The sequence below is a fragment of the Ranitomeya imitator genome, chromosome 2 (assembly GCF_032444005.1).
Source record: "Ranitomeya imitator isolate aRanImi1 chromosome 2, aRanImi1.pri, whole genome shotgun sequence".
Lineage (NCBI taxonomy): Eukaryota > Metazoa > Chordata > Amphibia > Anura > Dendrobatidae > Ranitomeya > Ranitomeya imitator.
In genome coordinates, this window is record NC_091283.1 from 43,449,856 (window position 1) to 43,572,317 (window position 122,462).

Genomic DNA, 122,462 nt, shown 5'->3' on the forward strand with positions numbered 1-122,462 from the left:
TCTCTTCATGGTGTCTTCAGATCCTCTGTACGTACACCTCGGTACAGAAGGCATGTTGTAATGACCTCGGATGCAGAGGGGTAATAATGGGAGAGGGAGCTGATGGTCCTCCATCATTGCTTTCAACTGTGATGAGTGAGCGTGCTTGGATATCGTGTTATTCGAGCATGCTCGAGTGTTATCCGAGAAATATGCTTGAGTCCCCGCGGCTACATGTCTCGCGGCTGTGAGACAGCCGCAACACATGTGAGGAATGCCTAACAGACAAGCAATCCCTGCATGTGTTGCGAGACATGCAGCCTTGGGGACTCGAACATATTACTCGAGCACGCCCAAGATACTCGGATAACACGAGCATGCTCGGGTAACATAATATCGCTAATAATCACTAATGCCGATACAGTTGAAAGTGCGATGCCGGGCGTGGGGTCGGCCACTTATACTTAGGAGATGTTCCCGGCGTTGTGGGCCAAATATATTCATTCTGCGGGCCAGAGTTTGACATATGTGCTCTAACAGAAGAGTTAGATGGCTGTGTAACTCGGACGTGGATCGCAATGCAATGCTCAGACTGGCCGGCGTCTCTCCTGACCCGAGCATGACAGCTTCATGCATTTCTTTGTAGCTGTCACGCTCGGGTCAGGAGAGCTTCCGGCCAGTCCAAGGATTGCGTTGTGATCCTCATCCGAGTTATATTGATTAAAATCCTACTTTTCAAAGGGTAGACATGTTACAGATTTCCTAATGATGAGAATATGGAAACAAATTGGTAGCACATCAAGGCCACACAGGCTGCTCACAGTAGCAGGAGTAACACGTGGCCTGGTGTTGTGTTGAGTAAGGCTAGGTTCCCATTGCGTTAATGGGACCGCGCTAACGGACAGCGTTGCACGGCGAAATTAACGCCGTGCAACGCATCCGTTAGCGCGCCCATTAACAGCAATGGGGACGCGCATCACTAGCGCGTGCTATTTTCGGCACGCGCGAGCGATGTGCCGGTGTTTTGTGGCGCGCCGCGGACGCTGCTTGCAGCGTCCGAGGCGCGCCCGCGGTCCGTTCCCCGCTCTCTCAGATCAGAGATCTGCGAGAGCGGGGACGTTTAACGCGACCCCTCCCTTTATATCACATTGCGTTAGCGCAATCCGCTAGCGCTAGGCGCTAAACGGATTGCACTAACGCAATCTGAACCTAGCCTAAACCTCTCCTGAGACACTTTCATGTTCCTCCATGAAGGGCATTTCATGGGGTTGCCCACATGGTCTCCAGACCAATCTACGACAATCATCATTGCAAGCAAGACAAAAGCAGGACTCATCACTGAAGAGGATAGACCTCCATTCCAGCATCCATTGCCACCTTGCTCTGCACCATGATAGCCTTTGAGATTGGTGGCGTAAGGTCAATGAAGATGTCACACCGGTCCTACTCCTGGGAGTATGGTGGCATAATGTCCCCTCTCTAGTCTCCATTCCAGCTCGGCGTTACATTGATTTGGTCTTGGAGCCAGTGGTGCCACCATTTCTTCATAGTGCCCCAGGAGCCATTTTCCAACATGACATCAGGCCGCATGTTTCTCGTACTACTATGAGCAGCCTACTTGGCCTTAATGGGAACCTGTCACCTGAATTTGGCGGGACCGGTTTTCGGTCATATGGGTGGGGTTTTCGGGTGTTTGATTCACCCTTTCATTACCCGCTGGATGCATGCTGGCCGCAATATTGGATTGAAGTTAATTCTCTGTCCTCCGTAGTACACGCCTGTGCAAGGCAATCTTGCCTTGGGCACGCGCAGTATGCTTTGCCCAACTGTGGGCAAAGCTGAAAAGCATTAGTGCGCATGCGACAGCGCACTATGTCCCGGAACACAGCAAAATACTTCCGGGACATAGTGTGCTGGCGCATGCGCACTAATGCTTTTCGGCTTTGCCCGCAGTTGGGCAAAGCATACTGCACTTGCGCAAGGCAAGATTGCCTTGCGCAGGCGTTTACTACGGAGGACAGAGAATGAACTTCAATCCAATATTGCGGCCAGCATGCAGCCAGCGGATAACGAAAGGGTGAATCAAACACCCGAAAACCCCACCCATATGACCGAAAACCGGTCCCGCCAAATTCAGGTGACAGGTTCCCTTTAACATTCAACCAAAGCTGCATGTTCCCCGGTCTTGTCTCCTATCGAGTACATCTGGGACGTCATTAGTCAGTAATTACAGGGAGCTGCCAGCAGCGGATCTTGATGATTTGGTGTTCAAAACTAAGGCCACATTCACATAGTATTTAGTGAGTTTTTTTCCCCAGTGTTTGTAAGCCAAAACCAGGAGTGGGTGAAAAATATAGAAAATACTGAGGTAAAATACTGATCAAATACTGGATGTGTGAATGTGGCCTAATGCATTTTTAAAGCAGGAGTCGGGAATGCTAATTTGGGAGGATTATTTATTTTCCTTAAGTGTTTTTGAAGACATTTTGCTCTTTTCTTTACTACCCTTATTCAAAACCTCCTCAGAAATAAATGAAAAACCCTGAAAAATTCCTCAGCAAAGTGAATTTTCCACAGAGCAAGAATTTTCTTGGTTTTTGAGGAAAATTTTGAAGTAGACCCGTTCCCCAAAAATTCTGCGCGAACATAAGCCTTTGAATACTCTTTGATGCAGATTTATTTTCAAAATCCACATCAAACATAACTTTCACACGTTATCATTATAGGACATGTGGAGAGCTTTTACTTTATTAGAGATTTTTTTTTTTCAGTCACAAACATGGTCACTGCGCTATTACACCAAATTCAGCGCCTTTCTAATGAATGAGACGCCATTACACAGTAAAATGAGGACGCACAAGATGGCGGCTCATCTCCTCAAACAACTCTTCTCGCCTCACTGACAACAGCCAATAAGAACGCTGAAAAAACCGGGACAAAAGATTTGATTGACAAGTTTTATGACCAATAAAGGAAGGAGATGTTAAATTCCCGCCTTTCTCCTTGTAGCCAATAAGCCGCTATTTTCCTTGATTGGCGTCTACTTTCAACCAATGAATGGACTCGATGAAAGATTGGCGTTACGTTTGACCAACCGCGTTTCAGTAAGTAGGCGGGGCGGTTGCGGTTTAGCCCCGGCGCCATGTTACGGAGCTCTCAGTCCCGGCGGATCTCTGAAGATGGCGGCAACTGCAGCGGTGGGAGGAAGGCCAGCTTATTACGGCAACGAGGGTGGTCGTGCCACTAAGAGGATGAAGACGGACGGAACAGACGACAACGTGGCGGCCACGGCGGTAAGAATGAGGCATTTCCGTCATATTTCATTGTGTCGCCTTTTTTTACGGTGCGGGCGGCCGGGCGCTGTCGGCATCCCTCTGTTGTGCGGCCTCCGCCATCATTTAAAGGGGAAGCTCATTTTTAGTACCTTTTTTTGTCATTGATTAATATAACGGATGCGTCTGCCCTCAGCCCGGGGGAGGGGTGACCGGAGGGTCCTGCACGGGGACCCCGGAGCTGGCTACCTATGCTGCCTGCTGACCTTCCCGGTCTATAGCCGTGTACAGTGGCTGCTTCTTAAAGGCAATGAGCCGCATCCGGGCCCCATTAAAACCTCTAAGTCATGTTAAATATGGTGCCTTAAAGGGGTAGTCCTATGTTGTAAAGTGATGACCTGGTCCTGCTACGGGGGTCGGGGCCTGATTTCTGGGCCGACCACCACAGCTGACAATGGTAAAGCCTGGAGGCACAGGCCTTAGCTTGTTGGATGGGTTGCTGGGTGGTTTAGTCCACCCCGGGAATGGCTGTGTGGCACCTGCCTGCAGATCTCCAGTTGTGGGGCATGCTGGTAGTTGTAGTCCTAGAACAGTAGATCCGACTCCTGCTATAGCCTTGGATAGACTAGTAGTCCTGTAAGGTGGGCTAGCCGAGCAGGTCACCTTCCCAGATGGGTTGTGATGATACTGGGGGACCACCAGTGTTAACTGCAGGAGGTGGCACAGGCCTCTCCCAAGACCCCAGGCCCAAATCTTTGTTGGTGTTGTTTTTTGGTTTGTGTTTTTTTTGTTTTTGTTTTTTTTTTTCAAAAATTTACAAAATGGCGCAGCAGGTTCATGAATTTTATGTGGAATCAATTGCTTTATCTTGTCTTAAGGCTGTGTGCACACGTTGTGGATTTTTCGCTATAAAAAAAAAACGCATGCATATGCATCCCATCATTTAGAATGCATTCTGCAATTTTTGTGCACATGATGCGGTTTTTTTTTGGTTTTTTTTTTTCATGAAAAAAACGCATCGCGGTAAAAAAAACGCAGCATGTTCATTAATTTTGCGGATTTCCCACTATATCATTACATTGGGAAATGTCCGTGGGTAGAGAAAAAAAAAAACGCATGCGGATTTCTTGCAGAAAATGTCCGGTTTTGCTCAGGAAATTAATGCAAGAAATCCTGAACGTGTGCACATTAACCTTTCCTTTGTGCCTTTTTATAGCCAAAAGTCCTTTATTCCTCTAAAATATTGAAAAACGCCAGACCTTTATATAATAATAATAATAATAATAATAATTTTTATTTATATAGCGCCAACATATTCCGCAGCGCTTTACAAATTATAGAGGGGACTTGTACAGACAATAGACATTACAGCATAACAGAAATACAGTTCAAAACAGATACCAGGAGGAATGAGGGCCCTGCTCGCAAGCTTACAAACTATGAGGAAAAGGGGAGACACGAGAGGTGGATGGTAACAAATGCTATAGTTATTCGGACCAGCCATAGTGTAAGGCTCAGGTGTTCATGTAAAGCTGCATGAACCAGTTACCTGCCTAAGTATGTAGCAGTACAGACACAGAGGGCTATTAACTGCATAAAGTGAATGAGAACATGATGCGAGGAACCTGTTTTTTTTTTTTTATATATATATATATATATATATATATATATATGCCACACAGGGATAGTTAGGTTAATGCATTGAGGCGGTAGGCCAGTCTGAACAAATGAGTTTTTATGGCACACTTACAACTGTGGGGATTGGGGATTAATCGTATTAACCTAGGTAGTGCATTCCAAAGAATTGGCGCAGCACGTGTAAAGTCTTGGAGACGGGAGTGGGAGGTTCTGATTATTGAGGATGCTAACCTGAGGTCATTAGCGGAGCGGAGGGCACGGGTAGGGTGGTAGACTGAGACCAGAGAGGATATGTAGGGTGGTGCTGAGCCATGGAGTGCTTTGTGGATGAGGGTAGTAGTTTTTTGTTTTTGGATTCTGGAGTGGATGGGTAGCCAGTGTAATGACTGGCACAAGGTAGAGGCATCGGTGTAACGGTTGGTGAGGAATATGATCCTGACAGCAGCATTCAGGACAGATTGGAGCGGGGAGAGTTTGGTAAGAGGGAGGCCGATTAGTAGAGAGTTACAATAGTCCAGACGAGAATGAATAAGAGAAACAGTAAGAGTTTTTGCAGAGTCGAAAGTAAGAAAAGGGCGAATTCTAGAAATGTTTTTGAGGTGCAGATAAGAAGAGCGAGCCAGTGATCGGATGTGGGGGGTGAATGAAAGCTCGTAATCAAGGATGACCCCAAGGCAGCGGGCATGTTGCTTTGGAGTAATGGTGGAACCGCACATGGAGATGGCAATGTCAGGCAAAGGTAGGTTAGTAGAGGGAGAGAACACAGAGGAGTTCAGTTTTTGACAGGTTCAGTTTCAGATAGAGGGAGAACATGATGTTAGAGACAGCGGTAAGACAATCACTGGTGTTTTCTAAAAAGGTCGGCGTGACAACAGGAGAAGAGGTGTATAATTGGGTGTCGTCAGCATAGAGATGGTACTGGAAACCAAATCTACTGATTGTTTGTCCAATAAGGGCAGTATTAAAGTATAAAAAATCACTCCTGGGATACATTGGTGTAAAATGTTTGCAGATGATGACCTCTAGAAAACAAAACTCAGCAACTGTGACCAAAAAGAGAGAACAAGGGCAAATATTGGAACCACGGCAGCCGCCGATCCTGACCGTTTTTTAATCCTGCCCAACTATTGAAGTTTGTTTGGTTTTTTTGGTGTTTCCACTACATGTGATTCGGTGTTTATATTCTTAAAAACTTAGTACTACCTAATATATGGAAAAAAGTGATCTAAAATTTCCTAAGGACCCATTCTGTACCTATGTGTTCAAGATCAGGTCTCAACACCCCAAAATGTGTCTGCAAATTGAGGTTTGCTTTGGCTTTTATCCTAAGTTATGTCACAAGGGGTGATGTTGTTAGGCTACTTTCACACTTCCGTATTTTTTTGTTTTTTTTTAATCCGTCACAATGCGTCGGCGTGATGTATCGCTGGATGCAATGCATCCAGTATTTTGATGGATCTGCTAGATGGTTCTGTCGAAAAACTGGATTCGTTGCATCCGTTTTTACCATCCGTTTCATCCATGTTTTTGATGGATCCGTTTTCCATGCCTAAAAATGGGAGTCTCCCAAATGTGACTGGCTACTGAAAAATAAGGAAACCAATATATTGACTGGCTGGCTGTCTTCAGGCTGGCAGGAGTCTTGCTGGTACATTTGGGGCTGACGCCCCAGGCCAGGTTTATATAGATTTGGGCCCTATCTGGCCAATTGGCTACGAATTCCTGCTTCTGAGCATGCTCGGTGTGAAAAAAAAAAACGGCATTCCAGTGCTGGATTCCATCATACGACGTGTCACGACGGATCTTGCGTCCATAGGCTTCCATTCTAGTCAACGACGTATGCCGCAGGATCCATCACGACACGTTTTCCTGACGCAGACAAAAAACGTTACATTGAACGTTTTTTCCAGACAACGGTCCACCAAAACACGACGGATCCGTCGCTAATACAAGTCAATGGGAAAAAAACGGATCTTGCGGGCACATTTGCAGGATCCGTTTTTTTCCCAGACAACGACGCATTGCGACGGATTTGAAAAGACGGAAGTGTGAAAGAGGCCTTAAAATTTCTACTTCCAATAGGCGGTGGTAGATTCGTGATCTGTGTATGTGACAGTAGTAAATCAAATCTTCCTCCTCTGTCGGGGGTCTGCTTGTCTGATAGCCACCGCCTGCCCCCACAGCTGTGGTCTCTTGCTTTCACTGCATTTCAGTGCAGAGTAAACTCTGGACCAAAAAAAGGCATCAAATCTGACAATTGCATGTATTTATTTTTTTTGGCCAATGGAAGTTCCTGGTGGTCCTGTAGTAGAATTAATTCCTGTTCACCTTGTGTTCTGTGAAGTTCTGAATCTTCTCTATAGAGCTGCTGCTAGCTGTGCAGGATACATAATGGTTTGGTTTATCAAAATTACATATACATATTTTATTTATTTTTTTTAGGAGGGATATGATGACCCACACAAGACGCCCGCTTCTCCGGTGGTCCACGTGAGGGGGTTAATTGACGGTGTGGTGGAGGCTGATCTTGCAGAGGCCCTGCAGGAGTTTGGTACTATCAGGTAAGACTAGAAGTAACACAAATGATTTTTTTTTTTGTGAACTTGAGTCTTAAGGTATGTGCACACGTTGCAGACTTCTGTGTGGGATTTTCCGCTGAGTTTTTGAAAAATCTGCAGGTACCACTCACTGCGGAATTACCGTGAATTTCCAGTGTTTTTTTGTGCGAATTTCACCTGCGTTTTACCACCTGCAGATTCCTATAAAGGAACAGGTGTAGAACGCTGCGGAATCGGCTCAAAGAATATACATGCTGCAGAAAATACAACGCAGTATTTTCTGCAGCATGTGCACTGAGGATTTTGTTTTCCATAGGTTTACATGGTACTGTACACCGCATGGGAAACTGCAGCGTCTAATCCGCAACGTGTGCACATAGCCTTACTGTTGAACCACAAGTAGAGTAACTGAGTCCAGCTCTGTCCTTAGCCAGGTTTGTTGTTGCTTTGAGACGAAACATGCATATTAAAGCCACATTGTGCAAGAGGCCAGTCAGTGACTGCTTGATTCTGTGCCCTGCTCCTTCCTGGCAGACAGACAAGTTGCAGATAAGCAGCCTCTAGTCACCCGAGTGGCATGGTTCCCGGTTGGCTTGTTAAATCTAGTGTTCTTTCAGCATATCTGAGTAAGGCTAGGTTCCCATTGCGTTAATGGGAACGCGCTAACGGACAGCATTGCACGGCGAAATTAACGCCGTGCAATGCGTCCGTTAGCGCGCCCATTCACGGCAATGGGAACGCGCAGCACTAGCGTGTGCCATGTTCGGCACGTGCTAGCGACGCGCCGGTGTTTTGTGGCGCGCCGCAAACGCTGCTTGCAGTGTCCGAGGCGCGCCCGCGGTCTGTTCCCCGCTCTCGCAGATCGGGGGTCTGCGAGTGCGGGGACGTCACCGCGACACCGGAACGCGGCCCCGGTAAAAACATTGCGTTAGCGCAATCTGCTAGCGCTAAACGGATTGCACTAACGCAATGTGACCCTAGCCTAAATGATGCCTGGCTGGGATGGCAGACCTGGTGGGCAGCCTATATCAGCTGCGCCTCTGAGGACTGAGCTGCATCCAGACATGTCTTCAGCTTGTTAGAGGCAGTGCATTCCCTCTCCCCTGTGTGACTTGTACACATTGTCAATCTATATTCATATGCTAACCCTTTGTAGTCTGGTTACACTGACTTGTTGGGTCCCTTCTCTCTCCAGTTATGTAGTTGTAATGCCCAAGAAGCGACAAGCCCTGGTGGAGTTTGAGGACGTTCTGGGAGCTTGTAATGCTGTTAACTATGCTGCCGACAACCAGATATACGTTGCCGGTCACCCAGCTTTTGTCAACTACTCCACTAGTCAGAAGATCTCCCGCCCTGTTGACACTGGAGATGACTCGAGGGGCGTCAACAATGTGTTACTCTTCACCATCCTCAACCCCATTTATTCAATCACTACGGTAAGCTGTAGTGCCAAAAGCTTTTACTGGAAGTCTTATTTTGGTCATCTGTACTTCCCGGACACAATATGAAGGGCCTGAACCACCAATCACTGCGGACTTGGCAATCACAATGTGCCTGTCTATATCTGATTGGACTTGTTACTTGTCATTCACTGGATCTGAATGCAGTCGGTGGGAGCTGATCTATTCGGACAAGGATGTGAATTTTTTTTTTTTATACCATTCTTTGGGGGGGATGGTATGGCTCGTACAAATTGCATGGTAACTGATGCTAGCAGTGGTCTCGGGGTGTAATTCATTACATGCGCCTCACTGTTCATTACTGAACACTGCGTGCCCATGCCAACCGAGCAAGAAGAAATCAATGAGCCGGTCAGCTGTCAAACTACAGCTGCTGGGCCAAGCACCCCAGAAATCTGCTGGGGGGCCAAATAAAAGGTTGAGGGCTGTAAATGCCCTGCAGGCCTGAGGTTCCCACCCCTGTAATAGGGGTTTACAGCACAAACTCCACCCCTATATTTTACTCTCTAGCTGAAGGGGTCAGTTTGCAAGTACTTGTTACCGCTGATGTGACTTTTCTATGTTACTTGAAATATACACTAAAGCTTTAAATGTAGAAATGCATGCACTGTTAGAGCTCATTGTTGTTGTTAATATTATTTAGGATGTTTTGTACACCATCTGTAATCCATGTGGGCCTGTCCAGCGGATTGTCATCTTCAGGAAGAATGGTGTCCAGGCCATGGTTGAATATCCTTTTAAGAAATGAAATGTTTCTAATTGATTTAACTCTCTGAAGAGCTATTCCAGCCTTACACTGTTGTGCATTTCTAAAAATATACCACCACTCTGTGATCATCTGATGGGTGGTGGAGCAGTGGCCCGCTGTCACTACGGCTGCTGTGCAGGGAAGTAACAGGAGGGGTGGCAGCAGAGCCTTATCAGGATCTGACACTATCTCCCAAATCACAGTGTGATGACATAAGTATGAGAATCTACAGTAAAAAAGCACATGGAAACCAAAAATGTATCTGGTAGTAATCCTTTCTTGAAATAAACACTTTAAAAAGAGGGATTTAAAATAAGTGGGTAACCAAAAGTGGCACCATAGCACTAGTGTATAGCAGAAGATCAGTACAAACTACACGTAAAAAATTAAGACTCCTAGGTGAAAGTATATGCCGATAAAGATGTGTAAAGACAGCCTAGTGGTTTACACTACATATAAAACTTGTTTTATATATCAGCTTATATTGTAGCCAATAGATATAGTCAAAAATAATATATAAAAGACTTAGAACAGATCTAAAACCTGTATAGAGCAGACATTACCACCTGCTGATGCAGTTGCACACCCCGATGCGTGTTTTGGTGAAATGCCTTAATCTGGCGTTCTTTTGGGTTAAATATATCTTATAGTGCCTGTATTGATTTGCACATATTTTAAAGCCCAGTAGTCTGTAATTTTCTACTTCTAGCAGGAGGTAAATGCAAAAATACTTGCTGTGGTGCCACATTTGGTTAAACCCTAATCTGCCTCTGCACTTAGGCCAGCAGTGTTCATTGCTAAATACAAAGTACTGCCATCCCAAGGAATCTGGCTGGATAAAAGGTAATTGAGGGCCATAAATAGTTCAGCACCCCTTCTGTGAGAGTAATCTCCAGTGCAGGGGGCAGTGAGAAGCCACCAGGCACCTGCCTCTTACTAGTCTACAGCACATACTTGGGTTGTGTGAGCTTTGCTTAATTACCGTGGCTTGTAGAAGAAAGTTTTCTGAAAGTAGGTAATGTCCCAATATACACAGGAATGTACAGTGTAAATTAGATTATCAAATCCACCGTATGCTTAATTAGTTGGATGTGCAAAATGTCTTTTATATACATTTTTCCTTAACCTTTTGTACATTTGACTCTGTACAAAGCGCTCAACGTGCCAAGGCGTCTCTGAATGGAGCAGACATATACTCAGGATGTTGCACTCTAAAGATTGAATACGCTAAGGTAAATCTGAGGTGGTGAATGGGTATTGTGGGTAGAGCAGGACTAGGCATTAAAGAGCAGGGGCTAGGAGTCTTTTGGGATTTTTTTTTTTCCCTTCTGCCTATGGCTATTTGGATATTTATACCATCCTTCGGTGGCTGTACCATTCCGCCCACAATGTATGTCCTGATGCTTGCACTGATGTCAGGATGTAATCTTTCATTGCATGAGCCTCAGCGTTCAGTGGTGAACATAGTGTGCACATGCTCACAGAGCAAGAAGAAATTTAAAGGGAACCTGTCACCCTGAAAATCGCGGTTGAGATAAGCCCCCGATGTTACCTGAAAGAGGAGAAAAAGAGGTTATATTATACTCACCCAGGGGCGGTCCCGCTGCTGGTCCGGTCGGATGGGCGTCTCTGGTCCACTACGGCGCCTCCCATCTTCATTCCAAGACGTCCTCTTCTGATCTTCAGCCACGGTTCCGGCGCAGGCGTACTTTGTCTGCCCTGTTGAGGGCAGAGCGAAGTACTGCAGTGCGCAGGCGCCGGGCCTCTCTGACCTTTCCGGCCCCTGCGCACTGCAGTACTTTGTTCTGCCCGCAACAGGGCAGACAAAGTACGCCTGCGCCGGAACCGTGGCTGAAGATCAGAAGAGGACGTCTTGGAATGAAGATGGGAGGCGCCGTAGCGGACCAGAGACGCCCATCCGACCGGACCAGCAGCGGGACCGCCCCTGGGTGAGTATAATCTAACGACTTTTTCTCCTCTTTCAGGTAACATCGGGGGCTTATCTACAGCATTACAGAATGCTGTAGATAAGCCCCTGATGCCGGTGGGCTTACCTTGCCTCACCCGCGATTTTCGGGGTGACAGGTTCCTTTTAAGAGTCGCTGACTGTCAAATTACAGCTATCGACCCTAGCACTGCAGTCCCTAGGAATCTACCCGGGGGCCGGATAAAGTGTCATTGAGGAGCCTGCAGTTCCCCACCCATGCATTACTGGGGAACAATTTGAAAAAAAATTTCTGTTGAGTTAGGTTTTTGAGCTGATTTATACTAAAATTGGCATGCTGATTCCAAAAATGTAGTCAGTTTTTTTTTTTCTAGCACGTCAAGTTTTTTCCTCCACAACTTACCTGCCAGAGAAGCACAATTGCACTGATATCTGTAATAAGACTTGTTATCTGATTACAATTCGACTCATATAGAGCTACGTGGCAACTTGTAAGAGTAGTCACAACTGAGACAGTGTGGTGAGAGGTGTGTGCAGCTCCCAATACGTCATAATTATCAATATCTTTACACAAAAAATTTATCATAGTAGGAATAAATAGGATTTGTGATAGCTTTTCTCTTTACATTGGGCGCTTAGTTGTAATGTATATATCTTTTATGATTTTTTTTTCTTTGTTAGTTTACAAACTTTCCATCTGTTTTGTTTACATATGTACATATTTCCTTTGTTTCAGATCATGTCTGCTTCTTATATATTTCATTTTTTGTTCATATTTGTACTATTTAAAAAAACAACACTTTTTAGGTAGAGTAGTTTACATATTTTTGAGAAGACAAGAATCCTATAGTTCAAAAACTTGATGTGATAGAGAAAAACTGAGATCATTTCTGGCTTCAGCATCCAAAAATTAGTTAAGAACAGTTGTCTGACCTAACTCCTAAAAAAAATTGTGTTCCCCAGTGTTATTAAAGCTTTCTTTCTCTGGGGTCCACATTATGATTCTTGTTTTCATCTTTCCAAAGCCCACAAGACTGAATGTCTTCAGAAACGACCAGGACACTTGGGACTATACCAACCCGACTCTGAGCGGACAAGGTAAAAATTTCCCTTTGTGTGTTTTAAGTATACATTCTCTATTCATTAGTTTGATCAAATGCACCAGACTGGCACGTCACACTACAATGCCATTGCTTTAGCTCTTGGCTACCAAGAAACATGGTCCAGTTTATTTATTTTATTTTATTTCCCCTACACCTAACCCTATTTCCACAGTGTAAGATCTGAATAGAAATGTAAGTTAAAGTTTCTCAAACTTGTTTCACTTTGCAAATTTTACATGTACCTAATCCCCTAAACTATTTTCTGAGCCGTTTGGCTCCTGACCGTTTCTCCCTAGAGCAAGCAATGGCATTACATGTCCAAACCTAACACATTTCTTTTCCAAGGTACATAACTAGAATCCATGTGCAGGGGCCAGCTCAGTGCTGCCTGAGATGAAGGCGTTGACCCATGAGGCGACAGTATTTGGTTTTCAGGGGTGTCCCACTAATGGGAAGTTTCCCGGCTCCCTCTTGCGGTCCAGGACTGACAGGCCCTCGTCTGCACATTGTCTGTTATTTAAAAAAACACACAGTGTAGTGAGAAAGCATGGAGACACGCATCGCAGAGACCAGGCCCTTCTACACACGGAGAACATCACACGGTGAACCAAGAGAAAGACGCTGAATCGGGGGCTCCGACAGGCATGTAACAAGTGCTTCCAGTACAGAGACCGGGCTCCACACTACAGCAGACACGTTACAAGTACAGTGAAACTGACGGACACATGCCATAGCAGAGCATTCACAATGGGCACGGAAGTGGGTCGGCACATGCCACGGCAGGCCAGAGACGGGACATGCTACAACACTAGCTCCAATGCGAACCTCCATTTCTCACAGACAAGTCCAGAAGAGCCCGAAACACAACCTTGTTTTTCTAAACACCTCTTCAAGATACAGGACGTGCGCCCAGACACCCGCTAGCAGCATCACAAGTGAAACATGCACATTGGAGCACACAGAAACACGGAGAAACAAATTTTTATTTTTTGTTTCTTTTAGCAACTTTTTACAGAATTTGTTGAGTTGTGTTTTGACCTTCGTTTGTAACTCATGACTGAAACCATGTGATGCAGGGTCGCAACGTGTGTATGGCGGGGCGGCACCTTTCAGAGCTCTGCTTACGCACACATGAGGTATCCAATGGTAAGAGAAATGCAGATAAGTTGTTGTCACTGGGACACGGCTGTAAGTAAGTCTTTTCTCAATCTTCCCCAAATGAAATGTCTTGTGCTCAGTCAGAAATATAATTTTTATATATATTTTTTTTTTTTGCTATAAGGGCTGGTGGCTGATGGGGAGGAGCGAGGGTGGATCTGTGTATCAAGGTCACTGTTACCCAGCAGTCCTTGGTTTGGGTTTGGGAGGTGATAAGGGATGTTGGACTTCTTCAATGCCATTTTTATAGAGGGTGCTTCATAGTAATTGTATGTTTTATTTGCTTCAGAGCCTTGATACACAGCTCTTTTTAAATTGGGTGCAGGCAGCAAGGGCGTGGACCCCAATTTTTGATTAAATGGTGGGGGTTTACGATGGCGGGGTGACAAAAAATGCTGACTGATCTCTATGCTTAAATTCTAGGTGATGCCGCAGCAACTCCTAACAAACGGCAGCGAAATCCACCCTTACTGGGAGACCACCCCGCAGAGTATGGTAAGATGCCGCATCACGTTACAGACAGCCCAAAGGATGCACCAAATTCAGTAAAATGTTGCTCCGATACCATAGTCTGATCAGGAGGTGATGTCCTGATGGGCACCTGTCCACAGGACGTCATCTGCAGCAGTTGCCTTTATATTAATAAATAGAACAACCAATAATTGCTGTGCGACCTATAAAGACTGATATAACTATATAGTGGAAACATGACTAGTAAATTTTGAATTTTTAGATGTTAACATAGTCTAAATAACAAAACCTATCTCTCAACAGATAAAAATTGTAGGGCGATAGATGGAATATAATAAAGTGCTTCAGTAATACATACCAGAAGCAGCGCAAGCTTCCCCCCCCCAAGTGGTCAAAAAATGCATTTCAAAATAGGGGTCACATAACATATACATGGTTTTATCGTGTGGGCAGGTGTCTAGTTAGTACTATTATTATTTATTGTTATAGCGCCGTTTATTCCATGACGCTTTACATGTAAGGAGGGGTATACATAATAAAAACAGGTACAGTAATCTTAAACAATACAAGTCCTAACTGGTTAAGGAGGAGAGTTAGTACTGAACTGCCCTACACTTTGTGAATGGTACAATGACAAGCACCTACTACTCGAATTCAATCATTAATCCAGTCATTGTGCCTCTGCACAAAACACAGGCCTAATTTCATCTTCATGGATGACGATGCTCCAGCTCATTGAAGTCACATCATTAGGGAATGGCCTGCACTTTCTCCAGACCAGAATCCCACAGAAAACCTATGGGATCAGCTGAGTCTCCATTTAGAGGCTCTAACTCTGTACACCAGAACCTCCAATGACCTGAGGACTGCCCTTCAGTAAGACTGGGATGCAATGCCTCCGCAGGCAATAACGCTCCTTGTGAGACATCATTGTCAAGCTGTAATTGATGCTCAAGGACACAAGACATTGACATTTATAGGGGCTTATACGCACAACTGTTGATGGCTTCAGTTTTAATAAATGGTTTGTGATGATCTCGATTGCTGCTTATGTGCCCTAATTTCATGATCCAACATTACTGTAGCATGAATGAGTGTATTTTAGGAGTCTGAGTCGGTCCATTTTATAAAACTCCACAGCACTGCCTGTAGTGGTAATCTCCTGTTAATAAAACACTGATTTTTTGTTATTGAACCACAAAACTCAGTCTGGTAAATGACACATTGCTGGAAGCTGGGTTTCTGCCCCTACTTACTGCTCTTCAATTAACTGCTGACAAATTACCTTTTAATGCGAACCTGTCAGCAGGATTTTGCTTAGTAAACTACAGGCATTGTCAGGTTGGCAATGTTAAACTGATTAAAATGAAACCTGGTGTTAAGTAACCAATGTTAATGTTTTCAGTTAGGCTGGTGTCACACTTGCATGTGCAATGTGAGACTTGTGCAAGTCTCATGCATCAGTGCCAGTCACTGCTGCCGGCATTCGGGATCCTGGATGTATGTCTATGCAGCTGAACGCTCCGGTCCAAATCTCCAGCCGCAGTGACGGATATTGATGTGAGAGACTTGAAGTGTGACACCGGCCTTAATGATATGCCCATGTTTCGGGGTGGCACTGTAGGCAGTCTTATCTTATCTTCCTTATCTTAGCCAGAGAAACCAAGTAAAGACCTGGCCAAAGCACTCTGATAAGGAATGTTTGTGCTTCAGGGTTGCCTGTGGACAGCTCTTTCCACAAAATGGCTTTCTTCACCCCAGGTATCATTTTAATCTGTGTGACAATGCCTGTAGTTTACTGGGCATAATCCTGCTAACAGGTTCCCTGTAATTCACTTAGCTTTTGAGTGATTGATGGAGGGGTGTGGGTCTAGAAATCCATGCTCCCACTGAAATTAAATTAATAAAAATAGCATAAAAAATTTAGGATTTCGTACAGAAGTGTAGTTGCCTTCTATGTACCGGTGTTTGTGAATCCTCCCCGACTTTTTTTTTTTTTTTTTTCTTCGACAGGTGGAGGCCCGCATGGTGGATACCATGGTCCCTATCACGACGAGGGTTACGGCCCCCCACCCCCACACTATGAAAGCCGTAGATTGGGACCTCCTCCCGCTGGAGCCCCACGCAGGGGACCAAATCGTTATGGTCCTCAGTATGGTCACCCACCACCCCCGCCCCCTGAATACGGCCCCCATGCTGACAGCCCGGTGCTCATGGTGTACGGACTTGATCCAAACAAGATGAATTGCGATCGGGTGTTCAATATCTTCTGTCTGTATGGCAATGTGGAGAAGGTAAAATGACCTGAACTCGTGGCGTCTCATGATTATATTGGACTGCGCTGATCTCCAACTTTGACTATTAGGTGAAATTTATGAAGAGCAAGCCTGGGGCTGCCATGGTGGAGATGGCTGATGGGTACGCTGTGGACCGAGCCCTGACCCATCTGAACAATAACTTCATGTTTGGGCAGAAGCTCAGCGTTTGGTGAGTTCACTTGTCAATATGGGGTAGAGTTGCCAAACTTTATTTTTTTTCTTTGGTAGTTCTCTAACTACATGTTTACATTTCCAGTGTATCTAAGCAGCAGTCAATTGTGCCCGGTCAGTCGTATGGCCTGGAGGATGGTTCATGCAGCTTCAAGGTGTTCAGCGGCTCCAGAAACAATCGCTTCACGTCCGCCGAGCAGGCGGCAAAGAACCGGATCCAGCAGCCAAGCAACGTGCTACATTTCTTCAATGCCCCACCAGAAGTAACTGAGCAAAACTTCTATGAGATCAATGAGGAGCTGGGTGTGAAGAAACCAGCATCTGTCAAAGTGTTTGCTGGAAAAAGTAAAAGTATGGACCTTTGGCTGTTTTAACCAGAACTTTAGAAGTGGGTAAGTGGGGTTCATCTCCCAAGGTCCCTGGTTAAATTTTTTTTTTTTCTTTTTTTTTTTTTTTTCTTCTCTCTAGGTGAGCGGAGCTCTTCCGGGCTGTTGGAGTGGGAGTCTAAGAGTGATGCCCTGGAAACACTTGGTCTTCTGAATCATTACCAGATGAAGAATCCCAGTGAGTTCTCATATATGGGAATGTTTACATATAAACTAAATTGTGAAAACGTGCAGAATTTAGATGTGATTCGGTCGCTGCACATTTGACTGAAACTTGCAGCATTTCTGAAACCAAGCATTTCTGTGGTAGCCTGCAGCGTGTCTACAATCCGTAGTGGACATTGTTTGATGCAAGTGACTGGGGATTACTTGGGCGTCATTCACTAGCATCGTCCTCTACCTCAAACTGTGTTTCACAATGTGTTAAAGGGAATCTGTCACCTTGTTTGCCACTTAATATAAGTTCCGTATAATGTGGAGACAGTCCTGGATTTCCGTGAAGTCAGTGCTGATGGCTGTAGCTTTTGATCCACTGAAGTGGTCTGCAGCGGCATCTTGAACAGTGGGGTTTGGACATGTCCGTAGTAGGCAAGAAATCCCCCTCATTCCATTCTACAGACAGTGTTTTTTCTTTTCTTCGACATTAAAATCAATGCAGACAACCCCCTTTATTAATAAATATAGAAATGCTGTCTACAGACCAAGATTATGAATTAGCAACTTATCCTGTAGTTAATCCTTAGGGGTCCGGTGTCTGGGAGCCACTACAATTGGCGGACCAAGCAATTTATATCACCTTTACAGAATGGAGCTGCAGATCAGATGCAGACTACTGCTCTATCGCCTCTCATTGGGGGACACAGGAACCATAGGGCGTATGCTGCTGCCACTATGCACAAAAAAGTTAGCTCCTCTGCAGTGTACACGCCACCGACTGGCATTATGCAGTTTAGCTTAGTGTCAGTAGGAGGTGGACACTGGTCTTTCATTAGACCCTTATCTACCTCAATGTGCGTCGTTTTTCTTTCATGTTTTCCGGAGGGATACAGGGTGAACAGTCACACCTGTACTCCCACAATACGGACTGAGTACGGCGTGTACTGCCACCCCGTATCCTCATAGATCACTCAGCAGGACCATGATCCTAGCTCACAAGCGTGCTCAGAAGTCCGGTCCTAGCTCCGCCTCCACCCACTCACCTACCAGAGCCTGTCGGTTGCGGGGACGAGGACATCCATCACCAGCTCCCTGGATGTCCAATACCTTCCCCATAAGGCTTGAGGTTAGTAACAGACGACGTGGGATGTTTAGGTGAGTATTCCTAGAATCCCTCCTCAAATCTGGGGTAGTCATGGGGGGGGGGGATTTCCTTTTTGTTTGGCGTTTTCCCTCACTTCTTACGCCGTGGCACTCTCCGGCGGTTGCCATCAGGCTGGGCAACTCCTCAGCATGGTGGACTCGGGAGAAGGGCAGGGGTCTTCGCCTGCGACTGCGCTCTTTCCTCCCTGCACTGTGGCATTATGGCAGCCGCGCTGTGCTTTTGCGGCCACATCTCTCGCCCTCCGCGGTGGGTTTACAGGCAGCCGCGCTGCCTTCCCTGCGGCTGCACTCTTTCCTGTCTGGTCCGGGGCCTACTTCCGGTGACGCGTCTCCTCAGGCGGGCTTTTCTCCTGCCCGACCAGTATCCCTTGGCGTGCTCCACCCATCGGCGCCATCTTGGTGCTCCCGACCTACACGGCCCACGCACGTCCCTTGGCTCCCTCTCTGTGCGATGCAGAGTTATATTTCAGCCTGGCGTCTGCATTCCCAGATGACTACGTGCCCTTGGTCCCCTTGACCGGATTTCTGCAGGAGTCGCATCTCCTGATCTGAAAGGCCATCTTCCCTGGGGGACTATCTACAAGCTGGGCAGCTTCTTCCGTCTGGAACCGCTTCGTCTGCCGGGAGTAGCTCTGCACTGCAGACTGACGCTCCCCTAACCCTCTGGCATTTTTCTTCAGGGACCCTTCAAAATGTCTACCTCTAAAGGAGGCCGCTCTCGTCCTCCTACTTCCTCTAATTCTTCTACCTTAGTCAAATACTTTGCATGCTCGTCTTGTAACTGCAACCTTCCCTCAGGTTAGTACTCTCCTCTTTCAGGCCTGCAACAACCCAATTGTTCCCACCGCCCAGGATCCCCCCCCGGCCGCTCCGCTTGAGTGATACCCCACCCCAGGCTGGGTTTCCTCTGTCACAATCTGTGGCGGATCTAACACGGGTGTCTCAAACTCTGGTGTCCATGCTGGACTGATTACCCCTGCAGTAGCCAGCGGGTCTCAGGAACCTCTGTCCGAGCCCTCCATTATAAGCCGCAAAAGGTCCAGACAGGAACGCCGGTCTGAGTCCTCTTCTCGCTCCATCTTGCCACACGGTCCTTCTATGTGGTCAACATCCCCCCGGTCCTCCTCCCCTGAGTCAGGCGAGGTGTCCTCTGATGCGCCTTCGGAGGATGTTTCGGAGCTGGATTCTAACCAAATCGCTAGCATGAGGGATATGGTTCAGATTCTCATTGGGGCGATAAATCAAACCTGTGGCATTAAGGAGTCCTCTACGGAACCCGCAGATCAGGCGGTTTTGTTAGACGGGCTAAACCACCTTCCAAGTTTTTCGCTCCTCACCCCGAATTCGAGGAGATCATGACCAGAGAAAGAGAACCCGACCAGACACTTTCAGAGAGGAAAGCGACTTGGCGTTTTATATCCCTTTTCTCCGGAGCTCACCACTAATTGGACGGCTTCTTCTTCAGTGGATCCTCCAGTTTCCAGGCTGTCCACTAACACGGTCCTTCCACTGTCCGACAGAGCGTCTCTGAAGGATTCTTAACAATAGTCATAATCTTTCGCGAAGTCAACCTTTGAAGTGGCTGCAGCTAGTCTTTGCCCGGCATTTGCTTCCATTTGGGCTTCAAAATCCATATCCAAATGGGCCAAACAACTCCATCGGGGCATCCTGGATGAGGCTCCACCCGGACAGCTGGCAGAGCTTGCCAACCAGGTTTCTCATGTGGGTGAATATCTGGTCTCCGCCTCCCGGGATGCCGCGTCTTGTGCGGCCCAGGCATCCAACAATGCTGTTGCCATCCGCCGGACCAATTGGCTCAAGGCCTGGCAGGCGGATTTGTCTTCTAAAAAGTCCCTTACCAGCCTTCCTTTTCAAAGTTCACGTCTCTTTGGTTCTAAGCTGGACCAAATCATTAAGGACGCCACCAGGGGCACAAGCTCTCTTCTTCCCCAGGCCAAAACTCGTCGCCCTCCTCCTAGACAGCAATTTTGGTCTTTTTGTCGCTTCGCGGCATCAAACTTTTCCCGGCAACAACAGAGGCCACAGGCACGTCAAGAGAAGACTGTATCCTTTAGACCTACTCCTTCCCGGTGTCCTTGCTACTCCCAGGGTAGATCCTCCAGGTCCAGGACTGATGGATCCACCTCAGCATGACTCAGCAAAACCCCAGTCCACTTCCCAGGCTGGGCGCCCGTCTCCTCTTCAGGGTCATCTGGATCTCCTCAGTAGAGGACGCATGGGTCAGGGAAGTTGTAGCCTATGGTTACAAAATAGTTTGTTTCACGACCCCAGGATCATTTCTTCGAATCCCGACCTCCAAGAGATCCCGCTCTAGTTCCGGGCTTCTTCGCAGCCATCGCTTCTCTCCTCAAAGCCGGGGTAATCGTTCCCGTCCCAGAAAAAGAACGGTTCACAGGTTTCTATTCAAATCTTTTTGTGGTACCGAAGAAAGATGGCAAGGTTCGTCCCATCCTGGATCTCAAATTACTGAACAGGAGAGTTCGTCTGAGTCACTTCAAGATGGAATTCCTTCGTTCAGTAATAGCTTCCATGGAGGCTCAGGAATTTCTGTGCTCCTTACATATTCAGGACTCCTACCTACATGTCCCGATATTCCCGGGACATCACGGATTCCTGCGCTTTGCGGTGCTCCAGGACCATTTTCAGTTCGTCGCCCTGCCATTCAGTCTCGCAACCGCTCCCAGGGTTTGGGTTTTCACGAAGATCATGGCGGCACTGATCGCCATCTTGGGTCAGAGGCCTGGTCCTGTTTCCGTACCTCGACGACATCCTCATCAAGGCTCCGTCCTTTTCTCAGGCACACGAAAGTCTATCGTCCTCGACACCCTAGCCCGTTTCGGGTGGCTGGTCAACCGGAAGAAGTCCTGCCTTATTCCTTCCCAGCGCCTAGTTTTCTGGGCATGCTCTTCGACACTCATCAGACCAAAGTCTTCCTTCCCGAAGACAAGAGATCCATCCTTCGTCGGGATGTAGGCTTGCTCCAAGGTCCTCGGCTTCCCTCCTTCCGATCGGCCATGAAGGTTCTGGGGAGGATTGTAGCAACATTGGAAGTGATTCCCTTCGCCCAATTTCACTCTCGACCTCTTCAGCAGGCCATTCTGTCACAGTGGGACAGGTCTATCTTCTCTCTGGATCGTCTGATCCGACTCTCTTCCCAGGTCAAGCGGTCCCTCAATTGGTGGCTGACGTCACCTCTCATCTCCCAGGGCAGGTCCTTCCTTCCAGCTCACTGGCAGGTGGCGACGACAGACGCCAGCCTGCTCGGCTGGGGTGCGGTGTTTCGCCACCTGACTGTTCAGGGTCATTGGTCGGCGCAGGAGTCTTCTCTGCCGATCAACGTCCTCGAGACCCGGGCCATCTTTCTCTCCCTTCATCACTGGGAAAGGATTCTCGGGGGTCTACCGATCCGAATCCAGACGGACAATGCCACGGCGATGGCATATGTCAACCATCAGGGGGGGGACTCGGAGCTCCTTGGCCGAGGTATCCAAGATCCTCCTCTGGGCAGAGGCAACGGTTCCGGTAATATCCGCCATGCATATCCCCGGCACGGACAATTGGGCCGCTGACTTCCTCAGCCGCGAGGGTCTCACGGCAGGGGAATGGTCCTTGCATCCGGAGATCTTCCATCAGATTTGTCTTCGATGGGGGACTCCGGACATGGACCTCACAGCGTCCCGAATGAACAGGAAGGTTCCTCGGTTCATCTCCAGGTCCCGCGACCCTCTTGCAGTGGGCGTCGACGCTCTGGCCATTCCTTGGTTGCAGTTCGTGCTGCCCTATCTGTTCCCACCCCTTCCCTTGCTTCCCAAGCTGTTGAAAAAGATCAAAGCAGAAGGGGTGCCGGTCATTCTGATCGCCCAGGAGAGCATGGTTTGCGGAGATGGTCAATCTTCTCGCGGACGCCCCCTGGCGCCTTCCAGACAGGCCTGCTCTTCTGTCTCTCATGGTCCTATCTGCTACCTGAATTCTCGGTCGCTCAGTTTAACGGTGTGGCTGAGACCGCAGTTCTAAGAGCGTCTGGCCTTTTGGACTGGGTGATTCACACCATGGTCCTGGCTAGGAAGCCCTCGTCTTCCAGGATCTACTATCGTACCTGGAAGGCTTACTTCCGTTGGTGCGAGTCCAACCGCGTTTCGCCTATGTCATTTTCCCTGCCTTCCTTCAGGCAGGACTGGATTCGGGCCTTGCTCTTTGTTCCCTGAAGGGCCAGGTTTCTGCGCTCTCTATCCTTTCAGAAGACTCTCTTCTCGGCCACAGGTTAAGACCTTCCTTCAAGGAGTGGCCCATGCTGTTCCTCCGTAAAGGGCCCCTGTGGACTCTTGGGATTTAAATCTGGTGCTGGACGTTCTGAGGGTTTCCCCCTTTTGAGCCTCTCAGGCAGGTTCCCCTGTCAGTTCTATCTTGAAAGGTGACCTTTCTTGTGTCCATCACTTCTATCTGCCACGTTTGAGTTGGCCGCCTTCTTGCTGACCTCCTATCTTGGTCATCCACCAGGACAAGGTGGTCCTCATGCCTCCGCCTTCCTTCCTTCGGTGGTTTCCACCTCAACGAGGACATCGTTCTACCTTCCTTTTGTCCAGCTCCGACTCATCCTTTGGAGCCATCGTTGAACAAGCTGGACCTTGTCAGGGCGGAGAGGATCTACCTGGATAGAACGTCCTTTTTCCGGAAGACTGATTTTCTTTTTGTCATTCCTGATGGCACGCGCAGAGGCCTGCCGGCTTCCAAGGCGACTATTGCTCGCTGGATCAGAACTGCCATTCTGGAGGCTTATCCGGTCAAGAACAGAGTGCCCCCTCCTGCGATAAAGGCTCACTCTACCTGGTCAGTCGGCGCCGCCTTGGCAGTGCACCATAGGGCTTCTGCCCTACAGCTTTGCAAGGCGGCAACCTGGTTTTCGATCCACACGTTCGCCAAATTTTACAAGGTCCTTACCTACGTTTCAGCGGACGCCAGCGTAGGCAGAAGGATCTTGCAGGCAGCAGTGTTGAGTCCTCTGACCTGATGGAAGTCTGTTTTCCCACCCCAGGGAATGCTTTTGTACGTCCCATGGTTCCTGTGTCCCCCAATGAGAGGCGATGGAGAAAACAGGATTTTTGGTTGCTTACCGTAAAATCTGTTTCTCGGAGCCTCCATGTTGTTCAGTTTCTGTTCTATGTTCTGACTGTGCTCACGTTTACAGTTCTCATGTTTGTGGTTGTTTTTCAACCTTATTATTTTTCTCCTCCTGCTTTCTCACTGAGGTTCATAATGCCAGTCGGTTGGGTGTACACTGCAGAGGAGCTAACTTTTTTGTGCATAGTGTCAGCTTCCTTGTGGCAGCAGCATACACCCTATGGTTCCTGTCCCCCCCCCCAATGGAGGCAACCAAAAATCTGGTTAGTCATTCTCTATGGGGCTGATTGTGTACATATGTGTACTGCAGCTTTTTTCAGTGGTGATTAAAGTGCCTCATTAAACAGATTTGCTGCAAATCTAACTGTTGTGTTCCCTCCCCTACCTACTGATCATGTTACCTCTTTTTGGATAGTGTTTTTTTTTTTTTTTTTTTTTTTTTTTAATTCTGGACCACCCTATTAAAGGCTTATCACTTTCAGGAAAGTAAACCACAATATATAAAATACCTAAAAACAGGCACTGTCCCTCAGTATACTAGCTCAATTTGGGCCTGAAATACAGAATTGGGCTGCCGTCACACTAGCAGTATTTGGTCAGTATTTTACATCGGTATTTGTAAGCCAAAACCAGGAGTGGAACAATTAGAGGAAAAGTATAATGGAAACATGCACGACTTCTGCATTTATTACCCACTCATGGTTTTGGCTTACAAATACTGATGTAAAATACTGACCAAATACTGCTAGTGTGACGGCAGCCTTATAGTAAGGTTAATTCCTCTTTAACACAGGTTGTTTTTGGCTGTGCCAGGTTTTACTGTGTAATCTGACTATTCATTGCTCTCCCCTTCTTGCAGATGGCCCATACCCATACACCTTGAAGCTGTGTTTCTCAACCGCCCAGCATGCATCATAACCTCCCGGATGCAACCCCCATCGCCACTTCCTTCCCCGCCGCTGATGTTTAGTACCAGTTGGCTCCTTGAGCCAGTTTTTATTTCCGGTTTATTTTATAATTTTTCATTTTATTTTTTGTATGGTTGTGCCAGTGTTTAGCACATGTTAATAAACTGTTTGGGGGACACTTGTGTTGCGTCTGTGAATGAGCGTTTGCTAGTCTTTCCCAAGTTTAATAAAGCCTGAAACTTTCATTGGTAACTGCTCGTGTCTGACTACTTCAGTATTTAGGAGATCTGAACGCTTAGATTTTACTAAAAGCATGTTTCTCAGTCGCCCATGACAGCACTACCAGAGAGAGAGAGAGGGGATCTGCCCTTCAGGGACAGGAAACCTACAGGATAAAAGGGCAGTACCTCTCTCCTGTGTCAGTTTGGTTTCCTGTCCCTGACAGGGGACCCTCTAGGATCGGTACCTGAAGATCCGGAGCCGGCCAGTCGAGCTATGACGGCGGGGAGGCCCCTGTCACGGCTGGTGCGGTGTCTGACGCCGCCACTTCTGGGTCCGAAGGGGCTGCAGAGTGCGCGGAGGGAAGCGCAGCTGCCTCCCTGGATTGGGGTACGGGCTTCAGGGACCCAGTGTGCCTCAGCACCATGCGGAGGCACTTCCTGATTCGGAGCGGCGGCATGGTGTTTGAGGTGCACCAAGATGGCCGCCGCACTGGATCTAGATGCGACTACTTCCAGGTCCCGGGCAGAGCGCGCATGTGCAATGGAACAAGGGGATCAGCGCTTCCCTAGAACGCAGGCCTGGAGGAGGGGGTGGATCGGCGCCAAATACTATTTAAAGACCGCTGTGGAGTCGCTCTTTGCTGCATGCCGTCCCAATAATGGAAGACAGCGATCAGCAGCTCCAGCCGGCGCAGCCCTCACAGCCGCAGCAGCGTCACCACCAGCGCAAGCCAGATGCGCAAAAGAAAAGGTCCTCTGCAGGCACCCGCAGTATCCGCTCCAGCAGCCATTCCACGCCGCAGAGTAAAGCCTCCAATATGGCTAACCAGCCGACACCATCGACTTCGGATCTCATACAGGATCCTATACCTCCTCCAGAACCGGTACCCGTGGCTGCGCAAGATGGGTGAGTGATCTTCGTGAAAGTTCACCAAATAATTGGGGTCCCCTTTTCCGTTTATTTTTAGGCAAGAAAAAGAACGGAGAAAACTAAGCATAGATCCTGCCCCTTATGCAGAAAACCCTTGTTGCAAAACTGGGATAATTGTGCGGTTCCTGTATAGGACAAGTCCTTTGTGAAGAAACCCCTAGTTTCGCCTCTGAATTACGATCCGTAATAAGATCCGAGGTAGAAAAAGCATTTAAATCCCTTAAAGAGGAAGGGGCTAAGGAGAAAACACCTGTGCCCTACTCACTCCGATTCTTCTAGTTCTAAGGAGGGTGCTTCAGACAGGTGGGGTTCCTCCTCCTGATTCTGAGTGTAGGCCGCCACTACTTCCCCTTAGACGAAATAGATGCCCTTGTGAAGGCTGTAAGATCGACCATGGGGGTCCTAGATCCACGTCCTGACAACAGTACAGGACATTGTTTGGAGGCCTAGGCCAGAAAAGGCAGAGTCTTTCCACTTAACGAAAATATTCAGGCCTTAATTCAAAAGGAGTGGGAGAAACCAGAAAGGAAAAATTCATCTGTGCCCTCCCTTAAAAGGTAATATCCCTTCGAGGAAGAGGCTTCTACGTCATGGGATAAGGCCCCTAAACTTGACATAGCAGTAGCCAAAGCGTCAAATTTGCGTTGCCCTTTGAGGACATGGGAACTCTGAAGGATCCCCTCGATAAAAGAGCCGATACCTTCTTAACCTTCGCCGGCTGACTAGGTACAATTGTAACTATTCCTTTTTTTTAAAAATTGCAATAACTTATTTCGAAAAGCCGTAGAGGGCTGAAATTTCGTGACATCTCTGCAGTTTTGGTCCAGAATATATTGGCCAAATATCACAGTGGAGGTATATATGAAGGTACAATTGTACCTCTGCAGCCTGTTAACGTAAAATTATGCAGCCTGACGAAGGTTAAAGGGGCCTGGGAATCGGCAGGGGGATGTTTAAGGCCTGCGATAGCAGCCGCATGTACTTACAGATCTTTAATGATTTGGATAGACAACTTGGAGAAACTAAGAGATGGGGTATCTAGGCATAAAATGATTGAATCAATTCCCATGATTAGAGGGGCGGCAGCCTTTTTGCAGACTCGTCAGCTGATTCAATCAAACTCTCTTCAAAATCGTCAGCCTTATCTAATGCAGCTCGTAGGATGCTATGGCTAAAAAGTTGGCCAGCCGACCTACAGACTAAACAAACTCTGTTCAATCCCATGTGAGGGGAAATTTTTGTTTGGGGAAACCCTAGATGACATTTTACAAAAAGCCAGGGATAAGAAGGGGTTCCCTAACCTGGCAACCCCATTTGTTAAGCGGCCCTTTCGGAGTAGGAAGTTTTTCCGGAGACGTCCTCCCAGGGGAACAGAACAGATGGGATGATGGGAAAAGGAGTGATAGGGGGTTCCTCTCTGGTAATTCCCCAAGAGATAAAAAGACCTTTAAGTGACACCTCCCCCAGGGTGGCAGGGAGATTATCTCAATACCTTCCGGCCTGGGAAAAAATCTCAACCAGTACTTGGATTTTAAACTTTATAAAGATGGGACTTCGAATAAACTTTACCTCCCTTCCTCCCCAAAACTCTGGTCACCCCACTAAAACCCTCACCTCAGCAACAACAGGCCTTGGAACAAGAAATCTCAAAGCTCATAAGCAAAGACGTCATCCAAGAAGTTCCCCTACTGGAAAGAGGGAAAGGGTTTTTTCCCCACTATTTCTGGTTCCAAAACCAGATGGTTCCTTCCGCACAATAATAAATTTACGGAAACTAAACAGTTATGTAAAGAATCGAACCTTCAAAATGGAATCAATAAAATCGGCAATCAAAAACCTGTTTCCGAATTGCTTCATGATAGTACGCATCGCTGAGATCCAACACTATCACGTCCCCATCCACAAAAACTCCCGGAAATACCTCAGACTAGCAGTGGTCATGGGAGGGGAAGTAAGGGAATGCCAGTACAAAGCCCTTCCCTTTGGCATTTCAGTAGCATCCCGTATATTTACCAAATTGGTCGCGGAAATGATGGCCCTTATAAGAGAAAAAGACATTCTAATACCATATCTGGACGACTTTCTGATTGTCAGCAACTCAGCCCAACACAGTCGCCAACAATGCCACAGAGTAATAAAAACTGTTAGGCTGGCTCCTAAATCTCCAAAAGTCAAAACTGGAACCGACCAGGGTTCATGAGTTTCTGGGCCTAACTTTGAACTCTATAACACAGGAATGTCGTCTTCCAGACCACAAAAAATATCAAATCTTGTGTCAAGAGCTCGCTTAAACCCTCATATGACCCTGAGAAGGGCGATGTCACTGCTGGGGTCCCTTTCTGCTTGTCTCCCAGCAATACAGTGGGCACAAATTCACACGAGGGACTTCCAGTGGGATATTCTGAGGAATCAGGTTACACTGGGGAAACAACTAGAAGGACACATGACTAAGTTCAAACACTATTCGTTCCCTAGCCTGGTGGTTAGATTCCAACAACCTATCAAAAGGGGGTTCCGTGGGTAATAGACATATCTCGGATAGTTACCATGGATGCCAGTCCCACGGGGTGGGGAGCTCACCTGGACAACAGTATCACTCAGGGAGTCTGGACAGATTGAGAATACGGGGTATCCTCAAATCAAAAAGAACTTTGGGCAGTGAGCCACGCTCTCATTTTTTTTCTTCCCAGTCTGCAGGGGCATCATGTCCGGGGTTTTTCAGACAATCAGGTAGTGGTAGCCTACCTGAACCATCAAGGGGGGACCAGATCCCAAGCCCTAATGAAGGCCACTTCCCAAATCTTCACCTTAGCAGAAGACAACTTCCTATCCCTCTCTGCGCTACATATAAAGGGGGTAGAGAACCAAAAAGCAGACTTCTTAAGCCGTACCCGGTTAAAACAGGGGGAATGGGCACTGAACCAAAGCGTCTTCGATCACCAGAATCTGGGCGGGTCCCTGTATTGGACCTTTTCGCCAGTACAGAAAACAGAAAAATAAAGGAATTTTGTTCTCTGAACCCCTGAGGGGGGCCCTCAGGCACTGGATGCATTCACGATTCCCTGGACTCAGGGTCTCGCATACACCTTTCCCCCTCATATACTTATCCCGGCAGTTCTGCGGAAAATCAGACAGGACAGGGCGAGAATCATCCTAATAGCCCCCTTCTGGCCCAAAAGGGCCTGGTTTTCCTGGCTGAGAATCCTATCGGTCACCGATCCCTGGGTTCTCCCGGATCTTCCGGACCTCTTATCACATGGACCGGTGTTCCACCCTCAGTCAGCGAACCTCCACTTGACAGCGTGGAACTTGAGAGGTCACTGCTAAGGGCAAGAGGCTTTTCAGATAAATTAGTGTCTACGCTATTAAAGTAGGAAAACGGTAACAACTAAAATCTACGGTAACCTGGAAAGTTTGTCCACCTCTGGGGTAAAACTACAAGATGGGGTCCCAGTGGTCAAAATATTAGAACTTCTACAGAAAGGTTTGGATATGGGCCTCTCGGTGAGCACCTTTAAAAGTGCAAATAGCGGCTTTAGGGGCATTATACAGTGAGAATATTGCCACTAACCCATGGGTAACAAGGTTTATTAAAGCTGCGGTACAGTCTAAACCCATAAAAATCAAGTCTTCCAACCTGGGACTTAAATTTGGTCTTATCAGCTCTGACAGAACCTCTGTTCGAGCCCATAGATTCGATACCACTTAAAATCTTATCTCTAAAAACGGCCCTTCTCATAGCTTTGACATCTGCCCGTAGAATAAATGATCTCCAGGCTCTATCTGTGAATCCTCCCTTCACGCAAATCATGGATGATAGGGTAATACTAAGAACAGACCCCGCTTATCTACCAAAGGTTGCTTCCAATTTCCACAGGTCCCAGGAAATAATCCTTCCTTCTGCCCAAACCCTAAAAATAAGAAAGAGGAAAGATTCCACACATTAGATGTGAGAAGGTGTTTAATACATTACTTAGAATCCTCCCGACAGTATAGGAAGGAAGGGTCTCTCCATCTGTTTTCAGGGACCTAGGAAAGGACTCAAAGCCTCCAAAAGCACTATAGCTCGCTGGGTAACTGATGCGATAGCCTTGGCGTACTCATCCACCGGAAACGCAGTTCCTGAGGGGCTCAAAGCGCACTCTACAAGAGCTATGGCGACCTCCTGGGCCGAAAGGTCGGAGGTACCAATAGACAAAATCTGTAAGGCTGGGTTCCCATTGCGTTATGGGATCGCGTTTAACGGACAGCGTTGCACGGCGAAATTAACGCCGTGCAACGCGTCCGTTAGCGCGCCCATTCAAGGCAATGGGAACGCGCAGCACTAGCGCGTGCCGAACATGTTTCCTGGCGCGCCGCAGACGCTTCTCGCAGCGTCCGAGGCGCGCCCGCGGTCCGTTCCCCGCTTCTCGCAGATCGGGGATCTGCGAGAGCGGGGACGTTACCGCGACCCCAGGACGCGGCCACATAAAAACATTGTGTTAGCGCAACCCGCTAGCGCTAAACGGGTTGCACTAACGCAATGTGAACCTAGCCTAAGGCGGCCACCTGGTCATCACCTTCAACCTTTTTTAGGCACTACCGCTTAGACCTGGTCTCTTCGTCTGACTTAACCTTCGGAAGAAGGGTCTTGCAGGCTGTGGTCCCTCCCTAAAGCAATAATCTCTGTAATTCTCTCTGGTAGTGCTGTCATGGGCGACTGAGAATAAGTTACTTACCGATAACGGTATTTCTCAGAGCCCATGACAGCACCTGCTTATTCCCCCCCTTTTGTCACGTGTGCGGTGAGCACCTTATTATACAAAATGTGTGTTTTTTGTTAAGACACGGTGTAAACTTGTTAAGCATTTTGTTAAAATTGTATATTTTTCTGTTGTCACTAACCTGGAGGACCTCTGATGCTCTGTAAACCAAACTGACGCAGGAGAGAGGTACCGCCCATTTATCCTATAGGTTTCCTGTCCCTGAAGGGCAGATTCCCTCTCTCTCTGGTAGTGCGGTCTGGTAGTGCTGTCATGGGCTCTGAGAAATACCGTTATCGGTAAGTAACTGTTATTCTCTAATCTGTAATCTATTTACAGGGTATGTCAAATGAATGGAGACTCTACTGCATGAAAAGCAGCAGCTCGAAGTTCAATGTTTGTGACCACTGCTCCGTTGCTTGTTTTGGCTGACAGATCAGCTTTTTTTTTTTTCTGCCCCCCATGACGGCACCATGGAGAAAGGGGATCCCCCCCCCCCTCCTCCCCATCAAGGGCAGGAAACCTACAGATAAAAAGGCGGTACCTCTCTACTGTATCAGTTGGTTTCCTGTCCCTGATGGGAACCTACAGTTTCATCTGGACATACCTGTGAACGTCTCGTGGGATGCCAGGCCAGTCCGATCCATGCAGCTCTGTGTGTGTGTGTGTGTGTGTGTGTGTGTGTGTGTGTGGAGGTTGGGTTTGTTCCTCGGCTGGTGCGGTAGCCTGAGGTGCCACTGCTGGGGTCAGTGGACCCTTCAGGGTGTGGGGGAGAGGCAGCAGGGAAGATTCCTACAGCCTGCCTCTTCTGGACTGTGCCACGCTGGGACTCCGGGGGTTTCGGATACCAGCCTGTATGTGCGGATAAGCACGGCCTATAACGAGGAGGCTGCCGTGATGAATTACTGGGTAGCTAGTAAGGGCGCATGCATGGGGGGATGCGAACGTGCAATGCATTACTGGGGAACCTGATTGAACAGGTGCCTGAAAGTGCAATCATTCAAGATGGAAACAATAAAGACATCAGTGAAAATGCTGTTTCATGACCGTTCTGGATTTAAGGGACACATACTATCACATCACCAAACACAAAGACTATCAAAGGTTCCTCGGTAGCGGTCCAAATACAAGAAATAGTAAGACACTATCAGTTCTACCCCTTGGACTAGCCATAGCACAATGGGTATTTACCAAGGTAATGGCACACCTGAGGGAACAGGACATTCTAATCGTTCCTGGACGACTTCCTGATAATTGGCACCAGTTAGAGAGGGTTATGAGTTCCTTAACCAAGTTAGGCTGGCTTTCGAATCTAGGGAAGTCCAGATTAGTGATGAGCCAGGTACAGGAGTACCTGGATGTTATTCTAGATTCGAGCATTCAGGAGTTAGAGCAAGTCTGGAAGATGGTGGAGTTGGGAGCTCAAACAAAAGATCTCCCCTCCATAGCTTTGGGGAAAGCAATGTCCCTCTCAGGCTGCTTTCACACATCAGTTTTTTGCCATCAGTCACAATCCATTGAATTTTGAAAAAAACGAATTCGGCAAAAGTTGCTGCCGGATCGTGTTTTTTTTTTTTCTCATAGACTTGTATTAGCGACGGATGACCTCACATTTCATCTGTTTTTTTGCTGAATCCGAATTCGCCTTCAGTCGCACCATGTCAGGGTGTTCTCGGACAACCGAGTGTTAGTAGCGTATTTGAATCGCCAAGGGGGAACCCGTTCCCTGCCGCTCATGGAAGTAACGCATTCCATTTTTCAGTTGGCAGAGGACAACCTGGGGTCTTTGACGGCACTCCTTATAAAAAGGGGTAGAGAATCGCAGGGCAGATTTCCTGAGTCAGACCTGGCTAAGACAGGGCGAGTGGGAATTAAATTGGGGTGTTTAATCAGATTGCAGAAAGGTGGGGTCTCCTGACCATAGATCTATGCGCCAACAATCAGGTAGACTCCTTCTGCTCAATAGCCCCAATAGAGAACCCTATTGTGTTGGGCTTCTTTATGACTCCTTGGAACTACCAGCTGGCATATGCCTTTCCTCCGATTGCCCTGATTCCGGCAGTTTTGAGGAAAATACGAGAAGATAAAGCTTGTGATCTTAAAGGGACTCTGTCACCTGAATTTGGCGGGACTGGTTTTCGGTCATATGGGCGGAGTTTTCGGGTGTTTGATTCACCCTTTCCTTACCCGCTGGCTGCATGCTGGCTGCAATATTGGATTGAAGTTCATTCTCTGTCCTCCATAGTACACGCCTGCGCAAAGCAATCTTGCCTTGTGCAGGCGTGTACTATAGAGGACAGAGAATGAACTTCAATCCAATATTGCAGCCAGCGGGTAAGGAAAGGGTGAATCAAACACCCGAAAACTCCGCCCATATGACCCAAAACCAGTCCCGCCAAATTCAGGTGACAGGTTCCCTTTAATAGCCCCCTTCTGGGTAAGGAGGACATTGTTTTCCTGGCTGAGGAGGATGTCTGTCCCTGACCCTTGGGTTCTGCCGGAGCTTCTAGACCTGCTCTCCCAGGGGCCGGTTGTGCACCTGCAGTCTGGAACTTGAAAGGGCTCTGCTAAGTAATAGGTGGTTTTCTCCAAATTTAGTTACCACCTTAGTTAACCCTTTCAGATGGATTTACAGCGTGGGACGAGACTGATCATCGGAAGGTATGGAATATGGTTTTGTTTTTGTTTTTTTACATTTGTTCCAGGTGACAAGTGTCTTCAGGTGGATTACCAGTATAATAAAATATTACAAAAACCTGTGTGTTTATTTCATTAAAATACTTTGTAATAATGTGTTTTTTAACCATTTCATACTATTGGATTAATAATGGATAGGTGTCATAATTGATGCTTCTCCATTATTAACCAGGCTTAATGTCACCTTACAATAGCAAGGTGACATTAACCCTTCACTACCCCATATCCCACCACTACAGGGGAGTGGGAAGAGAGTGGCCAAGTGCCAGAATAGGTGCATCTTCCAGATGTGCCTTTTCTGGGGTGGCTGGGGCAGATGTTTTTAGCCAGGTGGGGGCCAATAACCATGGACCCTCTCCAGGCTATTAATATCTGCCCTCAGTCACTGGCTTTACCATTCTGGCGGAGAAAATTGTGCAGGAGCCCTGGCCAATTTTTTCCGCGATTTAACCCTTTAATAGAGCGCCCAAATTTTGCACATTAACATTAGTAGTGTGGAATATGCAAAAAAAGGGATATGAGATGGTTTACTGTATGTAAACCATGCCTCATATCATGTCGGGTTTGAGAAGGAGATAGGAAAAGCCGGCAATTGAATTACCGGCTTTTAAGCTATCTAGCGCTGTATGAGATATATATATATATATATATAATATAGTGACTGTGGTGAGCATAGACGAAGTGCCAGAGGAAGTTAGTCAGGATCTGAATGACCCGTTCTATCAGGCCATTGGACTGAGGATGGTAGGCCACTGAAAAATCCAAAGTGACAAATTCAGAAGTTTACAAGTAGCTCTACAGAAGTGAGAAGTAAATTCGATGCCTCTATCCGAGACAATATGGAGCGGTAGACCACGGAGGCGGAAAATATGTTTAAGAACCCACAGAAGCAGACGGAAATCCATGCAACATGCTGCCTGGGAGCAGATGGTATAGGCAAAGGAAGTAAGCGACCAGTCGTAAGCTGTTTTGTTCTGGGCACACGAGACACAGGCAGACACTAGATCCGCAATATCCTAGAGCAAGAACGGCCACCAATAGTGCCAGAAGAGCCGTTTTCGGTCCGGCATGACCAGCCAATTTAGATGAGTAAACTCAGAGAAGGACCTGCTTCCTATCATGTTCAGTAACATAAGTCTTTCCGGAGGGGAGACCAGATAAATCCAACGAAGTGACTGTAAACATTTTTGGAGGGCTCAATGATGTGTTGGGGCTCCTCCTCCTGGTCGGAACACTGGAAGGATCTATAGAGCGCATCCTCCTTGACGTTCTTATCTGCCGGCCGAAAATGTATGAAGTTGAAACAGGTTAAGAATAGACTACGTGGCTTGTTGTGGGATAAGTCGCTGTGTGCATTGCAACTATGCTACATTCTTGTGATCTGTGTATATAACTAACGGATGCTTATCTCCTAGCAAGAAGTGCCTCTCCTTCAATTGGTAACAGTTCTCTATCGCCTATAGAATAATTGTGTTCTGGGGCAGTGAAGATCTTGGAAAAGAAGCTGCAAGTCACCATGCAACTCTAAAAAGACTTCTGATTAAGAATGGCTAAGCATCCATTTCCAGAAACAACTGCTTGCTGTTATCCAGATGCAGCCCAGGAGCTGACGAGAAGGCCTCTTTTAAAGACGCAAAGGTGTTCTCTGCTTCTGGAGTCCATATCTGAGGATTGTCCCTCTAGTGGGCCAGGGCAGAAATACAGGCAGTCTGAGAGGAGAAATGTGGAATAAACTGGTGGAAAAAGTTCGCTCGAATGCTGTCACAAGACATGGACAGTGACAAAGTCAACGATGGAGTGGTGTGATTTTTGCCTAGGGTGACCTCTCCAACAAACCATAGGTTCAGACGTTCCCCAGTCCCAGGTTACATGCTCAGGACTGCCACAATAGAAGCACCTGCCCTTGGACCAGCGGACCTCCTGATAATGCTTTGTCATTTTCACCTGGTCTACCTGCATGGACACAGGAGAGGGTGCCTAAGCTGAGGTTTGCTGCATGACCAGTCTTTGAAAGGTAGGATCCAGGCATACAGATCTCTCGCGGTTCACCTCCTTGGAAAGCTTCTGAAAGCTGATGTTTATCCATGTTGCTAGAGATACCAAGTCATTCAGTTAGGTGGGTATCTCATGACTGGCCAGCTTGTCCTTGATTCACCCAGACAGGCCTTCCCAAAAGGTGGCTACCAGAGTCTTATTCCAGGCAAGTTGAGGTGACAGGGTGCGGAAACATAAAGCATACTGGGACACTGTGAGGTTTCCCTAGCGTGGTTGGAGGAGAGAAATGCTGCTGAGGACGCTCGTCTGGGTTCATCAAAGACCTTGTGGAAGGCCTCTAGAAAGGACTAAAGGTTTGACACTAGAGGTTCCCTTCTTTCTCATAGGGGGTTAAGCCTCGCCGGCGAGGTGGGACATAATGAAGGCAACCTTGGCCTAATCTGAGACGAACTGATGAGCCAAGAGTTCAAAGAGCAGCGTCAAATGGATTAATGAACTCCTGACGTACAGCAGGGTCCCCTCCATAGCACAGGAACAAGTCACAGATGGAGGAAGCCTGAGAGCCAGTGGATTCCATAGCTTGTGCAAACTGTAACGGACTGGGTGGTGAAAATATATGTTTCTCACATATATATATATATATATATATATATATATATATATATACACACACACACACTATATATTTTTACAATTTTTTGAGCACATGGATTCATTGTATGTCGGTTTTGCAAGCCTGCGAGAAAATCTCGCCGTACAAATGCCATACGCAAAATACGCTGACACACCCTGCCTACGGAGTACTTACGGATCACCATTTTTTGAATTTTGTGGCGTATTACAGCCGTAAAATACGGACCGTATTTTTATACGCTGAGTGTGAGGCCGGCCTAAGACTGACCCAGCCTACCTCCTGAAGGATGTGTAGGGGTCGGGGGCCAGGGAGGCAGACATGGCAGATAGCAATCCCTTTATCACTTTCTGGCCTTCCCCCTCCATACAAACGTGTACCTCTCTGAATACCTCAGTGCTGTTCCTCTGAGCCATCAGGGTCTTCCTGGCACGGGACAGTTATCTCTGCAGACGATTCCAAGAATAAAAAGTCACAGTCCGGTTTTGCTTCAACTTCAATATGTTTACTCAGCAACTTGTCATCCAGGGCACACACTGTTGCAGCATCAGGCACTGATATCTCTGACCCTATCTGTCGCTAAGCCTGCATTCGGGACAGTCCGTACTATCCGGTCCCACGGTGTCCTCAATGTCCAGTATTTCTGCCTTTCTTGGGGGCATTTCCTGCCATTTTCGCCCGGTCCTGAGAATAGCGGCCCACGCAAAAACCTGCCATATGTTGGTGCACTGCTCAGCCTTCTCTCCAGCAGCTGTAGTCCCACTGTTACTACACTGCTGTTCCTGTAGTTGCTGCACTCTGTTCTTAATTCTGGCCCCCTGGATACTACTGCTGGACCCACTCTTCCTAGAAGAACGTTACAGGGCACGATGTGCCCTGGGCTAGCCAGCCCTGTGAGCTACACGGGCACCCAGGGCCCATCTCAACTAAAGCAGGAAGCTCTTACTTACCCCTCCTATTCTAACTTTGCTATAATGCCCCTATCTAGTGGCCAACTATTGATACTACTCACCTAACACTAACCTGGCCCGGGGCACTTACTTTCCCTAACAACAGTATATGTGCAAACATGTACTAGCATGACAACCTATTATACATTTAGACTCTTTATGGTAATATACCTAGGGTATAGCAATACCTGTACGCAACTATGGTAATACACTTTAAATGTGTAGCAGTACCATACATAAATAACAGTGATAATACATTGAATAATGTAGCAGTATCACATGACATTTGAACAGTGGGTTAAGGGAGAGGGGAACAAGGCATCAAACCGTCACATCCCCTACAGTTGCATCTCAGTTTCACAGATCTCAAGAGATCTCCCTTTTGTCCCAATACAAAAAACAGGGAAGAGAGAGTCTTGCACACACTAGATGTCAGAAGATGCCTGATCCAGTATTTAGAGGCCACACGGGAGTGTAGAAAGGATAGGTCTCTCTTTGAGTGTTTTCAGGGTTCTCGAAAGGGACAAAAAGCTTCCAAAGGCACACTGGCAAGATGGATAAAGGGACGCCATCACCCTGTCATATACCCCGCTGGGGGCGGCCACCCCAGAGAAAAGCTCATTCAATGAAAACAGTTGCAGCCTCCTGGGCAGAAAGCCGGTGCCTCGATAGAGCAGATATGTAGAGCTGCTACTTGGTCTTCCTCCTCTACATTCTTTAAGCACTCGGCTAGACCTGGCCTCTTCCACAGACCTTACCTTCAGGAAAAGGGTTCTAGAAGATGTAGTTCCCCCCCCCCCCCCCCCCCAATGTACAATCTCTGCAATCTCTCCGTGGTGCTGTCATGGGGGACAAAAAAATATAGTTACCAATAATGGTTTTTCACCGCCGGAATCAGGGCAATCGGAGGAAAGGCATATGCCAGCTGGTAGTTCCAAGGAGTCATAAAGAAGCCCAACACAATAGGGTTCTCTATTGGGGCTATTGAGCAGAAGGAGTCTACCTGATTGTTGGCGCACAGATCTATGGTCAGGAGACCCCACCTTTCTGCAATCTGATTGAACACCCCAATTTAATTCCCACTCGCCCTGTCTTTGCCAGGTCTGACTCAGGAAATCTGCCCTGCGATTCTCTACCCCTTTTTTATGGTGAAACCACTGTGCCGTGGTCCGAGGAGGGGTGTGACTAAGTGGCTCACCAAGTCTGATCTCGTGTGCACGGCGGCTGACAATACAGGAGGCAGGAACAGTAGACTTGGCAAGTACTGACTGGTATAGTGACTGGCACAAAAAACGCACAGGCAGGTACCGGCGGGCAAGACTAGTATCTTGGCAAAGTAAAGTTGGGCACGGCTTGTAGTTCAGATGCACCGCTGACAGGTTGTGCTGACTGCGGAGCCATATAAGCAGCAAAATACTCCATCCTGGACCGTCCCGCAGCAGTCTATGAAGCTCCCTGTATCTGCAGTCACTTAGCACAGCCCCTGTGTCCCTCCTCCCATCAGCTCCATGCAAAAGAGGGGAGGGGGAAACTGTTGAGCTCAATATGGCGGAGCCCACAGTCTGACCTAGTCGTGTGTATTGTACAAGAAGACAGTGACTTCTGATGGCTGCGATCAGAGGACTCCTGAGGAGAGGTGAGCGCTCTCACAGAGTCACCATCCTGCCTTAGTCATTCTAGTCACTAAGCCAAAACCAGGAGTGGAACAATTAGAGGAAAAGTATAACAGAAACATATGCACCACTACTGCATTTATCACCCACTCTTGGTTTTGGCTTACAAATACTGATGTAAAATACTGACCAAATACTGCTGGTGTGACGGCAGCCTTAAAGGGAGAGAGTTGTGTCTGCAGCTGTGCGAGACGTATTATTGACGTTATTGATTTAATGATATCCTAATCAATGCAAAGATAACCTTGTGTGATCACATACATATCCACGCCCGACTTTGGAGCAGACTTGTAGATTTGCAGACTTTGTTTCTACCTCCTCCCCTGCTGCACTGAACTTTACTCCAGATACTTTGTTACTCTGACTCTTGATCCAGAGGCGTCTGCCCAGGTAAATGCATTGTCTGTATATGACTCCATTATTTCGTTGGGATTGCAAGTTAAAGAATTGTTGGGTGGTCTCCTATCTGTGCCTTTGCAAGGTACGACTGGGGCTGCACAGCAACTTTGGCTACAAAACCAATCATGCTGCCAAAAATCGCTCTGCTGCTTCTACATCTCTGATGCAAAAAGTAAGAACCAGTTGGACTTTTTCCAGCTTGCCTTTTTGTGGGTGCAATGCATCCCTATTTCCCTGCATTACGCTACAATGTAGAAAGGGCATAGATCGCTTCTTGGCTGCGTTACTCGTGTTGTGGCCAAAATCGGTGCTTTGCACCGTCAGGGTTGTAAAGCAGTTATCACTGAGATGGATTACGGCGTGGGACAGCATGTCAGACAGGTGAGGGAGATGGTTTCTTATTTTTCTTTTTTACAGGAGACAAGAGCTTCAATTAAATCGGCGTAAGGTGAGTATAACTGTTGTTTTTTTTAAATAATGCAAAACACACTATTTAACAGTTATTTCAAATAAAATACTTTATTCTGGCTGTGGTTTTTATTTACAATATACAGTGCCTTGCGAAAGTATTCGGCCCCCTGGAACTTTTCAACCTTTTCCCACATACCATGCTTCAAACATAAAGATACCAAATATAAATTTTTGGTGAAGAATCAACAACAAGTGGAACACAATTGTGAAGTTGAACGAAATTTATTGGTTATTTTAAATTTTTGTGGAAATTCAAAAACTGAAAAGTGGGGCGTGGAATATTATTCGGCCCCTTTACTTTCAGAGCAGCAAACTCACTCCATAAGTTCATTGTGGATCTCTGAATGATCCAATGTTGTCCCAAATGCCTAATGATGATAAATAGAACCTATCTGTGTAATCAAGTCTCCGTATAAATGCACCTGCTCTGTGATAGTCTCAGGGTTCTGTTTGAAGCACAGAGAGCATCATGAAGACCAAGGAACACAACAGGCAGGTCCGTGGTACTGTTGTGGAGAAGTTTAAAGCCGGATTTGGATACAAAATGATTTTCAAAACTTTTAACATTCCAAGGAGCACTGTGCAAGCGATCATATTGAAATGGAAGGAGTATCATACCACTGCAAATCTACCAAGACCCGGCCGTCCCTCTAAACTTTCATCTCAAACAAGGAGAAGACTGATCAGAGATGCAGCCAAGAGGCCCATGATCACTCTGGATGAACTGCAGAGATCTACAGCTGAGGTGGGGCAGTCTGTCCATAGGACAACAATTAGTCGTACACTGCACAAATCTGGCCTTTATGGAAGAGTGGCAAGAAGAAAGCCATTTCTCAATGATATCCATAAAAAGTGTTGTTTACAGTTTGCAGCAAGCCACCTGGGAGACACAACAAACATGTGGAAGAAGATGCTCTGGTCAGATGAAACCAAAATCGAACTTTTTGGCCACAATGCCAAACGATATGTTTGGCGTAAAGGCAACACAGCTCATCACCCTGAACACACCATCCCCACTGTCAAACATGGTTGTGGCAGCATCATGGTTTGGGCCTGCTTTTCTTCAGCAGGGACAGGGAAGATGGTTAAAATTGATGGGAAGATGGATGGTGCCAAATACAGGACCATTCTTGAAGAAAACCTGTTGGAGTCTGCAAAAGACCTAAGACTGGGACGGAGATTTGTCTTCCAACAAGACAATGATCCCAAACATAAAGCAAAATCTACAATAGAATGGTTCACAAATAAACGTATCCAGGTGTTAAAATGGCCAAGTCAAAGTCCAGACCTCAATCCAATCGAGAATCTGTGGAAAGAGCTGAAAACTGCTGTTCACAAACGATCTCCAGCAAACCTCACTGAGCTCGAGCTGTTTGCCAAGGAAGAACGGGCAAGAATTTCAGCCCCACTTTTCAGTTTTTGAATTTCTACAAAAATTTAAAATAACTAATAAATTTCGTTCAACTTCACAATTATGTTCCACTTGTTGATTCTTCACCAATAATTTACATTTGGTATCTTTATGTTTGAAGCATGATATGTGGGAAAAGGTTGAAAAGTTCCAGGGAGCCGAATACTTTCGCAAGGCACTGTATATTGCTCCATACAGTATAATGAAATCCATATATTGCTCCTTACTGAATAATGAGCCCGATATATTGCTCCTTACAGAATAATGAACCCCATATATTGCTCCAAACAGAATACTGAGCCCGATATATTGCTCCTTACAGAATAATGAGCCCCATATATTGCTCCATACAGAATAATGAACCCTATATATTGCTCCATACAGAATAATGAGACCCATATATTGCTCCATATAGAATAATGAGCCCCATATACAGGTCCTTCTCAAAAAATTAGCATATAGTGTTAAATTTCATTATTTACCATAATGTAATGATTACAATTAAACTTTCATATATTATAGATTCATTATCCACCAACTGAAATTTGTCAGGTCTTTTATTGTTTAAATACTGATGATTTTGGCATACAACTCCTGATAACCCAAAAAACCTGTCTCAATAAATTAGCATATCAAGAAAAGGTTCTCTAAACGACCTATTACCCTAATCTTCTGAATCAACTAATTAACTCTAAACACATGCAAAAGATACCTGAGGCTTTTATAAACTCCCTGCCTGGTTCATTACTCAAAACCCCCATCATGGGTAAGACTAGCGACCTGACAGATGTCAAGAAGGCCATCATTGACACCCTCAAGCAAGAGGGTAAGACCCAGAAAGAAATTTCTCAACAAATAGGCTGTTCCCAGAGTGCTGTATCAAGGCACCTCAATGGTAAGTCTGTTGGAAGGAAACAATGTGGCAGAAAACGCTGTACAACGAGAAGAGGAGACCGGACCCTGAGGAAGATTGTGGAGAAGGACCGATTCCAGACCTTGGGGAACCTGAGGAAGCAGTGGACTGAGTCTGGTGTGGAAACATCCAGAGCCACCGTGCACAGGCGTGTGCAGGAAATGGGCTACAGGTGCCGCATTCCCCAGGTAAAGCCACTTTTGAACCATAAACAGCGGCAGAGGCGCCTGACCTGGGCTACAGAGAAGCAGCACTGGACTGTTGCTAAGTGGTCCCAAGTACATTTTTCTGATGAAAGCAAATTTTGCATGTCATTCGGAAATCAAGGTGCCAGAGTCTGGAGGAAGACTGGGGAGAAGGAAATGCCAAAATGCCTGAAGTCCAGTGTCAAGTACCCACAGTCAGTGATGGTGTGGGGTGCCATGTCAGCTGCTGGTGTTGGTCCACTGTGTTTCATCAAGGGCAGGGTCAATGCAGCTAGCTATCAGGAGATTTTGGAGCACTTCATGCTTCCATCGGCTGAAATGCTTTATGGAGATGAAGATTTCATTTTTCAGCACGACCTGGCACCTGCTCACAGTGCCAAAACCACTGGTAAATGGTTTACTGACCATGGTATTACTGTGCTCAATTGGCCTGCCAACTCTCCTGACCTGAACCCCATAGAGAATCTGTGGGATATTGTGAAGAGAAAGTTGAGAGACGCAAGACCCAACACTCTGGATGAGCTTAAGGCCGCTATTGAAGCATCCTGGGCCTCCATAACATCTCAGCAGTGTCACAGGCTGATTGCCTCCATGCCACGCCGCATTGAAGCAGTCATTTCTGCCAAAGGATTCCCGACCAAGTATTGAGTGCATAACTGAACATTATTATTTGTTGTTTTTTTGTTTGTTATTAAAAAACACTTTTATTTGATTGGATGGGTGAAATATGCTAATTTATTGAGACAGGTTTTTTGGGTTATCAGGAGTTGTATGCCAAAATCATCAGTATTAAAACAATAAAAGACCTGACAAATTTCAGTTGGTGGATAATAAATCTATAATATATGAAAGTTTAATTGTAATCATTACATTATGGTAAATAATGAAATTTAACACTATATGCTAATTTTTTTAGAAGGACCTGTATTGCTTCATACAGAATAACAGACCCCATATATTGCTCCATAGAGAATAATGAGCCCCATTTATTGCTCATACAGTATAATGGAATCCATATATTGCTCCTTACTGAATAGTGAACCCCCATATATTGCTCCATACAGAATACTGAGCCCCATATATTGCTCCATACAGAATAATGAGCCCCATATATTGCTCCATACAGAATACTGAGCCCCATATATTGCTCCATACAGAATAATGAGCCCCATATATTGCTCCATATAGAATAATGAGCCCAATATATTGCTTCACACAGAATAATGGACCCCATATATTGCTCCATACAGAATAACGAGCCCCATTTATTGCTCCATACTGTATAATGAGCCTCATATATTTCTCCATACAGTATAATGGAATCCATATATTGCTCCTTACTGAATAATGAACCCCCATATATTGCTACATACAAAATAATGAGCCCCATATATTGCTCCATACAGAATAATGAGCCCCATACATTGCTCCATACAGAATAAAGAGCCCCATACCTTGCTACATATAGAATAATGAGCTCCATATATTGCTCCATACAGAATAATGAACCCCCTTTTATTGCTTCATACAGAATAACGGACCCCATATATTGCTCCATGCAGAATAACGAGCCCCATTTATTGCTCCATACTGTATTATGAGCCTCATATATTGCTCCATACAGTATAATGGGCCCCATATAATGCTCCATACAGTATATGATGGGCCCCATGTAATACTCTATACATAATGGGACCCATATAATGCTCGAGTATATGATGGGCCTCATGCATTGCTCTATATATAATGGGCTACATATAATGCTCCATACAGTATATGATGGGCCCCATGAAATGCTCTATACATAATGGGCCCCATATATTGCTCCAAACATTAAAAAAATAAAATACTGGCCTCTCTTCACTGGCTGCTGCTCTGCTTCGGAGTCCTCAGCGTCGCCATGTTCCGGCTCTCTGCACTGTGATTGTTCAGAGAAGTGTGCGCACAGTAGTGACGTCATCACACCCTTTGACCTGAAACATCACAGAGTTGGAAGACGTAGCAACTGAGGTGGAACGGGTAGAGTTAAGTATTGCAAGTACTGGGGCCCTGAGCAACCGGGAGGGGCAGACTCACAGGCATTGGCACTGGGCCCCCATAGCGCAGCGCTGTCCCCGATGGCGAGTAGGCCCCCTTGCCTGCACAGGGCCCCGGCATTTGCCCGGGTGCTGATGCCTGCCCTGCGGGCTAGTACTGGTTCTATGTGTGATGAAGGGAGGATGACACTAAAATGATGTATGTTTAATAACTTTCAGACATTTACAAGGCGATCCTACTTCTCTCAAATATGTCGTCTGACGCGACGATATCCTCCTACAGCTATGAGACCCTGAAAGTCACCACTCCGGCCGATCACATCTACCATGTAGAGATAAACCGCCCCGAGAAGAGGAATGCAATGAACAAGGCTTTCTGGAGGTGCAAAGGTCTAATATCATTATTATATTGTAGACACTAGATATCACATCTTCCCCCATTAACACAATAGACATCTATGGCATAAGTGCAGGATTTGTCCGGATGCTGCCTCCAGGTGGGCACCGGTGTGCGGCCACTTCTACCCTCCCAGTCCCGCCACCTATCGAGGTACAGTCAGATTTGGAGGACCCTTCTCTTTTCTGGAGTTGTAATAAATGTCTATGATATCGCTTTGTGTGGTGTCCAGACCCATTTTGGTTCCTCTTATCTTGGGGTAGTTAAAGGAACAAGCAGGTAACAATCCAGTCTGTTAGGTCCTTGTTTCCCCTGATGGTAGATGTTGGAAAAAATCTCCCCGACGTCACAGATATGGGACTGTATATTCTGTACTTCCCTCCACAGGGAGATGGTCCTTTGCTTTCAGGCTCTCGGAGAAGATTCTAATTGCCGGGCAGTCATCATTTCTGGCTCGGGAAAAATGTTCACATCAGGTCAGTGCGTCATTATACTCAATATAGGGTGAGCCTTAAGTCCTACAATATATAACTTCTTGATCGATGGCTTTCTGACCATAATTTTGTGCCTTCTATCTTGTGCCATCACATTCACTTGCGCAGTTCATGGCTGCCTGCCATACTGGGACTGATGGAGATAGCCGAGCCGCTATCACTGCCAAAAAACTGAATGGATCGGTGGTCGCGCATGCGCACTAACGTTTCATTCACACAGGGGACTTTGACACTCTTATTCTCACGATTGGTGGGATCTACCAGTGATCTCGGATATTTTATGTGTCTGACATCAGAGGACTGACAGTATCAGATGTCAGGAGTAACAAGCATCCAACACGTAGGAGATCACTGGGGGTCCGACCAATCAAAAGAATGAGAGTGTCAAAGTCTCCTGTGTGAACTAAATATTTGTGCGCATGCGTGACCATTGCTCCATTCACTTTTCCGGGATTGATGGCTTGGCTGTGTTCGTCAGTCCCAGCATGGTCGCCCGTCAGGGGTTTTCTGGCAAAATTAATACGATTTGCTGACAGCAATGGGTAGAAACAATGCCACAGTGTTTGTGGTTTTGCAGCTCAGATTGCAAAGTTTTGGCGTTTTTGTAATCTTTGTGGGAGCTTATAAAAATAATTGTGCTCATTTACAAGATCCATTAATTTGAAAGGGCTTTATTTTTGCTAAAATTGGTTTTTTTTCTTAATGGATCCATTACAGACTGATGTCATATGGACATGTGAACGCAACGTAATGTAGTTTTTCGGTCACTTATTTTATTAGAAAATGTGATAAGACAAACCAAGTCGCCCCCTTTTTTTATCCAAGGACCCCCAGTTTGCTTCTGTGGTATGTATCCCCTATGTCGTTCTCTCTTCTACAGGTATCGATCTCATGGACCTGATGAGTGACTTCACACAGTTGCAGGGAGAAGACGCTGCCAGAATTGCCTGGGGCGTTCGTAAGAAGATTACTGAATATCAGAAATCTTTTTCTGCCATCGAGAAGGTTTGTGTTTACATCTGGACAGTAGATGTCTAGGATATGGGATACTGTCTCTATGGGGTGGACCCTTGAGAGCGATTTTTTTTTTCTTTTTGCAGGCTAGCCCTCGATGAATAGATAAGTTTTCATCAGGTTAGCATGCTCCTATTTGGGCACTGTAAGGTGAGAGCTGGACAGGTCGTGGAAGGGAGGTATGTGTCCCTGAGGTTCCAAGCCTCTGTGATGTAAGACCCGGAGAAGCAGGCTCCAGCCTACATAGTGCTGAGAGGTTTTAATGGGCCCGGATTATGGGTCCTTGTTTTATGAGCAGCTGAAAGAGCTGGGTAGTATCAGCTGCTTACTTACCCCCAGGACATGAAATGTCTGATTTAAGACAGCTGGTGCTATCTCACTATGTGCAAGGTGAGGAGGCCTTGTACGTTCTGCTCAGACCCTGCTGGAGTCTGAGACTAAAGGATGGACATTGAAACGAGTGAGCCTGTGTGTTATATAGACTGGTTATTTATCCATTTTTGTTCTGTTACACCTTTTATGTACCCGGAAGAAGCTGTTTTATTTTGTCAAATCAGATGGTTTATGAACTTTTAATAAACCGCCCGTTTGTTTTGAATCGACAAGCTGAATTCTTGTGTGTCAACCAGCGTCCACCAATCCCTCACAATTGGTGCTGCGAATGTGGGCAGAAATCCCAGAGGACAGGTGATTGCTGTCTGAAAACCCTGTGTCCTGAATCAAGACAGCTGTAGCAGTGCAAGCACAACCTGCAACCATGGAGGAACTGATCAAACAGCTGGTAAAGGCGAATCTACAGCAGCAGCAAGCCCAGTAGGAGATGAGTAAAGTGTTGATGCAACAGTTTCAGCTACAGCAGCAGTTAACACTTCAGCAGCAGGAACAGATGACGCTCCTGGTAGAGGACGTCCGTGTCAGTGAAGCTGCACCTCCTTCAAGCCGAAACGACGAGACCCAGGTGAGGAAAACCATGAGAGGGGCATTGCAAAAGATGTCTCTGGGGGATGATTTTGAGGCGTTCCTAGCTATGTTTGAGAAAGTGGAGGACCTTAGAGACTGCCGCCGGATCAGTGGGCGGAGGTTCTAGCGCCATATCTGACCGAAAGGCGTACTTTGATCAGGCACTGCAAGACACGAAAGAGCATGACAAACATAAGGATGAGATCTTGGATCAGCTGGACCTAACCCTGGCAGTCAGGGCACAATGGTTTCACCTCTGGGACTTTCGAAGGTACAAACCTCCTCAGTCACAAATGTTTAACCTTCTCCACCTGGTACAGAAGTGACTGCAGCCAGAGACTTCTTCCCCACCCCAGATGGTTGAGAGAGTGGTCATGGATGGGTTTATCCACCCTCTGCTGAAGCCAATTCAGTCCTAGTCTGCCCAGGGATATCTCCAAAATGCAGACGGTGGGTCTAGTGGAGAGGTATTGGACGGTCAAGGGTTTCCAGGGTGGTTGAGCAGGGGTAAGCTCACCTTTCTTGGATTCCCAAAGTGGGGATGGCTTCCAAAAGAAGGGAACTAAATCCACACTGTGGGGGGCGTCTAAAGTCCCTGGAGGTACCTGATTCACAGTAATCAGTTCCATGACTTTGTCTATTGTCTATTAAAGGTGTCATGCCCTTGGCCAAATAGCCACCCGATATCCCATGATCTTGGAGCCAATGGACTGCAGCATACCCCGATGTTGCTCCTATTTTGCCTAACTTCCCCGATGCGCAGTTTTTCAGCCTGGCGAGGGCCCTCAGGCATACTCAGTGTCTGTAAACTGAGTGCAAGTGACTGGACTGGTGGACTCAAGAAGTTTGGTGAACCTGATAAGGGCCACACTTCCTCATCCGCTGGTCCCTGGAAAGGTGATGGTCGTCTGGTGTATCCATGGGGTTGCTAAGATCTGTCTGTCTCAGGAAATTAGGGTCGTCAAGGACTTGTTGCACCCTATAATCATCGGACAGGACTTTGCATTGTTCTGGGACTTATGAATGGAAAGCAGGGATGCCTGGTTGCTCGCACAACAGCCACATCACCCCTAAGAGGCCAACATCCCTGAACTGGAGGTGTCCGAGGGAAACTTTGGAACTGCTAAACTTAGGAACTTAACTCTTAACGTGGTATTTGAACACGTGACAGTGTTAAATGGGGTGCCTCAGGAGCTGACAGATGGTTCCCTCATTTTGCCATGAATGGGGATCTGCTATATAAAGCCAAGGAGTTAGGTGATAGAGCAGTTACAGGTGCCAGGGCCCAATAGTTGCAGGATGTTAGACATGGCTCATTCAAATGTACTGGCCTGGGTGCTATAGAAAAATTATGAACTATTATTGTTCCTGCTCCACATGCCAGCTACCCTCCCGGGTGGTCCCCTTCCGCAGTCCCCTAATACCGTTTCCCATCATTGAGATTCCATTTGAACGCATAGCGATGGATTTGTTGGGGCCCCTGTTGAACTCTGCAAGAGGAGATCAATATAGATTTGTGGTCCTGGATTATGCTACACAGTACCCAGAGGCGGTACCCTTAAGAAATTCCTCTGCAAAGTGTACCTCTCAGGAGCTACTCTATATATTCTCTTGAACAGGTCTGCCGAAGGAGATACTAAATGGATCAAGGGACCACCTTAATGTCAAAAGTTATGAGGGATTTGTGCAAAACACTGCAGATTTCACAACTCAAAGCCTCAATGTACCATCCCCCAGACGGACGGACTGGTGGAGAGGTTTAACAAAACCTTGACGGCTATGTTGAAGAAAGCAGTGGAGAAGAATCTCCGACACTTTGACTGTCTCCTTCACTATCTGTCATTCTCCTTCAGGGAAGTTCCCTAAGCTTCCACAGGCTTCTCCCCATTTGATCTACTCTATGACCGACACCATCGAGGACTCCTGGATGTGTCAAAAGAGTCCTTGGAAGCTGAGACCACACCCTATAGAAGCGTGGTAGAGCATATCACCTAGATGCAAGAGAGGATTGCCAGCTTGATGCCCAATGTGGAGGAGCACCTCCTCATGGCACAGAAAGCACAGTCCAGGGTGTATAGTAGGTAATGCAGGGTTAGACAGTTCAACCCAAGGGATCGAGTACTTGTTCTGGTGCCCACGGTGGAAAGTTCCTGGCCAAGTGGCAGGGCTCCTATGAGATGGTACAGAAAATTGATGAAGTTAACTATAAAGTCCACCAACAAGGGAAGAGGAAGCCCTACCAGGTTTACCATGTCAACCTGATTAAACCATGGCAGGACAGTGAACCCATGGGAGCTCCTTATCTGGTGGCCAAGTCAGAAATTAGCTTGGAAGATGTTAAGAGAGAAGACACCTTGTACTGTTCACAAAAACAGCAATGTTGGGATCGGTTGGAGCGGAATAAAAACCTGTTTTCTGAGCTGCCAGGTCTCACTCATGTCATAGAGCATGAGGTACTCACAGAGCCTGAAATCGTATTGGATCCAGAGGCATGCCGAGAGGTGATCTCGAAAGAGCTGAAGCAGATGCTGAATCTAAGAGTCATTGAAGAGTCCAAAAATGGCTGGTCCAGTCCCATAGTGTTGGTGCCAAAGCCAGATGCGGAATGATGGTTCTGTAATTACTGGAAAAAGTTCAATGAGGTCTCAAAGTTTGATACCTATCCAATGCCCAGGGGAGATGAACTGATTGAAAGGTTAGGGCCGGCGATGTACATCTCAAGTCCCAAGATACCAAGGAGAAAACTGCCTTCTCAACACCAGATGGTTGTTTCCAGTACACAAAGATGCCGTTTGGGTTGCAATAGGAGCTCTGGCTACATTCCAGAGACCCACGGATCGAAAACTAACTCTTCCGAAGAAGTACGTTGCAGCCTACCTGGGTGACACCATGATCTATGGAAAGTATTTTGGTAGCTATCTGAACAAAGTCCAGGCGATACTAAATGCTCTACTGAAGGCAGGGTTTTCCATAAACCCAAAGAAATGTGCTATGGGCATGGAGGAAGTGAAATACTTGGGCTATGTCGTAGGCAGAGGTGAAATAAAGCCCCAAATGAATAACGTTGACGCAATAGAGAGTTGTCCGCAACCTCTCTTAAAGAAGCAGGTAAGAGCGTTCCTGGGCATCATGGGCTACTACGGCCGGTTTATGCCTAACTTCACCATGCTAGCTGTCCTTCTGACGAACCTCTTTAAAGAGACAAAGTTGGCTATGGCTAAGTGGTCTCCAGAAGCTGAGACAGCCTTCTAGGAACTGAAGCTAGCCTTATGTAAACAGCCAGTGCTGGTGGCACCATATTTCTCTAAGGAGTTTGTAGTCCAGACAGATGCGTCAGATGTCGGACTGAGCACTCTCTTATCACAAAAATGTGAACGATGAAGAGCACCCCATAATGTATCTAAGTTGGAAGCTGTCATCCTGCGAGAAGAATTACTCCATAGTGGAGAAGAAATGTTTGGCCATCAAGTGGGCGTTGGACACTCTAAGGTACGACCTCTTAGGCAGGAAATTCAGGCTAGTGTCAGACCATGCCCCGCTGAGGTGGATGAGGGAAGAGAAGGAGAAGAATGCCAGGTGGTCACTACCACTTCAGGACGTTAGCTTCCATGTAGAAGCTGGTCATATGAATTACGTTTCTTCAACCTCCCCAGACTTCTCAATAATGTCTTGATAATTTGTATGATTGTCTCCATCCTCCTTGGTTATCCTCATCTAGTTTCATCTTCATCTCTACCCAGCACATTCATTCTCCCTCCTCCCATAAGTTTGTGGTTCCCATAATGTCCAAAATGATATTAAGTGTTGGAGATCATTTTTCCTTCAAAGTGAAAATGACGTCTGATTAGTAAAGGACACTTTTAATGGGTTTCTTCACCACCCATGGTCTTCTCAAGTATCTTCACCAACAGATTGAAGATATCAGTACATATCTCATGCTGCTTCTTTATGTACTATGGAGTGGAAAGTTATCATTTTTGTTTTTATATAGACATTATGTATCATGATGAAGGGTAGATGGATGTGAGGGATTGAAGATGGATGTGAGGGACTGAGGATGGATGTGAGGAACTGAGGATGGATGTGAGGGACTGAGGTTGGATGAGGATGGAGGATAGATAAGGGGAATGGAGGACTGATTTGGATGACAATGGATTTGGATATGTGGTTGGAGGATGGATATGAAAGATAAATATGGATGGATATAGTTCAATATATGTCAGATGGATGGTGATTGATATGGATGATGAATATGGAGGATGATGTATGAATGAGGGGGAAAGAGGATGGATGTGGATGGATATGGTTGATGGATATGAAAGATAAATTTGGATGAATGTGAATGGAGGATGGGGATGGATATGGATGAGGATAAATATGGAGGATGCATGAAGGAGATGGATATGGATTGGATAGAGATGGGGAATTGGTATGGATGAGGATGGAGGATAGCTATGGATGGAGTACGGATATGCAGGAAGAATATGGATGTGGAGGATGGATATGGATTGGGATGGGGGAAGGGTATGAGAGATGGATATGGATAGATGAGGGTGATGGAAATGGATATAGAGGATAAATATGGATATGGATGGGGATGATATGGAGGGTAAATATGGATGGAGTATGGATTTAGCTATGGGTATGGAGATGGGTTGTGATGGATATGGATGGAGATTGAGGAAGGATGAGGGGGAAAGATATGTATGAAAATGGCGTATGAATATAGGTAAAACCGATGGGGATGGAGGATGGATATACAGTAAATATTGATGGAGAATAATGAAGATGGATATGAATGGGGATGGATATTAAATGAGCAATGATGATGATGAATATACTCATCCTGTGGATAGTCATGATATGGGTTTGGCCTCTTTGCTGACATTGTATTCCTACCCTCAGTGCACGAAGCCTGTGATTGCAGCAGTCCACAATGGTTGTCTTGGAGTAGGTGAGAGAACTCCCGGATAATATTGTCTATTTATTCTCAGTGGGTAGTTATACATTCCTGTAATGCTGTGTGTCCCATCAGGTGTGGATCTCATCACTGCCTGTGACATTCGCTACTGTTCCCAAGACGCCTATTTTCAAGTTAAGGTGAGACGTCCGTAGAGCGGTCGCGATTCTGGTGGTCCCTTGTTCTCTATAACGTAAGCGGCTTATTAGGGTCTCTTGCTCTGGCCATGTTTGGGCACCAATGTGTAACTGGGCCCCTTCTTTCTAGTACTGATGTCTTAAGCCCCCTCAGTCTCTGCGCCGCGGGGTCACTGCTCCCCTTTTCTCTACTGCTGGCATTTTCTCCAAGTCTCTTTAGAAATAAATGGAGCCCCTCCAGCTCCCTCCTTCTATATAACCGTCTCTTCTTGCAGGAGGTGGATATGGGTGTGGCAACGGACGTGGGAACCCTCCAGCGCCTGCCGAATATCATTGGGAGCAGAAGGTAGGTAACACTCGTTATCGCCCAATACAGCAGGACATGATCATATTTCCTCTGTATGTCTATTATATGTGGATTATTGATGTAAGTATACGTCCATACTGAACACAGAACATGCCTGTGCTTTCCACTAGGGGGCGCTGCAGAGCTATCTGCAGAAGACATGACTGTGTATTACAGAAGGGACAATTGCCCGTTTGGTTTCCCTAGTGGGACTAATAAAAGTTAAAAAAAAAAATCTGAATAATAAAAAAAACACTAGATAAAAAGAGTGCAGATGATTGGTATCATTTTTATCAGGGATGATCCGAATTATAAAACGTATAACATTATTTATTCTATGCAGTTAAAATCTTATATAAAATTAAAATCATTGCCAGAATTACTGTTTTGCTTATTTAGTTCCCCTCCAAAAATTAAAACAAAAAGTGATCGTAGAGACACATCTACCCCAAAATGGTCCCTTAGAAATCAAGTACTCATAAAGCTAAATAAAAATACATATTATAAGATGGCTGCCGGACAGGTCCTTGAGGGGAGATATGTATCATCGAGGTTGGTAGATTCGGTGATGTGAGCCCGCGAAAGCAAGCTTCAGCATTTATAGCGCTGAGAGAATTAATGGGGCTTATCAGGGCCGAGTTTTACAAGCAGTCAAAGAGATGGGTGGGAGTGGCTGCACACATATCCCCACCCCAGGGGTGTAGTTTGGCAGATAAAATGAAGAACACGTGTCTCATTCAGTGTCTGGGTCTGGATATGTGTGGATCTCCTGTGTGTTTGTCTGTGCTAAGGTTTTAAGAACTGGACACTATCCTGAGCGGGCGAACCCTCAATCCTGTAAGGACTATTTACGTTTTGTTTTCACTTTGTGCCAGAAAAGGTTGTTTTTTTATTTGGTTTCCTAAACGTTTATGCAGTCTTAGTAAACCAGCTTGGATATTTTAATGAAACCATTTTCCTGAGGTCAAGGTGGCAGAGTCGCTGTCACGTGCCCAAAACCAACAGTGCTTCTTTGGAACAGAGACCTATTCTCAGAACTACTGGGTTGTATTTAGATTTTAGAGCATGAGATTCTTATGGAGCCTCATGTCTGGGTAAACTTGAAACCGTATCTGATTCTCGAAGCTCGCCGAAAGGTGATCTCAAAAAAGATGAAGCGGGTGCTGAGCCTGGGAGTCATTGAAGAGTCCAAGAATGGCTGGTCCAGTCCCATAGTCTTAGTGCCAAAACCAGATGGAGAATGGCAGTCATTATAGGAAGTTGACTGAGGTCTCTAAGTTTGATATATATCCAACGCATCGTGTCGATGTATTGATTGAGAGGCCAGGGCCAGCCCGGTACATTACCACCCTTAACCTCACAAAATGGTATTGGCAAATTCCCGTGACCCAAGACGTCGAAGAGAAGACTGTCTTCTCAACGCCAGATGAATGCTTCAAGTACACAATGATGCTGTTTGGAATACAAGGAGCGCCAGGAACCTTTCAGAGAGCCATGGATCGAATCTTAACTCCCCACTAGAGTTGCACAGCGGCCTACCTGGATGACATTGTGATCTTCACCGAGCATTAGGGAAGACATCTGAGCAAAGTCCAGGCGACACTTGATGCTCTACGGAAGGCATGGTTTTCTATAAACCAGAAGAAATGTTCTATGGGAATGGAGGAAGCTAAATATTTGGGCTATGTCGTAGGCAGAGGTGAAATCAAACCCCCCAAAAAATAAAGTTGATACTATCCACAGTTGGCCACTCTCAAAGAAGCAGGTCAGAGAGCTCCTAGGCATCGTGGGCTATTATCGCCAGTTTATTCCCTAACTCCAGACCTCTGAAAGACCTCCTTAAAGGGACTAAGTCAGCTATGGCTAAGTGATCACCAGAAGCTGATACGGCGTTCCAGGAATTGAAGCTAGCCCTGTGCAAACAGCCAGTGTTGGTGGCACCGGATTTCTCTAAGGAGTTTGTGATCCAGACAGATGCTTCAGATGTAGGAAGTTATCATCCTGCGAGAACAATTACTCCATAGTGGAGAAGGAATGTTTGGCTATCAGGTGGGCATTGGACACTCTAAAGTACTATGTCTTAGGCAAGAAATTCAGGCTAGTTTCAGACCATGCCCCGCTCAGGTGGACGATAGGGAAGAAGGGGAACAATTCCCGAGTGACCAGGTGGTCTCAATTCAGGACATTAGCTTCCATGTAGAGCATAGGCATGGGAAACCTCATGGCAATGCTGAAGCTTTGTCGAGAGTCCACTGTTAGATGATGGAGAAGGTGCCAAGCCCCACCCAGCTTTGGGCAGGGGGGGTATGTAATATGGCTGCCGGACAGGTCCTTGAGGGGAGATATATATCATTGAGGTTGTAAACTTTGGTAACGTAAACCTTGGAAAGCATTCTCCAGCACTTACAGTGCGAAAGAGTTAATAGGGAGTACCAGGGCTAAGTTTCATGAGCAGTCAAAGAGATGGGTGGGAGTGGCTTATCACATATCCCCACCCAATGGGCGTGGTTTGGCAGATAAAATGGAGACCAAGTGTCTCATTTAGTGTCTAGGTCCGGAGATGTGTGGATCTCTTGTGCGATGGTCTGTGCTAAGGCCTTAAGAACCGGACATTAACCTGAGCGGGCGAACGCGCAATATTGTCTGGACTTTTTACTTTGTGTTTTCACTATGTGCCGGATTAGGCTGTTTTGTTGTTTGGTCTCCTGAGCGGTTTATGCAGTCTTAATAAACAAGCCTGGATATTTGCTGTCAAACAGCCACAAGACATGCAGCCGCAGGGATTCAAACACATTATTCAAGCACGTTCGCTAATCACTAATTGGGATCGAAAGTGGGCTAGTCATTAGGAAGATAAACTCAACAATGTATACAATTAAATGGAGCTAGCGGCGCATGCTGCCTATTCTCCATGTGTAGGACCACAAGGCAGGAATCACATCAGTCAGTTTAGATGGAAATAACCTTTTTTTTTTTTTTTTTTTTTTTTTAATCAGATACATTTTTATTTAACCAAATTCAAGGTACAAAGCAATAAAACAAAAATCGCAATGAGAACAACATTAACAATGGTCATTATTTTCAGAAATTTCCTCCCTCCCTTCCCCTCCCCCCATTACATACAAGAGCAGCAAATGATGCATAATATAACCTACGTTCAGGTCATCTTCTCTCCACCCAAGGTGTCCATAGTGTCTCAAATATTCTTATGCCTTTAAATGGAGATAGCGGCGCATGCTGCCTATTCTCCATGTGTAGGACCACAAGGCAGGAATCACATCAGTCAGTTTAGATGGAAATAACTTTTTTTTTTTTTTTTTTAAATCAGATACATTTTTATTTAACCAAATTCAAGGTACAAAGCAATAAAATGATGCATGGCATAACCTACGTTCAGGTCATCTTCTCTCCACCCAAGGTGTCCATAGTGTCTCAAATATTCTTATGCCTTTTCTCTTAACATAAATGTTTTTTTCCATATTCACAATAGAGTCAGACTGTCTAAAAAATTTCCTCAACGTCGGCGGATCTTAATTTATCCAGTATCTGGCGATTAGTTTCCATGCAATATATAATAATCTAGCTATTGCCACCTTATATTTATGTACCTGGACTTTCTCCACATATCCCAGAATATACACCACAGGATCCCTCTCAGTCCTACAACCATGTGCTCCTCCTATGGCATTAAAGGGAACCTGTCACCCCGTTTTTTGAGATTGAGCTATAAATACTGTTAAATAGGGCCTGCGCTGTGTGTTCCTATAGTGTATGTAGTGTACCCCGATTTCCCATGTATGCTGAGAAATAACTTACCAAAGTCGCCGTTTTCGCCTGTCAATCAGGCTGGTCAGGTCGGGAGGGCGTGGTGACATCGCTGGTTCTTCCTCAGCTTTACGTTGGTGGCGTAGTGGCGTAGTGGTGAAGACACAGCGCGCGATCTGCGCTGTCATCCCTTTCGTCGGTGGGGGCGGCCATCTTCCTGGGGCCGCGCGTGCGCAGATCGAGTGCTCTGCTGCACGGGGCTTCAGGAAAATGGCCGCGGGATGCCGCGCGTGCGCATTAGAGATCGCGGCGGCCATTTTCCCAAAGCCGAGTTTGCATCCAACCTCTTGTGCGGCACGGTATCAAACGCTTTGGAAAAATCGAGATATACCACGTCCAATGACTCACCGTGGTCCAGCCTATAGCTTACCTCTTCATAAAAACTGATTAGATTGGTTTGACAGGAGCGATTTCTCATAAACCCATGCTGATATGGAGTTAAACAGTTATTCTCATTGAGATATTCCAGAATAACATCCCTCAGAAAGCCTTCAAATATTTTACCAACAATAGAGGTTAGACTTACTGGCCTATAATTTCCAGGTTCACTTTTAGAGCCCTTTTTGAATATTGGCACCACATTTGCTATGCGCCAATCCTGCGGAACAGACCCTGTCGCTATAGAGTCCCTAAAAATAAGAAATAATGGTTTATCTATTACATTACTTAGTTCTCTTAGTACTCGTGGGTGTATGCCATCCGGACCCGGAGATTTATCTATTTTAATCTTATTTAGCCGGTTTCGCACCTCTTCTTGGGTTAGATTGGTGACCCTTAATATAGGGTTTTCATTGTTTCTTGGGATTTCACCTAGCATTTCATTTTCCACCGTGAATACCGTGGAGAAGAAGGTGTTTAATATGTTAGCTTTTTCCTCGTCATCTACAACCATTCTTTCCTCACTATTTTTTAAGGGGCCTACATTTTCAGTTTTTATTCTTTTACTATTGATATAGTTGAAGAACAGTTTGGGATTAGTTTTACTCTCCTTAGCAATGTGCTTCTCTGTTTCCTTTTTGGCAGCTTTAATTAGTTTTTTAGATAAAGTATTTTTCTCCCTATAGTTTATTAGAGCTTCAATGGTGCCATCCTGCTTTAGTAGTGCAAATGCTTTCTTTTTACTGTTAATTGCCTGTCTTACTTCTTTGTTTAGCCACATTGGGTTTTTCCTATTTCTAGTCCTTTTATTCCCACAAGGTATAAACCGCTTACACTGCCTATTTAGGATGTTCTTAAACATTTCCCATTTATTATCTGTATTATTAGTTCTGAGGATATTGTCCCAGTCTACCATCGTCTTGCTCTGCGTAACATAAGCATGCCGAAACTGCCCATATTGAAATCTGCAGACCTCCGGTAGCCCATAATCCTCCTGCAACTTTCCAAAGGGCACCAGTCCCTTCGTGTCCTGCACCTGAACCATATACTGTATTCCCAGTCTCATCCAATTTTTAAATTCTCCCATTTTAACAAATTCCGGTAGAGTCTCGTTTTGCCATATCTGGGAAAAATTTGTCAAGTGCTCCAAGCCCCTCATCTTTTTAATTGCCTCCCAGACTTTATGTATCAGCGCTAAAGTAGGATACACCAAACCCATCTTCCTGAAACTTCCTGCCTCCAAGCCCTGAACCAAGGGATTCCTCCCCATCACCTGGACCAAGACCCTTTGTATTGAACCTGCCCCAGACACTTCCCTCCACCCCCTCATCTGTTGGCCCTAAGCAGCTAAGTAATAAATCCAAGGATTCGGAAGTGCCAGTCCCCCGCCATCCTTGGGCCTCTGCAATATCTCAAGTCTGATCCTCAGCTGCTCTTTTCCCCAGACAAAATCCCTAAATATAGAGTCAATAGTACTAACCCACCGCCTAGGGAACCATATAGGGGCATTGTGCGAGACGTACAGCAGTTGGGGCATCAAAATCATCTTAATCAAATTAATTCTTCCCACTACTGAAAGATACAGTTTACACCACGCCCCTACTTTACTCCTAAACTTACTCAGCAGTAGAATCAGATTCAAATCTGCATAGCTCGAAATCGGGAGTGACACCTGAATGCCCAGGTATTTAAACTGTCGCACCACTGCCAACCTACTACCCTACCCCAACATTGGCAAATCAACAACACAATCATCTACAGCCATGACAGTGGATTTTTCCCAGTTAATTTTTAATCCCGATATAGACCCAAATGTTTTAATAATATCCATTGCTCTCAATAACGACTCTCCGGAATTCCCCCAAAAAAGCAACACATCATCTGCATCCAGGGATAATTTTCTTCTACCACGCCATATCTGAACCCTTTATCCGAAGCCACACTCCTAATTGTCTATGCCAAAGGCTCCACTGCCAAAGCAAAAAGCAGCGGTGACAGTGGATACCCCTGCCTAGTCCCCCTATGAAGTGCAAATCTCCCAGACATTTGCCCGTTAACTCTGACTCTAGCGGTTGGTGAAGTATATAGCAACCATATCCATAAAAAAAAGGTCGGCCCAAAACCAAATTGTTCCAACACCCTCCAAAGATACTGCCACTCAACACTATCAAACGCTTTATGCGCGTCCAATGATACCACAGCCCTACTGCCCCTGTTGTCCGATGGCAGCTGCAAATTCAGAAAGAGTCTACGAAAATTAATTGCCGTAGACTTATTTGACATAAATCCAGATTGGTGAGGATGAACAAGATCCTGAACCACACTCGCCAAACGGCTAGCCAAAATTTTAGCCAAAATCTTTACATCTACCGTCAGCAACGAGATGGGCCTATAAGATTCCGCCAACCCCGGATCTTTCCCCCTCTTTCCCCTGCCAACCCCCTCTTTCGGAATGACCACCACCACCGCCTCCCTCATGGACGCCGGTAATTCCCCCTCCCTAAGAACCTCTTCAAAAACCTTTTACAATCTGGGTGTTACCATCTCAATTAATTGTTTGTAAATTTCACTCGGGATACCATCTGCCCCCGGGGCCCTATTATTATCCATAGATCTAATTGCCACTTCAATCTCTTCTTTTGTTATGGGCACCTCGAGTCTCCCCCTATCACTGTCTTTAATACTCAGGAGCCCTGCTTCCTGAAGACAACCCTCTATGTCTCCCAAAGAGTCCCCCGATCCCGAAGAATATAACTGATTATAGAACCGTCTAAATTCCCTCAAAATACTCTGTGTCTCCCACCTCCCTTCCCTCATCAGTCTTCAATTTATATACATAAGGCTACTTTCACACTTCCGTCCGTACGGGGCCATCGCAAACTGTCGGCCCTACGTACCGACGGACGCTGTGCAAAATAGTGCACAACGTGGGCAGCGGATGCAGTTTTCAGACGCATCTGCTGCCCATTATGAGTTCTGGGGAGGAGGGGGCAGATCTTCGGCCGCGCATGCGCTGTTGAAAATGGTGGACGCGTCGCACAAAAAAACGTTACATTGAACACCAATTACCGACGGATCCAGTGCACGACGTATGGAACGTGTCCATACGTTGCTATGCGTCGGTAATACAAGTCTATGTGTAAAAAACGCATCTTGCGGGCAACTTTGCAGGATGCATTTTTTGCACAGAATGACGCATTGCACCGTCTTTATAAAGACGGAAGTGTGAAAGTAGCCTAACACGATTCCCTCTGCGCCTCCACCACCACTGACAACAGATGCCCCACTTTTTCACCTTCATCATAAAATTGCGTTATCTGAAAGGCCCTCCTCTCCGCTTTCCTCAAATACACCTTATTACCTCTTCCTGTGCACCCCTTAACCTACTCTGATTTTCTGCTGACGGGTCTAATGCCATATCACTCTCCACCCTCTCCAAGGTTTCTATTATTTCTCCATCTTCTGGCTTAGGTTTCGACCTACACCTGGAAATCTCTCGAAACAAGAGACCGCTTAGGACAGCTTTCATAGCGTCCCACACCACCCGACTATCAGTACTCCCTTCATTAATCTGCCAATACTCCTCCAATTCTTCCTTTATTGTATTCATACTGATATATTCCAGCCATACCGGGTTCAACTTCCACCCAACTCCCTTCCCAATATTCCCCCCTATCTGTCTAATAGACAATTCTATGGGGCTTATGATCCGAAATCACCCTTGGGAGGTATTCCACTCCACAGACCAGTTGTGTCATTAGCTCATTTCCCAGTGCCATATCTATTCGTGAGAGAGACCCATGCGTCGCAGAATAAGAAGAGTAGAACACCGCATTCTCATTTCTCACTCTCCACAGGTCCTTCATTCCAATCTCTTTAATATAATTCCCTAATGCCGTCAATTTCCTAGTACTTTTACCTGCTCTCTGTTTATGTCTATCCCACCCCTCATCTACAACATTATTGAAATCACCGATGATCAGTAATGGTAATCCCGTACCTCGCTTAAATAATTCCATAACCTCACATAACTTTTTCCCCCTGTATGGCGGTGGTATGTACATAGCTACTATACATAATGATTGCCCATAAATTTTACAAATAACAAAAATATACTGTCCTTCACTATCAACATGGCTTTCAATTTGTTCAAATGGCGTAGACGCTCCTATTAATAAAGAGACCCCTCAGCATATGAAAAATACGTGGAATGATATGCTCTCCCAATCCACTTCCTCTTCAACACTTCCACCTTACCCCATAGTAAATGAGTCTCCTGGAGGCATAGAACATCCGGCCTCCTCTTCCTAGCATATTCCATGATCGTCGTTCTTCGTGTTCCCTTCGACAGTCCTCTTACATTCCAACTAAGGATTTTAATTCTATCACCCATCATACAATTCCATACATGCAGGTTCCCGGAAATACCCCTTTAATACCACTTTTGGTGCACATACCAGTATGCTCTGTCCTGTCCAGGAACTGTCCTGAATCTCTGAAGGCTCTGTAACTTGCAATCCATTCATTATTATTGGACAGCTTTTATTCATTAATATTCTGCCAGCACTATAGGAACTGGAACTTCCTCCCCCATTGACATTTCCTGTAGAGAGACAAAGACCACACTTTCCACTACCTATTTCTGTATGCCTACCTTTCTGGAGGAGTATCTGAGCAGTGTCTTTTATATGTGTGTGGGATGCTGATATTAATCTACAATATTTGGGGAGCGGAATGATTACCAGATGCTTTTCTTCTTATACAGCCTGGTGAATGAGCTGGCCTTTACCGCTAGGAAGATGATGTCCGATGAAGCCTTGAGCAGTGGACTAGTCAGGTATTTTTCTCTCATAGTTGTCCTCCGTTTCCTCTTCTGCTCGTTTCCTCTTCCATCTTCCTCTTCTTTCTTCCTGTAGAAGGACATAGGTACGCCCTTTCTTCCTGTAGAGGGACATAGACCAGCCCCCAATTCGCTGAGAAGGACAGAGACCAAAGAAACCATGTTTTTCCAATCCCATAAGACCTTCTTTTTTCCTCTTTTCCAGCCGGGTGTTTCCCGATAAGGCCTCCCTCCTTAGTGCTGCCTTTGATCTGGCCACTGATATTGCCAGCAAAAGCCCTGTTGCCGTCCAAGGAACGAAAGTGAACTTACTGTACGCTCGAGATCACTCGGTGGAGGAGAGTCTGAATTACATGGTGAGCAGTGGTCTTGTTCTGCCGTTCCTTGGTAATCGCAGTCAGCTAATCATGTTGTGTCTGTGTCTCAGGCCACCTGGAACATGAGCATGCTGCAGACAGAGGACATCATGACATCTGCTCAGGCCGCCCTGCAGAAGAAGACCCCAAAAGATGTCACCTTCTCTAAGTTGTAGGACTCGTCTATATCTTATCAGCTGATTTGGATTCCCAAATACTTCAGGGAACGTGATGACCAGTGAAATATAAACAAATTTTATAGAGGAAACTACCTTTGATGAGAGATTAATATTCAAAGCCTCAAATTTAGATAAATTAATTTTAAAGTTAGATAAGGATGCGTATCTTTTAAATTCCAACATTAAATTGGAGAGGGAGACCAATCGGATTAGTGATGAAAAATAAGAGGTCATCTGCAAAGGTTGCAATCTTATAAGAAATGTTATGAATCTTGGTGCCTGCAACACCTTGATTGGATCTGACACACCGAAGGAATGGCTCAAGGGAAAGAATAAATACAAAGGTTAAATTGTTTGAAAAGTAAGAGGTGATGTTTATATACTTTTGATCGCTTAACTCAATAAAAATCTCAAAAAAATACCGTCACTTTTTCTCGCACCATACTTTGACCTCTTTGCGTGACCTTTGGTGGATGATTTTTGAGGGTCCGGATATTCGCAAACTCACGAAGGACAGCATGTTCTAAACAAAAATGAAAGCTGTTGAGAAAATAAATGGGATTATTTTAAAGAAATTGTGAAATAATTTCTAGGTAACAACAAAGATCCAAAATTTAAGTCCATCGTGGAGAACATGTTGAAACGTTTCAAAGTTGTGGTTTGTCTGATGAATTTGAAGTTACATTTTTTACATTTCCATTTGGACGACTTTGCTGAAAACTTTGGTGCTGTTGGTGAAGAGCAAGAAGAAAGATTTCATCAGGATATCAAGGTGATGAAACGACGATCCCAAGGTAGATGGAATGTGAACATTATGGGGGACTACTGCTGGACGCACTGAAGATCTGTAGGCTATAAGACAAAAGGTATCAAAAGAAACCTTGAAGAGAAAAGGAAAAGGCGCAAGATTTAGTATCCAATAAAGTTGCAGAATTCTTGTGCAATCATTTTTTATATATAAAATTGTGTACATTTTTGGCTACGATAAAGAATTTTCTTGTTCATATCGCTTGCACGTAACTTCACATGCAAAATCCGTATGTGATAGTCAAAAATAAGTGTGTCACGGTTCCACCCCTGAGAGTGTCTGGGATGCAGTTACTGACAGCTCAGCTGTCCAATCTGGTACAGGGGTGTGCTGAAGCTGTCAGTACTTTCATTGACAGCTCAGTCGTCCAGTCTGGTTCAGGGGCATGCTGAGCTGTCAGTGTGCTCACTGACAGCTAGGCCGTCCAACCTGAGACTGAGAGGCACTGGCTGTCTACAGGTGTTTATTTTGCCAGGTGTTTGCCAGGCTACTTAAGTTGGCTGTTACTCCCAGACCTCTGCCAGATGTACATACAGCTACTGTGTGGTTCCTCTCTGTGCCTTGAATTATATTTGTTGATCTTGCGTTACCTGACCTTGGACCTCATTCTGACCATCTGTCTGTTTAACCCCTTCTGCTCTGATCCTCTATCTCCTGGTATTCTGACCTCAGAACGTTACCTGACTACGCCTTTATCTCTTCCATCTGTTTATGACGTACCCTCCTGGCTTTTGACCTCAGTGGTACATTAAGTCTGGCCAATTTCCTTTTTTGTCAGTATGGAGCATGTTCACATGCTCTGTGACCAAGTGGTGAATTTGACGCAGATGACTCAGGATCTGGCTAGGGAATGCCAGAGTCTGGAGTCATCAAAATGTCAGTTGCAGGGTCAGATAATTATTTTGATGAATCCCTCCAAAATTCCTCCGCTGCCGGCAGTGGCTGTGACGTCAGTACCCTCTGATGTACAGATGATATGTTCCGAACCTGTAATGGCCCTCCCTGATAAATTTTTGGGAGGGAAAGGCCAATTTAGGGTATTTAGGGAGAGCTGTACGTTATTTTTTACCCTGCGCCCCCGGTCATCAGGGGATGAGTTCGAGTGGGTGGGAATAAGTATATCCCTACTGCAAGGGTATCCTCAGACCTGGGCATTTTCCTTAATCCCAACAAACCCCAGAATGGTTTGCTCTTGACACGTTGTTTGACAGTTTAGGACAAAGTTGACAGAATCCAGATTACTGAGGTTAAGATCATGAACCTGGTACAGGGGAGTAGCACAGCTGAGGACTATTGTACTGATTTCTGGCAGTGGTCCACTGAAGTTCTGTAAAACAATGCTGCTCTCAGGTACCAGTTCCACAAAGCCCTTTCTGAAACTCTTAAGGGTGTTCTACTCCTTCATGACACTTCTTATTCTCTGGTGGAGGCCATGACCCAGGCCATAAGAATCGACAGCAGAATCCGTGAGAGACATGGTGAACAGTAGACTGCCGGTTATACTTCCCAAGAGCAGGTTCATTTACAGAAGGTGGAGCCATTGGAGGTTAAAGTTGCCAGTCTTTGTGTTGTGGAGAAAAGATGTAGACAAGATCTTGGACTCAGTCTGTACTGTGATCTCTCTGTGAAAAATGAGATGAGTGAGGGGAAAATAGTGGAGTGAGGTGAAAATGAGAGATGTGAGGTGAAAATTAAGGAGGTGTGAGTGGAAAATGGGAGGAGTGAGGGGAAAATAGTAAAGAGATCGGAAAATGACAGATGTGAGGGGGGGAAATGAGAGGAGTGAGGGGAAAATAGTGGAGTGAGGTGAAGTGAAATTGAAGAGGTGTGAGAGGAAAATGGGAGGAGTGAGGAAAATAGTGGAGAGATCGGAAAATGACAGATGTGAGGTAAAAATGACAGGTGTTAGGGGGAAAATGAGAGATGTGAGGGGAAAATAAGAGGAGTGATGGGAAAATGAGAGAAGTGAGGTGCTGCTGCTGTATGAGGCTGTGTAGAGAGTGAGGCGCTGCAGGTGGAGCCTGTGTATAAACCAAAAAGGTTGTTTATCAAAAGGCTCTTGAATGAGTTGAAAATAAAATACTATCAATATTTGGGTAATCATCGCTGATTCTTTTGCCCTACATAGAGGAACCCGCCAGGGATGTCCTCTGTCCCCGGCCCTTTTTGCCCTTGCAATAGAGGCCTTGGCAATACGCATAAGATCCTCTATAGATCTTAAGGGAATAAATATTGCGGACCGTGTGGATAATATAGGACTCTATGCCGATGATATGATAATATTTATGGATAAAATGGAAGAAACATTGCCACAAGTAATAGCGACCATAGATAAATTCAGTAAATTCTCTGGTCTTTATATAAATTGGGATAAATCTGCCCTGATGCCTCTATCTCACACTCCGATGCCCTGTCTCGAGGCTCTCTCGCCTCTGCCTATTGTTTCTAATTTCAAATATTTAGGTATCCATATGTCTCAATGTAGCCGGCTGGACCTTCAACTTAACATTTATCCGTTACTGGATATGGTCATATCTAAATTCATAACTTGGAGCAAACTCCCTCTCTCTGTTGCAGGCCTTATTAATTTAATCAAAATGATATTGCTTCCCAAGCTTAATTATTGCTTTCAACATAGTGATGTGTCAATACCCAAGTCTTTCTTTGCAAAATTAAACTCCTTAATCACATCCTTTATATGGGGGAAGACTAGGCCTAAACTTAAGTTATCTACTCTGCAGAGACCGAAAAAAGGGTGTGGGGCGGCCTTGCCAAATTTTTATTTGTACTACCTTGCTGGACAAGCTAAGGCGATAAATAAATGGATGCCCAATAACTCTCTGCCCAACTCTGAGAGTCATTTACTTCACTCTTCCCGGGTTGATTGCCCGCTGGGGTTCTTGGAGATAGAGAAAGTCAGTACTCCTCGTTTACTACCTTTACTCTGACTGGCGAGATTAATATGGAGACAAATTAAAAGAGTTATTAAATTTGTAGATATAGTAGCTGAAATGCCATTGTGGAATAATAGTTGTTTCCCAGAGCTACTGAATCACCCGTCTACTGATTTTTGGATCTCATACGGTGTTCTCTCGGTAGGTGACGTACATGCCCTGGGGTTTTTTGTATCCTTTGAACAACTGCAAAATACTTAGAACATCCCGAGATCTCAATTTTTTTGGTATTTACAGCTAAGGTCAGCATTCCAGTCGCACATGCGAGGTGTAGGTACAGGTCGAGCGATTTCATCTTTACCTCTGATAGGCATCCTCAAGTCACAGGGCCCTCAGGGACTCATTTCCTCTTTGTATACATATCTATATCTGTGGGAGATGGGTCCACCATCAATTCTATCAAAGGGAAGTGGGAGGGACTTCTTCCCGATGTACTGGGAGAGGAATGGGAAGAGATTCTGGAGTCTCCAACTAAAGTTTCTCTCTCAGTAAACAATAAGATGACCCAGTTATATATTACATACCAGACTTATTTGACCCCGACACGACTCTTCAAAATGGGTCGCCTCCTCTCGTCAGATTGCTTACGGTGTCATACACATGATGCAGACTTTATTCACATGATTTGGAGGTGCCCGGTAGTTCTACATTACTGGAAAGAGGTGACGACACTACTAACATCTTTATTGTCGATTTCTGTCCCACCTGAGCCATTGACCTGCTTGTTCGGGGTATGGGATGCGGAAACTTGGGATCATTATACTGGGATCTTCCTTCGAGAGACGCTCTTCATGGCACGGAAGGTGCTGGCGCTAAGATGGATGCGTGGTTCCGCCCCCGACCCTCAGGGCTTCGATAGATTTGGTGAATTCGATTATCCCGTATCAAAAAACACTATATCAAAATAGAGGATGTCCAAGTAAATTTGAAAAGATCTGGGGTAGATGGAATTCCTCTTATCATACTCTATAGTCTACACTGACTGGATATGTGCGCGAAGAGGTGGACGGGTGGTTTTGGGGGCATCGTTTGCAGAGCAGGATTCACGTATGATTTTCCTTTCGGCGACTTACTATAGAAGGTTAAGTAGTTAAAGTTATATAATAGGTATTTTATAAGGTACCAGTGATTTAACATGCACAGTGTAGTACCTCTGTAAATTTTGGATACGATATATCTCTACACTTATTTGTATCCTATGGTATAATTGACAATGACAAATGTAAATCTGTGTAATGTTTGTTTTATTCTGAAATCAATAAACGAATTAAAAAAAAAAATATTTGGGTAATCATTTAATTAATTTGTGTTGCAAATCTGTAGTGTTGAATTTATGATGTGAAATGTTTTTATGTGCAATATAACCATTATAATTTGTTATAATTAACCACAGTTAGTTACTATGCCTTGGCAACGCCAGGTTATTATAGAGCCTGATTACTTCCCGGCTGCTGTACATGTGAAGAGGGTTACATACTATATAATTGTCTAATTCCGTCTGTCTGTCCTTCTGTCACGGTTATTCATTCACTGATTGGTCTCGCCAGCAGTCCGGAAGAAAATGGCCGCTCCTTACTCCCCGCAGTCAGTGCCTGTCGCCCGCATACTCCCCTCCGGTCACCGCTAACACAGGGTTAATGCCGGTGGTAACGGACCGCGTTATGCCACGGGTAACGCACTCCGTTACCGCCGCTATTAACCCTGTGTGTCCCCAACTTTTTACTATTGATGCTGCCTATGCGGCATCAAAAGTAAAAAATGTAATGTTAAAAATAATAAAAAAATAAAATAAACCTACTATACTCACCCTCCGTAGTCCGCTGAGCCGCTCCCGCCAGCCGCCATCTTCCGCTTTCCGGTGGCAAAGATGGTATGGCAGAAGGACCTGCCATGACGTCGTGGTCATGTGACCGCAACATCATCACAGGCCCTGCGCTCTGATACCAACCCTGGGACCGCAAGCTGCCGTGGACTACAAGGGGCCTTCGGAAAGGTGAGTATATGTTTATTTTTTATTTTTTCACCTGTGACAAACCTGGCTGGGCAATATACTACGTAGCTGGGCAATATACTACGTAGCTGGGCAATATACTACGTGACTGGCCAATATACTACGTGGCTCTGTGCTGTATACTACGTCACTCGGCAATATACTACATTACTGGCCAATATACTACGTGGCTCTGTGCTGTATACTACGTCGCTGTGCGATATACTACGTGACTGGGCAATATACTACGTCGCTGTGCGATATACTACATGACTGGGCAATATACTACGTAACTGGGCAATATACTGTGTGGCTGCGCAATATACTATGTCACTGGGCAATATACTACGTGGCTGGGCAATATAATACGTGGCTGGGCAATATACTATGTCACTAGGCAATATACTACGTAACTGGCCAATATACTACGTGGCTGCGCAATATACTATGTCACTGGGCAATATACTACGTGGCTGGGCAATATAATACGTGTCTGGGCAATATACTACGTGTCTGGGCAATATACTACGTCACTGGCCAATATACTACGTCACTGGGCAATATACTACGTGTCTGGGCAATATATTACGTGGCTGGCCAATATACTACGTCACTGGGCAATATACTACGTGGCTGGGCAATATACTACGTGGCTGTGCAATATACTACGTGGCTGGGCAATATACTACGTGGCTGGGCAATATACTATGTGGCTGGGCAATATACTATGTGACTGGGCAATATACTATGTAGCTGGGCAATATACTATGTGACTGGGCAATATACTACATCACTGGGCAATATACTACGTGGCTGGCCAATATACTACGTCACTGGGCAATATACTACGTGGCTGGACAATATACTATGTGACTGGGCAATATACTACGTGACTGGGCAATATACTACGTGGCTGGGCAATATACTACGTGGCTGGGCAATATACTATGTGGCTGGACAATATACTACGTGGCTGGGCAATATACTACGTGGCTGGGCAATATACTACGTGACTGGGCAATATACTACGTGGACATGCATATTCTAGAATACCCGATGCGTTAGAATCGGGCCACCAACTAGTAATACATATACTGTATACTATAAAAGTACAATAAACTGACAGTGACAGAGGAGCGAGGACATCCTCTTAAGGGGATACCTGTATCTGAGGATGACATAGCTGGGACTTGTAGTTCAGATGCGCCGCTGACAGGTTGTGCTGACTGCGGAGCCATATCAGCAGCAGAATACTCCTTCCTGGACCGTCCCTCAGTAGTCTAGTGTGAACTCAGTATCTGCAGTCACTTAGCACAGCCCCTGTGTCCCTCCTCCCATCAGCTCCATGCAAAAGAGGAGAGGGGCAACTGCTAAGCTCAATATGGCGGAGCCCACAGTCTGACCTAGTCGTGTGTATGCAGCGCCCCAGGGTCCGGGTCGTTGCAGTAATGTCATTCTTCCACCAGGAAGAGTGATGTTACGTCTGAAGGCAATAAAGGAGATCTCTTTGCCAGGTATCACAAACCACACAACACACTTCACACTCCAGTCCACCAGGGGGAGCTATGCTCCTATTTATTAGGGCACTCTTCACAATTAGGTAAAACTGGTGGTCTGGATAGGAAGTTAGTCAAAAGCTGACTGGGCTTTACCCAGGCCTTACCTGTCAGGCAGACAGAAGAAAAGGAGGAACATCTAGCAGTTGCCGACAGAGTGGTCCCTGACAGGGGTGGGATCCTGTCAGAGGCCTAGACAGAAAGACACGGAGCTGCGACTGCCTACCGATGCGGCAGCATCCTAAGGAAGGACACGAAAGAGAATTGTATTGTAGAGGGTGAGAAACAAAGTCATAGCAAAAAGAAAGGAAACCAGAAGGAGTTCTGCCCTATACAGGCTGCCTCCTTCTGAGGTGCAGGATCCGGTAGCCGGAACACCGAGGGAGCAATCATCTCCATGACTTGCTCCAGAGACCAAACCCGGTACTCAACTTTGTGGTGTGAAGAAACGAAAGATTTATTATCCCAAATCAGAAAACGTTTCGGTCCCACAACTGGACCTTCATCAGTAACGTTTACTGGGACAATGTATAGATTCAAGTGGCTATATGGCCTGCCCGGAGACTTGCTATTCAGCGGTGGATGCCGCGATGACAGCACCCATATAGGCTGTAACTTTTCTCTCTGGATATCCAATACTATATTGGTAGCAACCTCCGGGCAGGCCATATAGCCCCTTGAATCTATACATTGTCCCAGTAAACGTTACTGATGAAGGTCCAGTTGTGGGACCGAAACGTTTTCTGATTTGGGATAATAAATCTTTCGTTTCTTCACACCACAAAGTTGAGTGCCGGGTTTTGTATTTGCTGATTACGGTTTGGGAACCTACCCGTGCACCTCATACGGTTGTGCACACGTGTTTCTAACTACGTTACTCCAGAGACCGGCGGGACAGCTAATTCCACGTTACCTGCCCGACCTATACCCAGGAGACAAGGAAAATGGTGTGCACTCAGGTCAGGGACAAGGAGGTGCTGGTAAACTGACCGTGAGGTCAAGTCAATTATTCAAAAAAGATTACCGCACACTCAAGACTGGTAAGATGCAAAAGGTGTATGCCAAGTTTATTGAAGAAAACAAAACAAAAAAGAAGTGGTTGCCACATTCATATTCATTTGAAATAGACAAAAACCCGACGTTTCGACCCTCCCGGGTCTTACTCATGGGGTTACTCAAGTCCTTTGACATAGATGCATAATAGTGGCAGTGGTAGGGGGTGTACGACCGATCCCTTCCCAGGAGGCATGGTGGCAACTTGTGGGGGCTGGGGCGTGCTAGAGTCCCTGTAAAAAGCCTCAGGCCACCAGTCATGCGGGTTGTTCCTATCCATCTGGGGGACAGAGAGAAAGACATAACATCTAGAACACTAAAAACAGTTGTGAGGACCTTATGAGAAGCGCAGCAGTAAAGTACTACAACATCCAGGCGCTAGAGGAAGGCTACTGATTTCCACCTGGATAAGGGGACTCTGGATTTGCCTTCAGACCGGCCGGACTCTGCCTGCCCTGTGGTCTGGTGCCCTGGACTGCGGATGCTGAAGCCTTCAGTAAAAAGGTAATGAGTCTGCAACCTTATGTCCTCGTTTTTTACTGCGCCTCACACCATTATTATTATTATTATTATTTATTGTTATAGCGCCATTTATTCCATGGCGCTTTACATGTGAGGAGGGGTATACATAATGAAAACAAGTACAATAATCTTAAACAATACAAGTCATAACTGGTACAGGAGGAATGAGGACCCTGCCCGCGAGGGCTCACAATCTACAAGGGATGGGTGAGAATACAGTAGGTGAGGGTAGAGATGGTCAGGCAGCGGTTTGGTCGATCGGTGGTAGCTGCAGGTTGTAGGCTTGTCGGAAGAGGTGGGTCTTCAGGTTCTTTTTGAAGGTTTCGATGGTAGGCGAGAGTCTGATGTGTTGTGGTAGAGGGTTCCAGAGTAGGGGTGATACGCGAGAGAAATCTTGTATACGATTGTGGGAAGAGGAGATAAGAGGGGAGTAGAGTAGGAGATCTTGTGAGGATCGGAGGTTGCGGGTAGGTAAGTACCGGGAGACGAGGTCACAGATGTATGGAGGAGACAGGTTGTGGATGGCTTTGTACGTCATGGTTAGGGTTTTGTAGTGGAGTCTCTGGGCAATGGGGAGCCAGTGAAGGGATTGACAGAGGGGAGAGGCCGGGGAATAGCGGGGGGACAGGTGGATTAGTCGGGCAGCAGAGTTTAGAATAGATTGGAGGGGTGCGAGAGTGTTAGAGGGGAGGCCACAGAGCAGGAGGTTGCAGTAGTCAAGGCGAGAGATGATGAGGGCATGGACCATCCACCATCTACACTCTGGGAAGCCCTGGGGACACACGTCACCTGTGGGAAGGTATACCATCTAGCTGCCATAACATCACCCCAGCGGACCCCTAAGCAGCGTCGGTCACCCTGACCGAATACCACAAGTGGTGTCACAAACATTTCCCCTTTAAAGACCTTTCCTTTTTACAATGGACCTCCCGAGGGCCACGGACCGGGTCAGCCACCGTGACATCCCTCCAGAGAGCCGAAGGACCCGGTACCGAGTATCCCACTTCCCTACGGGGGCGCACCATGTATTGTACAGGAAGACAGTGACTTGTGATGGCTGCGATCAGAGGACTCCTGAGGAGAGGTGAGCGCTGTCATTGTAGTCCCTCAGTGTGAAGTATAGCGTGGCTCTACCGTGAGGTGCTCAAGTAGGTTACCAAGACCAATGTGCAGTAAAATAAAGAACTTGGCGCTCAACTATTTTATTGTAGTCACTTAGACTCTTAAAGGGAGAGAGTTGTGACTGTCTGCAGCGGTGCGAGACTTGTTATTATTAACTTTTTTGATATAATATCCTAATCAATGCAAACGTAACCTTGTGTGATCACATACGTATCCACGCCCGGCTCTGGAGCAGACTTGTGGATTTGCAGACTTTGTTTCTACCTCCTCCTCTGCTGCGCTGAACTTTACTCCAGATACTTTGCACTGTGACTCTTGATCCAGAGGCGGCTGCCCAGGTAAATGCATTGTCTGTATACGACCCCATTAATTCGCTAGGATTGCAAGTTAAAGAATTGTTGGGTGGTCTCCTATCTGTAGCTCTGCAGGGTACGACTGGGGCTGCACAGCTACTTTGGCTACGAAACCAATCACGCAGCCAAAAATCGCACTCTGCTGCTTCTACGTCTCAGGGGGTTGCATTGCAAAGCGGCAAGTTGCAAAACGTAAGAACCAGCTGGACTTTTTGCAGTTGCCTTTTTGTGGTTGTAATGCACCCCCCCCCGGTCCCCTGCATTATGATACACTGTAGAAGGGGCATGGATCTTTTTTTGGTTGCATGACCCGTGTCGTGGCCAAAATCGGTATTTAGTCCCAGCCTTAACCTACAGCTCCTGGAAGTCCTGGGCGTCCGAGGGGTCCTAGTTTTGCAGCACCTGGAGCGCTGCTATAGGAGGTCACAGGTCTAAATTTTATTGGCGGGCACACGAGTTAATGTGAATCGATTCACACGACCCCGTGTGCTAGAGGGCACAGACTTATGCCTGCACGGATCAATGGGAAAAATAAAGGTCAATGCAGTATTCTGTTTGGTTTTATGGACCGGAGTAGTGCACGCAACAGAAGACCACTCTGGCACCAGTCTGCGATAAGAACCAGCACACGGAGCCAAATCCTAACGTACGTTCGTCAGGTGAAATGATCTTTTGTGCTGCACAAAAGATCACCATCCTCGGCAGCACATCGTCCTGTGCAAATATTTAAAGTTTGGCAGACATTTAATGCTGCAAAATTGAGTGATGTAAACGAACCTTCAGTTTGCGCTATTAGTAAATGAGGCCATCATGTTTCTAGCCAGACATGTTTGGAGTATAAGGCTATGTGCTCACTTTGCAGAGTCCACTGCGGATTTTTCCGCAGTGGAATTCCAAAATCCGCACTTAAAAAACCCCCCGGCACTGCCACTGATCGGCTGTTTTTCAGAACGGCCATTGCAAAGCTTAACACTGTGTACTTTTGCTCGCTGCAGCTGATTGTGTGGATGCCGGGTTACCTGATATTGATGACCTAAGGGCAGGTGTATTTTTTTTTTTTCATCCAAAGGAATCTGGTTGATTATGCAAATCAAACTCTGATCAGAATTCGAGCATTTCAGATGAGGAGAAGATGGAGAAAAAATGTCGGTCCATAAAAGTAGGACTGCACTCAGATGTCATCCGAGTGCAGTCTGATGTTTTCCACGAACTCATTGATTTGCATGCAATACGAATATCGGATATGATGTGATTTTTTTTTTCTCACCATTCAACCCGCTCTGTCCAAGGACAAAATATGATGTGTTCAACACCATAGACTAACATTGTTCCCTAAGAAAAAAAAAAAACAACACAAAATTGAGCTTAAATTGAGTTGGTACACATGCAGAGGTTAAACGCATGTTCACATTGGCCACAAAACATTGAAACCTACAAGAGAAAAAAGTAAAAGAAAACCCTGATGTAACTAAGTAAAAAAGCAAAAGTGCATTTAAATAACACAGAGTTTTTAGTAATACTGTTTTTTTTATCAAAAAATAGAACAAAAGCCATCCCACCGCGTCAAGGTAACTCTGATCGGGACAGTCCTACACTGTCTATTATTAAAACCTTACATTGTGTCAATGTTGACCTCAGTGTGCATAAGGGCAGACAAAAGGACAGGGCCCAACCAGTGAAACACTAGACTGGGGAAGCCATATATAGTCTCTAGCTCAGAAACAGGGAGGCCACACCCCGGCTTGCACAGGATGCAACAATACAGAGAAAAAAAACAACACAAAATTGAGCTTAAATTGAGTTGGTACACAGGTTGAGGTTTAACCTCTGCATGTGTAGCAACTCAATTTAAGCTCAATTTTGTGTTATTTTTTTTTCTCTGTATTGTTGCATTCTGTGCAAGCCGGGGTGTGGCCTCCCTGTTTCTGAGCTAGAGATATAAGGCTTCCCCAGTCTGGTGTTACCTGGCTGGGCCCTGTCCTTTTGTCTGCCCTTATTCACACAGGTCAACATTGACACAATGTAAGGTTTTAATATTAGACAGTGTAGGACTGTCCCGATCAGAGTTACCGTGACGAGGTGGGATGGCTTTTGTGCTATTTTTTGATAAAAAAAACAGAATTACTAAAAACTCTTTGTTATTTAAATGCACTTTTGCTTTTTTACTTAGTTACATCAGGGTTTTCTTTTACTTTTTCTCTTGTAGGTTTTAACATTGTTCCCAGTGTGATACAGTGTTTTGTTGGATCACACTCAGACCAAAAATACAGCCATGTGTACGAGCGCTAAAGGATCAGTCATTAATATCTAAGCAGATATCCATCTCTGTGGGAGAAAGTAACACAATTCTATGTGATGGCATGTTGGAAGAGGAAGCATTTTGGGGTTGTAATGAATGATGCCAGGTTGGCACAATATGTGGTTTATATGATGGGGCAACATTGCACTTTTTTCTATATCGTTAAGCTGTCCGGCTAGCACTGGTACTAAGTCTGATGATGGGAGGATGATACTGATGATGTATGTTTACTGTTCAGACATCTACAGGGCGATCCTACGTCTCCAAAATATGTCGTCTGACGCGACGATGTCCTCCTACAGCTATGAGACCCTGAAAGTCACCACGCCGGCCGATCACATCTACCATGTAGAGATAAACCGCCCCGAGAAGAGGAATGCAATGAACAAGGCTTTCTGGAGGTGCGAAGGTCTAATATTCTCATTATTATATTGTAGACACTAGATATCACATCTTCCTCCATTAACACAACAGACATCTATGGCATAAGTGTAGGATTTGTCCGGCTGCTGCCTCCAGGTGTGCGGCCCCTTCTACCCTCCCAGTCCCGCCACCTATCGAGGTACAGTCAGGTTCGGAGGACCCTTCTCTTTTGTGGAGTTGTAATAAATGTCTATGATATCGCTTTGTGTGGCGTCCAGACCCATTTTGGTTCCTCTTATCTTGAGGGTTACTTAAAGGATCAAGCCGGTAACAATCCAGTCTGTTAGGTCCTTGTTTCCCCTGATGGTAGATGCTGGAAATAATCTCTCTGACGTCACAGATATGGGACTGTATATTCTGTACTTCCCTCCACAGGGAGATGGTCCTTTGCTTTCAGGCTCTCGGAGAAGATTCTAATTGCCGGGCAGTCGTCATTTCTGGCTCGGGAAAAATGTTCACATCAGGTCAGTGCGTCATTACACCCAATATGGGGTGAGCGGCCGTAAGTCCTACGATATATAACTTCACGATCGATGGCTTTCTGAGCATCATTTTGTGCCTTCTTCCACCTTGTGCCATCCCATTCACCTGCGCAGCTCATGGCTGCCTGCCATGCTGGGACTGATGGAGATAGCCGAGACGCTATCACTGCCAAGAAAATGAATGGATCGGTGGTCGCGCATGCGCACTAACGTTTCATTTACACAGGGGACTTCGACACTCTTATTCTCACGATCGGTGGGATCTACCAGTGATCTCGGATATTTTATACTTCTGACATCAGAGAACTAACATTATCAGATGTCAGAAGAAACAAGGATCCGTCCGATCAAAAAAACGAGAATGTCAAAGTCTCCTGTGTGAAGGTAAGGTTAGTGCGCATGTGCAACCATCGCCCCATTCACTTTTCCAGGATTGATGGCTTGGTTGTGTTTCAGTCCCAGCATGGCCGCTCATCAGGGGTATTCTGGCAATAGCAACACGATTTACTGATAGCAATGGCTAGAAACAGTGCCACGTTGGTGGTTTTGCATCTCAGATTGCAACATTTTGGAGTTTTCTGAAGTCTTTGTTAACACTAGTGCTTGTATTTCAATTTTTTTTATATTTTTTTTCTTTCTTTTGAATCATACAAAAACAAATGTTCTCATTTACAAGATCCATTCAGTTGAATGAGCTTTATTTTTACTAGAATGTCCTTTTGCATTCGTTCCAGGGGCTGCACTACAAAGTTGACATTTTTGTTTTGCCCTAATGGTACTCACCTGGAGAATCATTTTGCCACCATTTAAAAAAAAAAAAAAATAGTTTTATTGCAATTTTTCCACTGTTTAACTGCACTTTGATTTTTTTTTGCTTCCCAATATATTATATGGCAAAGTGAGTGGAGTCATTCAAAAGTACATCTTGTCTTGCAAAAAAAAAAAAACCCAATCACTTGTTTGTCTATAAATTTGTGACACTTTGAAGACAGAGAAGAAAAAATAAAAGCACAAAAACAAAACAAAAACAAATCGATCAGGAAGGGGTTAACGGATCAGTTTGGGTTTTTTTTCAGCCAGTAAAATCTGATCTGATCAAAACAGAACATAAACAGATGCAAATGGATTGAACACGGAAACCAAAAGTTTCCTCTTTTAAACCGATGCATTTGATGGATCCGTTTAAAGATGGAAACTTTGGGTTCAGTTTGGTATTTTGCATCTTTTCCTTCTCCTTTTGTACATGTCCTTTTTTTTTTTTTTTCTTTACTTGATCCATTACAGTCTGATGTCATATGGACATGTGAACGCAGTGTAATGTGGTTTTTCGTCACTTCCCTTGTCAGCAAATATAATACGACCAACCAAGTCTAAGCCCCCCTTTTTTTTCTCCAAGGACCCCCAGTTTGCTTCTGAGGTGTATATCCCCTTGGATGCCCCTTATGTCATTCTCTCTTCTGCAGGGATCGATCTCATGAACCTGGAAAGTGACTTCATACAGTCACCGGGAGAAGACGCTGCCAGAATTGCCTGGGGTGTTCGTAAGAAGATTATTGAATATCAGAAATCTTTTTCTGTCATTGAGAAGGTTTGTACTTCCATCTGGACAGTAGATGTCAAGGATATGTGATACTGTCTCTATGGGAACAACATGGCCTCTTTATAGAGTGGACTCTTGACATCGAGTCTTTCGCATGCTTCTAGTTGGACACTTGTGTTAGCTGTGAATCGTGGTCCTCATGGTGACTGTTATGAAGAACATAAAAAGTCATGGACTTCTTTGACCTATAAGAGCCTGGAAGGTTGGACTCCACACTTGCTGGTCATATGAATTATGTTTCTTCAACCTTCCCAAACTTCTCAATAACGTCTTCATAATTTCTATGCTTGTCTCCATCCACCTTGGTCATCCTCATCTAGTTTCATCTCCACCTCGGCCCACCACATGTATACTTCCCCCTCCCATAAGTTTGGGGTTCCCATAATGTCCAAAATGATATCGTATTTTGGGAGTCATTTTCTTTCAAAGTTAAGATGGGGCCTGATTAGTAAAGGAATTGAAGAGAAAATCCAGAAAACACCACAATAGCTGCAGCTTTGGAATCTGCTGCCCCACTTACACATACCAAAGCTCGCAAAATCAACAGACATCCCTGGCACACCAGCCTGACCAAAGAACTGAGGCGAGCTTCCAGCGCTGCTGAGTGCAGATGGAAAAGATCCCACTCCAACGAGCACTTCATCGCATTCAAACAGTCCCTCACTACTTTCAAGACCGCACTCACCACAGCTAAACAAACCTACTTCTCATCTCTCATATCCTCCCTGTCTCACAACCCTAAACAGTTATTCAACACCTTCAATTCTCTCCTTCGTCCCCCAGCACCTCCCCCCTCCCCACTCATCTCAGCTGAAGACTTTGCCTCATTTTTCAAGCAGAAGATTGATAACATCAGAGACAGTTTTGGTCAACAACCCCCAGAGCCCTTCCTCCCGACTTCCCAGCCCTCCACCTCCAAAACCAACTTCTCCACCATTACAGAAGATCGACTCTCCACTCTACTCTCAAGATCACATCTCACCACCTGTGCACTTGACCCGATCCCATCCCACTTCATCCCAAACCTCACCACAGTCTTCATCCCAACCCTAACCCATCTCTTCAACCTATCACTAACAACTGGTGTTTTCCCCTCAAGCTTTAAACATGCCTCAATCAGACCTATCCTCAAAAAGCCCTCTCTTGACCCATCCTCTGTATCTAGCTATCGCCCTATATCACTTTTCCCCTATGCCTCCAAGCTACTGGAACAACACGTCTACCTTGAACTGTCCTCCCATCTCTCTTCTTGCTCCCTCTTTGACCGCTTACAATCTGGCTTCCGGTCACACCACTCCACTGAAACTGCCCTTACTAAGGTCACCAATAACCTCTTAACCACTAAGAGCAAGCGACACTACTCTGTCCTCCTCCTCCTGGACCTGTCGGCTGTCTTTGACACAGTGGACCATTCCCTATTATTACAGACCCTCTAATCCCTTGGCATCACAGACTTGGCCCTATCCTGGATATCATCATACCTAACAGACCGGACATTCAGCATCTCCCACTCACACACCACCTCCTCACCTCGCCCCCTATCTGTTGGAGTCCCACAAGGTTCAGTCCTAGGGCCCCTGCTCTTCTCCATTTACACCTTTGGCCTGGGACAGCTCATAGAATCTCATGGCTTTCAGTATCATCTCTACGCTGATGACACAGATCTACATCTCTGGACCAGATATCACCTCCTTACTAACCAGAATCCCTCAATGTCTGTCCGCTATTTCATCCTTCTTCTCCACTAGATTTCTGAAACTTAACATGGACAAAAGAGAATTCATCATCTTTCCCCATCTCATGTGACCCCCCCAATGAACCTATCCATTACAGTAAATGGCTGACCACTCTCCCCAGGCCCACAAGCTTGCTGCCTCGGGGTAATCCTTGACGCTGATCTCTCCTTCAAACCACATATCCAAGCCCTTTCCAGTTCCTGCCGACTTCAACTCAAAAATATTTCACGAATCCGTTCATTCTTCAACCAAGAATCTGCAAAAACCCTAGTCCATGCCCTCATCATCTCCCGCCTCGACTACTGTAACCTCCTGCTCTGTGGCCTCCCCTCTAACACTCTCGCACCCCTCCAATCTATTTTAAACTCTGCTGCCCGACTAATCCACCTGTTCCTCCGCTATTCCCCAGCTTCTCCCCTCTGTCAATCCCTTCACTGGCTCCCCATTGCCCAGAGACTCCAATACAAAACCCTAACCATGACATACAAAGCCATCCACAACCTGTCTCCTCCATACATCTGTGACATTGTCTCCCGGTACTTTCCTGCACGCAACCTCCGATCCTCACAAGATCTCCTTCTCTATTCCCCTCTTATCTCCTCTTCCCACAATCGCATACAAGATTTCTCTCGCGCATCACCCATACTCTGGAACTCTCTACCACAACATATCAGACTCTCACCTACCATCGAAACCTTCAAAAAGAGCCTGAAGACCCACCTCTTCCGACAAGCCTACAACCTGCAGTAACCACCGATTGACCAAACCGCTGCATGACCAGCTCTATCCTCACCTACTGTATCCTCACCCATCCCTTGTAGATTGTGAGCCTTCGCGGGCAGGGTCCTCTCTCCTCCTGTACCAGTTATGACTTGTATTGTTTAAGATTATTGTACTTGTTTTTATTATGTGTACCCCTCCTCACATATAAAGCGCCATGGAATAAATGGCGCAATAACAATAATAATAATAATAATGTGAGGGACTGGGGATGGATATGGTTGAGGATGGAGGATAGAAAAGGGGCAAGAAGGATGGATACGAAAGATAAATCTGGATGGATATGGGTCAATATCTGTCAGATGGATATGGGAGGATGAATATGGATGGAGGATGATGAGGGAAAAGGAGGATGGATTTGAATGGGGATGGATATAGTTGGAGGATAGATATGAAGCATAAATATGGGTGGATATGGAGTATGGATGGGGATGGATATGGATGAGGACAGATATGGGGGATTGATGAAGGAGATGGAAGATTGGTAGGAATGGGGATGAAAGATGGATGAGGGAGTTGGGTATGGATAAAGATGGAGGATAGATATGGGTGGATATAGAAATGGATGGAGTATGGATATGCAGGCTCAATATACATATGGAGGATGGATATGGATGGCAGTTGGGGATGGATATGGATTACGATGGAGGATGGATAAAGGGTATGGAAGATAGATATGGATGGAGATAGAGGATGGATGAGGGTGATCGATATGGATGGAGTTGGATATAGAGGATAAATATTAATGATGGTTATGGATGAGGATGGACCTAGAGATGGATATGGAGATGGATGGGAATAGGGGATTAATATGGATATGAGTGGGGATGGATATTAAACGATTAAACGAGAATTGATGATGATGATGATGATGAATACACTCATCCTGTGGATAGTCATGATATGGGTTTGGCCTCTTTGCTGACATTGTATTCCTACCCTCAGTGCACGAAGCCTGTGATTGCAGCAGTCCACAATGGTTGTATTGGAGGAGGTGAGAGAACTCCCGGATAATATTGTCTATTTATTCTCAGTAGGTAGTTATACATTCCTGTAATGCTGTGTGTCCCATCAGGTGTGGATCTCGTCACTGCCTGTGACATTCGCTACTGTTCCCAGGACGCCTATTTCCAAGTTAAGGTGAGACGTCCGTAGAGCGGTCGCAATACTTTCTGGTGGTCCCTTGTTCTCTATAATGTAAGCGGCTTATTAGGGTCTCTTGCTCTGGCCATATTTGGGCGCCAATGTGTAACTGGGCCCCTTCTAGTACTGATGTCTTAAGCCCCCTCAGTCTCTGCGGCGCGGGGTCACTGCTCCCCTTTTCTCTACTGCTGGCATTTTCTCCAAGTCTCTTTAGAAATAAATGGAGCCCCTCCAGACCCCCTTCTATATAACCATCTCTTCTTGCAGGAGGTGGATATGGGTTTGGCGGCGGACGTGGGAACCCTCCAGCGCCTGCCGAATATCATTGGGAACAGAAGGTATGTAACACTCGTTATCCTCCAATACAGCAGGACATGACCATATTTCCTCTATTCAATGATTTGGCTTTAGACCTCATGCACACAGCCATGATACAAAGACCAAATAATGGGAAAGACCCATCCTTTTCCTCTATATGCCTATTATATGTGGACTAGATGGTGGCCCGATTCTAACGTATCGGGTATTCTAGAATATGTAGGTAGTATATAGCACAGGCTACGTACTATATTGCACAGTGACGTAGTATATAACACAACCGACGTAGTATATAACATAGCTACGTAGTATGTAACACAGCGTACGTAGTATATAGCAGAGCTACGTAGTATATAACACAGCCACGTAGTATATAACATAGCCACGTAGTGTATTGCACAGGTATGTAGTATATTGGTCAGCCACGTAGTATATAACAGAGCCATGTAGTATATAACATAGCCATGTAGTATATAACATATATGTATTTCTATATCCGCGCTGGAAATGCCACAGAAAAATATATATATTTCTTTCAAAATGAAATATAATCCTGACTAAGATAAGCGATGACTTAATTAAAGATAAAATAAAGATGGTTACCGGATGATGGCAAGCGATTTCCTCCTGGTTCGGGTTCTCGGATGTGTGCCCGACAGTGAAGGAATCTTGTGCAACTTTAAAGGTAAGTATGTGAGGGGAGGGTGTAAAAAAGCCTGTCCCGGCCGGTGACAGACACCCTCTGCCTCACGAGCGTAGTTACCTAATCTTCAGCGCTGAGCAGCGCTTCCACGCGCTGGTTGCCGGCGAGGTGCAGGAAGTTTGCAGGACCTCGCGTGACGTCACTCACACGTGATGCTTAACGTGAGCGGCTACGGAATGCGCACTTTCCCAAAAAGATTCTTGTCCTATCCAACGCGTTTCGGAGTCTACGGACTCCTTTCTCAGGGATCCCTTTTGAAAGAAATATATATATTTTTCTGTGGCATTTCCAGCGCGGATATAGAAATACATATATGACATTTGGTGTTTTTTGCACTTTACATTGGACAATTCAGGTAGTTGTGTCCATATATTCGCAGCAGGAATACCACTATTATTAAGATACCACCATTATCATTAATACACAGTATATGCAGTGCCCTTAGCCGCTTTTATATTTAATTAGTATATAACATAGCCACGTAGTATATTGCACAGGCACGTAGCATACGCAGCATCAATAGTAAAAAGTTGGTCACACAGGGTTAATAGCAGCGTTAATGGAGTGCGTTACACCGCGCTCCGGTAACGCTGGCATTAACCCTGTGTGAGGGCTGACTGGAGGGGAGTATGGAGCGGGCGCTGGCTGCGGGGAGGAAAGAACAGCCATTTTGCCACTGGAGTGCCCGTCGCTGATTGGTCGTGGCAATGGTCGTGGGCATTTTGCCACAAACAATCAGCGACTTGGATTTCCATGACAGACAGACAGAAAGACAGACAGAAGTGACCCTTAGACAATTATATAGTAGATTAGTGATGTAAGTATACGTCCATACTGAACACAGAACATGCCTGTGCTTGCCACTAGGGGGCGCTGCAGAGCTATCTGCAGAATACATTGCCGTGTATTACAGAAGGCACAATTGCCCGTTTGGGTCCCCAAGTGGGAATAAAACAGTTATAAAAAAAAACAAAAAAACACTAGATAAAAGAATGATGATCCGAACCATAAAACTTATCACATTATCTTTACCATGCAGTGAAAATCTTAAATAAAACAAAAATCATTACAAGAATTAATTTTTTTGCTTATTTAGTCCCCCTACCAAAAATGTAAATAAACAGTGACCGTAGAGGCTAGAGATGAGTGAATATTTCATTGTTCGGTTAAGATCACAATCGCCAATTTTGCAATATTCGCTGAACATAGCCGAACGCCAATGGAGTCAATGGGAGGCAAAAACGAACGCATACATAACTCCTTCAAACAGGCCCAAAAGCTGCCAAAGCACATCAAATGAGGGGCAGACACCAGGAATGTGGCTTCAATTGAACAACAGTACAAATTTTAGAACGGCAGCAATCAGCCAGGCATGAGGTATCGGGGTCTGGGACGGCATTTACAGCTTTCAACTGACCGTCACAGTAAGACGAGGCGGGTGAGGGATCGGTGTAGGGATTGGTGTAGGGATCGGTGTAGGCCTCCTGTGCTGGGAGCCCTCATACCACATGCCACACCTCTACCTCTTCGTTCTCAGACCCACTCAGGTGGCACAAATATCAGTTTCATAGACTACTATTGTCAGAAAAATGTAAGGATAGCAATACAGGTAGTTGACTCAAAGGTAGTGGAGGACTGATGGTCTCCGAGGTCTACTGCTGCAGGCAACATGCATGAAGGAGACCCAACCAGGAGTCTACACATGTCCAAAAATTAATGGCAGACACCACCAAAGTGGCATCAATTGCAATAGAGTAGAACTAGTCTAGCGGGGACCGACCTCTCTTCCACTACAGCCAACCCAGCAACCAGGAGTCTTCAAATTTCAAAAAATGAGGGCCGACACCACCGAAGTGGCATCAATTTCCCGAGAATAGAAATCTAAACTATCTGACTAATAAACAACCGCCTAGCTAACTACCTGAAATCTATCAGCACCCAGGACCAGCGTCGGGAGCAGCCTCTCTGCGCTTTTAGGGTATGTGCACATGTTCAGGTTTTTTCGTGTTTTTTTTCGCGATAAAAACACATGCATATGCATCCTATCATTTAGAATGCATTCTGCAATTTTTGTGCACATGATGCATTTTTTTCCGCGAAAAAAGCACATTGCGGTAAAAAAAGCAGCATGTTCATCAATTTTGCAGATTTTTCGCGTTGTTCCCGCTATTTAATGCATTGGGAAAAACCGCGCAAAAAAAAAAACTAGTGCGGATTTCTGGCAGAAATGTCCGTTTTTTTGTCAGGAAATTTCTGCAAGAATTCCTGACGTGTGCACATAGCCTTAGGGTAAGTTCACACAGGGCGTTTGTGCTGCTTTTTTTTTCTTCAGCAAAACCTGATCTTCTTGACAGGAAAGAAGCTGCGTCAAAAACGCAAGTTTAGGTGCGTTTTTTTGTTGCGCATTTGGTGCATCTTTTTTTTTCTGCTTGTCCAGGCTAATATCCTTAAATTTTCAGTAGTAAAAACGCAGCAAATAATGACACCTGCGTTTTTGCTGCGTTTTTTCAACACCCATTCAAGTCAATGGGTGAAAAATGCAGCAAAAACGCTGAAAGAAGTGGCATGCTCTATGTCCAAAAAATCACAGCAAAGCACAAAATACTGATCAAACAAAAAACCAATGTTTGTGCATGAGATTTCTGAAATCTCACAGGCTTTGCTGGTACTGTAAAAGTAGCTGAAAATTAGCATAAAAAAAAACACAGCAAAAACGCCTTTACAGTGTCAAAATGGCGCTAAAACAAGATGTCTGCTCTTTATATAGAGAGGGACATGTGATTTCAGCAGCCAATGGCACAAGCCTTTGTGTCTGAACATTGTGGATGTTTCCTACGCCCTGATTGGCTAGCTGCAATGTGCACACATAAAGTTAGAAAAAAAAGGATGTACAAGCACGCTGCTCCTCTGAGCTCTCCCCACCCCCCTCCCCTCATCAAACACGTACCCCACGGTCATCATACACCACCATTATATATATATTCCGTCACATCTCTTCCAGTCCCTTTCCCCTGCTGTCACCTCTCACCTTACAAAAATATTCAACCTTTCTCTCTCTTCTGGTATCTTTCCCTCCTCATTTAAGCATGCCATCATACATCCATTACTTAAAAAACCATCCCTCGATCAAAACAGTGCTGCTAATTAAAGACCTGTCTCTAATCTTCCCTTCATCTCTAAACTCCTCGAACGCCTGGTCCACTCCCGTCTTATCCGCTATCTCTCAGATAAGTCTCTTCTCGACCCTCTACAATCCGGTTTCCGCTCTTTACGCTCTACTGAAACTGCCCTCACTAAAGTTTCTATAATGATCTACTAACAGCTAAATCTAAAGGTCCATGCTAATTCTCCTGGATCTCTGCAGCATTCAACACTGTGGATCATCAGCTCCTCCTCACTATGCTCCGCTCCATCGGCCTCAAGGACACCGTTCTCTCCTGGTTCTCCTCCTATCTCTCTGACCGCTCCTTGACTGTACGTTTTGCTAGCTTCTCCTCCACACACCTTCCCCTTAGATTGTGCACACGTTCAGGATTTTTCGCGGATTTTTTCACGTTTTCTCACTATAAAAATTCAATAAAGCCACAAAAAACCGCATACATTAAGCATCCTATTATTAGAATGAATTCTGCATTTTTTGTGCACATGTTGTGTTTTTTTCCGCAGCGGAATCGCATCCAAGAAAAAAACACAGCATGTTCATTCCTTGTGCAGAATCGCGAGGATTCCACACACATAGGAATGCATTGATCCGCTTATGGGATGCCCACCATGCGGGAAGTAAGCGGATCATGTGCGGTTGGTACCCAGGATGGAGGAGAGGAGACTCTCCTCCAGGACCTGGGAACCATATACTGTAAAAAAAAAAAGAATTAAAATAAAAAATCGTGATATTCTCACCTTCCGGCGTCCCCGGCAGGCTTCCTGCTCCTCGCGATACTCCCGATCCCAGTAATGCCTTGCGGCAATGACCTGTGATGACGTACGGTCTCGCGAGATGCTACGTCATCTGGGGTCATTGCCGCAAGGCATTATTGGGAACGGGAGCATTGCGAGGCGCGGGAATCCTGCCGGGGACGCCGGAAGGTGAGAATATCATGATTTTTTATTTTTTTAATGATTTTTAACATATCTTTTTACTATTGATGCTGCATAGGAAGCATCAATAGTAAAAAGTTGGTCACACTTGTCAAACACTATGTTTGGAAAACGCTAGCATTCTGCATGCCAATTCCGCATGCGATATACAGTACAGACCAAAAGTTTGGACACACCTCATTTAAAGATTTTTCTGTATTTTCATGACTATGAAAATTGTACATTCACACTGAAGGCATCAAAACTATGAATAACACATGTGGAATTATATACTTAACAAAAAAGTGTGAAACAACTGAAATTATGTCTTATATTCTAGGTTCTTCAAAGTAGCCACCTTTTGCTTAGATGACTGCTTTGCAAACTCTTGGCATTCTCTTGATGAGCTTCAAGAGGTAGTCACCGGGAATGGTCTTCCAACAATCTTGAAGGAGTTCCCAGAGATGCTTAGCACTTGTTGGCCCTTTTGCCTTCACTCTGCGGTCCAGCTAACCCCAAACCATCTCGACTGGGTTCAGGTCTGGTGACTGTGGAGGCCAGGTCATCTGGCGTAGCACCCCATCACTCTCCTTCTTGGTCAAATAGCCCTTACACAGCCTGGAGGTGTGTTTGGGGTCATTGTCCTGTTGAAAAATAAATGATGGTCCAACTAAACTCAAACCGGATGGAACAGCATGCCGCTGCAAGATGCTGTGGTGGCCATGCTGGTTCAGTATGCCTTCAATTTTGAATAAATCCCCAACAGTGTCACCAGCAAAGCACCCCCACACCATCACACCTCCTCCTCCATGCTTCATGGTGGGAACCAGGCATGTAGAGTCCATCCGTTCACCTTTTCTGCATCGCACAAAGACACGGTGGTTGGAACCAAAGATCTCAAATTTGGACTCATCAGACCAAAGCACAGATTTCCACTGGTCTAATGTCCATTCCTTGTGTTCTTTAGCCCAAACAAGTCTCTTCTGCTTGTTGCCTGTCCTTACCAGTGGTATCCTAGCAGATATTTTACCATGAAGGACTGCTGCACAAAGTCTCCTCTTAACAGTTGTTGTAGAGATGTGTCTGCTGCTCAGGGGTGGATAAAGGGTAGCCAGGGCCCCGGGCTGTTCAGACACTGTGGGCCCCCCGGGTCATGTGACGGGGGTCATGTGACATACCCGAGCCAGATTATTCCAGAAAAATGGCCAGGCCCTACTCTACTGTAACCTATTAAATATTTGTTAAAATCTGCAATACAATTTAGGTATATTTTGATCAATAATATCACATACAAGGAACAAATACCACCGCACCATGACCAGACCACAAATTACAACCACAGTGATCGAATAATATCACATACAAGGGACAAATACCACAACACCATTTCCAGACCACATATTACCACCACATAGTGATTGAATACTACAATACTGATCAGTAATAAACAAAAAACAAAAACACAATACTATCACTATAAGTGCCAGTATTCACAGGAGATCTGTACTTAGTATGCAGTGTCTGTGTAGAGGTAATACAGAGATCACTGGTGGTATTATACACAGGAGCTCTGTATATAATGTATATGGAATACAGTGATCACTGGTGACATAGTACACAGGAGCTCTGTATATAGTATACAGTGTATAGTGTCAGTGTATAGGTAACACTGACTCACCAGTGACGTCTCTAGGTGAAGTCCTTCATCTTTCATCCAGCAAAGACCGCCATCATTTTTTCCAGCCAGGACTCGTTTCTGCAGGAAATAACACAGTTATCTCGAGCTCCGCTTGCAGAACACATTACTTAATTTTTCACAACTTCTACATTACAACACGAAGAAAAAAAGGCGATATAGTGTCACTCTGCACAGTAACAGGCCTGCCCCCTCATTTAAAACAGTATACTAAAAAAAATAAATAAATACATCACTGCAGTAATAATATCCCTTAATTAGCCCCTATGGTAATAATATTCCCCACCCTGGCCCCGTGTGTCTCATTCCTGGCTCCAGCCATATGTTCTCCCATCCTGCACTCATGACTATCCATTCTACCCCATATGATCTCCCCATCCTGCCCCATCTGTCTCCATCATATCCATCCTGCCCCATGATCCAATCCTGCCCCATGTCTTTCATTCTGCCCCGTGTCTCCAATCATGCCACGTGTCTACATTCTGCCCATGCCTCCAGTCCTGCCCCCAGTGTGTCCAGCAATCTGCCCCAGTGTGTCCAGCATATTACCCCCAGTCTGTCCAGCAATCTGCCCCAGTATGTCCAGCATATTGCTCCAGTGTGTCCAGCATTGCCCCCAGACAGTGTGTCCAGCAATCTGTCCCAGTGTCTGACTCCAGCATATTGCCCCCAGTGTGTCCAGCAATCTGCCCCAGTGTCCAGCATTGCCCCCAGACAGTGTGTCCAGCAATCTGCCCCAGTATGTCCAGCAATCTGCCCCAGTGTGTCCAGCAATCTGCTCCAGTGTGTCCAGCATATTACCCCCAGTGTGTCCAGCAATCTGCCACAGTATGTCCACCATTGCCCCCAGACAGCGTCCAGCAATTTGCCCCAGTGTGTTCAGCAATCTGCCCCAGTGTGTCCAGCATATTACCCCCAGTGTGTCCAGCATATTACCCCCAGTGTGTCCAGCATATTACCCCCAGTGTGTCCAGCATATTACCCCCAGTGTGTCCAGCAATCTGCCCCATTGTGTCCAGCATATTACCCCCAGTGTGTCCAGCAATCTGCCCCAGAATGTCCAGCATATTGCCCCAGTGTGTCCAGCATTGCCCCCAGACAGTGTGTCCAGCAATCTGCCCCAGTGTCCAGCATTGCCCCCAGACAGTGTGTCCAGCAATCTGCCCCAGTGTGTCCAGCATTGCCCCAGTGTGACCAGCAATCTGTCCCAGTGTCTGACTCCAGCATATTGCCCCCAGTGTGTCCAGCAATGTGCCCCAGTGTCCAGCATTGCCCCCAGACAGTGTATCCAGCAATCTGCCCCAGTGTGTCCAGCAATCTGCCCCAGTGTGTCCAGCAATCTGCCCCAGTGTGTCCAGCATATTACCCCCAGTGTGTCCAGCATATTACCCCCAGTGTGTCCAGCAATCTGCCCCAGTGTGTCCAGCAATCTGCCACAGTATGTCCAGCATTGCCCCCAGACAGTGTCCAGCAATCTGCCCCAGTGTGCCCAGCATATTACCCCCAGTGTGTCCAGCATATTACCCCCAGTGTGTCCAGCATATTGCCCCCAGTGTGTCCAGCATATTGCCCCCAGTGTGTCCAGCATATTACCCCCAGTGTGTCCAGCATATTGCCCCAGTGTGTCCAGCATTGCCCCCAGAAAGTGTGTCCAGCAATCTGCCCCAGTGTCTCCAGCAATCTGCCCCAGTGTCTCCAGTATTGCCCCCAGTGTGTCCTCCAGCAATCTGCCCCAGTGTCTCCAGAATTGCCCCCAGTGTGTCCTCCAGCAATCTGCCCCAGTGTCTCCAGTATTGCCCCCAGTGTGTCCTCCAGCAATCTGCCCCAGTGTCTCCAGTATTGACCCCAGTGTGTCCTCCAGCAATCTGCCCCAGTGTCTCCAGTATTGCCCCCAGTGTGTCCTCCAGCAATCTGCCCCAGTGTCTCCAGTATTGCCCCCAGTGTGTCCTCCAGCATTGCCCCAGTGTCTCCAGTATTGCCCCCAGTGTGTCCTCCAGCATTGCCCCAGTGTGTCCTCCAGCATTGCCCCCCAGTGTGTTCTCCAGGCTCCAGCATTGCCCCAGTGTGTCCTCCAGCATTGCCCCCCAGTGTGTTCTCCAGGCTCCAGCATTGCCCCAGTGTGTCCTCCAGTATTGCCCCCCAGTGTGTCCGTTAGCTTATCAAAAAAAACAAACAAAAAAAACAACAGTCTCCTCACCTGTCCGCGCTCCAGGCGGCGAGCTCCTTCCAGCAGCGCACACTCGCCGGCGACTGACAATGACGTCAGACGCCGGCGACGTGTGCGCTGCGGCCGACTTCAGCTGCCAGCCTCCAATTGGCTGGCGGCTGTTGTTGCTAACTATTGATGTGCGGGCGCGCGCCCACACATCAATAGGAAACCGCCGCAGCGCCGGAAGGGGCCCGGTGAGCAGATGAGAAGGGGCCCAATGCGGGCCCCCTCTCTCTGCCTACCGGATCCGGGGGCACATACATGCCGGCCCGGCGGTGGGCATTCAATCACAGACGATTAGTGGAGGGTCAATCTGTGCGGTAGCCCAGGGCCCCCCCAGACCACTGGGCCCTGGGCTACCGCCCATATTGACCCTCTGATAATCCGCCCCTGCTGCTGCTAGAACTCTGTGTGGCATTGACCTGGTCTCTAATCTGAGCTGCTGTTAACCTGCAATTTCTGAGGCTGGTGACTCGGATAAACTTATCCTCAGAAGCAGAGATGACTCTTGGTCTTCCTTTCCTGGGGTGGTCCTCATGTGAGCCAGTTTCTTTGTAGCGCTTGATGGTTGTTGCCACTGCACTTGGGGACACTTTCAAAGTTTTCCCAATTTTTCGAACTGACTGACCTTCATTTCTTAAAGTAATGATGGCCACTTGTTTTTCTTTACTTAGCTGCTTTTTTCTTGCCATAATACAAATTCTAACAGTCTATTCAGTAGGACTATCAGCTGTGTATCCATCAGATTTCTGCACAACACAACTGATGGTCCCAACCCCATCTATAAGGCAAGAAATCACACTTATTAAACCTGACAGGGCACACCTGTGAAGTGAAAACCATTCCCGGTGACTATCTCTTGAAGCTCATCAAGAGAATGCCAAGAGTGTGCAGAGCAGTCATCAAAGCAAAAGGTGGCTACTTTGAAGAACCTAGAATATAAGACATAATTTCAGTTGTTGCACACTTTTTTGTTAAGTATATAATTCCGCATGTGTTATTTCATTGTTTTGATGCCTTCAGTGTGAATGTGCAATTTTCATAGTCATGAAAATACAGACAAATCTTTAAATGAGAAGGTGTGTCCAAACTTTTGGTCTGCACTGTACCTGCGGCAGGAGTTGCAGAATTGCCACGGAAATTTCAGCGGCAATTCTGCAACGTGTGCACTTAGCCTTACTGTTGGGGTTCCTCAAGGATCAGTCCTAGGCCCCCTTCTCTTCTCTTTGCATACCGCCCCTATTGGACAAACTATCAGTAGATTTGGGTTCCAGTTCCATCTCTATGCTGACGACACCCAATTATACACCTCTTCTCCTGTTATCACGCCGACCTTTTTAGAAAACACCAGTGATTGTCTTACCGCTGTCTCTAACATCATGTTCTCCCTCTATCTGAAACAGAACCTGTAAAAAACTGAACTCCTCGTGTTCTCTTCCTCTACTAACCTACCTTTGCCTGACATTGCCATCTCCGTGTGCGGTTCCACCATTACTCCCAAGCAACATGCCCGCTGCCTTGGGGTCATCCTTGATTCTGACCTTTCATTCACCCCCCACATCCGATCATTGGCTCGCTCTTGTTATCTGCATCTCAAAAACATATCTAGAATTCGCCCTTTTCTTACTTTTGACTCTGCAAAAAACTCTTACTGTTTCACTCATTCTTTCTCATCTGGACTATTGTAACTCTCTACTAATAAGCCTCCCTCTTACCAAACTGTCCCCACTCCAATCTGTGCTGAATGCTGCTGCCAGGATTATATTCCTCACCAACCGTTACACCGATGCCTCTACCTTGTGCCAGTCATTACACTGGTTACCCATCCACTCCAGAATCCAGTACAAAACTATTACCCTCATCCACAAAGCACTCCATGGCTCAGCACCACCCTACATCTCCTCCCTGGTCTCAGTCTACCACCCTACCCGTGCCCTCCGTTCTGCTAATGACCTGAGGTTAGCATCCTCAATAATCAGAACCTCCCACTCCCATCTCCAAGACTTTACACGTGCTGAGCCGATTTTTTGGAACGCACTACCCAGGATAATACGATTAATCCCCAATCCCCACAGTTTTAAACGTGCCCTAAAAACGCATTTGTTCAGACTGGCCTACCGCCTCAACGCATTAACCTAACTATCCCTATGTCTGTACTGTTACATACTAAGGCTGATAACCGGTTCATGCAGCATTACATGAACACCCGATCCTTACACTATGGCTGATCCGAACAACGAAAGCAATTGTTACCATCCACCTCTCGTGTCTCCCCTTTTCCTAATAGATTGTAAGCTTGCGAGCAGCAGGGCCCTCACTCCTCCTGGTATCTATTTTGATCTGTGATTATTGTTATGCTGTAATGTCTATTGTCTGTACAGATCCCCTCTATAATGTGGAATATGTTGGCACTATAGAAATAAAATTACTATTATATATATACTTGATGGTGGCCTGATTATAACACAACGGGTATTCTAGAATATGTATGTAGTTTATTTATGAAGTTTTCAGAATAATGGAATTTATACACAGGATTCGGCCGGCCGGCCGCGACGAATTAGCGAAGCGTGGTTCAAATTCCGCGCGGACAGCGCCTGTCGCTGATTGGTCACACCCGGCCGCGAACAATCAGTGAAGCCAGGGCCAGCTCCAGGTTTTTGAGGGCCCCGGGCGAAAGAGTCTCCGTGGGCCCCCCTCTTTAACACATACCACGATTCATAATGCACAGATACAGCAGAGAAATATAGCACAGCCAAGTAGCGTATAACACAGCCCACGTAGCATATAGCACAGCCACATAGTATATAGCACAGCCACATAGTATATAACACAGCCACGTAGTATATGACACAGCCACGTAGAATATAGCACAGCTCACATAGTAAATAGCACAGACACGTATATTGCCCAGACACGTAGTATATTGCCCAACCACGTAGTATATTGCCCAGCCACATAGTATATTGCCCTGCCACGTAGTATATAGCACAGACACGTAGTATATTGCCCAGCCACGTAGTATATTGCCCAGCCACATAGTATATAGCACAGACACGTAGTATATTGCCCAGCCACGTAGTATATTGCCCAGCCACATAGTATATTGCCCTGCCACGTAGTATATTGCCCAGCCACGTAGTATATAGCACAGACACATAGTATATTCCCAGCTACATAATATATTGCCCAGTCACGTAGTATATTGCCCTGCCACGTAGTATATTGCACAGCCACGTAGTATATAACACAGCCACGTAGTATACAGCACAGCCACGTAATATATAGCACAGAGACGTTGTATATAACACTGCCCATGCAGTATATAACACAGGCCACGTAGTATAGAGCACAGCGATGTAGTATATTGCCTAGCCATGTAATATATACCACAGCCACGTAGTATATAGCACAGGCCACGCAGTATCTAACACAGCCCACGTAATAAATAGCAATGTGGGCACCATATCCCTGTTATAAAAAAAGAATTAAAATTAAAAATAGTTATATACTCACCCTCCGTCGCCCCCCCCCCCCCGAATCCAGGCGAGGCATTTACCAATGCTCCTCGCGACGCTCCGGTCCCAAGAGTGCATTGCAGTCTCGCGAGATGATGACGTAGCGGTCTCGCGAGATGATGACGTAGCGGTCTCGCGAGATGATGACGTAGGGGTCTCGCGAGATGATGATGATGTAGCGGTCTCGCGAGATGATGACGTAGCGGTCTCGCGAGATGATGACGTAGCGGTCTCGCGAGATGATGACGTAGCGGTCTCGCGAGATGATGACGTAGTGGTCTCGCGAGATGATGACATAACAGTCTCGCGAGATGATCACGTAGCGGTCTCGCGAGATGATGACGTAGCGGTCTTGCGAGACCGCTACGTCATCATCTCGCAAGACCGCAATGCATGGACCGGTCACCGGAGCGTCGCGAGGAGCGGGCAAGGCGCCGGAAGGTGAGAATATAATGATTTTTAATTTTTTTTTTCTTATTTTTAACATTAGATCTTTTTAGTATTGATGCTGCATAGGCAGCATCAGTAGTAAAAAGTTGGTCACACAGGGTTAATAGCAGCGTTAACGGAGTGCGTTACACCGTGGCATAATGTGGTCCGTTAACGCTGCCATTAACCCTGTGTGAGCGCTGACTGGAGGGGAGTATGGAGCAGGCACTGACTGCGGGGATTAAGGAGCGGTCATTTCGCCGCCGGACTGTGCCCGTAGCTGATTGGTCGCGGCTAATCAGGGACTTGGTATTTCCGTGACAGACAGACAGTCAGAAGGACAGACAGAAAGACGGAAGTGACCCTTAGACAATTATATAGTAGATATCAATCAGTGAATGCAGTGAAAACCAAATCAAAACTGCGGCATAGTTGTGTTTGTTTGTTTTTTTCTAAATTCTCCCCGTGCTTCTCCACCCCCAAAGAAAAAAAAATTATGCAACAATACACACCTGAAAATTATGCCACAGATACAATATAACTTTTCCTGGAAAAAGAAAATTAGTCTTCCATATAGATATTTAAAGGGGGGGGGGGGAGTTATTGCTCTCAGAATGCAATGATCGAAAATAAAAATAGTTTGTTCATGGGGTTCCAAAATGGGATATTCATTAAAAAGTTAAACTCAGCAACATATACAATTAAATGGAGATAGCGGCTCTGTAACTTGCTCCGATTCATCGACATTCTGCCAGCACTATGGGAACTGGAACTTCCTTTCCCCCTGACACCTCCTGTAGAGAGACAAAGACCCCACTTCCCACTACCTATTTCTGTATGTATATATTTCTGGAGGAGTATCTGAGCAGTGTCTTGTGTCTTTGTGTGGGGTGCTGATATTAAACTACCTATATTTGGGAATGATTACCAGAGTCTCTTCTTTCTCCACAGCTTGGTGAACGAGCTGGCCTTCACCGCTAGGAAGATGTTGTCAGATGAAGCCTTGAGCAGTGGTCTAGTCAGGTATATTTTTGTTATAGCGGTCTTCCGCTGGTCTGCTTGTTCTATCTTCCAGCAGGGACAAGGCATGTGACAAAACGCATCACCACTGCGGCCAATGATTGACTGCAGTGGTCCCTACAACCAGGACAGGATGGTAATAGCCGGTCTCTGAAGGTTGTGTCTAAAATGCAGCTCCGTCCTATTCAAGTGGAATAACCCATAATTACGCACCATTTAGAGCAGACTCCAAAAATGGTGGTCTGAAACAGATATCGACTAGTTGGATCCCCGAGAGGAGAAAAAAAAAAAAGCTGCACAGACTAAAAAAAGAGCGCCCCTATGATCTAGAGATGCAAACAAGTAACAACATTTTTAATAAAAAATACAAAATATTTAAAAATGCTTAAAATATCCAATTATGGAGAATAAAGTGGAAAAGTATTAAAATCAGGGGTGAGGGCGCATGCGCCATATAAAAAATGTAGCAAACCTGGTAAAAAAAAAACCAACACATCGGTAAGGGTTCATAAGAAAGGAAAGCTGCAGCTCCGCCACGGCTGGCACCTTGCCATAGATGTAGGGGTTATGCACACTCGTTTTTGGCCAGTTGTCATGCATAGCTATCTGACATTTGACTTCCCAATTTTAACCCCTTACTGACCACCGATACGTCTTTTAACCCCTTTACCCCCAAGGGTGGTTTGCACCTTAATGACAGGGCCAATTTTTACAATTCTGACCACTGTCCCTTTATAACTCTGGAACGCTTCAGCGGATCCTGCTGATTCTGACATTGTTTTCGCGTGACATATCGTACTTCATAATAGTGGTAAAATTTCTTTGATATTACCTGCGTTTATTTGTGAAAAAAAACGAAATTTGGCGAAATTTTGCAATTTTCCAAATTTCAATTTTTATGCCCTTAAATCACAGAGATATGTCACACAAAATACTTAATAAGTAACATTTCCCACATGTCGTCTTTACATCAGCACAATTTTGGAGCCAAAAAATTTTTTTTGTTAGGGAGTTATAAGGGTGAAAAGTTGACCAGCAATTTCTCATTTTTACAACACCATTTTTTTTAGGGACCACATCACATTTGAAGTAATTTTGAGGGGTCTATGTGATAGAAAATAACCAAGTGTGACACCATTCTAAAAACTGCACCCCTCAAGGTGCCGGAGTTATCCGTGTCCGTGTGCTCATGTGGCACATCAGTGTGGCACAAGTGCGGCAGCCGTGTGCCGCCCATGTGCCTCCTGAGGACCACACGGACCATGCAGGAGAGACAGCGCTACAGTAAGCGCTGTCCCCAGCGTGTGGTGCTGAAGGCGGCATTTATCTCTCCTCCCCTGCAGGAGAGAAGAGATGAAAAATCAATTTATTTTTTTTGTTAAAAATAAAGTTTGGGGTCACCTCCCATCTCCCACCCCCCGTGCGCCCGCCCGCTTGCAGAGAAATACTCACCCAGCTCCCGCGATGCCTCCTCTCAGAGCCAGCAGCTCGTCCTGTGTGAGCGGTCACGTGGTACCGCTCATTACAGTGATGAATATGCGGCTTCATCCCTATGGGAGAGACCTGCCACCCTCCATGTTACTCTGAAGCCTCCTCTCAGAGCTGGCAGCTCGTCCTGTGTGAGCGGTCACGTGGTACCGCTCATTACAGTGATGAATATGCGGCTTCATCCCTATGGGAGGTGGAGCCGCATATTCATCACTGTAATGAGCGGTACCACGTGACCGCTCACACAGGACGAGCTGCCAGCTCTGAGAGGAGGCTTCAGAGTAACATGGAGGGTGGCAGGTCTCTATGTCCTTCTTTTTAGCACTCGTGCACTTTATCTCCCAGGCAAGCTAAGTCCCCTGATGATTCGGCTTGCGAAGAAACGCGTTGGGACATTCTAACCGGGAGAGTGCAGGGCATGATATTACTCAGGGGTAGTTGTGGACTGCCCTTGTAAGGGCGGGAGCTCGGGAATTTAGGTTTATTGACAGCCCCTTAGGGATTGACAGGGCATTGTCTCCTGACGTCGCTGATCCATGGATTTCTCCACTCCAGCGAACTGTGGGCTTCACCTACCCGTCTACGGCAATTGGTGAGATCGTTCCTTTATTAATATACTTTGGTTGTATATGACATTCACCTTATTTGCCTTACTCCCTCCCGCCTGATTTAACTTTTTTGATACCTGCTAATATTTATACAAACAAGGTTACCTGGTTAATTTTTTGCACCTACGTGTGCTTTAGTTATAAACTAGAGGTATCTTGGGAGTGTGGGACAGCACACTTCGTAAGTGCAACAGTTGTCCATTCTAATATTTTATTTGTACCACTCATAAATGGTGTTTTTCCATACAGGCCACATCATTTAGTATCATTGTATTTTTTGGGGGGTGACACTATTTTCTTGTTGTTGTTTATATTTTTTACCCTACACACATTAAAGGTTATGTTTTAATTCCTACTTTAGCTATGTTCTTCTAAGAATTTTATTAACCCTTCACAGGAATTTTTGGAATGTTTAAAAAAAATGAACATTTAACTTTTTTTCACAAAAAATGTATTTCAGCTCAAATTTGTTTTATTTTACCAAGGTTAGCAGGTGAAATTGAACCCCAAAAATTGTTGTACAATTTGTCCTGAGTACGCAGATACCCCATATGTGGGGGTAAACCACTGGGCGCATGGCAGAGCAAGGAAGCGAAGGAGCACCATTTGACTTTTTCAATGCAAAATTGACTGGAATTGAGATGGGACGCCGTGCTGCGTTTGGAGAGCTTCTGATGTGCCTAAACATTGAAACCCCCCAGAAGTGACACCATTTTGGAAAGTAGACCCCCTAAGGAACTTATCTAGAGGTGTGGTGAGCACTTTTACCCACCAAGTGCTTCACAGAAGTTTATAATGCAGAGCCGTAAAAATAAAAAATCATATTTTTTCACAAAAATGATTTTTTCGCCCCCAATTTGTTATTTTCCCAAGAGTGAGAGAAGAAATTGGACCCCAAAAGTTGCTGTGCAATTTGTCCTGAGTACGTTGATACCCCATATGTGGGGGTAAACCACTATTTGGGCACATGGCAGAGCTCGGAAGGGAAGGAGCGCCGTTTGACTTTTCACTGCAAAATTGACAGGAATTGAGATGGGACGCCGTGCTGCGTTTGGAGAGCCCCTGATGTGCCTAAACATTGAAACACCCCAGAAGTGACACCATTTTGGAAACTAGACCCCCTAAGGAACTTATCTAGATGTGTGGTGAGCATTTTTACCCACCAAGTGCTTCACAGAAGTTTATAATGCAGAGCCGTAAAAATAAAAAAGCATATTTTTTCACAAAAATGATCTTTTCACCCCCAATTTGTTATTTTCCCAAGGGTTAGAGAAGAAATTGGACCCCAAAAGTTGCTGTGCAATTTGTCCTGAGTACGTCGTTACCCCATATGTGGTGGTAAACCACTGTTTGGGTGCATGGCAGAGATCGGAAAGGAAGGAGCGTCGTTTGACTTTTCAATGCAAAATTGACTGGAATTGAGATGGGACACCATGTTGCGTTTGGAGAGCCCCTGATGTGCCTAAACAGTGGAAACCCCGAATTCTAACTGAAACCCTAATCCCAAACACACCCCTAACCCTAATCCCAAACACACACCTAACCCCAACCACACCTCTAACCCTAACCACACCCCTAACCCTGACACGCCCCTAAACCTAATCCCAACCGTAAATGTATCCCTACCCTAGCCCCAACCCTAACCCTAATGGGAAAATGGAAATATATACATTTTTTTAATTTTTTTATTTTTCCCTAACTAAGGGGGTGATGAAGGGGGGTTTGATTTACTATTTATAGCGGATTTTTATGATTGGCAGCCATCACACACTAAAAGACGCTTTTTATTGCAAAAAATATTTTTTGTGTTACCACATTTTGAGAGCTATAATTTTTCCATATTTTAGTCCACAGAGTCATGTGAGGTCTTGTTTTTTCCGGGACGAGTTGACGTTTTTATTGGTAACATTTTGAGATTTTTTGATTGCTTTTTATTCCGATTTTTGTGAGGCAGAATGACCAAAAACCAGCTATTCATGAATTTCCTTGTTGGGAAGGGGGGGCATTTATACCATTCCGCGTTCAGTAAAATGGATAAAGCAGTTTTATAGTGTAAGATTGCTGATCTGACACTTTGCACAGCACTGTGTCAGAACAGCGATCTGACGTGCACTCCTGGAGGCTTCCCGGCGCCTGCTCTGAGCAGGCGCTGGTAAGCCACCTCCCTGCAGGACCCGGATGCGGCCCTGCAGCCATTTTGGGGCCTGCAGGGAGAAGAAGGTAGGAGACCCTCGGAGCAACGCGATCACATCACGTTGCTCCGATGGTCTCAGGGAAGCCCGCAGGGAGCCCCCTCCCTGCGCGATGCTTCCCTATACCGCCGGAACACTGCGATCATGTTTGATCGCAGTGTGTCGGGGGTTAATGTGTCGGGGGCGGTCCGTGACCGCTCTTGGCACATAGTCAGCTGACACCCGGCCGCGCTCCCCCCATGAGCGAGGCCGATCGCTATAACATACTATTTCGTCGGTGGGCATACAGGCCCACCCCACCTCGACGAGATAGTACGTCTAATGTCAGAAAGGGGTTAACTGACCAGTGAGGACGGACTAGGCCGCAGGCCTTTGAGGGAGGACGACATGACAGGGTAAAATGGGCCTATAGGGGGTGAGCGGAAAGGTGGGGGTGATAATATGGAGTGATGTGAGGGGAATATTTGAATTGGGGATTACGGATTGGCTGAGGGCAAGGTAGGCAAGAAGGTGGGGGCGATAAGGTCACCCCCAGGGCCCGACGCCGTATGAGGAGCCCCTCAGGGGACCCTCCGGTTCCAGCAGCAGACCGCGGCTCTAGCGGGCGCTGCCAGGGAGCCGGGAGGAATCCCACCAGTCGGCGGGGCCTGCAGCGGGGGGAGGTGTCGGCCTCCCCTTCATCAGACAGATCATCAGCGCTGCCGGAGCCAGGGAGAGGAGCGGCCGGTGCCCAGCCTGGAACGGGCCCGGCTCAGCGGCGGCAAGTATCGCAAAGGAGCGGGCGGGGGCCTGTACGGCGGGGGCCTCAAACGGCGGCGCGGCGCGGGAGGCCAGCATACTCACCGGTAACGGCCGGTGGGCAGGAGCCAGGCGCAGGAGCGGCGGCGAGCCCATCCATCCGGGCCGCCGCTCAGCGCGACATGAGGGACGATCAGGCGGCAGCAGCACAGGCCCCTGAGCGCAGAGCAGTCAGTGATGGGCGCCAGTTTAGCCCCGCCCACTCGCTGACTGCTGCTGCTAGTAACCGTTTCAGTGCTGGAGGCACTGCAGATAATGTAAACGCATGGGATGATAACCAGAGGGGGGTTCAGACAGGAGCTATGGGGGGGCCGGGGGCATTAGTATATGGGGGGGCTGTGGCAGCTAGCGGGGGCAGGTTGGCGGAGCCTCCCGCTGCGCGCAGGGATTCATCGCGGGCAGCATCCGTGGATCGGGACCACCCTGTGGGTCCTATCACCGCAGCGACATCTCAGGACTGGCCTATGGAAGTTCGTGGATCATCAAGCCCGCACGGACATGGAGGGGCGCGGACTGTAGGAGCGCATCTGGACCCGGGATCAGCGGCTGCTGGGATCACAGCGCCCAGGCAGCCAGGTGAGAGTGCCGTTTTATCTTCTTTATTGCCATCACTAGCTCCTAGTGTTGATTTATGTAGAGGGGAGGTTTCTGTAGGGGGGGTTAGTGTTGGCGCGGGTATTTTAATGCAAGGGTTAAAAGATTTGTTTCAAATGTGGGAGACAAGGGGTAGGCAGATTGAACCATCGCCGTTATCAGCGTGGTTGGGGAATGTTCGGGAGAGGGGGGTCCTGGGGGCGGAAGGAATTGGCGACTCTGGTGGGCCAGGATCCAGTATTTCGCAGGGGGCTCCATTGGCACCTGGGTTAACATCAGTTGGTAGTTGCGAGGTAGTTCAGCAGGGAGGCTCGACGACAGCGGAAAGTGGGACTAAAGAAAAGGATGAATCGGTCCGGGTTGATGATTCGGCTAGGGGGGAAGTGTACGTGTGTTTTGAGGGGCCTTTGGGGGCGCATTTGATACCTGAGGTGAAAGAGAGAATTTGGAAAGGGGAGTATGTTGAAATATTTTCACTGCTCCCTTTAGAGCGCTTCAATTTAGACAAAGCCCGTAGGGATGATTCCAAAAAAGAGGACGAGGATAGGAGAAGGTTTAGATTAATCCCTCGTACCTTTTCTAACTGGTTACAGGCTTTTGCGATTTTTGCTAGTGTCATAGGGGAGAAATCGCCAGAAACTTGTGCCCCCTTGTTTTGCTATTTAGATATCATTGGGGAGGCGTACAGGGTCTATGGGGGTCAAGGGTGGATTAGATACGATGAACAGTTCCGTCAACGTAAAGCGGTGCGTCAAAATATTAGGTGGGATCACAAGGATATTTCCTTGTGGATGAGAGTGACAGCACCGGTCAGGCCGAATCAGGGTTCTCAGTCATTTCTCGGGGGCACCGGGGGTTCAGGACAGTCAGGGCACTCGGTGGTCATGCAAAAGGGACTGTGTTTTGCCTTCAACGAGGGGACATGCAGGTTTGGGGCAAAGTGTAAGTTTAAGCACGAATGTTCATCATGTGGAGGTACCCATGGGGCAGCAAGATGTTTTAGGGGGGGGGAAGCAAAAAGGGTCAGATGGATTTGACAAAAGGGGTGACTCCAGTGCGGCTGGCAGAGATGGAGCGGTTCCTAAGTAGATATCCTCATGAAAAGGCAGCGTCCACTTTGAGAAATGGTTTTAGGAATGGTTTTTCAATACCTTTTGTGGACGTTAAGGTGCAGTGGTCCAAAAAGAATTTGAAGTCGGCCTATGATTTTCCTGAAGTGGTCACGGAAAAATTGAATAAAGAGGTGTCACTTGGTAGAATGGCCGGCCCTTTTCAGTCTCTCCCTATGGAGGGATTGAGAGTTTCTCCTTTGGGGGTGGTACCCAAAAAGGAGGCTAACAAATTTAGGTTAACCCATCATCTTTCGTTCCCAAAAGGTTTGTCAGTGAACGACGGCATTGATCCACAGTTGTGCTCGGTTCTTTATACGTCGTTTGACACAGCTATGGAGTGGGTTAGACGTTGTGGACAGGGGGCTTTGTTGGCGAAAACCGATATTGAGGCCGCGTTTCGTTTGCTTCCTGTTAATCCGGATAGTTTACATTTGTTGGGGTGTTTTTGGAATGGGGGTTTTTACGTGGATCGTTGTTTGCTGATGGGTTGTTCCCTGTCGTGTGCATATTTTGAACTGTTCAGTACGTTCTTGGAGTGGACAGTAAAAGATGTATCCGGGCTCCGATCTTGCATCCATTATCTGGATGATTTTTTGTTTGTGGGTCCAGCACATTCCGCTGACTGTTCAATTTTGCTTCATTCTATGGAGAGTGTGGCAAGCAGGTTCGGCGTTCCGTTAGCCGCTGACAAGACGGTAGGTCCGGTAACATCTTTGAGTTTTTTAGGCATCGAGATAGATACGGTGGCAATGGAATGCCGCTTACCTATGGATAAACTCGTGAGCATGAGATTGGACGTGAGGAGAGTGTATGAGTCAAAAAAGGTGACGTTGCATGTGGTGCAATCATTGTTGGGGAAGTTGAATTTTGCATGCCGTATCATGCCAATGGGTAGGTCTTTTTGTCGCAGGTTGTCTTTGGCTACGATAGGAGTTCGGTCCCCGTCTCATTTTATCAGGCTTCGAAAAGCCTTGAAGGATGATTTGAAAGTATGGATGCTTTTCCTGGATTCGTATAACGGGAAGTCACTGTGGATTGCACCGGTGGTGCATGTGGAGGATTTGGGTTTTACGATCGGCCCGGTGGACGAGCAAGGTTTTTGTTTGGTCTTTCGAAAGAATTGGCTAGCGTGTCGATGGCCACCTTCATGGGTGGACAACGGTTTATCTGCAAATCGATTGCTGTGTGTGGTTTTTTTCCATTGCTGTTGCTTTATCCTTATGGGGATCAGAGGTCAGTAACATGAAGATTTGTTTCGGTTGCGAATCGGAAGGCGCTGTGAGAGCGCTAAATTCACTATCATCCGCAGATTCAGCTTTGCTAAGAGTGTTGCAGCATATTGTTTGGTTGGGCCTACGGTTTAACTTATGGGTCACTGCGGAATTTCGGTCGTCTGACGAATCATTGACTGGTGACACTATTTTTTATTCACAGTGGGATCAGGTTCCAGATGGCATGTCTCAAGTGGATCTCGTGCGGGTGTTCTGCCCGGAGGAACTATGGAAGCTTCCGTTGGGGCAGTAAGAGGGTTACTGTCTAGGTCGTTGGCGCCAGGAACTTGGTCGCACTATATTAAGGCTTGGGATACTTGGGTGGATTGGGGCTTGTCGCTGGGATCAGATATGCATGACGACGAGAAATTGCTGTTGCTTTTAGGTCAAAAATGGGATTTCGGTTGGTCAGTATCTAAAGTTAATCAGTTTTTGGCTGGTTTAGCATTTGGTTTTAAATTCAGGGGGCTACATGACGTCACTAAATCATTTATGGTTCTCCAGGTGATGAAGGGTTGGCGTAAGGGTTGGAAAACCTTAGATGGTCGACGCCCTGTGTCATACGAGATTTTATTGCAGTTGGGCGAACAATTACCAAGGGTATGCGCTAATCAGCCGGAGGTGGTTTTGTTTAAGGTGGCATTTGCTTTGGCATTCTTTGGGGCGTTTCGTTTGGGTGAGTTGGTTAGCCCAGCTAAGAATAAAAAAGGGGGGCTGCGGGGTCGGGATGTAGTTTTGCACGGGGATAAGCTGGTTATTTGGCTGCGTCAATCAAAAACTGATCTGGCTGGAAAAGGGTGTAAAATTGAGCTTTTTGAAGTACCGGGTTCCCCATTGTGCCCGGTATTATGTTTTCGGGAATTTTCAGAGGGGAAGGTTTGGGATGATGAGCCACTGTTGTTGCACGAAGATGGATCATTTTTATCTCGGTATCAGTTTGTCACTATATTTAAGCGCTGTTTGACGCAAGGAGGTATTTCGGCAGAGAATTTTTCTGGTCACTCATTTAGGATAGGGGCAGCTACGGAGGCGGCAAGAAGAGGTTTGGGAGAGGACGTGGTGCGGAGGATCGGCCGTTGGGAATCCGTGAGGTTCAGGTCTTATATTCGTCCGTCCTTGGTCTGAGGGGTGTTTTTTGAATTGGGTGAGGATTTAGTAGGGTCCTGCTTTATGATTACTATGTTTTGGTTTGTTGTTTTTTCTTTGCAGGAAAAAGGCCTTTACTTGCATGGATTATGGGCCACTCGTTTGTATTTTGGGCAGCGGTGCGAGCAGACGTTCGCCCTCAAGGGAGACAGCTCGGTGTGGAGAAGTCATCAGCGACCATTCGGTGGATTGGAAAACGTGGGATGTACTGGAAGCAGCTCTTGCCGGAATTTCATAAGTTTGGGCGTTTGGACTGGGTGCCGGATTTATTGGTGATTCATTTGGGGGGCAACGATCTTGGTAAACGCCCTTGTAGAGAACTGATCAACGACATCAAATTTGATGTTTTAAGGTTGTGGGCCATGTTCCCGCGTTTATTAATAATCTGGTCGGATATTGTTCCTAGGAAAGTTTGGTTTGGAGCACGGTCAGTGCAGGGTATTAACAGGGCCAGAATAAAGGTTAATAGGGCAATTTCACGTTTCATGGTACGGAATGGGGCTCTTGTGATTCGCCATTTGGATCTGGAGTCAGGAACGGGCGAATATTGGAGGAAAGACGGAGTGCACTTGAATGCTATTGGTTTAGACCTATGGTGTCTTGCGGTGCAGGAGGGTATCGAAAAAGGGCTGCTGGTGTGGCGGGACACAAATGTCTGAGGTGTCAGGACATTGGTGTTGGTGGCGGGGGCGGAAAGAGGTCCTCGAAGTTGGTGGTGCTAAGAAATGGCGGCTTGGAGGGGGGGGGGATGTGTGAGATCCTGGACTCCCCCTGGTGTGGCTTAGAGAATTGGTGGTTATACAGTCGAGAAGACTGGGGACGTGGGATTTTGGCGGATATTGGCCGGGCGAGTCTTTAAGCGTCTCTGAGCTGGTGCCTAGCGGCTGGGGGCAGGGACACGACCTGGAGGCCAAAATTGGGAAAATTGGATACGAATTGGTTGGCTCTTGGGGCTTCGAAGACCGCCTTCCCTGGGGTTTCAATGTTAATAAACTGTTATGTTTAAATGTTAATAAAAGATGGCTGCTGTGGCCAAATTTATCCAAACGATTGTTTTATGTGTAATTATTGTGGCAGGGACCACGACAGCGTGGGTAGCAAGTAGATACTAGTGACTAAGGTTATTGGTCAATTTAAGCGAAACTCACAGGCATCATGAATACCTAATGTCATGAGATATAAGAGAATAGCATTCCCATACAAGTGACAATCCAGCAGCTGTCGGCTGTCCACTATAGCTGACAACTTTCTGCATCAGCAATGATCAGTGTTGTCACCGTCCATATCTGTTTAACCCCTTAGATGCTGCTGTCAATAGTGACTACATCATATAAAGGGTTAACAGAGTGTGGGGGCTTCTCCCTCTTTATCCCCATCGGCACCCTGAGATCATGATTGTGTGGTCCTGATGTTTGCGATGGCAATTTACGAGCAAATAGCGGCCTTAGAGTCTACCTAACAGCAGTTTTCAATATGCCGAGGGGTGCTGTTTTTAAAATGGTATCAGTTTGGGGGGTTTCCAATATATAGGACCCCTAAAGTCACTTCAAACCGGGATAAGTCCCTAAAAAAAATAATTTTGTAAATTTCCATGAAAAAATACTTCTATATTTTTAAACCTCCTAAAATGCTGACAAAATAAAATAACATTTTACAAATGGTGCTGATGTAAAGCAGACATGTGGGAAATGTTATTTATTCATGGTTTACAATGGTAGGACTATGTGAATTAAAGGGATAATCATTCAAAGTTTGAAAATTGCTAATTTTTTTTACATTTTTGTCAAATTTCTGATATTTTTTTTATAAATAAACACAAAACATATCAACCAAAATTTACCATGATCATAAATTATAATGTGTCATGAAAAAAGAATCTCAAAATCACTCGAATTTGTTGACGCGTTCCAGAGTTATTACCACATAAAGTGACACTGGTCAGATTTCAAAAATTTTGCTCCGTCAGTAAGGGTTTAATACTTTACCGCTTTACTATCAGTGTCTTTTAGGTACTGTATATATTGCACAACTTCATATATTATCTGATGTAGCTTGATTTTGTAGGGTGATTATGGGGTGTGCACTTATCGTGGCTCACACCTATGTCTATTGATACAATCCATAATTGGATATTTTAAGCCTTTTTAAAATTGAGTCGATTTTGTATCAAATTTAGTTCCAAAAATATTATCTGCTTTGCATTTATAGATCTGTAATCCACTCTTTTTCAGTGGTCCTTCCTGCTGAGCGGCACAGTGGGACAGAGGCCCACCCCCACTTCCCACAGAGGGACAGAGGCCCGCCCCCACTTCCCACAGAGGGACAGAGGCCCGCCCCCACTTCCCGTAGAGAGACAGAGGCCCGCCCCCACTTCCCGTATATGGACAGAGGCCCACCCCCACTTCCCGTAGAGAGACAGAGGACCGCCCCCGCAGAGGGACAGAGGCCCGCCCCCACTTCCCATATATGGACAGAGGCCCGCCCCCACTTCCCGTATATGGACAGAGGCCCACCCCCACAGAGGGACAGAGGCCCACCCCCACTTCCCGTAGAGACAGAGGCCCATCCATGCAGAGGGACAGAGGCCCACCCCCACTTCCCATATATGGACAGAGGCCCACCCCCACAGAGGGACAGAGGCCCGCCTCCACTTCCTGTTTATGGACAGAGGCCCGCCCCCACTTCCCGTAGAGAGACAGAGGCCCTCTTCCTATTTCCTGTAATCCATCTCGGTGCTTTGATGCTGGAGGTGGATTATACTTTACAATTATTTTTCTCTCCAGTTTACCATAAATGTCATGTGAGCAACAGTGACACTGTGACACTGCTTATAGAAAAAAGCAGCCATGTTTTTCTAATCCCATAAGACCTCCTTTTTCCTCTCCTCCAGCCGGGTGTTTCCCGATAAGGCCTCCCTCCTTAGTGCTGCCTTTGATCTGGCCACTGATATTGCCAGCAAAAGCCCTGTTGCCGTCCAAGGAACGAAAGTGAACTTACTGTACTCCCGAGATCACTCGGTGGAGGAGAGTCTGAATTACATGGTGAGCAGTCGTCTTGTTCTGCCGTTCCTTGGTAATCGCGGTCAGGTAATCATGTTGTGTCTGTGTCTCAGGCCACCTGGAACATGAGCATGCTGCAGACAGAGGACATCATGACATCTGCTCAGGCCGCCATGCAGAAGAAGACCCCAAAAGATGTCACCTTCTCTAAATTGTAGGACTTGTCAACATGCTGGGAGATTGATGCCCCTGACTACAGACCGCCAGGACATGGTATAACAGAAGTGTCAGGCTCAGAGCTGCAGTCACCATAAGAAAGGAGAAGCGTTGGGGACCTGCAGTAATGTCACTGGGGACAATCTGATTAATAATGGGCGAATTCTAGGATAGCAGTTTATACAGTTATCTAATAAAACATAAGTAAACCTACACATTAAAGCCAATCATTTTCAAATCTGTATGTAAAGAAAGAAGTGCACTTAGAGGGTATGTCCATTTCTGGAAAAATGTTTGCATTGTTCTGGTGCATCTAAAATAAAAAATAAAGTAGGTTTCAAAAGTGTTAATTAAAACTGTTGTACCGGTTTGTGTCTACAGCTTCTATGCAGAAGAATTTGCCTCCAACCTTTATGGATACAAGTCTGACTGCAGGATCAGATTACATAGGGTTTATTTGCAGTCTGAGGTCCGTAAATCTGCATCAAAGCTGTAGACAGGGCATGATTTCCAATCAAGACTATTTGCAAGTTTTCTTCATTTTCATTTTCAAATGCAACGAAGCAAATACTAGCAAAATCAGGAGTCCGAAACAGTCAGTAGGTTGTCGAGTTCAGAACTAGGAGTAGGGAGTCATACGTAAGATCACAAGGCAAATGGAGGCTTAGATCCGTCCCGGGTCAGCAGTGGGTATAAAATAAGCTGGGTCAGGTAGTAAGGTACCACTGTAATTCAAGCCAGGGTCAGTATTAACTCATAACTGGTAACTCCCAGCAACAAGGATGGAGTTTAAGTAGGGTGTGGTGCTGCCCCAATAGCCACAGCAGGGAACTGATTACATTGGTTGAGATCTGGAAAGCACACACCCATTCTGCCGCAACGTCTCCTTCACACCAGCGTCTCCCTCAGAATTAATATGGTGGCACCTGGTGGCAGAAGGCAACATCTGTGGACCAAGATCAGGTATGGATGTGACAGTGAAAAAAAGCAGAATAGGAGGGGGGAAGGGGAAAATATCTGCTCACCAAATGTGGAAAAATGCCTCAATGGAAGTAGAGGACGTCCGTGACAGTGAAGCTGCACCTCCTTCAAGCCGAAACGACGAGACCCAGGTGAGGAAAACCATGAGAGGGGCATTGCAAAAGATGTATCTGGGGGATGATTTTGAGGCGTTCCTAGCTGTGTTTGAGAAAGTGGAGGACCTGAGAGACTGCCGCCGGATCAGTGGGCGGAGGTTCTAGCGTCATATCTGACCGGAAGGCGTACTTTGATCTGGCACTGCAAGACACGAAAGAGTATGACAAACTTAAGGCTGAAATCTTGACTCAGCTGGACCTAACCCTGGCAGTCAGGGCACAATGGTTCCACCTCTGGGACTTTCACAGGTACAAACCTCCTCAGTCACAAATGTTTAACCTTCTCCACCTGGTACAGAAGTGGCTGCAGCCAGAGACTTCTTCCCCACCCCAGATGGTTGAGAGAGTGGTCATGGATGGGTTTATCCACCCTCTGCTGAAGCCAATTCAGTCCTAGTCTGCCAAGGGAGATTCCCTAAATGCAGAAGGTGGGCCTAGTGGAGAGGCATTGGGCGGTCGAGGGTTTCCAGGGTGGTCGAGCAGGGGTAAGCTCACCTTTCTTGGATTCCCAAAGTGGGGATGGCTTCCAAAAGAAGGAGACTAAATCCACACTGTGGGGGGCGTCTAAAGTCCCAGGAGGTACCTGATTCACAGCCGAGTAATCAGTTCCAAGACTTTGTCTATTAAAGGTGTCATGTCCTTGGCCATATAGCCACCCGATATCCCATGATCTTGGAGCCAATGGACTGCAGCATATCCCGATGTTGCTCCTATTTTGCCTAACTTCCCCGATGTGCAGTTTTTCAGCCTGGTGAGGGCCCTCAGGCATACTCAGTGTCTGTAAACTGAGTGCAAGTGACTGGACTGGTGGACTCAAGAAGTTTGGTGAACCTGATAAGGGCCACACTTCCTCATCGACTGGTCCCTGGAAAGGTGATGGTCGTCTATCCATGGGGGTGCTAAGATCTGTCTGTCTCAGGAAATTAGGGTCGTCAAGGACTTGTTGCACCCCATAATCATCGGACAGGACTTTGCATTGTTCTGGGACTTATGAGGGAAAGCAGGGATGCCTGGTTGCTCGCACAACAGCCAGATCACCCTTAAAGAAACCTTGTTACAGCTCGTAGCTGATGAGTTTTCGTTGTGTGTGCTAATTGGCGATGAGGAAGCATCTCCTGAGGCCAACATCCCTGAACTGGAGGTGTCCGAGGGAAACTTTGGAACTGCCCAACTTAGGAACTTAACTCTTAACGTGGTATTTGAACATGTGACAGTGTTAAATGCGGTGCCTCAGGAGCTGACAGATGGTTCCCTCATTTTGCCATGAAAGGGGATCTGCTATATAGAGTAACCAAGCCAAGGGGTTAGGTGATAGAGCAGTTACGGGTGCCAGGGCCCAATAGTCGGAGGATGTTAGACATGGCTCATTCAAATGTACTGGCCTGGGTGCTATAGAAAAATTATGAACTATTATTGTTCCTGCTCCACATGCCAGCTACCTTCCCCGGTGGTCCCCTTCCACAGTCCCCTAGTACCGTTTCCCATCATCGAGATTCCATTTGAACGCATAGCAATGGATTTGGTGGGGCCCCTGTTGAACTCCGCAAGAGGAGATCAATATAGATTTGTGGTCCTGGATTATGCTACACAGTACCCAGAGGCGGTACCCTTAAGAAATTCCTCTGCAAAGTGTATCTCTCAGGAGCTACTCCATATATTCTCTTGAAGGGGTCTGCTGAAGGAGATACTAATGGATCAAGGGACCACCTTCATGTCAAAAGTTATGAGGGATTTGTGCAAAACACTGCAGATTTCACAACTCAGAACCTCAATGTACCATCCCCAGATGGACGGACAGGTGGAGAGGTTTAACAAAACTTTGATGGCTATGTTGAAGAAAGCAGTGGAGAAAAATCTCCAAGACTTTGACTGTCTCCTTCACTATCTGTCATTCTCCTTCAGGGAAGTTCCCCAAGCTTCCACAGGCTTCTCCCCATTACCGACACCATCGAGGACTCCTGGATGTGTCAAAAAAGTCCTGGGAAGCTGAGACCACTACCTATAGAAGCGTGGTAGAGCATATCACTCAGATTCAAGAGAGGATTGCCAACTTGATGCCCAATGTGATGGGGCACCTCCTCATGGCACAGAAAGCACAGTCCAGGGTGTATAGTAGGTAATGCAGGGTTAGACAATTCAACCCAAGGGATCGAGTGCTTGTTCTGGTGCCCACGGTGGAGAGAAAGTTCCTGGCCAAGTGGCAGGGCCCCTATAAGGTGGTAGAGAAAATTGATGACGTTAACTATAAAGGGAAGAGGAAGCCCTACCAGGTTTACCATGTCAACCTGATTAAACCATGGCAGGACAGTGAACCCGTGGAAGCTCCTTATCTTGTGACCAAGTCAGAAGTTAGCTTGGAAAATATTAAGAGAGAAGACACCTTGTACTGTTCACAAAAACAGCAATGTTGGGATCGGTTGGAGCGGAATAAAGACCTGTTTTCTGAGTTGCCAGGTCTCACTCATGTCATAGAGCATGAAGTACTCGCAGAGCCTGAAATCGTATTGAATCCAGAGGCATGCCGAGAGGTGGTCTCGAAAGAGCTGAAGCAGATGCTGAATATAAGAGTCATTGAAGAGTCCAAAAATTGCTGGTCCAGTCCCATAGTGTTGGTGCCAAAGCCAGATGCGGAATGATGGTTCTGTAATTACTGAAGAAAGCTCAATGAGGTCTCAAAGTTTGATACCTATCCAATGCCCAGGGGAGATGAACTGATTGAAAGGTTAGGGCCGGCGATGTACATCTCAAGTCCCAAGATACCAAGGAGAAAACTGCCTTCTCAACACCAGATGGTTGTTTCCAGTACACAAAGATGCCGTTTGGGTTGCAATAGGAGCTCTGGCTACATTCCAGAGACCCACGGATCGAAAACTAGCTCTTCCGAAGAAGTACGTTGCCGCCTACCTGGATGACACCATGATCTTTGGAAAGTATTTTGGTAGCTATCTGAACAAAGTCCAGGCGATACTAAATGCTCTACTGAAGGCACGGTTTTCCATAAACCCAAAGAAATGTGCAATGGGCATGGAGGAAGCGAAATACTTGGGCTATGTCGTAGGCAGGGGCAAAATAAAGCCCAAAATGAATAAAGTTAACGCAATAGAGAGTTGTCCACAACCTCTCTTAAAGAAGCAGGTCAGAGCGTTCCTGTGCATCATGGGCTAGACGGCCGGTTTATGCCTAACTTCACCATGCTAGCTGTCCTTCTGATGAACCTCCTTAAAGAGACAAATTTGGCTATGGCTAAAGGTACCATTACACTAAACGACTTACCAATGATCACGACCAGCCATACGACCTGGCCGTGATCGTTGGTAAGTCGTTGTGTGGTCGCTGGGCAGCTGTCACACAGACAGCTCTCTCCAGCGACCAACGATCAGGGGAAAGACTTCGGTATCGTTGAAACTGTCTTCAACGATGCCGAAGTCCCCGGGTAACCAGGGTAAACATCGGGTTACTAAGTGCAGGGCCGCGCTTAGTAACCCGATATTTACCCTGGTTACCATTGTAACATAGTAACATAGTTAGTAAGGCCGAAAAAAGACATTTGTCCATCCAGTTCAGCCTATATTCCATCATAATAAATCCCCAGATCTACGTCCTTCTACAGAACCTAATAATTGTATGATACAATATTGTTCTGCTCCAGGAAGACATCCAGGCCTCTCTTGTAAAAGTAAAAAAAAAAAAAAACACTACATACTTACATTCCAATGTCTGTCACGTCCCCCGCCGTCAGCTTCCCTGCACTGACTGTGTCAGCGCCGGCCGTAAAGCAGAGCACAGCGGTGACGTCACCGCTGTGCTCTGCTTTACGGCCGGTGGCGCTGACAGTCAGTGCAGGGAAGCTGACGGCGGGGGACGTGACAGACATCGGAATGTGAGTATGTACTGTTTTTTTTTTTTACTTTTACAATGGTAACCAGGGTAAATATCGGGTTACTAAGTGCGGCCCTGCACTTAGTAACCCGATGTTTACCCTGGTTACAAGTGAACACATCGCTGGATTGGCGTCACACACGCCGATCCAGCGATGACAGCGGGTGATCAGCGACCAAAAAAAGGTCCTGATTATTCCCCACGACCAACGATCTCCCAACAGGGGCCTGATCGTTGGTCGCTGTCACACATAAAGATATCGTTAGCGGGATCGTTGCTACGTCACAAAAAAGCGTGACATTGCAACGATATCGTTAACAATATCGTTATGTGTGAAGGTACCTTAAGTTGTCTCCAGAAGCTGAGACAGCCTTCTAGGAACTGAAGCTAGCCTTATGTAAACAGCCAGTGCTGGTGGCACCGTATTTCTCTAAGGAGTTTGTAGTCCAGACAGACGCATCAGATGTCGGACTGAGCACTGTGTTATCACAAGAGGTGAACGGTGAAGAGCACCCCATAATGTGTCTAAGTCGGAAGCTGTCATCCTGCGAGAAGAATTACTCCATAGTGGAGAAGAAATGTTTGGCCATCAAGTGGGCGTTGGAGTGGAGCCCCTCCAGCCCCCTCCTTCTATATAACCGTCTCTTCTTGTAGGAGGTGGATATGGGTGTGGCAACGGACGTGGGAACCCTCCAGCGCCTGCCAAAAATCATTGGGAGCAGAAGGTATTTAACACTCGTTATCGCCCAATACAGCAGGACATGATCATACTTCCTCTATTCAATGATTTCACGTTAAGCCTCTTGCACACAGCCATTATAACAAAGACCAAAGACCAAATAATGGGAAAGACCCATTCTTTTCCTCTATATGCCTATTATATGTGGATTAGTGATGTAAGTGCTGTATACGTCCATACTGAACACAGGACATGACCGCATATCGCCAAGACTGGGTCTTCTCTGTAACGAATCCTCCACCCCCACTACCATAGACTAAATAAAACCTCCGCTTAAAACTTATTAGAATTAAAACGAAACACACATTAAGTACTTTGGACAAATTGGCCACAGCGGCCATTTTATTAACAAACAATGACATAAATAACAACATATATACAATTACATATGTAAAAAACTTGAGGGGAGGGTTCTTGGAGCTAAAAGATCTGGCTCACAATAGGCAAAAGTCACCACAAAAATGTAAACCAAACACTTTTTTTTACCCTCAGCCGTAACCACCAGCTCAAGGGCACCATGTAACCCGTTTCGGGCAAACAAACCCCAAAGCTCCCGAGGTAAACTCCCCGTCCAGAGCCCATAACCAAAAGCCAGATCAACCCCATAAATCATCATCAACTCCAAGAACCCCCCCCCACACCCCCCCGCAAACAAGCCACTGTGACAATGCTAAAAAAAACTCCACCTCCCAAACTGGACTTAAAAGAGAAAAAACCTTCAAACAACAAAAATATATATTATAAGATGGCTGCCGGACAGGTCCTTGAGGGGAGATATGTATCATCGAGGTTGGTAGCTTCGGTGATGTGAGCCTGCGAAAGCATGCTCCAGCATTTATAGCGATGAGAGAATTAATGGGGCTTATCAGGGCCGAGTTTTACAAGCAAAGAAATGGGTTGGAATCAGAGGCTGGCTGGCACCTTTGCCCTACTTATTGCTGGCTGCTGCATTAAAGCAACAGAGATAAAAGGCTTAAAAACAGGCTGGTACGTAGATATATAAATAGAATGGAACTTGCTGCATAGATATGGGAGCAGAACCAAGCTTACTACCTACATAGATACTGTAACATAAGCAAGCTGACTACATAGACACGAGAAGGATGCACTACTATGTAGATAAGGGAGCAAAACCAACCTTACTAGAGAGATATAGGAGCAGAACCGAGCTTACTAATGAGATATGGAAGCAGAACTGAGCTTACTACAGAGACATGGGAGCAGAACAGAGCTTACTACAGTGATATTGGAGAGGAACTGAGCTTACTACTACAGAGATAAGGACGCAGAACTGAGCTTATTACAGAGATATGGGAGTAGAACTCAACTTACTACAGAGATTAGGGAGCAGAAGAAAGCTTACTACAGAAATAATGGAGCAGAGCGGAGTTTATTACAGAGATAATGGAGCAGAACAGAGCTCACTGCATAGATAAGGGAGCAGAACTGAGCTTACTACAGAGATAAGGGAGCAGAACCAAGCTTACTACAGAGATAATGGAGCAGAATGGAGTTTACTACAGCAATAAAGGAGCAGAACAGAGCTTACTACAGATATAAGGGAGCAGAACAGAGCTTACTACAGAGATAAGGGAGCAGAACAAAGCTTACTACAGAGATAATGGAGCAGAACGGAGTTTACTACAGCAATAAAGGAGCAGAACAGAGCTTACTACAGATATAAGGGAGCAGAACAGAGCTTACTACAGAGATAAGGGAGCAGAACAAAGCTTACTACAGAGATAAGGGAGCAGAACAAAGCTTACTACAGAGCTGTGGGAGAAGAACCGAGCTTACTACAGAGATAAGGGAGCAGACCTGAGCTTACTACAGAGATACGGGAGCAGAACAAAGCTTACTACAGAGATAATGGAGCAGAACGGAGTTTACTGCAAAGATAAGGGAGCAGAACAGAGCTTACTACAGAGCTGTGGGAGAAGAACCGTGCTTACTACAGAGATAAGGGAGCAGGACCGAGCTTACTACAGAGATATGGGAGCAGAACAGAGCTTACTACAGAGATAATGGAGCAGAACAGAGTTTACTACAGCGATAAGGGAGGAGAACCGAGCTTACTACAGAGATATGGGATCAGAACCGTGTTTACTACAGAAACATGGGAGCAGAATAGAGCTTACTACAGAGCTTTGGGAGAAGAACTGAGCTTACTACAGAGATGTGGGAGCAGAACTGAGCTTACTACAGAGATATGGAAGCAAAACCGAGCTTACAAACAGAGATTAGGGCGCAGAACCAAGCTTACTAAGTCTACTACATAGATACGGAACAAAACCAAGCTTATGGCATGCATATGGTACCAGAATCTAGATAACTACATCGATACGGTACCAGAACCAAGCTTACTGCTAAGATATGGTACCATAACTGAGCTTACTTACAATCATATATATACCTCTAGAAACACTGACAAGTAAACACACAGTACAGCAGGGACATTGCTAGGGTTCTAAAATATCAGGGGTCCAAGCCCCAAAGTGCATGTCTCCCCATCTAACCCCCCTATAGCCATTTAAAAGAGCATCTATCCATATATAATTACAGTATACCACTGTTAATCAAAAACATACAATGCAAAGACCAATATTATCAAAATTATTACTACAAAAGACCAAAACAATAAAACTACTCAATGTCCACCACCATCACCACTACACAGTGAATACATAATATAATATAATATAATATGACCATTAACTTTACATAACAAAACACTATACAGAGACCAATGACACCACCATACACCTTCTACTACATAATGACTGAAACAAATTTAGCTGTTACTAAATAAAAAAAGAAAAAAAGACAGCAATATTACCACCTTACTGTAACTGTATATTGGTAGATACCGGTCCCGCAGAGCATACACGAGTACAGTACAGTTATATACTGTATAGTGACTTACAGCTGACAATCTTTCTGATTTGGGTCGCTCACTTTTCCCATCTTTTACATCTCGCCCATACCTCCATTACCACTTTTCCAGCCATAACTCGTCTGCACAGATTACAACAAAAACACATTTGACTTCTCACATTTCTAGTGATGTCTCCTTCTATTCCCAACCTACAAAAACTCCCCACTCTGCGTGCACCTGAGGCATAGAATACTGACCCCAATATTTAAAAAACTGTGTCATTACTATGATTACTCCCTCCCCCAAAAATTAGTGTCCCATAGAAAGTATTAATACCCCCACTGTGCAAAGGCCTGTATGCTTCTTTGAAGGATATAATATCCCATGTGCCCCCTTCCAGCAACAAATACGCTTGAGTGTCCATTTCAAGTTAACAATGTCCCAAAAAAGTACTGGAATCTAAGTACCCCAATCAAAACTATTAATGTCCCCATTTATAACAAATAATGTCCTGAGTGCCCACACAGCTCTGCATATACAGAATGATGGTCTTACAGCCCCCAATAAACAATATGGTGGTCCCCAAAGCCCTTTATTATACACTAGATGGTGGCCCGATTCTAACGCATCGGGTATTTTAGAATATGTATGTATGTACGTCGCGCTGTGAGTGGGGGTTAAATTCCGCGCCAATATCGCTGATTGGTCGCGCCCAGCCGGCCGATCAGCGAAGCGTGGTTCAAATCCGGCGCCAATTCGCTGCCGGACTGCGCCTGTCGCTGATTGGTCCCGGCCGGCCGGGCACGACCAATGACCGAAGCAGTGTTGAAATACCGCGCCAATATAGCTGATTGGTCGCGGCCGGCCGGGCGCGACCAATCAGCGAAGCGTGGTTCAAACCCCGTGCCAATTCGCGGCCGGATTGCGCCTGTTGCTGATTGGTTGCAGGATGTCGGGGGGTTCAGGAAGCTGGATGTCGGGGGTTCGGGGCGCAGGATGTCGGGGTTTCGGGGCGCAGGATGTCGGGGGTTCGAGGCGCAGGATATAGTACAGCCACGTAGTATATAACACAGCCGCGTAGTATATATCACAGCCACGTAGTATATAGCAGCCGCATAGTATATAGCACAGCCCACGTAACACAGACAGCCACGTAGTATATAGCACAGCCATGTAGTAGTATATAGGAGCCACGTAGTATATAGCAGCCACGTAGTATATAGCACAGCCTACGTAATATATAACAGCCCACGCAGTATAAAACACTGCCCACGTAGTATGCAAAACACAGCCCACGTAGTATATAACACAGCCCACGCAGTTACACTTCCCACGCAGTATATAACACTGCCCGCATAGTATATAACACAGCCCACGTAGTATATAACACAGCCCACGCAGTATATAACACAGCCCACGTAGTATATAACACAGCCCACGTATTATATAGCAGTGTGGGCACCATATCCCTGTTAAAAAAAGGATTAAAATAAAAAATAGTTATATACTCACCCTCCGGCATCCACCGAAGCTGTGCCGATGTGTGCGATGCTGCCGCCAGCTTCCGTTCCCAGTGATGCATTGCGAAATTACCCAGATGACCTAGCGGTCCGAGACTGCTAGGTCATCTGGGTAATTTCACAATGCATCACTGGGAACGGAAGCTGGCGGCAGCATCGCACGCACTGGTGGACGGCAGAAGGTGAGAATAACTAATCTTTCACAGTCAAAAATATAAATATTTGGGGTAAATCAAACTGAGCTCACAGAAAAATCCCCAAAAAGCGACTTCCAAAAATACCATAAAAAATAACCTTTATTTCAAATGTTAAAACCATATGTGTGCACTTGACAAAACCATCACCAATGGATACAAGCGTTCTACAGGAAAGGCCGGGACAGTGTCAAGCCCTATGCTTTCTAGGTGCACCCTAACTGCCTGCGGCGGTTGGCACCCTGTTATCCTACGCCGTGGCGCCCCCGCTCCTCGCCGGCTCTCCCTGCTATCCATATAATACCTTACCAGGACAAGGAAAGAAATGTGTGGATATGGATAACTTGGAAAGATATGGGCATGTCAGTATTACTATCTAGCTAGAACTAGGGTTCTCAACTGACTTGGTGATCTGTGTCCCTAAGGCTTGGTTCCCATTGCGTTAATGGGAAAGCGCTAACGGACAGCGTTGCACGGCGAAATTAACGCCGTGCAACGCGTCCGTTAGCGCGCCCATTCACGGCAATGGGAACGCGCAGCACTAGCGCGTGCCATGTTCGGCACGCGCTAGTGACGCACCGGTGTTTCCTGGCGCGCCGCGGACGCTGCTTGCAGCGTCCGAGGCGCGCCCGCGGTCCGTTCCCCGCTCTCGCAGATCGGGGATCTGCGAGAGCGGGGACGTTACTACGACCCCGGGATGCGGCCACATTAAAAACATTGCGTTAGCGCAACCCGCTAGCGCTAGCGCTAAACGGGTTGCACTAACGCAATGTGACCCTAGCCTAAATAAAGTTCTGCCTTGTTCTTTCTGGCTAGATCTTTATTTTAAATACGATTATTCATATCTTCTCTACAGCAAACGCTGCTGCAGGGAAGATATGAATGGCGGCTTCAGCACCAGTGGGGGGGGACAGCGCTTATTGTAGCGCTGTCTCCTGCACGGCACACGGGCTGCACACGGACAACGTCCGTGTGCGGTACATGTTTTACACGGACCCATTGACTTTAATGGGTCCGTGTAAACCGTGCGCTCCCACGAACACTGACATGTCTCCGTGTTTGGCACACGGAGACACGGTCCGCAAAAAATCAATGACATCTGCACAGACACATTGATTTCAATGTGTCTACGTGAGTCAGTGGATCCGGTACGTGAGGAAACTGTCACCCCACGTACCGGAGCCACTGACGTGTGAAACTGGCCTAAGGCTGTGTATAGAGAAGAGTGAGGCGCTGCAGGTGGCGGCTGTGTATAGAGAAGAGTGAGGCGCTGCAGGTGGAGGCTGTGGATAGAGAAGAGTGAGGCGCTGCAGGTGGCGGCTGTGGATAGAGAAGAGTGAGGCGCTGCAGGTGGAGGCTGTGTATAGAGAAGAGTGAGGCGCTGCAGGTGGAGGCTGTGCATAGAGAAGAGTGAGGCGCTGCAGGTGGAGGCTGTGTATAGAGAAGAGTGAGGCGCTGCAGGTGGAGGCTGTGTATAGAGAAGAGTGAGGCGCTGCAGGTGGCGGCTGTGGATAGAGAAGAGTGAGGCGCTGCAGGTGGAGGCTGTGTATAGAGAAGAGTGAGGCGCTGCAGGTGGAGGCTGTGTATAGAGAAAAGTGAGGCGCTGCAGGTGGCGGCTGTGTATAGAGAAGAGTGAGGCGCTGCAGGTGGAGGCTGTGTATAGAGAAGAGTGAGGCGCTGCAGGTGGCGGCTGTGTATAGAGAAAGGTGAGGCGCTGCAGGTGGAGGCTGTGTATAGAGAAGAGTGAGGCGCTGCAGGTGGAGGCTGTGTATAGAGAAGAGTGAGGCGCTGCAGGTGGCGGCTGTGTATAGAGAAAGGTGAGGCGCTGCAGGTGGAGGCTGTGGATAGAGAAGAGTGAGGCGCTGCAGGTGGCGGCTGTGTATAGAGAAGAGTGAGGCGCTGCAGGTGGAGGCTGTGTATAGAGAAGAGTGAGGCGCTGCAGGTGGAGGCTGTGTATAGAGAAGAGTGAGGCGCTGCAGGTGGAGGCTGTGTATAGAGAAGAGTGAGGCGCTGCAGGTGGAGGCTGTGTATAGAGAAAGGTGAGGCGCTGCAGGTGGAGGCTGTGGATAGAGAAGAGTGAGGCGCTGCAGGTGGCGGCTGTGTATAGAGAAGAGTGAGGCGCTGCAGGTGGAGGCTGTGTATAGAGAAGAGTGAGGCGCTGCAGGTGGAGGCTGTGTATAGAGAAGAGTGAGGCGCTGCAGGTGGAGGCTGTGTATAGAGAAGAGTGAGGCGCTGCAGGTGGAGGCTGTGTATAGAGAAGAGTGAGGCGCTGCAGGTGGAGGCTGTGTATAGAGAAGAGTGAGGTGCTGCAGGTGGCGGCTGTGTATAGAGAAGAGTGAGGCGCTGCAGGTGGAGGCTGTGTATAGAGAAGAGTGAGGCGCTGCAGGTGGAGGCTGTGGATAGAGAAGAGTGAGGCGCTGCAGGTGGAGGCTGTGTATAGAGAAGAGTGAGGCGCTGCAGGTGGAGGCTGTGTATAGAGAAAGGTGAGGCGCTGCAGGTGGAGGCTGTGTATAGAGAAGAGTGAGGCGCTGCAGGTGGAGGCTGTGTATAGAGAAAGGTGAGGCGCTGCAGGTGGAGGCTGTGTATAGAGAAGAGTGAGGCGCTGCAGGTGGCGGCTGTGTATAGAGAAGAGTGAGGCGCTGCAGGTGGAGGCTGTGTATAGAGAAGAGTGAGGCGCTGCAGGTGGAGGCTGTGTATAGAGAAAGGTGAGGCGCTGCAGGTGGCGGCTGTGTATAGAGAAGAGTGAGGCGCTGCAGGTGGAGGCTGTGTATAGAGAAGAGTGAGGCGCTGCAGGTGGCGGCTGTGTATAGAGAAAGGTGAGGCGCTGCAGGTGGAGGCTGTGGATAGAGAAGAGTGAGGCGCTGCAGGTGGCGGCTGTGTATAGAGAAGAGTGAGGCGCTGCAGGTGGAGGCTGTGTATAGAGAAGACTGAGGCGCTGCAGGTGGAGGCTGTGTATAGAGAAAGGTGAGGCGCTGCAGGTGGAGGCTGTGGATAGAGAAGAGTGAGGCGCTGCAGGTGGAGGCTGTGTATAGAGAAAGGTGAGGCGCTGCAGGTGGCGGCTGTGTATAGAGAAGAGTGAGGCGCTGCAGGTGGAGGCTGTGTATAGAGAAGAGTGAGGCGCTGCAGGTGGAGGCTGTGTATAGAGAAAGGTGAGGCGCTGCAGGTGGCGGCTGTGTATAGAGAAGAGTGAGGCGCTGCAGGTGGAGGCTGTGTATAGAGAAGAGTGAGGCGCTGCAGGTGGCGGCTGTGTATAGAGAAAGGTGAGGCGCTGCAGGTGGAGGCTGTGGATAGAGAAGAGTGAGGCGCTGCAGGTGGCGGCTGTGTATAGAGAAGAGTGAGGCGCTGCAGGTGGAGGCTGTGTATAGAGAAGAGTGAGGCGCTGCAGGTGGAGGCTGTGTATAGAGAAGAGTGAGGCGCTGAAGGTGGAGGCTGTGTATAGAGAAGAGTGAGGCGCTGCAGGTGGAGGCTGTGTATAGAGAAGAGTGAGGCGCTGCAGGTGGAGGCTGTGTATAGAGAAAGGTGAGGCGCTGCAGGTGGAGGCTGTGTATAGAGAAGAGTGAGGCGCTGCAGGTGGAGGCTGTGTATAGAGAAGAGTGAGGCGCTGCAGGTGGCGGCTGTGTATAGAGAAAGGTGAGGCGCTGCAGGTGGAGGCTGTGGATAGAGAAGAGTGAGGCGCTGCAGGTGGCGGCTGTGTATAGAGAAGAGTGAGGCGCTGCAGGTGGAGGGCTGTGTATAGAGAAGAGTGAGGCGCTGCAGGTGGAGGCTGGGTATAGAGAAGAGTGAGGCGCTGCAGGTGGAGGCTGTGTATAGAGAAGAGTGAGGCGCTGCAGGTGGAGGCTGTGTATAGAGAAGAGTGAGGCGCTGCAGGTGGAGGCTGTGTATAGAGAAGAGTGAGGCGCTGCAGGTGGAGGCTGTGTATAGAGAAGAGTGAGGCGCTGCAGGTGGAGGCTGTGTATAGAGAAGAGTGAGGCGCTGCAGGTGGAGGCTGTGTATAGAGAAAGGTGAGGCGCTGCAGGTGGAGGCTGTGGATAGAGAAGAGTGAGGCGCTGCAGGTGGAGGCTGTGTATAGAGAAGAGTGAGGCGCTGCAGGTGGAGGCTGTGTATAGAGAAAGGTGAGGCGCTGCAGGTGGAGGCTGTGGATAGAGAAGAGTGAGGCGCTGCAGGTGGAGGCTGTGGATAGAGAAGAGTGAGGCGCTGCAGGTGGAGGCTGTGTATAGAGAAAGGTGAGGCGCTGCAGGTGGAGGCTGTGTATAGAGAAGAGTGAGGCGCTGCAGGTGGAGGCTGTGTATAGAGAAGAGGTGAGGCGCTGCAGGTGGAGGCTGTGTATAGAGAAGAGTGAGGCGCTGCAGGTGGAGGCTGTATATAGAGAAGAGTGAGGCGCTGCAGGTGGAGGCTGTGTATAGAGAAGAGTGAGGCGCTGCAGGTGGAGGCTGTGTATAGAGAAAGGTGAGGCGCTGCAGGTGGAGGCTGTGTATAGAGAAGAGTGAGGCGCTGCAGGTGGAGGCTGTGTATAGAGAAGAGTGAGGCGCTGCAGGTGGAGGCTGTGTATAGAGAAGAGTGAGGCGCTGCAGGTGGCGGCTGTGTATAGAGAAGAGTGAGGCGCTGCAGGTGGAGGCTGTGTATAGAGAAGAGTGAGGCGCTGCAGGTGGCGGCTGTGGATAGAGAAGAGTGAGGCGCTGCAGGTGGCGGCTGTGTATAGAGAAGAGTGAGGCGCTGCAGGTGGCGGCTGTGTATAGAGAAGAGTGAGGCGCTGCAGGTGGCGGCTGTGTATAGAGAAGAGTGAGGCGCTGCAGGTGGAGGCTGTGTATAGAGAAGAGTGAGGCGCTGCAGGTGGAGGCTGTGTATAGAGAAGAGTGAGGCGCTGCAGGTGGAGGCTGTGTATAGAGAAGAGTGAGGCGCTGCAGGTGGAGGCTGTGTATAGAGAAGAGTGAGGCGCTGCAGGTGGAGGCTGTGTATAGAGAAGAGTGAGGCGCTGCAGGTGGAGGCTGTGTATAGAGAAGAGTGAGGCGCTGCAGGTGGAGGCTGTGTATAGAGAAGAGTGAGGCGCTGCAGGTGGAGGCTGTGTATAGAGAAGAGTGAGGCGCTGCAGGTGGAGGCTGTGTATAGAGAAGAGTGAGGCGCTGCAGGTGGAGGCTGTGTATAGAGAAGAGTGAGGCGCTGCAGGTGGA

General features: G+C 46.5%; 3 protein-coding genes across 6 annotated transcripts; all 3 read left to right on the forward strand.

The window, feature by feature from the left end:
- Nucleotides 1-3,116: 3,116 nt before the first annotated feature.
- Nucleotides 3,117-24,826, forward strand: HNRNPL (heterogeneous nuclear ribonucleoprotein L). The gene is made up of 12 exons (XM_069746555.1): nucleotides 3,117-3,272; nucleotides 7,332-7,450; nucleotides 8,643-8,883; nucleotides 9,551-9,636; nucleotides 10,791-10,887; nucleotides 12,626-12,698; nucleotides 14,285-14,356; nucleotides 16,346-16,626; nucleotides 16,698-16,819; nucleotides 16,907-17,172; nucleotides 17,290-17,385; nucleotides 24,526-24,826. Exons 1-12 carry the CDS (start codon nucleotides 3,159-3,161, stop codon nucleotides 24,582-24,584), a joined length of 1,626 nt encoding a protein of 541 aa, XP_069602656.1. The 5' UTR covers nucleotides 3,117-3,158; the 3' UTR covers nucleotides 24,585-24,826.
- Nucleotides 24,827-37,963: 13,137 nt separating this feature from the next.
- Nucleotides 37,964-66,766, forward strand: LOC138661699 (delta(3,5)-Delta(2,4)-dienoyl-CoA isomerase, mitochondrial-like). 2 transcript variants are annotated; one of them, XM_069746559.1, is made up of 10 exons: nucleotides 37,964-38,377; nucleotides 44,070-44,232; nucleotides 44,635-44,723; nucleotides 45,622-45,746; nucleotides 51,621-51,669; nucleotides 51,751-51,815; nucleotides 52,088-52,158; nucleotides 61,127-61,198; nucleotides 61,407-61,557; nucleotides 61,629-66,766. In XM_069746559.1, exons 1-10 carry the CDS (start codon nucleotides 38,347-38,349, stop codon nucleotides 61,731-61,733), a joined length of 921 nt encoding a protein of 306 aa, XP_069602660.1. In that variant the 5' UTR covers nucleotides 37,964-38,346; the 3' UTR covers nucleotides 61,734-66,766. The 2 variants fall into 2 exon arrangements, with proteins under 2 accessions (XP_069602660.1, XP_069602661.1); XM_069746560.1 differs by lacking the exon at nucleotides 37,964-38,377 and adding an exon at nucleotides 38,739-38,804 and having other exon boundaries at nucleotides 61,629-62,148.
- A 4,877-nt stretch (nucleotides 66,767-71,643) lies between these two features.
- On the forward strand, nucleotides 71,644-107,307 carry LOC138661698 (delta(3,5)-Delta(2,4)-dienoyl-CoA isomerase, mitochondrial-like). Of its 3 annotated transcripts, none has more exons than XM_069746556.1 (10): nucleotides 71,644-71,703; nucleotides 74,632-74,794; nucleotides 75,192-75,280; nucleotides 76,762-76,886; nucleotides 80,360-80,408; nucleotides 80,490-80,554; nucleotides 80,825-80,895; nucleotides 94,459-94,530; nucleotides 106,627-106,777; nucleotides 106,849-107,307. In XM_069746556.1, the coding sequence occupies exons 1-10, from the start codon at nucleotides 71,673-71,675 to the stop codon at nucleotides 106,951-106,953; spliced, it is 921 nt and encodes a 306-aa protein (XP_069602657.1). In that variant the 5' UTR covers nucleotides 71,644-71,672; the 3' UTR covers nucleotides 106,954-107,307. The 3 variants fall into 3 exon arrangements, with proteins under 3 accessions (XP_069602657.1, XP_069602659.1, XP_069602658.1); XM_069746557.1 differs by lacking the exon at nucleotides 71,644-71,703 and adding an exon at nucleotides 71,973-72,079; XM_069746558.1 differs by lacking the exon at nucleotides 94,459-94,530 and having other exon boundaries at nucleotides 106,849-107,173.
- Nucleotides 107,308-122,462: the final 15,155 nt, after the last annotated feature.

Coding starts and splice junctions, on each gene's coding strand:
- LOC138661699 (XM_069746559.1), top strand. CDS start 38,347: ATGGCTGCGATCAGAGGACTCCTGAGGAGAG. Junction 38,378..44,069: donor CAGAGGACTCCTGAGGAGAG/GTGAGCGCTCTC, acceptor AATAACTTTCAG/ACATTTACAAGGCGATCCTA. Junction 61,558..61,628: donor AGGAGAGTCTGAATTACATG/GTGAGCAGTGGT, acceptor TCTGTGTCTCAG/GCCACCTGGAACATGAGCAT.
- LOC138661698 (XM_069746556.1), top strand. CDS start 71,673: ATGGCTGCGATCAGAGGACTCCTGAGGAGAG. Junction 74,795..75,191: donor ATGAACAAGGCTTTCTGGAG/GTGCGAAGGTCT, acceptor TTCCCTCCACAG/GGAGATGGTCCTTTGCTTTC. Junction 75,281..76,761: donor GGGAAAAATGTTCACATCAG/GTCAGTGCGTCA, acceptor TCTCTTCTGCAG/GGATCGATCTCATGAACCTG.
- HNRNPL (XM_069746555.1), top strand. CDS start 3,159: ATGGCGGCAACTGCAGCGGTGGGAGGAAGGCCAGCTTATTACGGCAAC. Junction 7,451..8,642: donor CAGGAGTTTGGTACTATCAG/GTAAGACTAGAA, acceptor TTCTCTCTCCAG/TTATGTAGTTGTAATGCCCA. Junction 17,386..24,525: donor TTACCAGATGAAGAATCCCA/GTGAGTTCTCAT, acceptor CCCTTCTTGCAG/ATGGCCCATACCCATACACC.